At 29.9% G+C, this 121,896-nt stretch overlaps 1 protein-coding gene across 2 annotated transcripts; it reads left to right on the top strand.

Moving 5' to 3' along the window:
- The first annotated feature begins 601 nt into the window (after positions 1-601).
- LOC142326763 (noggin-like) lies at positions 602-114,889 on the top strand. 2 transcript variants are annotated; one of them, XM_075369455.1, is made up of 4 exons: positions 602-910; positions 93,970-94,260; positions 105,653-105,975; positions 114,363-114,889. In XM_075369455.1, exons 2-4 carry the CDS (start codon positions 93,970-93,972, stop codon positions 114,592-114,594), a joined length of 846 nt encoding a protein of 281 aa, XP_075225570.1. In that variant the 5' UTR covers positions 602-910; the 3' UTR covers positions 114,595-114,889. The 2 variants fall into 2 exon arrangements, with proteins under 2 accessions (XP_075225570.1, XP_075225569.1); XM_075369454.1 differs by having other exon boundaries at positions 105,650-105,975.
- Positions 114,890-121,896: the final 7,007 nt, after the last annotated feature.

Here is a 121,896-nt window from a genome sequence, read left to right as displayed (position 1 = left end):
ACCTATGGAGTTAGTTCTTCCACAGAATTATTTGTCATGTTTCCCCGAAGTATTGGAGCCATAAAAATATATGCGTTTAAGATTTTTAATTTTATTATACTTTTTTAATTATATTATTCTTTTTAATTTTGTACTTCTTATTTTGTAAAAAAAAAGAAGAAGAAAAAAGATTAGTGCATTGCATATTGTTAATGAATTCTACTCGTTAACGAACAATTTAGAAAGCTAAATAAATTTTTATTGATTAATAGGAGGTTTCATTTTAGTATAATTTATGCATGTTGGCACTTACTGAAAAGCTAACATGCATATCGATCGGGTTCGGTTGCAGTTTGCAACAAGAAGAGAGTAGTTTGTGTGTCGAGATGAGATAGGGCAGTGACCGAGAACGCGTTGGAGTGTTGGAGGTTAGGTTATACAGACTTAGTCGCGATGCTATGCCCGATGCCTACTACACGGGGCGGGGGCGGAGGTGGGCCGACGACGACGACGATGAGGGATGCTGTGGTGTGGGGTGTAGAGGGATGGAAGAAACGCGGGAGGGAGGGGGTATACAAGGAGTAACCTATGTCCCACCAGGGAGGGACAGTAGACTCAAGACTGGGCACTGCCACTCCAGTACGACGCCACGCCGTCTGGATCCACACCGACATTCACACCTTTCTATACCTTCCACTCTTGAACGTCGAATACCTGTGTATACAATATACATTTACAATATAATTTATCTATATGTAACCTGTAATCTGTGATCTGTTATGTGTTTTCGCTGTTGTTAAGAAGAAAATAATACTTTTGTTATGTGTATTAAGTGTTATAAACAGAAACCATTATTTTACACAAATCAGTTATTATTATATTTATTGAAATATCTACTGGAAAACTGTTGAAGAAATTATCAAGATAGAAGGTATGTACAGAACAAATGTTATTAATAAAATATTTTTACTCCTGTAGTATAAACATCTTATAACGTAAAGTTTTCTGATCTGTTTATTACCTAGATTACTTTGTTAAAAAATTGCAGTGCTCTAAAAAAAAATCTTTTGTGTAGTTTAAATGATTATATAAAATTATTTTTATTCGTACACTATTTCAAATTTTAATTATCCGTATCCATTATAATTGGAATTTGGATTAACCGATACAGAACAAATTAATTATACGATTATATATTTTTTTTAAATTCAATATTTACCGTTTATTTATTTATATATTTATTATTATGTTAAAAAAATAATAAACCTTTATTTTTTATTGACTTTTATAATTTTTTATCTAGATTGTTTTATTTTGCGGAATTTTTTAGGACTACATATCCTCCTTGACACAAACCTACAATAAAAAATGTAGCAAGGACATTTTTAGCAAGTGAAAACTAGCGTAGCCTAACCGGGATTCAAACCCGGAACCTTGTAGTTGAAAAACAGAATGATAATCACATTGTAGTATAATTGAATTAAAATTATTACATAAAACTGATAATTATTGAATTATTTTCTACTAGATATTTATTAAATAAAATATTTGTTTTCAAACTTTTACGTTTTGGGGTCCAACTAGTACATCTCCATGAAAGAGTGTTACATTAATTTTTTTGATAATGAGGTGGACATCTTAAAAAATATCATTACATTGGAAAAATCATTTTTTTCTGAGCTCTCTCCTTTTGTTAAATATTTTTCGGTAAACAATTTGAAAAATAATACATCACTTTACTATAAACACACACACATTTCTTTACACTTATTTTTTTATTTAATAAAACCATAATGATGTATATTTATATTAATGTATATCATTTAGTAATACAAGATACTTATAAACCAGTTAGTTTGTACATATATTAATCTAATGAGATTCTTTATAAATTTGAAAAAAATCCAAATAGATTCAATAATTATTGATGTTAATTTTTTTTATTTTACTGCACATTTGGTGTTTAAAAAAAAGTTTTTAATTATTTTTTGTAATTACAGCATGATGGGGAAATTAAAAAAAAAAATCAGAAATCTAATTCAGACTATGATTATAATACTAATATCCTATAATATAATATTACATCCTATATTGTACTGTTTAACAATTTTCAGTAGAGCATATATACCAGGTTTTACTACATATATACGTATTACGAAAGTAGAACATTACAACTTTCATAATATGTATATTTCCCTCGTATTAATATTTATAATGTATTTCCTTCGTTGATTTGCTCACGTTAGATGCACTGTGCAACTTTGTTGCAGTTGTTTTAACTTTGCAGAGTTGTTTTAACTTTATGTTGCTTTTGTAAAATCATTTTAAATGTAAATTCATTCAACGGTAAAGTAATTAATAATTAAATATGCGAGATTGTACAATACGTATATTTTTATTTTTATTTTTTTTAATCTTTATTTCCTACAGAAAAAAAAATTTATTAATAAATTATGTTTTTTATCAACAAAATTAAAAGGAATAAATAAATCAGAAAAAGAAACGTGTTTTGATTTAATTAACGTAAATTATAAAAAGTTTATTAATAAATTATCAAAACAAAAATTGTAGAAGGTTTAAAAATCTTGATTTACGTTAACAGAGATTTTCTAATAAAATAACAGATTTGATTTTATATTTATAAACGAATAATTGTTATTGCTAAAGAATAGTTAGACACACATGCACACGCACAAACACCCACACAAGAGAGAGAGACACCATTTACGAACATACAAATTTAGGAAGATTTTAATTTGTGTCCAAAGAAAATTACAAAGAGATTTAAAAATCACTTTACTATCGCAACAAATTTGATGGATCTTGTAATAAAGCAAATATTTCCGTTTATGAATTTTTTTATTAATTAAAACAGAATTTATTTTATATAATTATCCATCCAAAAGTTTATCCTTAGTAATGACACAATTACCGTCTCGCCTACATAAGATGTTTTAGAACAAAAATTTTCAGTTGAAAATTTCAAAAATAAATCAAAATTTTCATTTTTCAATTTATAATTCCAAAAAATTAATCCATTTGTCCAGTTAGAATTGTTTTTTAAGGATATACTAGTAAAAATGGAATAGATTAACAAAAAAATACAAATTCAACCAAAATGGAACGTGTTTCATTGACGTATGTTCGGAATATTGGTGAAACATACGTTCTATTTATTTATAATTTTATGTATAACCAGCGTTATTTAACTTTAATAACTTATTAGTTACGGCTTAGATCGTTGGAGTTGTTGTTGAAGGATAATACTGTATTTTAGACGTTTTGACGATGAGTAAATCAATTGGATTAAATTTAACGATTTATTATCCTTAAATACTCGCCGATCAGTACGTGGCTGTGGAATTCCATCCAGCCAATATATACACCCTAAGTATAAATGTTTATATCTGGTAATAATCTTTCAGGCTGTATGGATAAGAAAGATATAATCGATTTTAATAGAAGTTTAAAACGTCATTTAAAACTCGACGTGGAGAAGATATGTTTCCTCTTTTGGGTTATCTGAATGAAGGTTGAGTACTCTTCACTATGATATTCTAATCATTAATATTAATGCAGTAAGTGTGACTGTTTTAACTAAATAATATACATATTAAAAGTAATAAAAATATAAATAAGTATATAAAATATTTATAGCGGTTAAAAATTATGGTTCTTCTTTTCGAAGGCACACACATTGCTGGTCTTAACATTTCCTGAAAATGAAAATGTCCTAAATACAAAAATCACAAGAAGTGAGAGTGTAACTCCTGGAAAAACTCTGATATGGGCACCACATGACTTCCTTGTAAGCCTATTAAATTACATATACACATTTTTTTAAAATGAAAATACTTAAATTTTATTTCATTAATAACTTCTGATTTTTTTTTGTTATTATTGAATTATTATTCCAATATATTTAAATTAAAAAAAAAGTTAAAAAAAGAAAAAGGAGATGAAATCTGATTCGAACCGATGTGCCTTCCCCTTGTAACATCAAAATATTTCATTAATTAAAATTTTATTTGGCTATAACCCTAAAACCAATGAAAATAAGTACCACTTATGATATATCGTTGAAAAGTTCTCAATAAAGGTTTATTACTGCAGTTAAGAAAAAGTCAAAAATCCAGATTTTCTGGATTTTGTGCTTTTTTAGACACTTTTGGTCCAGTCGATTCTAATCAAAAGGCCAGGTGCACAACTAGTTATTACAAAAGTCCTAAATCCAAAATTTTAACATCCTACGGCTAATTGTTTTTGGGTTATGCGAGATATATACGTACATACAAACGTCACGCCGAAACTAGTCAAAATGGATTCAGTGGTGGTCAAAATGAATATTTTTAATGAAATCTGAAAACCGAAATTTTTCGCGATCACAATACTTCTTTTACTTCGAACAAGGAAGTAAAAAGGGTGATAACATTTATTAATTGAACAATTCAATTAAATATAAAATATTTATTGGTGTTTATTATAAAGGTTTATGATAAAATACGAGTACAAACGTTCAAATTAGTATATTTTTCATCTATATGTATAAAAATGAATGTTTGTCTGTCTGTATGTCTCTTATGCCTTCCTAAACCGTTCATCCGATAGCGATGAAACTTTGGGGAATGGTTAGACGCATGACAGGGAAGGTTTCTGAGTTAGTAAAATACGGGGTTTTCCGAAATTTTCCAAACTTTTTATTTTAGAATAAATTCTAAAATAAACTAAAAATGGTGTAAGTTAGGAGTATGGAGCCTTCATATCTCGGGGATCAATATGATATAGTAGTGCAATTTGGTGTATAGGTATCCCGTTAAAAATTAAGAAACACGTGTTTTGGGGTTTTCCGAAATTTCCCGAACTTTTCCAAATAACTCCTACAATTACTATGCTTAGATTATGATACAATGAGATATTTTTAAAAATAATATTGTACTTTAAAAAACTGGAGTTCATATATAGGTGCCAGACTTAGAATTGTATGATAAGGTGATTTGATATTTAAAAAAAAGTATTTTTGTCGTATATGTGTTCCTATATCATTCATCCGATTGCGATGAAACTTTGGTGAGTTGTGCGCACGCTTTTTGAATTAGTTTGGATCCGCTAGGTGGTGCTGGGATCGAGATATATCGAAAAATTGTATTTACGGTCCGATTGAGCTCATATTCAGAATATGTGTTACTTACATGGGAAAGAAGTACCTCTGCAAAAAATGGATCCGCTAAATGGCGCTGGGGTTGAAATATTTGGAAAAATTACATTTATGGTCCGATTTGGTTCATATTCAGAATATATATTAGTTACGTGAAAAGAAAGATTTTTTTAAATATTATACCCGCTAGATGGCGCCGGTGTCGAGATATTTACGAAAAAACAAACAAATATACAGGCTTTCTTCTTCTACATATATATATAAAAGGCAATGTTGGTATGTGTGTCCGCTATAGACTAAAAAAAAAAAATATTGCACCGATTTACGCGCGGGGAAAAGGGGAAATAGAGAAAAATTTTAAAAAGAAACGGGGAAAAGGGAAAGGGTTAAAGCGAAAGGGTAGATTTTGTGATGTTCCGTGACGTTCAGTTTTCAATCTTTTATCAAACTTTCAATTGTGTTCATTTAATCTATTTGTATACTCAAATCTAGCAATAGCGAAGCATTGCCGGGTTTGCTAGTGTAAAATAACTTAAACCTATCGTTAAATTTTGTTTTGTTGTTTTATAGTTTTTATTATTTGAAATCGCTTAAAAATTTATTAATTTTCCGTTTTGAATATTTCTAGAATTTTTTTTATTGCTTTTTTTTCACTTGTTTAACTTATCTTTTAATATGGTGCATAAAATTTTATTCTTTCGTTTGAACTTAACACGCGTGATTAAATGATTTAATTATAGTTGAGAACTTAATCTTTAATATGCCTAACTAATAAATTTCATTCAATAACCAATTACTGAATTCTCATTTGAATATACCGAGTTAATTTTAAAATTAAATCATCTGATTACATCGGTATTGTGTATATCTTTAACTTCGTGATTTCGTAAGTTGTACAAGTTATACTCAATATCTGAAATTTAAATTATTTCAAATCCTTATCAGTTAATTTTTTATGATAAAATACGATTTCTGTTATCTCTGAATCGATTGTTATTCCATCAGTCGATGATTCATATCGATAGATCAATATGAACAGAATCGTTCAATAATTTTTTTTGAATAGACGGGTTTATTGCCGAATGATTTTTATTCGATTAAAATCATTATTATTCTGTTATTATTAATAATTATTTTCTGTCGCACTAAATATACGTACTTCCAACAATTCGGACAGATTAAATGCTTTGAAAATAGGACAAAACGTTCGGAAAAGAGGAAAAAATGTTCTTATAGGTTTTTTATCTTTTTTTCAAAATACGAATAAAAAACATATGAATAGCAAGACAATTACTGTAATTTTTTTGTTAAAGAAATGATAACACATAATTTTTTGAAAAAAAAACAAACATTTTCCCAAGTGCTAAAATTAATTGATTCACACTAATAACAGTAATTATTAATAATCATAGTAATGAAATACGTAATAACTCCATACATTATAAATAATAGAGGCATATAATAGTCGAATTTAGCGTGTAAAATGTAGACCTATTTTTTTCTGTCAGAATCAAGTAAAGTGGTGCAGTAATAATTGAAGCGTAGTATAAAATACCGTAATAACTCGGCAGATTGTCAATTTCCTCATTAACATTCCAACTGTCTGACGACTGGTCGTGTCTGTCTGTAATATTCGTATGCTTACATGCAACTGTTTTATTTTTTATTATTATTCTTTAACATAAAATAAAGGACTGTAAAACAAAAGAGTTTATTATGTGGAAAAACTGTAATGTAATTGAAAGAATGACGAAATTAATTAATTTTTATAATTACGTTAGTGTAACAGTAATTTAATGATACAATTTATTTATCAATTAGTAAACATTACATTATTTTACTAATGTAATGTAATGTAATGTAAAATTCAGAAAATGTTTCTGAATTTTACAAAATTTTTGAAAAAGAAAATATTGATAAAAAAAATTGACATTTGTAATTATTGAGTCCTTTGTTTTGATGTCCCTTGTATCCTAAGTTTAAAAAAAGGAACTAAACATTGATTAAAAAGCGCTGCAATATATGTATTGGTATAAATATGTAGTGTGCTTGTCTACTTAAGTGTTATCCTTAGAAATTATTAACCAAAAATTATTATATTTGGTATAGCTTGTATATTAGAAGAGTTGATACAATCTGTTTTAACTATCACAAAAATCAGAAGAATATATATAACGGAATTTACATAAATGGAGGGGTTGAACTAATAACAATTTAGCTCTTTAGGATTTTTATCTGGTATATATAAATCACCACAGACACCACTAGTGTCTGTGAGTCTATTACTCTTTCACGAAAAAACTACTCAACCGACTGAGCACAAATTTAATATGAACATAGTCTTTATACCTGGAAAGAACGCAGGACTCTTTTCGTTACGAAATATTTCACCGTTTCAAGACGGTGGTCGTTTTAATGAGTTGAAGGTAACAACCGGATTCTGTTTCGTGCTGATATTCAACTAAACTACGGCCAAACCGTTGAACAGATCGAATTCAGAAACCAGTTGCAGTATCTTAAATTAAATTTTCCGTAAAAACGGTCTCTGTCTTTTTCAATACCTCTTTGAGTTATCAAAGAATAAAAGTAGCTTTGCTAAAAAATATTTTAAAAAAGAAAGAAACAATAAAAAATGATAAAAGTACGGTCATCTCCTCGTGTATTTGTCGGGTAATACTAAGAATCGTGCAAAATGCTCTTTTATCCGTACAAAGGACCGGTAACCAGCTATAACTAATATTTTTAAGATTGGTGGCCGACTATGCTGAATCCCGCGTATTCCAGATCACTCAAAAGTTTCGAGTCCTGTGCTATTACTCTGAAGAGATTAAAATACACTGATAGTTTTTATAAATTGAATAGGCTTTAATTGTTATTTACCAGTATTATTTTCACGAGTATGAGGATAATGAACACAGTTGGGGTTCTGGAAGCGTAGCCCCCTGCCTAGGCTGTAAGGCGAGTGAAGTGAGGGTTTTGATCTTATAAAATTAATGTGATAAATGGATCATTTTGAAATTTGAAAACTATTTTTTTTAAACATGATTCGAAATAAATATTTTATAATAATCATTCCAATACTATGTTATACATATCACGTAGTTTATAATAATCATTCCAATACTATGTTATACATATCACGTAGGAAATGGGTAGTATATACTACAGCAATAATACGAAAAGAACAGATCCACCATGTACTTGGATGAATCACAGGAAACCGTATAATCAAAGCAGCCTTACAAAATAACAAAATGAATTATTAATTGTAATAATAGATGCAATTAAATTCTTTATTAATTATTTTTTTAAATTATAAATTAAATATGGGAAGATACTAAATAAATAAATAAGGTAAGAACAAAGTAAGAATAAATGAAAATATTTTGAAGACGTAATATTTGTACAACCGGAAAAAACATCTTTCAATTTTATTTAAATTTTTAATAAACTGATGGGAATTTCTTTTAAATGGCTCGGTAATTTGCTAAAAACTCACAACGGAAGCATAATAAGATTCTCTTCTCATATGTTGAAGCATTATTATATTGAGATATGAAAACACTGCCTGGTTTTGTAAAATAGTACATTCGTAATTATAAAAGCGTAGATTAGTTAAAAAGTTCAACTTATAATTATGGTGGGAATTGTATTTAATCTCTACCATAGAGTATCTCTACTCTATCTCTAATGAGGTTATACACCGTTCAACAATTAAACGTATTAATAATAAATACAAACTTTTCTGCTTCGTCTTAAAATTATTCGATAAATGGTGAGAATTCTTTTATTTTTATTTTTTTTACCGGGGTAGTAGATATGGTTTTATATTTATCCATTCTTAAATACATTGAAATGGTAACAATTTTTTAAAAAATGATAAAAAACGCCACATAAAAAAGAAGAAAATTAAACATAACGTCGCTAGTTTGGAAAAAAGGTGAAAATTATTGCCTGTATTACTTTTGCATTATAAATAAATATATAATATTTACAATGTTAGTTACTTATTTTATTATTAAACTAAACTTTATTTTATTTTTAGTTATTTATTTTATATATATTTATAATTTTTTCTATTATTTGGAAAAGAGTTAAATTTTAAGCTTTACAGTAATATAGTAAAAGCTTAACAACATCCTTGTCAGCTTCTTTTGTGTTTTGTCATCCATAATTTGACTGGTTCAAGAAAAGTTTTCGTTCTTTTTTATTTGTGCTAATTTTCTTACCTTCGACGTACTTCCTATATTTTATATCCAGGTAATCTGGTTAATGTGTTTAATCTTTGAGTTTGTTTAAACTTTTACCATAAGAATCTTTATTTTATAATTAAATGAAGATACGGTCTAGCAAACTAACATATATATTTTTTATAAGATTCTGCAACGTATTCTCTTACTCAATTCATCTTAATTTTAAATTTTACTAAGACATATCAGTTTTTTTAATGAGTGAACACAATTGTTTTATTTTATCTTTTTTAGGAGGTGCATTTTTTTTTGTAGATATTTCAGGTGAGTCGGTATGCGAGATCCAGTTAGCGTGATTCGTTCATTGTACTGCTTCTTTCTCAGAGACGTTAGGCGTGATGGTTTTTCCGAGACACTTGAATTTGATGATTTTAGAAATTTGATCGTTGTTTCGAATACGTTTGACCTTTAATGTTTATAATGAACTGATTTATACATATATATATATATTTAATAATTTTCACGTATCTATTAATAATAATTAATAATTAAAAGACTTTTTTTAAAGGTTATTTGTTTATAAACGACGTTTGAATGTTTCCTACTTATGAATCTATGTCAATAACTGTTTCTTTAACTTAAAAAAACATTTTTTTTATCTTAAATAAAATTGGACATAATTAAAATTTTTAAATAAATCACTCGTTTCTTAATGATTGACCATAAAATTTTACTTCTAACCGTAAACATATGCGAAATCCAAAAGTAACTGCTCTTTATTTACATAAGTACAGTTTGCCGCACGCGATAAAATTATTTAATACCAGATGTCGTTTATTATTCTTTTACAGTATTTTTTAATTAGGATACTAGACATAGTTAAAAAAAAACACGTTAATGTGAACAATAGAAGAGGAAACAGTTTGTCGTTTAACGATGCTTTTTTTCACACATTTTAATGAGCTGGTTTCAACGCGTGGATATAATAATTTAAAGCTTAATTGATAAATGAAATAAATTTGAAAGATTAATCAGTTTGTGGTAACGGTGATAAATGTTGTGGTTTGTAAAAAAACACGTTTTTAGTTTCCTTACTTTTTTTAATTATATTTCATCCATTATGTAACCGCTAATTTAATCCGTAACAAGTTTATTATAGTTATTGGCTGAACTGTGATTAAGTATATATATATATATATAATGATGGGTTATTACTTTATTAAGTAATAACAGATACACATAACACATACACACACTCACACTCACAAACGATACGGTTGAATTCATAACACTTAATCAATCTTTTATGTACTCATGTTGTGAATAAACTAAGTGTACGAGTGCTGAAACAAGAAACTATCCTACACCGTCAAAGAGTATCTGCTCAAGTTCTGAATAGTGCTACAATCTTTAACTATTAAAAAAAGAGCACGTTCTGCTTGCGTTGAGCAGTAGTTCCATGTATTGTAAGTTAGTTCAGCAGCTTCCTTACACGTTTTAAGAGACTACTTCTCTTGGAAAAACATAATTTTTTTCCACTACTTATTTTTTTAACAATTCTGGATTTTTTTTTACATATTAATGTTTTCTTTATTCAAGTAACTTTAGCTGCTAAGGAAGCAGGGAAGATGGGTGCAGCTTACAGCTGCTGGCAAGCAACCAGAGCAACGTAGCTTTGTAGTGACGTCATATTTTTTTCATAATATATATATATAAACCGAAGTAAAGTCCCAGTTCTTTTGTTTGAATTAATTAACGTTTATACATATTTAACTTACAGTCATGCGTGAAGATGAATACGTGATAGGTTTAACAAAATAAAGATTCTGAATTAGTTGATTTTGAAAATCGTAATGGTGTAGAAGGTTAATTTTAATTTTTATGTCCCGGGTTCAAATCCCAGTCAGGCATGTCATTTTCACACACGCTACAAATCATTCATCTCATTCTCTGAAGCAATACCTAACGGAGGTCCCGGAGATTAAATGAAAAAAAAAAAAATTTATGTCTCGACAATCAATTATCAAATGGTTTTTAAAACTTCGATCTCAAAATAATGTAAATAAGGATTTAATTATTAATTCCTATTAATAAAACAAAAATATCACGGCAAACCAATATCCTGAACAGGAAGAAAGTAAAGAATACGCATTAATTTGGTTTTACCTATTGTGTAACTGGTACAATCTAGAATCATGCAAAATAGAGAGTTAACATATTTCCAATCTAAAAAATAATGCCTTTTTTCTTTTTCCTGTTTAGCCTCCGGGAATTACCGTTCAGGTATTACTTCAGAGGAAGAATGAGGGATGATATGTATATGATATGTAAATGAAGGTTAATCTTGTACAGTCTCAGTTCAACCATTCCTGAGATGTGTGGTTAATTGAATCCCAACCACCAAAGAACACCGGTATCCACGATCTAGTATTCAGATCCGTATAAAAATAACTGCCTTTATTAGGACATTAACGTTGGAACTTTCGACTTCCAAATCAACTAATTTGAGAAGACGCGTTCACCAATAGACCAATCCGGTGGGTTAAAAAATAATGCCTAAACGAATCAAACTAAACCTTTGGCGGGTTTTATGTTTTAAATAGTAAAACTTGAAAATATATATATATATATATATATATATAATATATATATATATATAATAATTTAAAACATTTTTTTTGTTTTTAATTTTTTTAGGTTATAATCTATTTTACGTTTTAATTAAACAAAAAAAAGATCGTTCGTTATAAACACAAATACAGGAAAACCTGTTATCATTAAAGTAAGTAAAGGAGTTTAAGGAAATAACGTTAAGTAACTACTATCGAGCATAAGCTAAGGCTGTCTGGAATATGAAAATATGTATTATTTTTTAACTATAGTCACTATTTTTTTTTTTTAATTTATAGATATTTGAAACTATATTTTAATCAGGCTATATATATATATATTATACCAATACAACATTAAGGAAAAATGAAAAGTATGTACGCAACGTAATTTTCTGTTTAAAAATTCCTCATCAAAATGAAACAGTAATCGAAATCGGTGTATTTTGTCAAGAGTTAAGTTTGAATAAACATAAAACAAAAAATCTGATGTGGACAACACATGACTTCCTTGTAAGCCTATTAAATTAAAAATATTTTTTATTAAATTTTTTTTCACATTTGTTTTTGAATTACTATTTTATTGTAAAATTGTTTTACAATCAAAAGTTAATAATAATTATTAATAAATCAATATATTTAAATTAAAAAAGAAAGTTAAAAAAAAAAAGGAAATGAAGTCGCATTCGAAACGATGTCACTTCCCCTTGTAAGATCCAAAACTTCATTAATTAAAATTTTATTTGGCTATAACCTTTTTATGGATACTTTTGGTCCGTCGATTGCAATCAAAAGGGAAGGTGTACAACTAGATGTTACAATAGTTCTAAATCCAAAATTTTAATATTCTACGGCTAATCGTTTTTGAGTTATGCGAGATACAGTGTTATGCGAGTTATGTACGTACAGACGTCTCGCCGAAACTAGTCAAAATGGATTCAGGGATGGTCAAAATGGATATTTCCTTTGAAATTTGAAAACCCAAATGTAATTATAACACAAGGATTCAATTGAGAACTTACTCTCAAAAAAAAAATTTGATAATGGTTAATTTCTACATAATTTGAAATTTTGGTCAGGAAGTTTATATATAATTTTAAATTATATCTTGACAAAACAATAACCTACTCATTGAGGTATTTCCCAAACTAATTATTCTACGAAAGTTAAATTTTGCTGTAGGTCCCACTTATTATCAAATGATGAATTCTTCTAATTATGTAGATCCTCCTGATGCTTAAAAATTCAATGTAATTTATATGCATATCTAAATGAAGGCAATCCTTAGCTGGATATTATTATTTTTTATCTGAAACAAATTTATTAATTTTACTTTAAAGGTGTATAGTGAATTGATAATTATATCAATTCAATACGTATTTATATAATATTCTGGTTTATCAGTAAGTATATAACTATCCTTATTCTACCTAGTTGATTGAATATGTAACAGGATAAAAGAAATATGTAAGAGGTTTTGTTATTTATGTTTTTATACTGGTTAATAGTCTAGACTTTCAACAGTTTTAAGGAGAAAGTACTATAAATATTATTTATTTTATTATTTCTACTCGTTGCATGGGATCATAATAACAGACGATGCATTACAGTATATACACGAACTATTGAAAGTATTAAAGCCGATATACACGGATAAAACTTCATTACTAATGAATTAAAACAAAAGAATATTTCATTGTATAATTAAATATAAATTTAAGAATATTAATTCTTTTAATATTTTCTATTTCTTTTGTTCCTAGCCCTCTGTCTTTACAAAAATAAAAAAAAAACTGACAACAAAGTTGTTACACTTTCTTGGCACTGCTTATTTATTCTAATAAAATGAAGAAATAATGAATTATATAATAAAAAACTTAAAAATTTTTTTAACTTTTATCTCCTCTTCACTCCCAAAATCATCTCTTAAGAAACCTTTTTGATTTGCTTACACGTTTACTATGTTAAATTGAAAAAAACTAAAAAAAAGAAAAAGAAATTGAAAAATGTAAATTCATAAAAAGTTACCTAAAATTTTTTTGCGGGTTTGGGGTAAATTATGATGAAATTTAATTGGAATAAAAGATAAAGTAAACTATAAAAACTTAAACAAACAAAAATTATTAAATCTTGACCGGCAGTTCCACCCACAATATTTCCCCTAAAGTTTTTTTTTTTAGCCACTACACTACTACTATGCTTAGAAAGACATAAAAAAAATATAAGACAAAAACTAAAAAGATAACTTCTATTAGAAGTTATCTTTAAAGATAAATCTATTTTTGGGGAAGGGGAAGAATTTGGGAGCAAAATTTATTTAAAAAATGGTAAGATAAGCATGTACGCATGTACTGAGCTTAATGTAAAGTGGGATTATGTTTCAAAACTTTGAGAAAATTGAATTCGAAGAAATTATCTACCCCATTCCCTGGAGATATTGACTCCCAAAATTTACCGACAAATTGTCTCATATATACAAATCTGTGTACCAAATTTCATAAAAATCGGTTTATCCGGTGAAAAATTATTGAAACAGGCGAGCATACGTACGAACGAATATTACCTACCCTTTTTTAGTTTTTTGGGGTCCTGAGTCATGATATGTCGAGAAATTAAAACAACCATATGCTACTTTTTTTTTACTGATTACAATACTTCTTGCAGTATAGTTCTAGAGCATTCCTTCTCAAAGTGGGTGATAGCGCCCCCTTGTGGGCGCTGGAGGCCTTCAGGGAGGGCGGTAGAAGGCCTACAGAAAATTGGGGGCGTTCTTTTAGGTTAGCAACGTTGCTATCCAAAAAAATGAATTGGCTATACGTTACCGAAAGCAGCGAATTACGGCTGTTTTTAAGTAAATTCGAGCATGATATTAACAAACTCGTTAAAGCACATCAGATTTATCCTTCACGTTAATGTAAGTGTAGTTTTTCAATTGAAAGCTTTGTTTTAATTATAGTATTTTATATTGAATGTGCTACCGCTATTGCTGTTCTACATACATACATACAATTGTAATTTTTTTGAAAACAATTTTAATAAAAATACTTCCAAATTTGATTAAATATGCGTTTTAATTGCTCTCATTTAAAATTTTTCAACTCAGAAATAGGATATGCCACGTTTAAAAACAATAATTACAATACTGTTTTTAAGAGCGCATCTTAAAAACAGCAGCTGCAATTATTATTTTTAACAGATGATAAGTTTAGAAATTTTGGTGGCGCTAGAAAATTTTTCATTCTCAATGTAGGTGGTGGGTGAAAAAGTTTGAGAATCAATGTTTAGAGCTATGATTTAAGTAAAAATATATTTCCCAATATCCTAGAAAGTTGAAAATTTTAGTTATCATCTATATATATATATATATATATATATATATATATATATATATATATATATATATATATATATATATATATATATATATATACAATGACGAAAAGAAAGGTTTTTTTGTTGCAAATGTCTCACATTTTTATTCCTCAATATACTTGGAATTTTACAATAAATGATTTAGTCCACAGACTCAAAAAAATAGCACTGAATTACTTGACATGCCGTCGTCTAACCCAAGCTTCTCATTCTTATTTATATATCAAATCTTCCTCAAAATTAAAAATAAAAACATAATTGAGAAAAAAGAATTATTCTGATCAAGCTAATAGTCGAGTTAAGCGAGCATCAAATATTTTAACAGACAGGTTTTATATGTATTATTACATTTAACACAATAATAATATCAGCCGTGATAAAAGATATTTTTTCTCATTAGCATTTAAAATACCACATGTATTAGTCAAGCAGAAATTTCAATAGTCGGGGTTATTGTAACAATATATCATCATTTTATTTTTTTGCCCTTTGCCTTGTTGGAATATATAAGAGTAACACCTGAAGATCAAGGTCGGGACGCACCTGTATTCAAGGTCTCTTCCAGTATTCAAGCTCTCTCGTTTGGTTTCGCATTTTTTAGCTCGTTTACAACACTTTAGACAACGACTGTGGCATACAACAGCTCCTCCTCAGGCGATCCACTTTGAATAAAGCATAATCGATTTCTTACAAGTTAAAGTATATAGATTAACTTCTACTGGTTGGTATACAAACACAGTGGCACACTGATGTATTCCCATTCTAGTTATGAAAACGGTACATAGATAATTAAATTGCGGTACATGTATCTGCCTACTCTTCATTATCTAATTTATAAATAAATTAATTTTATAAGATCTATAATATGAGTGAATGAAAACAAGAGAAAAAGAGAAAGATTGATTGCTTTAATTATTACAAAAAGTTACGACTCATAGGCCTTCAATTAAACTTAATTAGTGCAATACAATTAATTAAAATTAAAATCAAGAGACAATAATTTTACAATTTCATAACGTTACAATCTGACTTGACTAGTAACATTTTACTCGACTGTACTCGTTGACTTGCTCTGTCTGATCCAAATAGATTAAAAAAAAAAAAAAAAATACAATTTAAATTGCAATTTTTGGTTTTGTTTCGTTTTATATATACGAAGTAAAACACCATTATATATATAATTATTTATTTATTTATAATATATATATATATATATATATATATATATATATAAGTCAGGAAATTTTTTTTTGTGAACCGTCCTTTAATTTTGTTTACATCTACATACAAAAATGAAACTATTATAAAAATAATAAATAATTAAATAGAAAATTAAAATTTGTTTAAATTAAAAAAAAAAACATTTTTAGACCTAGTTTTCTTGATGGCTATTTACATTTTTAAACATTCATCATTAGTAGACATAAAAAATGGTATACATAAAAGAACAAATTATATTTTTTTTAGATGTAAAAAAAGTACATTTCTAATATTTTTTTGTTGTAATTAGAGTAAAATATACTAACAACTTGTTCACAGGTAAATCCAACCGAAAGTGTAAATTTAACTTAAAAGCATCAAAACCGCTGAAACATTTTTTTTCTATCTCCAGAAATTACCGTTCAGGTATTACCTCAGAGGATGAGTGAGGATGATATGTATGAGCGTAAATGAAGTGTAGTCTTGTACAGTCTCAGTTCGACCATTCCTGAGATGTGTGGTTAATTGAAACTCAACCACCAAAGAACACCGGTATCCACGATCTAGTATTCAAATAAAAGTATAAAAGTAACTGTTTTTAGCAGAAGTTGATCACTGGAATTCTCGACTTCCAAATCAGCTAATTAGGGAAGACGCTTTCACCACTAGATCAACCCGGTGGATTCGCAGAAACATTCTACTAGGATTATTCATCACGATCTAACATATGTCTCTTACGCAGATTGGAAAAGATAAAGATTTATCTTGGGAGTCAGGTTCTTTGATGAACCTTAAATCAGTTAAAGAAATTCCACGACAAAAATTTAAAGGAAAGAATAACAGTTTAAGTAATTATAAGTTAAACGTGTCACAGAAAGATTTCTAATAAGTTAACTTTTAAAAAGAATTAAATATTGGTTCATAATTTTTGTTATTCTATTATTAGATATTTGCATCATTATCGATAAGGTAATTTTTCTTCCGTATTCACACCATAACCTGCATTTAATAGCAATATTGCTATTATTTTAAGAACTTCAATCTATTATAAAAAAGTCTGAATTATCTATGGATACATAAAAAAAACATGTTCTGATTGGCTGATTCATGGACGTTTAGCAAAATCTAGTGAAATAAATTGATTAAAATTTGTATACATGTTTTTCTTACGGTGTAAGTACACACTAAGAAAGGATTTTTTTGAAATTCCGAGTTTAAAGGCTGAAAATAGAGTAATAATGAAATTTACCTTTTTTTTTTAATTTATCGGTAACAAATGAAGATATCAACATAATTTCTAGTCTGTGTAATTTTCATGTAAATATCTAAAAAATATTTTTATATTTTCGAAATTCGACCTTCGAGGGGAGAAGAAAGGTAAAAAAAATTTGAACAACGATTGGAAATTTTCCCCATTTCCGACTATACTAAATGAGACATTCACTAGTTTGGGGCTTGCAAATACAATTCAGATAAATATCTACAAACCATTTTCGGTTTTTTTTAAATTTCGATATTTAAGGATGTTACTGTGTACGGCAATTCGGCTCAACCAATTCAGTCACTGTTATTGTGTGTGCGATGCGACTGACTGCACCTGCCTCCAGTTATTTGACTAAAAATTATTTAATATTTAAAAAAATGATAAACGAATTACGGTCATCTCGTAGTAGTGTTTGTCGGGTAACGCTAAGAACCAGGCAAAATAAATTTTTAACCGTACGAAATACGGGTAACCAACTAACAACTAACTTTTTAAGATGGTGGCCGACTGCTTTGAAATCCACATTCTTAAATCATTCAAAGTTTCGGGTCCTGTACTGACCAAACTGTTGTTATGAAGAAATTACAATACACTGATAATATTTATAAATTGAACAAGCTTTAAATTCATTTTGCAGGAAATATTGGGCCATTGCTTATTTTTCTCGTCTTACGTATTTATAACGTAACAAATATTCTTTTATTCCAGTTTAATTTTTTTTATTCAGTTATCCCTAATCTACTCTAAATTTGCAATTATTCTTTTTACAAATAAATTTGTAAATAGCCCCTTTTTCAACTGGTTTAATTTTTTACATTACCATTTCCGAGGTCGGAGGCCAATTTTCTATCCGTAGCCATAGTAATGTTTAGTTTTGATTTTTTTAAATATTCTTTGTCAAGCTGCTGTACAAAGAATAATATGCAATTTTCATGAATATTCAATCCCAAATTTCTGTATTGTTCTGAGGTGAGATTTTTGTGCTGCATTGTCTATGCTATCAATGGTCTTTCAATAAAAAAAAACGATTGTACTTAGCTACATACTTAACAAAATTCATTTCTCTGCGAAAAGACGTTTAAAATAGAATATTAAACGTAAATATTTCATCCTATAAATAGGATAATGCTTACCGTAACTCTTTATTTGTTTAGTTTATTTGTTATATAAAATAAGAACATATTAAACAAAGAATTACACAAAATTTGAACCGATTCCAGTAAAACAAACTGTAACTTATAATTACTCATTTATTTTAAACATCTGCAGAGTTGTTTACTGTTTTGTACGCTGTTTCTCTTTCTACATACAATACCAACTACTATCATGAGAACTAAAATTCACCAATCACAGTCACCTCAAGTGAATGGAACACCATTATATTAATCCATCATAAGATGATGGTAATTTTCCAATCATAAGATGCAATCAATTATTAACTAAAGAACGGACTTAATCGGTTTTGATTATTGAACAACGGTTTAAAAAAAAATATTGTATACAGAAAATAAATAAATAAAAAATTAATCAAGTAAATTTGAAACAAAAAAACAATTACAAGAATTGTATAGATAAAAGTTTAATTTTAAACTATTTTATTAAAAAGTTGAATAAGAAAAATAATCCCATCATAATTACGTAGGACTACGATGTATGGAATTTCAATAGATTAAAATAAACCATCGTTAATCGATGGTTTTCGTGTTAAAAATATTTTTTTTTTTTTTAGTTGATGCTGCTAATATCTATCCATAGCCATGGGTGAGGGACGTCCAACACAGGGGATAGCTCTACTTCATGTTACACTCATACATATCATCCTCATTCATTCTCTGAAGTAATACTTGAACGGTAATTCCCGGAGACAGGAAAAAGGAAGAAAAGAGGATAACTCCAACCGTACCCCAACCACCCATACCGTTTCTATATCTAGCCTACTGCCATAACCGTAGTGACTTTCCTGTCAAAGATAAAACTAGGTCTATCTGAACCATTTGTACTTCGATAAACAAAACATCAGGACATGATTTTAATCTCTGACCCCCAAACTCAACCCATTTATCCCAGTAAGTACAACAAATAATCGCAAATAAGCATTACCTCTTCTATCGGAATATTAGCTAGAAGTTTTCTAAACTGGTCCTTTAAATTAATCTTGACAAATTATTAAAATAAAAGACTGTAATTATAACCAATCTGTTGATTACATTAAATCTGCAAAATAATATCCTTTATTAAGTAATTACTAAGTTTTCCATAATTGATAAATAACATCCCGAGTGGAAAAATCATATTCATGAAAATTTAAACAAATAGAAACATTTTTTTAAACATAAATCCCTTCTTAATGTCATCTATCAATCTTTTAAATTTAATTAACATAAATATCCTTTAATGAAATTATTTAAAAAATATTAACAGTTGAAAGTTTTTATAAATGCACGCATCATTTAAGCTGAAGAAAATATCCATCGTTAATAATAAAATTCCGTTGTTACTCACTTAATAATACGTAAGCTCTAACAAAAAAAAACCTAGATCAGTATTTTATAATAAAATAAAAATACCTGAGGAAATTTCTTACATGTAATATTACATTTTTGATAAATATGAAGTAAATCGAAAACCGATAACATCATTCATAACAACAATCTCTTATGCTTGGTAGATATCGATCTAAATAACCAAAATATCAATTGTAGTAATGCAAATAAAAAATTAATTGTGAAAATTCTTATTTAATTTTAGTATTTAATTATAGCTCAAAAAAAATCCTAAAATGTAGTTCAAATGCTAATAAATAAAAAAATAAAATTTTATGTTATTAATTTGTAAATAGATATCAACCTACCTATCCCGTAAAGTCGATTCACGAAATCATCTTACAGTTCTAAAAAAGAAAAAGGGACTAAAACATTTTCTATTATCTTTTTGTGCATTTGCTAATACTAACTGAAAAAGAATCATATCTATCTGAATAAGTAAAACATTTAACACTAAAAATTAGTATCGACCTACTTACCCCCTCCCGTATTCTCAACTTACAAAAGCATCTTAGAGTAAAAAAAAAAAAAATAAAAAAATAGTTATTCAGTGTTTAATTATATATATACATACACACACAAGTTTTTATACAAATAAAACACATCCAGTATTATGTATACATGATAGAATCCATTGCATATCAATATCACTTCATCGATATCCCAAGTACAAAAGGCATATTCATGCAGATCTAAACAGATAAAGAACACTTTTTTTAAACATAAATATCTTTCGAACGCCATCTATCAATCTTTTAATTTTAATCTATACTATTATACAAAGAGGAAGAGAGTTTTCGTTTGTTCGGGAAAAACGAAAAAACTACCCGATCTATAGCTACTAAATTTTTACCCATATTTCTTGGCGTAACTGAGAAGGTTTTTAGATATATTTCAACTCGAAAAATTATATATGAACTAGTAGAGGATTGCCGGTTGAAGCAAAAACTTTAATGAATTGAATTAATGAACTGTGAACAGGGTTTGAACTGAATAATTCGAAACAATCAAATGAATAATATTACAGAATAATAGAATTGAATTTACATTAAATAAAATAATCTATATCTATATTATTATATAAAGAGGGAGAGAGTTTTTTTTTTGTTAGGGATAAACAAAAAACTACCACCCGATCTTTTCAACTAAATTTTTACCAATGTTTCTTGGCATGATTAAGGATTATGTTTCTGGATATATTTTATCTCGAAAAATCTCTAATATATATATAATATAGTGGAGATCTGCCGGTTGAAATACGAACTTTTAATGAATTGAGAACTGTGAGTGTCACTGTATGAGCTGGGTTTGAAGTGATTGGTTATGAACATTTAAAAACCAATTTCTAAATTTTTTTATTTTTATTCCGAATTTCAAGGGTAAAAATTGATTTTTGATTTTTTTTTTGAAACCCTGCAATTTTTTTTTAATTTCTCGGCAAAAAATGAAGAAATCAACTTGATTATTGGTGAATGTGATCTTCATGTCAATAAATAAATTTATAGTTTTTTGAAATTCGACCTTGAAATGGGATGAAGAAAGGTAAAAAAACGTTTTGAACAATGATTTTAAATTTACCAATTCCGACTATAGTTAGTTTTTACTATAGTATAGTAACGTAATATTCAGTAGATTTTGGCTTGCAAATACTCTTCAAACCATTTTCGATTTTTTGTTTATAATTTCAATTTTTTAAGGGGTGCGAAGGTATATGGCGCTTTGGCTCAACCACTGCCACCGTTACTGTATGTGTGACTGACTGCACCTGCCTCCTGGTTACTTGACTAAAAATCATAAAATAAAAAATTGGGAAACGCAAGTAACCATATAGCTCGGGCGAAGCTAGTTAACAAAAACCTCCTTTAATGCCACTGTTTAAAAAAAAATAACAATTGAAAAAATTTATACACACGCCTCACTTAACCGAAGAATTTCCAAGATTTAATTTCAATTTAATTTGAATTCCCAAAATTATCTCAGAATCTGTATAAAAGAAAAATTAACTATAGAAAGATTATTTTTACTTACTTTTATTTATTTATTTATTTCCATAGGTGAAAAGATAAACGGGAACCAACAATCATCTATATACGTAAATAAAACGTTTTTCCAGTCGTGTAGAACACCTCGGTTTAAACAACAGCTTAATCTTAGTTCACAAATCAGTAATTTTTTTTAATAACAAAATAATGTAGATATTTTTTAATATTTTATCGTAAATTCACTAATATGACTAAAAAGTATAAAATGAAAGCTAAAAACAAAGTTTTACTATCAAACTAGTTTGAAATATTTTAAAATAACCGTGTTCATTTTTTATTAACTAAATATTCCATTTATTTATATACACACATGGATATTGAATGTTGTGTTAATTCTTCAACAGACTAAAAGAAATTAAAATTAAAGAAAATTGCAACTAATTATTAATGATTTAGACTGTTACTTTTCATTACAAGGTCATTGCAAAGATATTTTTTGAACTAAAGTTACACGCGATAAACATGACATTATAGTATATGATCAAATATCGCATAGAAAAAAATATTATATTAATCTAGATGGGTGTGGTTGTCGGTTGTTTGTACTTTTACAGTTAGAATTAGAGAAACTATAATTAATATTAATTATTACAGTTTATTTTTTTAATTTTGAGGACATTGAGAATTTATATTTTGAACTGAGGTCAAAAAGTAAGTAAATGTGTATCAAGTTGCAATCTATTATTTGGAATGATTTTTCTCTTTATTTGTACGGTAATAGGTGATAGTTTTCTATTTTTTTTTACTATCATTAGAATTAGTGAAAATAATAAGAATTTTTGCAGTTATCTTTCATTTTATGCCTTTTCATAAAAAAATAAATAATTTATTTATTCAGATTATTATTGATATACGCCGTTTTTTCCTTTCAGTTAGGATTAGGGATATTGTAATTAAATTATCAAAAATTTTTATTTATTATAAGTTTATTTTTCATTATTAAGGAAAATTTTCCAGATTTATTTTAAGCATTTAAATTATAAGAAATGTGTATTAACTTATAGCAATTTGGAAGTTTATTTTATTTACCCCGATTCATTTATACTGGTTATTTTTTCAATTAAAATTATAACAGTGTAGCTAATTATAAATACTTTTTCAATTTTGTTTTTTAAATTCCTATTTATGTAGCACTGCGTTATGATTTTCTGAAAAATGCGAGATTGATGTTGATGTTTATGTCTGATCTTGAACCTACGGAAAATTATTTTGTTGTTCCAGGCGGATTTGATTGTGTTTAGTTAGAATTTATTAAAGTAAAACAAGTATTTAGAATTCTTGTTTAATTTTACGATATGATTTTTAAGAATTGATGTTATGAGATAAATATCAACAATATTTTGGTCTATTTTAACATTTTTAAAAGTTGTTAACTCCTTCAATTGGTATATATTTATATACATCAATTTTGTGTGGTTATTTCGAATTACTCATCCCTAGTTAATTCCTCGTATGTGATATAAATATTTTTTTTTAATTTATGGTTAATATTTGGTGAGTAATGAATCGCTTAGAATAAATTTCAAATAATTTGAACTGCTAAACCTACTCCTTTTACTGAATCATAATTTCATAATAGGGAAATATTTGATGAGTTGGTAAACTAGTTAGGAAAGAATTATTGAAGTTAATCTTCGTATTGATTTAAACGTAACTTCTTTAAGGCCCTTTAAATGTTCTTGAGATATTCGTAACTGAAATATTATGGTTAAGATAAAATTATTATTGTCGATTTAAAAACGCCACAAAAAGTATAATCAAATGCACTTAAAACCAGAGATTGTACTGCCCGTAGAATATCTCCATGTCTTGAGATTAAATGATTCACAGATGTTATATTATGCAGCATTAGAGACAAGATCATAAATACTGAATACTAATATATACACAAGTGGATTGTACTTTTCTTAAAAGAATTTGAGAAACAGCAATTATGCTTCATTTTGGTCTTTTTTGTATCTATGAAATGAAGCTGCCATCAAAAAAGTTGATATCGATATTAAATTTGAATTTTTGGAAGGTTTTTTTATTAATCCAGATGAAATGTGAATGGTAACTGTTTTTATTTTCAATATCAGTTTGTGAATGCATTTCATTATTATCTTGAGGATTATGTGAAGTGATCTCGTGAAATAAAGTTATTTGATCGGTTAGATCATATAATAATATCTAAATCTAATCTAGTATTTTGGGAGATCGTTTTTTTTTTTTTTTAAGTTGGATATTTTGATTTTTAAGTTAGACTTAGAGAAATTTAAAATAATTATTATTTTTAATTTTTAGCAACAATTTTTCTTTTTAAGAGAATTAAAATTAATTTTTAAAACTAAGGTTATTAAACGGGTAAACTAAAATTCAGGTTCAATCTAACACTTCAAAAAATAATTTTATTTATTCACATAAAATAAGTTGGTTTTTCTATTAGTTTTAAAGAAAGTAAAACAAATTATTAATAATTCTCAGGTTTTTTTTTCATTTTGAGATTATTCTGTGAATTGACGGTACGAGTTTGATTTAGGACTTTCATTGAGCCTAAAATATATCTCCCTCATCAAAGTCCTTGCGTTTTAAAGGGTAGACATAAAACAGGCTTTTATAGCCGGCTCCGTTTCCTCTCTGATATAAATCCTTGAAATATCTTTGATATTTCGTAACAATCACTTTTTATAAAAGCACGATTATGCTCAGTTATAAGAATTTAAAGTGATTAGTGTATAGTATTGAGCTAACAAGCTCAGTTTCTAGATATAAATTAACATAATACACTGTAAATTCCATATTTTCTACGACAAAATTTATTTTTGAATAAAAATTTTTGAAAATATAATACAATCTCTGACATTAATTTTCTGAATTCGACGCAAACTTTTGAATGAATTTTACGAGATACAGATTACAAAATTCATTTGAATTAAGGTTTTAGACTAATTTTTACCCACGACAGAACGGAGGTTGTATATGTATGCGTTTAGGATAACAGGTTGTGTGTGTATGTCTGTTACCATTTTCCTCAAAACAAAAACTACTGGACCGATTTCGATGCGGTTTTTTGCATTATATATATCACCTCAGAGCAGGTTTTTAGACATGTTTTACGGTTATAAGCCAACAGGGGTCGCTCTAGTAGATATGTTTCTTCAAAACAGCTTCGTGGGGTTATTAAATTTTCAGTTTTATTACTTCTAAAATTTGACGCCGACTTAAAATAAAATCTGATGTGGACACCACATGACTTCCTGGTAAGCCTGTTAAATTACATATACATACTTTTTGCTGTACTTCATTTAAACTTATTTCATTTGAAAGTGTAATACGATCCTCCAATTCTTAATAAAGTGGACAGATACACAATTGCATTGTGGTGGACATCTCATTGCATCACATTATCAGCATTTTATATTAGCTTATATATTAATTCTGTCTCGCTTCGCTCAAGTAGATATGTGGTGTAAGTGAGAACTTGTCGGATCCGTAACCATGTACACATCGGTTCAAATCTGACTTCATACACAAATATTTTTTTTAAAGTTTTTTTTTTTTAATTTAAATATATTGATTTATTAATAATTATTTACCTCTGTAAAAATGTTTGAAATATAATGAAAATTACATAAAATCTTATTTCATTAATAACTTTTGAATTTTCTTTCATTTTTTTTTTCCATCGGAGGTTAAATATTGATTAAAAAATCAATATATTTAAATTAAAAAAAAAAGGAAATGAAGTCGGATTCGAACCGATGTGCCTTCCCCTTTTACGATCAAAATATTTCATTAATTAAAATTTTATTTGATATAACTCTGGAACCAACGAAAATAAGTACCACTTATGATGATACATTGTTGAAAGTTTTTCAACGAGGGCTTATTACTGCAGTTAAGAAAAAGTCCAAAATCCAATTTTTTTTAATTTCTTTTTTGGACCATTTTAGACACCTTTGGTCCAGTCGATTACAATCAAAAGGGGGATTCACCACTAGATGTTACAACAGTCCTAAATCCAACATTTCAACATTCTACGGCTAATCGTTTTTTAGTTATGCGAGATACATACGTACGTACAGACGTCACGCCAAACATTTTTTTTTTCAAAAGTTTTCTTTTATTTTTCGTTTTGAAACTTCTTCGAAACGGAGATGTGACCAGGGCTACAAAAGCCCTCGATTACTCGTAAGAGAAAATAGCCTTTTATTAAAACAGAACCGGCTCGTTCAAATCGACTTAAAGATGCGAGAGAAAAGGTGCGTAGGATTCGGACTCTGAAATCGTACATTAGCAGAGGCTTTCTAAAATGCTGAAATAAGAAATGAAGAAATAAAAAATCATTGTTCTACCTTAGTGGAATCAATGCCAAAGAGGATTAATGAGATAATAATAAAAAAAAAAGGAGAACACATAAACTATTAAATTTGAGTAAACTTGATTATTAAACATTTTTTCTTTTAAAATTAAAAATTTCTGTTAAAAATACTGTGTTCGGATTAATTTGTTCACCACTGACAGATACTATTATTATAATAGCGACACAATATTGACAAACATAAAGTTTTTATTGTTTTATGTGTATTAGTAAGGTATATCTGCATAATGAACTACCTTGTATTTTTTTTTTTTAATTTTAATTAGACTTGTACAAGGAATATAGCATAAACCGTGTATCCAGAGAGACATTTCGAGGAATGCTTGTTTCGAGGAACACATGATCAAATCAACACTGTTAGTTATTCAACCGATTTGTAATGTGTGTTTTGACGACGACCGAAAAAATTTCAAATAGTCTACTTGATCTGGTAAATTTTCTTTTAAAAAAATTTTTCACTGAAGTTATCTGAAATAAATTTACTAATGGCCCGAAAGAAAAACTTGCGTTACAAAATAATAAAAATCTGATATGGACACTACATGACTTCCTTCTACGCCTGTTAAATTACATATACACATTTTTTGCTGCACTTCATTTAAACTTATTTATTTTATTTGAAAACCAAACTTTTTCGCGATTACAATACTTCGTACACGGAAGTAAAAAATAATCATTGAAATCGGTTAATATTATAGCGAGTAAGGCATAATATAAATAAAAAAATGCGGCAATTCTTGCTACGCTAGAAATATAGAAGAAAATTAATAACATTTCATAAAGTTCAAAGTCAAACCAGTGTTTACGATCGTGGATTCCTTGCTACGACCACTATGACACCTATATGTTTTGTAAAAAACCTATATGTTTTGTCTATATGAAGAAAAGTCTATATGTTCTGGAAAAAGAAAGTTATCATGAATTAAATATACGAACGAGTGTGATTTTCACAGAATATTTATTTTTTATTTTCCTAATGTATACGTCGCAATCTGTTCAAGTACTGAATAAACAACCTCTCCACGGCTCAATGAGATGAGGTAATACGTGTGACGTAATTAAAGTGTATTCTTGTTCACATTCAGGCCGACCATTCCTAAGACATATGATTAATAGAACCACCAAAGTACACCGCCGATATCCAGTGCCTTCACTAAAAACTAATCTTTACTAGGATTCGAACTTCAGAAACATCGACTTCGAAAATCAGCTTCTTATGATTTGTGACGACGGGTTAACTACTTGACTAGCCCGGTGGACTTATAAAATATAAAACGATAAATGCTTTATGAATATCTAAAAAGCTCAAAAGTGTAAACTTCAGTAGCCGGAAAAAACAATAAATAAATGTACGAATATTTACAAAATATTATTAACCAAAAATGTGCACTTAGTCAGCCTCAGTTATTTATTCATCACCGGCCTCCGTGGCGAGTGGTAGAGTCTCGGACTTTCATCCGGAGATCGCGGGTTCGAATCCCGATCAGGCATGATATTTTCACACGCTACAAATCATTCATCCCATCCTCTGAAGCAATACCTAACGGTGGTCCCGGAGGATGAAAAAACGTTATTCATCGACATATTAAAAATAACATATATATAGTAATAAATTTTAATGTTATTTATTTAAACTTCTTTTTTTTATTAAATGTAATATTACTTGTTTGATTTTTAAACCTGTAATTTTAACATTCTTAAGATTGTTTAAAAATACAAAGGTACAACCGTAATTATAAAAAAACAAAGTTGTAATTTTCTAGGAAGGGGTGAAAAAGTTTTGACTAACTTTTTTTCAAGAAATACTAAACAGTAGGGATTATCAAAAAATTAAAATTTTTACATTTTAAATGCAATGGGTAACTTTTGAGATGGATTTAGATCTAAAACAAAATTTAAAAAATGTGTTTTATTAAAAAAGTATTTTTTGGTACACAGACTATTGAAGTAGGATGTGCAAAAACGTTTTGTAGTGGTTTGAAGGCCTATTTGTGTAGAAAATGTAGATTAAATGTCCATTAACTCCTTTTCTGTTGACTTCAGAAAATATAATCATGATTTTATATATATATATTAAAATATATATAATCTTTTTTTGGGTAGGGAGTGAGTATTACGTAAAAGGTTTTGTTAATTTTGATCCTGATGAAAAAAAGCTTCCACTTTTGTAAGAAACGTATGTTGCTAAAATGCTCCAAGTAAATATTCGAAATTTTATTTCGTCCAAAACAGCTTCACTCATTTTTTTGCAATGTTTGCAAAAATTTAGTACATTTTTCCACACAGTTAGTACCTATCCACCAAGTCTGAAGAAAATCGGTTGACGGGTTCCAGAGTTATAAGACCAACCCACCGGGTTGGTCTAGTGGTGAACGCGTCTTCCCAAATCAGCTGATTTGGAAGCCGAGAGTTCCAGCGTTCAAGTCCCAGTAAAGCCAGTTATTTTTACACGGATTTGAATATTAGATCGTGGTTACCGGTGTTCTTTGGTGGTTGGGTTTTAATTAACCACACATCTCAGGAACGGTCGAACTGAGAATGTACAAGACTACACTTCATTTACACTCATACATATCATCCTCATTCATCCTCTGAAGAATTATCTAAACGGTAGTTACCGGAGGCTAAACAGGAAAAAGAAAGAAAAAGAAAGAAAGAGTTATAAGACCAAATACAGGCCAACATAGTACATGCGCACAAACGTACGTCTGACAAAAATTGATTTTTTGGACTTAGGAGCATTACAATGAAATTTTTTGCAGATTTAGTATTATTTTTAATTATCTTTTTTGTTAATTTTTTTTTTAATGTCTCCTTTTCGAATTTATTTTCTGTCTAGCGCTATACCATACCTACAGCTTTAGAAGGGAAAGATTGTAATCGGTCCAATTTGGGCATATTTGGTTTTCAGCGGATCTTGACGTTTTGACAACTAAGGAACTCAAAAAACCCTAAAACCAGATGGAAATTTTCCGGATGTTTGTATGTGTGTATGTCCGGTAACACCCTCTAAATCACCTTATATCTTCAGAACTACTGGACCGATTTCTAAATCACCTTATATCTCCAAAACTGCTGGACAGATTTTGACCAAACTTGGTCAGATTACTTCTATATATGGGCTGCCATTAAACTTTCAACTTAAAATATCAAGAGGGTGAGGCTGTAGAGCAAGGTTACCATTAGTGTCTCGAAATTTTGCCTATTTAAGATCTTATTTTTCTTAGGTATATTTTTAATTAAAAAATAATATTAGCAAAAAAATTCCGCGAGACGAGAAAGTCCTAAAACTGTGTTGTCAACTTTTTCCGATCTACATAATTTCTGCTTATAGTTATAGTTGCAGTAACAGCGTATATCATTTATAAACTAGAATATAACATGTGGCTCGAATTGAGAATCTCCCTCTTCCTTTAATCGGTTAAAAATATATTCTGTTGAAGAAAAACAACGTAATAATTAGCTTTCTTCCTTACTCATTTTAACAGAATTTAAACAATTTTCTTTATAAAACGATTTTAAAAGAATTTAATTTATTTGTTAATTCGTTTAACTTCAATGACTAATGAATTTATTAGTCTGGTAGAAAAAGAAAACATCAAATGACCTTATTATATACAAATAGCTGTTTTTTCCTTGGAATTTGTTATAAATATATTCAGTCACTATCTGCTATTATATTAATGTTTTGGTTCTTTAATAAGATTTAAACCGACATAATAATTCCTTGCTAAGCAAGACTGAGAATGTCAAAACATCGGTGATGTATTTTCTGTTCTAATTTACTCTCAACAATTTTATTGATCTCTAGTATACTGTAACATGGCTTTCGAAAGGATGATTATAAATAAAGCTGATACGTTTTGGATTAAAAATTTCTGTATAAAAATAAAACAAGAAATGCTCTAACAACAGCAAAATTTTTTAGTAGGTTAGTTGTGAAATCTTTCGCAATAATGTATTATTTGTCGATTCATTAATGTAAATTATAATAATAAAGACAAATCAATGTATCTATACAAAATCGATATAATGTTAAAAAAATAATTAAAATTTTGATTTTTACTGTAAAAATAAATAAATAGTTACCGATATTTTGCGTGTAAAGTATACAAATAATTCAATACGTTTTAGATGTCAGTTTTATAAAACAAGGAAAACGACTGTAATTATGAAATATTAGAAGAGTATATTAATAACTAATAAAAGTAATACTGGGAAAAAGTATATCTGTCTTCGAAGTAAAAAATGTGAAGAAATTTTTTAATTATTATTAAACATGACAGCAAAAGAATCTTTTCTTGTTGCAATTATTTTATACCGATCTAACTAACCACGTTTTTTTTTTTTTAATTTTGTTAAGTTGAATTAAAATAAATGGATAAAATCGGTTATTTTTACTTATAACTTTTATAATCTATAGTTTTAAATAAATTTTAAACTAATAAGTAATTTTCGAAAATGTTTAAATTAAAATAAATATCTTCAAAATGTAACTCTGCGTCTTGAATAAAGAGCAACATTAGAGCGTGGATTTCTTTACAAACCTGGGCGATAAGGTAAACTCTAAACGGAAGATCAAAGATGGAAGCAGTGAGCCGCATCGACCAAACAAAGGCAGCATTCAATAAAAGTGCAAACTTTTCTTTGACTTTGACTTTTTAAGAATGTCTATATTTTTTCTTTTGTGTTCAGTCATCTGACTAATTTGATGCAGCTCTCCAAGATTCCCTATCTAGTGCTAGTCGTTTCATTTCGGTATACCCCCTACATCTTACATCCATAACAATTTGTTTTACATATTCCAAACGTTGCCTTCCTACACAATTTATTGCTTCTACCTCTCCCTCCAATATTAATGCGACTATTCCAGGATGCCTTAATATATGGCCTATAAGTCTGTCTCTTCTTTTAACTATATTTTTCCAAATGCTACTTTCTTCATCGATTTGCCGCAACACCTCTTCATTTGTCACTTTATCCACCCATCTGATTTTTAACATTCTCCTATATTTCAAAAGCTTCTAATCTTTTCTTCTCATGTACTCCGATCGTCCAAGTTTCACTTTCATATATAGCTACGCTCCAAACATATACTTTGAAAAATATTTTCCTGATGTTTAAATTAATTTTTGGTGTAAACAAATTATATTTTTGATTGAAGGCTCGTTTCGTCTGTCCTATTCGGCATTTCGTATCGCTCCTGCTTCGTCCATCTTTAGTAATTCTTCTTCACAAATAACAAAATTCTTCTATCTCCATAATCTTTTTCTCTTACTATTTTTACATTTAGTGGTCCATCTTCGTTATTTCTACTACACTTCATTACTTTCGTTTTGTTCTTGTTTGTTTTCATGCAGTAGTTCTTGCGTAGGACTTCATCCATACCGTTCATTGTTCCTTCTAAATCTTTTTTACTCTCAGCTAGAATTACTATATCACCAGCAAATCGTAGCATCTTTATCTTTTCACCCTGTATTATTACTCCGGTTGTAAATAAATGCCAATAAAACACTTAGAAAAAAGCTGGTAAAGACGTTTGCGTTGAGTGTGCTCTATGGTAGTGAAACTTAAACATTTGGGGAAGTAGAAAAAAAAGAAAGTGGAAGCCATTAATTACACTGCTACGGGAGTACGATAAAAATTAGTTAGATTGACGAGGCTACTGCTGTTCAAGTTATATCAGAAATGGGATTTACAAAAGCCATGCTGTTGGAGATGATTAGGAATAAAAGTGACGTATGGATTGGACTTATTTCAATAAACGATAGCTTACTTAAATCCATCCTCGCTACAGAAGGTAAGAAATTCTAGAGGTAGACCTAGGATGGAATATATTAATCAAATAAAAAATGACGTGGGCTGAGTGTTCGAATATCTAACAGCTTCGGTGTATTACCTCAGTTAGATGTAATTAATCTATATCTCGTATTAACTTTGCTGTTTCATATTTTGTAATAAACAAAAGACTGTCTAGTTGATGATTACATATTAATTTTAATAAGTTATAATGATCATTACTTGTTTAACGTTTTAGTTTAAGTTTTATTAAATGAAAATTAAATTGTTTATGAAAGTGTACATGACAGAATGAGATCTAAATTTAGACTGAACAATAGCTTATTAATAAGAAATTACATATAAAATATCAGCTGATAAAATAGGCAAGCTGAATAAATTTATTTACTTTAACAAAAGAGTAAGAAGAACGAGACAGTTTATGTATTTATAAATTAACAAGAAGAAAAGAGAATCAGTCTTAACACTGAGGTCAAGAGAATGGCTGACCAAAGAGATATATGGAGAATTCTACTTGTATCAACCAGTCTACCGATTAATAATTAAAAAGAACTCTTTTAATACCGTTTAAGAAATCTTTACTTTTTCTGAAATGCAATCTCCACGTTATCTTGAAGCTTTCATAAATACAGTATATGAAGATTAGTGAAACAGAAGAATAATAGAAATATTAGGAAAAAATCTTTACTGAAAGAATGAGCCAACTAAAATTATTAGTGTGAAAAAACATGATAATTTCTAGTAAATTATTTACGTAATTTTCACATTTACTCTGTTGTGATATTCACTTTAATTTAATGCAATCCAAAAGTTATTTATTTAATGTTAGACACGTGTAAAATAATTAACATATTTACATTTACACACTTAAATAAATAATGTATACTAATAATATTAGTTTATGTATTGGTAGCATATTTATTTATATTTCTTCTATTCTGGAAGAAATAATTTATGGGTTTACTTCTTTTTTTTTTAAAGATTCTGGAAGTTTTCATAATGTTTATCAATATACTGTAATTAAATATATCAGAAAGGTTTATGAAACGAAATATAAATTTTAAAATACAATTTTTTAAGTAAAAAATATTTAAAAATTAAATCCGTAAAACTATTGTATTTAACTAGGTTTTAAACTTAAATATATACTTTTAGCTTTTTTTTGGTTCTTTCAGTTTTCCAATACTTTTGTGTCATACTTTATAGCAATCATAAAATATAGTTTGTAATTAAAGTTAGATCAACTGATCTAATAATTAATTAAAATTGATCTAATAAAGACAGTCTTGTAAATAAATTATTATAATTAAATTTTATAACAATGGAATGTAACATGTTATTTTATTATTAACATTATAAATGTGTAATATTCTTGAATTTTATACTTTTTAATAAATACGATTTTATGAAACTAATATTTTATGATCATTGTATCCAATCCAATCGATTGTCCTTGGAGCAAGATGGTCGAAGATTGGTAGGTAGGTGGTAAATATATTTATAAGTTACATGTATTATGAAAATATATATATAAAACAGCTATATTTTAACTGGTCTGGTTAGTAAGACAGGATGCGACTCTTTCTTTCTTTTAACATCTCTCTCTATCAGAATGTGTATGTGTGTGTGTGTGTGTGTGTGTGTGTGTGTGTGTGTGTGTGTGTGTGTGTGTGTGTGTTCAAGACTTTGTCTAGAGTTTATTACGTAAACGATTTATCACTTCCTTTGCTTGGTTGGACCTAATAGTTAAGTGCTTTTTCTGTTACTAACTGCAAGCTGACCGTCGACGGCCAGCAAATAATCCTTCATAGGATTATTTGTTTCAGATTTGTATAAACGCAGAAATTTTACGAAAAAGTGAGTATTACATGGAACACACATAAAGAAGTTCGGTTTTATTGTATATATACTACTTAAGCTACTGAAATGAAGTTCTGATTTCCGTAAAATATAAAAATTGACTTAAAAGATTTTTAAAAAATTTTTTTACTTGATATTCCACTGTAATCTGTAATTAAATTCGATTTCCTGTTGACCGAAATAAAAGATAAAATCGCAAAATACTAACGTGTCTACGTATTAATTTCTCCATTCAGTTTCTAAAATTTGAATTCTATATAGAAATCTTTAGAAGAAGATTGTATTAATAATTCAGTTCTTGGTACGTCACGACGATTGTTTAAAGGTTATGCAACCTATTTTTATTAACCTGTTAGGTCCTTACTTTTCTTTCTCAATACCCTCATCATCTTTGTACATTGTAAAGCACTGCAAGCAGGAAGTGCATCCTGCTGCACCGATAACGAAACGATTATCGCCTACCAATGCGACTTGTCTCCTCCTACATACTATTCTACCATTTTCTACTTGGTCTCTTGTTATATCGTTAATAGTTAATCCGATCGATCGACAAACTGATAGATGGTGATATAAAAATAACTTTTACGTATACATGTAATTGAACTAAATTAGCATTTTTAGTAAAGTACACGTTTTTTGTAGTCAGCTATTTTATTAATTTTCTCTATTCCTTTCTGTTTTTACTGGTCACTCGGATAGCTGCTCTGTAATTGTGTATCATATTTTATTCGACAAATTTTTATTATTTATCTTGCGCAGCATTACACAGTTAGTTTATAGTAGTTCAAATAATAGGCATTTTTTTAATCGATGATGTGGCCAAAATTGAAAATCTTTAAACATTTTTAAACCAATAAAACGTTTATCCGATTTTTAATTTATTTTCTCTTCCCTACCGCTTTTGGATGGAATCATATACAATCCTTTCTACATATATCTTACCCCCTGTGTACATTGCAGCTTGTTAAACTAGTAAACAATAACCATTCCCCCCCCCCTTCGACCTATTTCTTGTACGAGGTCTGTTCAGAAAATAACCGAACATTTTTAATTACGCGCCAACGGAGATATTTGTTTTGTGGGATTGGCAGCATTGTGTTCCGCATAACCTCCTCTGTAACCAAATTTCTTTGATTGTTGATATCTCCTTTAGTTTTCATGTTATTGTTATTTCAGTGCAACGAGTTTAAGTATTAGTAGCGATTTTTGTAATGTGCGATTTTTTTGATGATTGAACTTTTGTCTCATGTCATAGGCGCAAACCCAGTTTTCGTCTCCCGTTATGTTTTTGCATGAATGTTTCATCGTCATCGGCTACTTTTGCCGACAAATTCGATGTTCTATCTGCTGTTCGGTCATCAAACGAGAAAAAATTTTTCTGTAACTCTATGCATGATCAATTTTTCAATCAAAATTCATGGCATGATCCAATCAAGATGGTAACCTCTTTTGCAAATTTTCTGACAGTCAATCGGCGATTTGCACGCACCAGATCGTTGATTTTCTGAACGCGGGTATAATCAGTTTAAGTCGAAGGCCTTCTTGGTCGAGGGTCATTTTCAATTGACTGACGACGACTTTTAAATCTTGAAAACCATTCGTAACATTGCGTTCAACCCAGAGCATCATCTCCGTTAGCTTCTTTCAAATGTTGAAATGTTTTTGTGAAAGTTATCCCCAGTTTCACGAAAAAATTTACGTTGTATCGTTGCTCCCGAAAATCGCACATCACAAAAATCGCTAATAACACTTAAACACGTTGCACTCAAATAACAATAAGACAAAAATTAAACGAGATATCAACATTCCAAGAGTATGTGGTTACAGAGGAGGTTTTGCGGATACAATGCTGTCAACCGCAAGTCATCAAATATCTTCATTGACGCGTAATTAATAATGTTCGGTTATTTTCTGAACAGAACTCGTATGCATATATATATATATAATATTATAATATATAATTATTATTATTATTCGAATATAATATAATATTATTATTAAATAGTAATATATTTAATTATTATTATTATTCGTATATTTATATATTTTTATTACCTATGTAATATAACATTTTAAAAGAGGTTTTTCGCGGTTTTTTATTGGTGAGCTTTCATTTACGATTCTAAATTAACTTTCTAGTTAGTACATTAATGGTATTAACGTATTTGCAATTTACAATTTACAATTGTATTTACAATTATCTTTTGTATTTTATACAAAAAGCTTACAAAGCAATTTTTTTTTTTTTTGAGGTTTTTATATATTTACATCGACTACTTTGGTCATTAGCCCCATCCCACTTCAAAAAAAATAAAAAAAAGGTTCTTTAATTCATATTTCCATGAAGAAAATAAGTGTTCAAAATTTCAATCTTCTAATTTAAAATCCAACAAATTACCGCCTAGGCTTTCCTTTCGGCCATCCTTTCTTACGTTTTTCCATTCTGCGAACGGCCTCAACTTCCGACGACAGAGTGTCTGAGGCTTCGGACATGGCATCGTCTTCTCTTTCTGACGCCAATGACGTTCGCCGGCTTACATCAGGTGATGAAAGCTTCAATGATGCTGTGAGCATCGTTGCAATTGAGTCTAAACTTGCAACCGATGCACTTTCGGCTGCTGATGAACTTGATTCAATGTCTAAGGCTGTGCTTGGGCCGGCTGATACAGATGCTCTCGCCACAGTTGTTCTCTGAGCTTTTGGGGCCTCTGTAGGTACAGTTTTAATATCGTCTGTGTCTGGTGCTTTTTCGATAGTTACTTGCACCTCCATTTTGGTTGACGCAGATTTTTCCTGTACTCTTGTCACAGTATCCTTAGCTATATGACTCGTTGTCGGGGTGATCTTTAGATCTTTGTCGGATAAAACAAGATTTTTCTTCATTACGTCTATTGCTGGAGTTATAATCGAAGATTTTGCCGGTTTTTTAAACTGCGCTGGTACGGGTCTTCTGTCGGCGACGTCAGTCCGGGAATGAGCCTTCTCATGTTTACTTTGTTGTATCTGATGAGTCGACTCGATCTTGGAATCAATGATTCTTTCTATCATTGTCGCGAGACTTGGTGCCATCGTATTAAGCAACTGCTCCACGTTGATTTTAGGTGTAGACCATCGACTACATACGCAGAAGCAGCTGCTTCTATGCTTCGTATGTAGCTGCTTCGTATGTAGTCGATGGTCTAGGTGTACGTAGGTTTACAATCTTCTTCGCTTCAGGGTAGCTGACTTTTTGAAGCGTTTTAACCTCCTGAGTGGCTGTTTCTGATTTGTATACTGGGCAGTTCCTGGATCGACAGTTATGGTGCCCTTTACAATTAATGCAGACTGGAGGGTCTTTACATGGATCACCCTCATGTATCTTCATTCCGCATATACAAATTTCCTGCGCTTCACATCTAGCTGCAGTGTGTCCGAAACGTTGACACCTAAAACATCTCATCGGCTGCGGAATAAATGCCCGTACATCAAGCCGATGGATGCCAGCTCGTATCTTTTCAGGAAGATTTGGCCTATTGAATGTCAAAACATGAGAGGCCGAAGGAAGAATCTCACCATTTCGTCTCATAGAAAGTCTGCGACAATGTGTCACTCCCTGACTAGACATTTCCTGCACTATTTCTTCTTCAGTACAGTTAAGAAGATCACGGCAAACAACAACTCCTCTAGATGAATTAAGTGTACTATGCGGTTGTACAGTAACCGCAAATTCACCGATCTTCTTCAACGCCTGGACTTTCTGGCTTTGCATGTCGTTTATAGTTTCGACATGTAATCCGTTAAACGTCTTACGGATTTCCTTGACAGGACCACCAGCACAATTTGTAATCTCTCTAGCAATTAAGAATGGACTTACCTTTTGGAAGTTACCATTCTCTTTTGTAATGACCAAAAATCTTGGTTTGGGAACATTATTTCCAAACAAAGCTTTTCTTAAATCTTTACTGATTTTATCAGCATCTTTTCTAATCTTATCACTCTCCTTACTTTTTTCCTCTTCGCTTGTGGCGAATCGGCGGTTTCTAAACGAGGGTGTTTACGTGCACCCTCTGCCACGTTAGTTTGTTCAGGAAAATTCATGAACATTGATCCCTTCTGTAGCAAGGCTAGCCGCCGGGGTACACCCCCACTCCAGGGCTACTAACCTTGGAGGTCCGATCCGGTACTCCGGTGGAACCGGCATATGTCCTGGCAGAGAGCGGATGCGCAGTCTCTGCACTGACTCCAAGCTCCTAGTCACCGAAGCTTTCAGAGCTCCCATGCACCGACATACATGGGCACCATTGCTACATGCTTGCCATCGCAGGGGGCATGTGGATAACGGAAGGGTCTCCGTTACACCTGCAATAACATTGACCCTGGCCGCCACATCGCCAGCTCTAAGAGTGGTATGAATCCATTTCCAAAATCGTTTGTTATTCCATTTCCTGCAGGTAGCCAAAAATCCAGTCCGTTTAGTGACCTGAAGTTGGAACCAGGTCAAACTTAACAAAGCATAACCGAGGAATTTACTCGGAATCCCGTTAGCCAGCTATATGTGATGTACAAAGGTACAGCTGTTGCCGCCCTGGACGTGGAACATAGATGTTGTGTTCCGGACGTGGGGATTATCTACCTCAGGGCAAAGCAATTTTATATTTTTTGGCAGGATTTAAGAACTCTGAGAAACTCCGTATATGCTAACTTAATTAACGATTTTCTCTGACATCTTGAATTACTGAACTATTATTACATTTTAATATAGTTTTCTTTTGGGTAGTTCTTTATAAATTTTCGTAGAAATTTTATTACTCGTGTTTTTTCAGGCAATAATAACCTTTCTGGTTATTCTCCTTTTAAAAAAACTAAAAACAAAAATAAACACATTTTACAATATAAACTACCTAGATTTTTACTTATTATTTTCTTTTATTAGGGGTTTTTCTATTTTAATACCTTTTATTTGTATAATAATCATGTACGGATGAGATATGGTCAATCGTAATAGGTTTCTATTTTATGAAATTCTGTTCCATAGTTCATATTAAATCTTCTTTCATTTAAAATTTTATCACTCTACGCATATGTAACAAATATTTATAGATTTCTCTTTTTAAATAGTTTTTCGTTATTACATGACTTCTTTCCACAGTTCTTTTCTCGTCCCTTAAATCCACGACTTGATTGGTATGTATTTTACGCATAGGCCTGGCTACATCTGAATAAACACCTCAGTCTCGGTTGAGAGTTTAATGCAGCCATTATCCTTTGCAGCCTTTATCCTAATGCAGCCTCCTTTATCTATCTTCAAGAAGATAGATAAAGGAATCACTAATAAACCACAAAAATCTCCTTGAATATTTTTATCTAGGAATAAATTTTAATTAATTTTATATCTCATCCTGTATGTTTAACTAAAATATTTTTTTCGTAAAATGATTTAATTAATGACAAATTAATGTTAAATCAAAAATATTTTTTTTAATGTATTCCGATTTACTGCACAATAAATTTATTATATAATAATTATTACTACCTATTTAAAAAATTTCCCGATCATTAAATTCAATTTAATTTTTCAATACGTTAAGTTTTTACCTCCTCAATCTTTTTATCGTGTTTATATCGAATATAATAAATTATATTTTCATACTTTGTCAACTGCAAGGTAGTATAAGTAACGATTACAAACTTATATTGTGTGTGTGCGTGCGCGCGCACGCACACACACATATGTGTCACTATTAAAAATCTTTTTAGGTGGGGGCGAATAACGAAAACCATCAATATTTCTTTGTTTCTTGGAATGTTATTTAATACTAACAGGGTTTTTAGACGTAGCGGTTACTCTATACAAACCAGGTAAGAAATAAATACATTTTATGTTTAATGACATATAAAAACACACACTGAGGAATATATATATATATATATATATATATATATATATATGTAGGTAAAATACAGAGATGAACGTACAACATACAAACGCACACAAATTGTCTGATTATAATTAAACAGAAGAATAGGTTATACGATATAAAGGAAATTCTCCTACAGAAGACATTATTTCTTTCTTTTTTTAATACTTTTGTCCTATTCTGAGAATGGGAATGCGAATGGTGGGCGAAAACTTCACTTTAAAGAACAATTGCCACGAATAACAGAATAAGAATGTCACCTGTTTCTTTATAATACAAAAATCTTACAAAGCAACTTTATATTTTTTGGCACGATTTAAGAACTCTGATAAACTCCGTATATGCTAACTTAATTAACGATTTTCTCTGACGTCTTGAATTATTGAACTCGTTTTTTTTTTTAGGGGGGAGTAGAATGGCAAATTTAAAAAAAAACAATTGATTTTAATTAATTTTGTTTACTTCAAGGTCTTTGCCTTTCTTTTACTTGTTACAATCTCGGAGTTCTGTTTACAAGTGTATTTTAACAAAGAAAATAAGATGAATGATTATATTATTCGATTAAATAATAATTGTATTCAAGTTTAAAGATAAATATTTAGCAAATCGGGATCGGATAATTATATAAAATTTTAATTTGTTCATTTTTATATTTTTTGATTGAATTTAGAAATTTACATGATAGGTCTGTATAAAAATATTTAAGAAATTTTTCTAAAGTAAATTTAAAAAAAAAATCTGTTTCTACTTCTTTGATCCAAAAAGTCTTGCCTTGATTATAACTGACGAAATCCATAAACAAATTATTTTAAATTTTATAAATTGTTTAAAATATTATTTATTGTAATATTCCAAATGGATCTGAACAGTAAAAAATAGTGATTTTATCGATAATCACTAATGATTTGGGATACAATCACTATTTTTTTACGGTTTTCCATTTTTTTATTCTTTTTATGAAGACTTTTTAACTCGCAACTATGACTAGTACAAATTTGGACTGCGCTGTGTTGGCTTTGTTATAAGTTTAGGATTGTAAATTAAATATTAAAGTTAAGATGAAAAGATGTTTATTATTATCCTATTATTATTTTGTTCTTAATGTGAAATAACCAATTTCTAGATTTTTGAAATTCGACCTTGAAAGAGGTGAAGAAAGATAAAAAAATTTTGGACAATGATTGTAAGCGACATATTCAATCAATTTGGGGTAACAAATATTCTTCAGATAAATATTTAAAAAAAAACTTTTTCGTGTTCTTTTTGAATTACAATTTTTTTATGGAGTGCGAGGGTATACGGCGAGGCGGCTCAACCATCACAGCCGCTGCCATCGTTACTGTATGTGCGACTGGCTGCTTGATTAAAAAACATAAAATTAAAAAAAAAACTCTCCGCGACGGGAAACGCAAGTAACCATATAGTGCGGGCGAAGCTGCAACGGGGAACTAGTCTTTTAAACAACTACGAATGATTTAGTTTAGTAATTTATTTTAATTTTCATTTTTTTTTTTTATGCAGTTTCGTTTATTAAATTCACTACAAAATTAGTGAGGACTACTCTTCACAGAACATCTAACTTTTTCTGTAAAAATTGATTTTGAATTAAATAACTGATTCAGTGGTAAAATTCTCAGCAGAATCCACGCGAAATTAGCACTGCGTTCATTCTATATGATGTAAAACAGATAAAACGCACATTTGTAAAGTTAATAAAGTAATTACATTTTCAACTTCCTAGGTAAGCTGAAGATTAATTGTGATTATGCATAAATAATAGCGTAAATTGGCTGCGGTATATTTGGTAATCTTTTTTTTGTTGGTGCCTGCATGCGTTTGCATGTGTGTGTGTGTGTGTGTGTGTGTGTGTGTGTGTGTGTGTGTGTGTGTGTGTGTGTGTGTGTGTGTGTGTGTGTGTGTGTGTGTGTGTGTGTGTGTGTGTGTGTGTGTGTGTGTGTGTGTGTGTGTGTGTGTGTGTGTGTGTGTGTGTGTGTTTGTGCACGCGCGCTTGTATGTTTTTTAATGGTCGACAAAATACAGATAATTTATTCTAAAACCTCTTTTAGGGAAGTGATCAAAGTTGTAATTAATACTAACTTAATTATTCAATCCGTAATGGATGTTCACTGTAGCCTACAGTTTTTTCTTATTTTTTTAGTTATTTATAGCAGACGTGTTACAGTATACGGCTAATAAATTCAGAGCGTTTTAATTTTTATTTATTGACTAAAGTAGTCATAACAAACATTTATCAAACTGAAATGAAATGAATGTTAGTTAATTTCAACCATGTAAATTTGAATTTCTTTCTCGGTTGCATTTCGTGTTGCAGTATATCATTTCCTCCAAAAAAAAGGGGGGGAAATTAATACGCTCATTATACATGGTTACTAGAACTATATTTAGGCTGATTATTTCTGTCGACAGTTATCAGCATCACAGAAACACATAAGTATACTGTGAAGGAGAGAGAAAGAAAATGTGGGAGAACAAATTAGAAAAGAGAAAGATCAGCTGCACAATTTCCGTCATCAGTTTATAAACTAAAAATCTTAACTGTGATTATTTAATGTAAGCTGATAGACTTAAATAATTTATTTTAACTCTATTAAAAAAAAATCCTGTATGTCTCTTCCTGTTCGGCTGTCGTTCCTTTATAATTTTGCCTGTTCTACTTTTCAAACAACGGTTAACGGTATGAGTTTTGTAATAAATTAATTGTATTTCTAACGTAATAAAAGTTTATTTATATTATGTTAAGCAAATTTATTTTTTATCTTTAAGTTCGACCACGTGGAATGTAATCACGTGATCACATAAATAATTCTCTTAAAAACTGTTTTTCTTTTAAAAAGATAATAATAACAATAATAATTGTTACGCGCAGTTTTGAACCTCATTCATGTACCAATTTTAATAAATTTTCTACACACGCGCACGCGCGCACAAACACACATACACACACACACACAAATATATATATATTATAGCTAATTACAAAATATAAACTTATTCAGCCACTCCACTAGCACAAAAATAAAGAACACTCTTACCTTATTTTTCTTTTTCCATCAAAGCGCTATCGGGTCTAAGCCCATCTTTAGTACTGTATTAACATTAGATAAAATATTAAGGAAATTTTAAGTATTAACGTTTTAAAATTTAAAAAAATTATTGATTGAACAAATATTTGTTTTAAAAATTTTAACTTACCAAAAATGTAAATGTGAAAAGAGAATAAACATTTTTTTTTTAAAAACAACTGAAGATGGGCTTAAGCCCGAAAGTGCTTCGATGGAAAGAGAAAAGTAAGGTAAGGAAATATGGACTACAAAAAATGTAATTTAAATAATATATATATATATATATATATATATATATATATAAATATTAGGGTAACCCTTAGCTACATATAATTTTCTAAGGATTTAAATTGCGCTTCTCCCACTCCTTAATCCTATTCCAATCAACAAAAAGCTGGGCTCTGCAAGACGTTAGCTGAACATTTATGCTTAATCATGATCAGATCTTTTTTTGGTATAGTATATTATGAACAAGTAAATGTCATAAGAACTAATTTTAATGCAGAGAAAAGAGATCCTCATGGTTAATATTTTTAGTTAAGATTTCATTCAATGCAAAGAATAATAAATCCGATAAACCTCTTTTAAGTTTCGTTAAAATCTATTTGGCTGTTAATGTATGATCACAAAAACGATATAATTTTACTTTTGATTCGATTTTATAAGAAATGCTGATAACAATGAAAAATGTATTCTTTAATATCTATGAACAAAACCAAATCGAAAAAGAATCATAAAGTAAAGCATTGTTGTAATTTCTATTTTTTTTTTTTTAAACTAGCTGGTCCAAGTTGTAATATCTGTCATGCTTGTCTGTTTACAAATACAGTAAACAGACATGCGTCAGTCGTGCTAACGTATAAATAATAGTAAGTACATAAAGAAATTTTACTCTTTAGAGGTCGTGTTACGATTTAGTAGAGATGTTTACGTAACAACTGGATGGCGTGATAATGACGCGTATCAAATAATGTGATGTGTGAAAAATGAATAATGATGGTTATACATATTACACGTTAGTGGACAAGTACGAGTAATTTTCTTCACTCTTTGTGTGTTTGTTGGTTGGTACACGTGATCTGTGGGAATAGTTTTGTTGCTCAATTTAATTTTCTAGTTCCGGGTACGCTATGATGTACTCGTCATTGTTAACATCATGCTGAAGACGTGGCCATTGTAACAGTAATCGATTAAACAAATTTTCCATCCCTTTTTATTGTAAGAGTGTTGATAGATAAAACATTTTGGATAAGCATTTACCTGCTTGTATATGAGCTAAGATACCTTATACTACTGTTGATATTTCTAGGCTATAGTGAAGCTACGCTAAGCGAGAGTGAAATCTGAAGGCGGTGAACTGTCGGCTTTAAGCAGCATGAAGAGATAAATCGAAGGAAAAACCAGCCATGTCCTCTCAAATCTTATCTGTCATTTACACCCAAATATAAGCATGCAACATATCAGCGGTAACGGTAGCGACCACTTATGTAAAATTAAATCATCATTCACGTATGCGTAGTCAAATTCTCATATTTATTTTCTCAATCATAATCTATAATGAGGTAAAGTATAGAATATTTTGTAAATACCATGAAACCAGTCAAAAAAACTTATGACAAACATACAAGGTCTGTAAATAAAGTAATGAGACTGGTTCAGGGAAACTTTTTATTTACAATCCAATTATGCATGGACTCTATCACCTTCGAAATAATTCCCTTGGGAAGCCACGCAAAGTTTCAAATGGTTTTCCCATTCTTCACAGCAGTGTTGGAACTCAGAAACCGGAATATCTTTCATTTGGTCGGTTATATGCTTTTTAATGTTTTTTACTGTTCCAAAATGGTGTCCTTTAATGTGGTTTTTAAAGTCGGGAACAGGAAAACGTCTCAGGTACTCAAGTCAGGTGAGCAAGGTGGTTGAAAAACTGCAGGAATGTTTTTCTTTGCCAAAAACTCATTAATTGAGAGTACAGTGTGACAAGGTGTATTGTCATGATGCAGCATCCAATTGTCTTTGATGGCTGGTCTCAGGCGGGCAACTCTTTTCCGTAGTCTTTCAAGAATTTCTCGGTAAACATATTGATTCACAGTTTGTCCTGTAGGCAAAAACTCCTTATGGACAGTTCCATTACTACCGAAGAAACAAAATAGCATAGTTTTAATTTGCTCATTTTTCCTTTTTTGGGACGTGGTGAGTTTTTGAAGTGTGCCACTTCTTGCTCTGGCGTATTGTTTTTGGGTCGTACTCAAATATCCAAGATTCATCACCAGTAATAACATTTTTTTAGAAAATCAGGATCAGTTTTAATTTACCCTAGATCACGGCACACTTCCACCCTGTTGTTTTTCTGTTCAATAGTTTTTGAACAGGTTTTTTGAGATCAAGTTTGCAGAAACGTTTTTCACGTCCAATTCGTTTGTCAAAATTTGATGGACTGTGATATGGTTCAAATTCAATTGTTCTGCAATCATTCTGACAGTTAGTCGCCGGTCGTACCGTATCAAGTCTCTGATTCTCTCAACGTTGTCGTCACTTTTTGACGTTAACGGTCTTCCAGAGCGTGAATCGTCCGCAACCGATTCCTGGCCATCTGAAAATCCTTTAAACCACCTAAACACTTGGGCTCGTGCAGAGCGTCATCTCCAGACGCCCTTTTCAATTTTGAAAAAGTTTCAGTAGCATTCTCATCGAGTTTAACACAAAAATTGATTGCACAACGTTGCTTATAATTTGTATCACTCATTTTTGTAACGCACAACAAAAACCCATTTCAAGAATTTTGTTTACATCTCACGTAGCAACAATAGATTAAAAATATTAATACCTAATATAAATCAGCTGTTCATGTAACCATACATTTACTAGTAACTTAATAGTGTTGCCACTTTGGCTACCAAAAAACTAGTTTCATTACTTTATTTGCAGACGTATATACATTCTACATAAGTATCTTTTAACTTATTGATTCACTTGCTGATTCTTCAATTAGCAATTCCCAAATGCAGTTAAAAAAAAAATATACACTTTGTTGAACAAATTAAAAGATCAATTAAATTTTCAACTTATTGTTTTAAGTAAATATCTATATATATATATATATATACAAATATAAAATACATTAAAAACAGTCCGCAGTAAAAGCCTAAATCTAGATCGAAGCCGTTGACTATTTTTTTGATTCTTGCGTAAAAGTTTTCTTGTAAGAATTTAATATATCCCAAGAGAAAATATGAAATGTTTTGTTCATATTATAGGGAGAGGAGCTGGAGGTTTCAACCTAAATTAGAGTTCAAAACATCCAGTCAGAATAAAGAAAAGGGTTCAAACTAAAGAAATGACGTTTTTTTAATTTTAAATTCATAAATTTTTTAAACATTCATCCAGAATTAGTTTTATTCATTTATTCTCAAAATACATTTACCGGATCCTACATTACAAAACCAATCGAAGAAAAGTTCTGATCAAGTCGATAAATTAAATAAGAATTAGTAAGATTTTAATAAATTACGATGAAACTTCCGAGAAACAGTTTAACGTCAAATCTAACGAATTATTAACAAGCTGTAGATCTGTATGGGAAATCTTTCTAGAATAACTGGAAAAAACGGACGACTGTTGTTTATCCTTGTTAATTAGAAATATTGTCAAAACGTACTGTCTGTGCCGACTGACATTTGGGCTTAAAGAGGTAGTAGAGGCATTTATCGCTCGGACCAGAAGAGAAAAGGTGGCTCTTTCAAACTCCGGCGAGCTGTCGTCTACCTGAATCACCTAGTGTTCCATTCTGATTTTGTGGATGATGACCTCTGCCTGCGTAGCATACGTTCCAAAGTTTGATGAAGTCTCCGCGATTTATATCTCAAAGGAAACAATTCTGTTTCACAGAATGAGTCGATGGGAGCCGGATAATAGTACCAAGTGAGGATTATCTGTGCATCTCCGACAAAATTTGTTGCTCTTAGCTGAACATCATTTGAAGCAGAGAAAGTTATGTCACGTGTTCTTCGGGTGAAGGATCGTAATATGAACTTTATATTTATAGTATGTTTATAATAGTCTATTATTTTGAGAAAATGTAATTTATTCCAAACGTACCACCAAAAAACAATTTTTATACGAGGTTGATTGCAGTAAATTTATTTGATATCATATTGACCTGTTCTTTAGTTCGTAAATTGTATCCACTACAAATAAATGGAATTTTAGCTGCTCAGAACTTAAGATATACCAGTCATTCATACCTAGTTCATTAGATTTTGTGAAAATTACACATTATATTGAAATTTCATGGAAATGTTCTCATTCAGACGCCTACAGGGGCTTTATCTATAGCTTGGTGTAGGTTGATCGTTCTTAAAATAAAATAAGAATTTTGTTTTATTTATTCAGAATGAAACAACAATCACTCATAATCATGTAAGTTTGGTTAGATTTCATGAAATTTAATTAATCATTAAGAAATCTAATACGAACCTTTTCATTTGAACGGTTACTGCAGTATTTTTTATTCTACGCCTACAATGTTAAGATTTATTGATCTTAGTCTTTATGAATGAATTCTGATTTGTAAAAGAACGTTACTAGCGATTAAGATAAATATGAATAAAAAAATAATAATATTAATTTTATTCTCTAAATTTATAAAATCGCTTTACAAATACTGCTCGTGTTATCTAATGTAGTAAGATTTCGTAAATACTTAACTAATTATAAAGAAATAACTTTACAATGTGGCCCAAGGCACTTATATCTAAACTGTGCCAGCCGAACAAGTGGTTCGAGGTAGGTTGGTCCTAATCTTAACAGGAAAGTTTTTTTTTTTTTGTAATTCGGAACGAAAACGACACCTCTCATGTAATTGTTATTTATCTTATCTGTAAAAATATGTTATAAAGAAATGCAAATTTTTTTTTGTTTGGTCAAATAAATTAGTTATACGTATGTAACCTACGCCAAATGAGTGGCATGAAGTTCATTGGACTCGATCTATAAGAGCTTATACAGTTTCATTATTTCAAAACTAATATATTCCAATCGAATGGACTTATTTAGTAGTTAGATTCCGTAAAAATCAAATCAGTTGTAATGAATATTTTGTAATTTGTATAAAATATTACATTTTATACATAAATTACCAAAAGGTTCTTAATTCTTACGAGCCTCACGGAATATATCAGGATTTGTAAAACATTTTTAAATGTTTTAAAAATCCCCTATAGGTATTAACGTAAAAAGAATTATATTATTATTATTCTTTTTTAAATACTTTTATTTACAGCCGCATCAACAATTAAAGTCATTCTTGAACACTCAAGCCGACCATTCCTTATACGTTTGGTTAATTGAAACTCAACCACGAAAGAACACCGGTATCACGATCTAGTATTCAAATCCGAAAAAAAACAACTACTTTTATTAAGATTTGAATTTTAGAACTCACGAATTCGAAATCAGCTGATTTACGACAAAGAGTTTTTCCACTAGATCAACCCGGAGGGTTATATTATTTTTAATTTCTCTTATTTTAAAATAAATAAATAAATCTTTATTCTGATTGGAACGTAAAAAAAAATACAATATATAGATCACGTCAATAAGTGACAAATTATTAATATAAATAAAATAATAAGAAAAAATTAGATAGATATGTGTAAAATCCATATTAATTATTATTAAATACAAACATAAGTTTTTATCTTAAAAATCTGACATTTTGAGGGAGTTCCAAGAGATGATATGATACTTTAGACGAAAATACAGGTGGTAGGCATGATAAATATTCAATAATGATGACAAGCTTAGTGTTTTATTAAGATAATTCAGAACAAAAGAATACGCCTTGATTATGTTACAATCGAAATCAATTTGTTCATCCCACAAGAACTTGTTATCGAAAAAAACGCCCAGAAATTTCGCTTTATAGGCAAGAAAAAAAAATACTATCATTTATAGGAATTTCATCTGCACGATCAGCAATGTTACGTCTACCAGAGAAGCACAACCGAACGGTTTCATCCATATTTAAGTTAAAGGTAGAAGGTTACAATCCATCCCAGGGGTAATCTTTTGAGAAGCTATTGTATAATTTTCATTTTCTTTTAAATAAATATTTTTACATATAAATATAGTGTATTGTTAGCGATAAAGGTTACAATGAGTGGCTCAAGATTTTGAGGGGATCACAATAAACAATAAAAAAAGCATGGGACTAAGAACATTACTCTGAGACACACCGTGTTCTACATCTTGAAATGAAGAAGTAAATTTTAAACTTCAGTTTGAAGTTGGATATTAGTAACCAAAAAAATGAAAATTGTCGAAAATTAATATTTTTATAGTTAAAGGTTGATACCTTTATCGAGTTAAACAATTTTCTAATTTTTCCTATACAATTGAAGCTATACATAGTGTACCACGAAGTTCTCCCGGAACTTTAATAACTTATTCTATTCGTAACAATAACGGAAAAAGTTCATATAAACATATGTCCTAAAATGCTTCGTTTGTGAGTTACGGTTATTGAAAGATTTCGCTCGGATTTCAGCTACCCCGGTGAAATGAGGTCGTACTGAAATTTTTATGGCGTTAATAAATGGGACAGAATTAGTGATTTCTTATGGTTTTTTAACTAAAATGTCGAATAGAATAGGTCTTAGAACCGTATCTGCAGTAGTTTATTAGATGTCTGGGGTGAAAACCAATAAATTGGATAAAAAAACCCTGTTTTATGTTTGACGAACAATAACACTTTGTTAAATGAGTAATAAACACTTAAAACTATTAAACAAATCTTTATATTTTATTTAGAAACAGTACAATATTACATCTGTCAGAAAAGTACTTATATAATGTAAACAAAAACAAAATTCTTTTTTGGTCATGTGAAAATTTGTAAAACGAAAATTTTACTGTTAAAAATTACTGTTTAAAAGTTTTAAATAACTGAAAATTACGCAATAGTAAGATAAAAATAAATAAATAAAAAATACTTAGGCAATAATTTTTTTTGGTTAATAACAGAAATACAATAGATTAATTATTTGAAAAATTATTATTTCAAAGTTGGCAATAAAATAACAACAGCTGATCAACAATACGCAATACTGTATTAGTGTTTAAATCATTCCGTAAGGTACAATAAGTATATCGGTTACTAGGGACTGTGCTGTCGTTAGCGACGGCTTTCTGTGAATTTTTGTTTGAACGTGATCGGTTTGCCATTGAAGTAATGTCGTATTAATTTCCAACAGAGGAATATGCTGATATGGTATTGGGGGTGTGTAATGCTAATGCTACACTGCTCAGTAGAATATGAAATACGTATTTCAAATCGCAGAATTACAGATCCCAAAACAATTAGGGCGACTTTTCACATTATTCAGGAAACAGGTACACTACCTGGTATTCGTACCAGCTACAAACGATCTGTCCAACACGACGCTGTTATTGATGAAATTATTATCGATGCATTTCAATGCAGTCCTGGCATCAGTACACGACGTCTTTCTAAGCGGATCGGAGTTTCGCATTCGATGGTTTGGAGGACACTTAAACAAAATAAGTTTTATCATCACCATAAATAATTAGTTCAACATCTACAATCAGAAGACGGTCCGCTTCGCTTGGATTTCTGTAACTGGTGGAATAAAAATCGGTAAATCTACTAATATGTTTTGTTTAACGACGAGGCAAATTTCACTCGAGATGGCATCAACAACTTAAGCAATGAGCGTACATGAGCAAAAGTAAATTCTCATGAAACGGTGGAAGACACTTTTCAACACCGATTTAGTGTCAATTTTATGGTGCAATGTTATGGTCAATGTTATCAGCTGTTTGGGCCGTTCATATTGCCTGGCCGCTAAAATTCTGAGGTTTACCAGCACTTTCTTAAAGAAAAATTACCGCAGCAGCTTGAAGATGCTGCTGTAGCAACGAGACGCAAAGTGTACTTCCAACACGATGATGCGCCTCCCACTTCTCTTGTGTCGTTTCCACTCAAATCAGTCATTTTTCTGAGAAATAGATCAGTCATGGAGGTCCACATTCCTGGTCATCAAGATCACCTGATTTAACACCTTTAGATCTTTGCGTCTGGGATGGTCGAAAAATATTGTATACAAAACAAAAATAAAAATACATTCTCTTGAGGAATTAATTGTCCGCATTATGGATACGGCTGAAGAACTTAAGGAAAGCCCTAAAGTACTAAAAAGAGTAACACAAGCAGTACAGAAGCGTGCCAAGAAGTGTGTTGTAAATGGCGTACTCATTTCTGAATGAATACTTTTTATAAACTGGTACGTATAATGCACTGTGATCTATCATACTGTTTCTAAATAGAATTAATAAAATTCGTATTTCTCTAACTTTTTATTTTTTTGTTTTATTCAATTTATCTTACACCATTTTATTCAGAAATAAATTCTCTATAAGTTTTGTTTAAAATTTCTGTCTGGTTATTACAAATTTAATAATAATTTTCTACGTCAAATATAAAAAACGGGATTTCTCCTACAATTTATTGATTTTCATCCAAGATTTCTCAAAAACTATTGCAGATAAGATTCTGGAACCTACTTTATTCGTTATTTCAGGTCAAAAATCATAATAAATCATTAATTCTGCCCCTTTATTAACATCCTAAACAATCCTTAACAATTTCAGAACGACCTCATTTCACCGGGATAGCCGAAATCTGAACGAAATCTTTCACTAGCCATAACTCGCAAACGAAGCATTCATATAAACATATGTCCTAAATTTGTTTATATGAACTTTTTCCATTATTTTTACGAGTAAAAAAGGTTGTGAAAGTTTCGGGAAAACTTCGAGATACACTCTATATAATGGAATACTTTACAACAGGAATACAATAATTTGCTACACTTAGCCTAGTACGTCTTATATGTGACGCGTGTTAAGCCTTTTAAAATTCAAAAGGTAATAGAATTTAGTTTTCCGAACATGGAAACGTTTGGTGTAATAACTATTATATATAATTTTAAAACAGCTTACCAAATTCCAAATTCATCAACAGTTAAAAGTTTTAAGTCTAAGTGACTACGTCCGTATTGTAATAGTTTCTCAATTGTTATCTAAGAAATTGAGTACGAATTGAGAAACTATTACAATACGGACGTCAGCACTTAGACTTAAAACATTAACTTTTGACGAATTTCAATAAAATGACGATCAATTATTTTATATATATATATATATATATATATATATATATATAATTTAATTATGTAAGAAGTCTTATATATGTTAGTCACAATTATACTCTTAAAGATGGCAGAATAGCCGAAATCGTTTCAGGAAATCAGATTGGAATTTGGTAAGCTGTTTTAAAATGATATATTATATATAAAGGTAAAAGAATTATTTTCTTTGAGAATAATGATTTTTATTATACAAAGACTCGCTATGAATAACAGTATGAGTGTTTCAAATGTGTGGCTAAATCGCCTTCATTTCAATATGGTGATATGAGTTCGGCAAATTTGACTGTCACTGAGTGTTCGGCTCAGCGAAAATAGCAATACCCTACTTATTTACTTTTCGTTATTTTAATAAACATGATGAAGGTGTTATACCATACTGATGTGCATAGTTATGAATTTAATGTACATAAATAAGAGTGTCTTGAAACTCGTAATATCAAATCGCCTACGACCGGTACGGTTTTGGCATTTAACAAACAGAAGTCATTAATTTTTTTATTAAAACGACATTCACGATAGAAAATGGCAAAAAACGCTTTTTTTCTAGATGGAGGTAGCGCCCCCAGCATATTTTTCAATTCTATATAAGCTAAGTTTGAATCAGGGCCAAGAACAAATCAATCGGCGAGTTTAATTAAAAACGTTTGAGTAGTTCATGTGATATCTAAACAGACAGAATGATTTTTATACGTAGATTTATGAAATAAATTCTACTCATTTAAATTTCCTGGTTAGAATTAATGCAAATAAAATAATTTGTAAGAAACTTCATGATTTTTTTTCCTCTCATCTAATCCAGTTTTATCTAAATCACGCCTACCGTAACCGATCAAGGTTCGCTAGTTTCAGCGCAAATGGAATGGATGTTTTTCAGTAATTCATATAGAAAAGAATAATATATTATTAACCTTTTTTATAAACATTTTTAGTAATGTTTCGCAACAATTTAATAAATATTAAAGAGATTTCATTGATATTTTTTTACATAGACACCTACGGCAATTTTATAAAATTTCTGCCTACCGAAGTAGATTACCATTTGTTTGTTTTCTCATAATATAAATGATTCTTGTTTTATTTATTAAAAAAAAAACGAAACACACATCAACTTCTTTAGTTAATTTAGTATCATTAAAATGAGAAAATTTAATAAAATATGCAAACTGGAATTACATGAACTTTTTTTTGTATTAACAACTTTAGGAAATTTATCTAAATTAAAATATCCTTCGGTGCAGATAAGCACCGAAGGAAGTTCTCTAATCCCACTCTATTAGGAACGAATACATCTTTAAGAAATCAAAATTATATAAATAACATTCATATTAACCTACTTAGAGATATAATAAAAAGAGATTACTAATAAAATTTATGATTATTGTCATATGACTCATCCGGAGTTTTAAAAATACACCTGTTACTTCATCTACACAGATGAAGTTCTGTCTGTTCATTGCAATAAATAATCTAATTTTTATTTATATTAAATTAAAACGTGATCAGTTAGGCGTAATAGAATCTAATTAAGATTCTTTTTTCTTTTAATTGATCGATTAAGATCCTAGAAGGCACCACAAGTATCAGTTTGAATTTTTGCGCGATTCTCGGTTAGGAACAGAATCCTTGGACAGTTCCATTGCTACCTCAGTAAACTCAAATAAAAAATCCACTGCCGGGTACCAGAAGATACCGGCACGGGAGTACAGATAGAACCAAGGCGTCTGACTCTGTCCTCATTTATCCGAGTAAGAAGGATAAAGGATAAGTAAAATGATGGGACAGAAAGTGGACGATCAAGTCACAAACGGAACTGGGGATAATCGAAATAGTTTATCGTTTTATCCAGAACCATGCCAATTAATTTGATCTCAAGGATAACGCCATGATATTGAGTATTTCAAAGTGACTTTTTACTGCTTTAATTGAGCTTCATCTACCCATGTCATAATCACATCGATATGAAGAAGGGTTGGCTTGATCTTCGTGTAATATGAGATAAATAAATTCCACTTTATTATTGCATTAAAGATATACGAGGTGTGATAGAAAAGTAATGAGACTTACTTTTTTACTTACCAAAGTTTTTTTTTTTCAAACAACAATATTATCCCTTTCAAAGTAGTTCCCTTGGGCAGCTATACACCGGCGGAGTCGTTGTTCCCACTCCTGGTAGCAGTGCATTCAATTTCGGGAAAAGGAAAAAGTCACAAAAATTCAAATCAGGTGAATAGTGGGGTTGAGGAACCGTAGGAATGCGTTTTGAGGTAACATTCCCTGCTGGAAATGGCCGTGTAACACGTGGCATTGTAGCATCCACTTGTCTGCAATGTCTGGCCTCACGCAAATCACTCTTTTCCTGAGCCTTTCAAGGACACCTTTGTAAAACATTTGGTTGACAGTTTGTCTTGGAGGAGCAAATTCTTTATGCACCATACCCCTACTGTCAAAAAAGCAAATCAGCATGGTTTTGATCTTTGATTTGCTCATCCGACATCGATCGGAGATGACGGAGTGTGCCACTCTTCGCTTTGCTGCTTTGATTCAAGATCTTACTTAAATATCCAGGATTCATCACCTGTGATCACACGATTGAAGAATTCTTGGTCATTGTTAATCCTCTCAAGAAGATCAACGCACACGTTTCTTCGATTGTCCTTCTGTTCCGTTGTGAGGTTTTGCGGCACCAATTTCGTACAAACCTTTCGCATGTCCAAATCGTCTGTCAAAATTTTATGTACGGTGAAAGCGTTTAAATTTAACTGTTCACTGATCATCCTTATTGTTAAACGACGGTCTGATGTCACAAGAACCCTCACACGCTCAACGATTTTGAAGTTGAAGGTCTCCCTGAGCGAGGTTGATCTTCAACGTGTTCTCGACCTTCCAAAAACGATTTGTGCCAGCGGAAAACTTGTGCTCTTGATAAGAAATGTTCCCCATAGGCCTGCTTCAACTTTTCAAAGGTCACACTCGCGGATTCCCGAAGTTTAACACAAAACTTGATTGCACAACGTTGCTCTAAATTCCAATGCTCCATTTTCGTAACACACAACAAAAACACAACTTCACTGATGGCGCTGTCAAAAATAATGTGTTGGCTGAACGGAGTTGAAATTCGTACTAAGCATGTGGAAGGGATGAACAAACCGGTCTAGCACAGATCGGTAGACAGCGTTGCCAGATCGCTCGCAGTGTTACCAATCTCATTACTTTTCTCACACACCTCGTATATAATATCGTAAACGCCATGTTAAGAAATTTTTCATATTAACCACTATTACTAAACTAAATTAACATCAGATTGTTTTTTTAAGTAAGATATTCTATTATTTAATAATGGCATTTCTTATACTTCGATTTTGGTAATATTAAATCGATTTTGATCTTTTTTTATTTTTTTTTATGTAGACTTTAAAAATTTTTTTGACTGATGTAGATCTCTTCTGAATTTTTCTACCTAAACCTACTCTGAACAATTCTAGTCCAGTTTTTTCCATAAGCGTTCGTCATATCATTTCTCTACCATCTTTTAGGTATTCATTTTCTTTTTTGTCTTGTCTAGTTCTTGTAGTATATGAATTCCAGGAGTATTAAATTGAATACGCTGTCTTATATCTTGCTTTCTCTTCGGATATTACTAATACAACATATTTTACTTTCCCAAATGACTACAACCCAACTTAATTAGCCTAAATTTTCAGTCTTTAGCAAAACGATTCAGTTGGTAACTTCTAAAAATTATAACCATAACGTTGCTCATCCCTAGAATCGTGTAATATGTAGAAGTAACCGGCTGAAACTTTCAACTAAAGACAGGAAATGTAAGCTAATTAAGTTGGGTTGTATTCATTTGGGAAAATAAAATGCATTGGATTAGTGTTATCCAAAGATAAACTGTGATAAACGCGTTTCAAAGATGATTAACAGCCCCGGAGAAAGTACAAATGAAAAATATGAAGTTAAAATAAATACAGGAAAAACTAAAGTAATGGAAGTATACAGCAAAGAGGATTTAGTGGTAAGAACAAGTGAATGAAGAACATAAAAAGTAAAAAATTGCAGATGTTTGAGTACTATAGTGACAAGAGGATTGGAAGCGCGCAATGGACATAAAAGGAAGGATAGCGATGGCAAAGGAAACATTCAATGTTTGGAGTGTCTTGTATGAAAGTGAAATACGAAGCATGGAGAACAAGAAAGGGAAAGGATTGTAGCTTTTAGATGGGACTATAGATAAGAATAGAAAAAGTAAGATTTACACATAAATGAGGAACGAGGAAACATAGAACAGGATTAAAGAATACACGCGGGAAGTACACAAAAGAAAAGAAAACTGGTTAGACGTATGGCAGAAGTGGAATCTTGATAATTGCATCGCAAGATTCAATAGAAGAGAAAAGAAGATTGTAAACCACAAGGCGACCAAGGAGAAAGCTTGGGACAGGGATGAAAGAATATAGTGGAGGCCTAAAGGACCAGCCGCTAGGCACAACATCAGATAATTAAGATAATATTACGGTTTGATGAAAGGCCTGAGAGTCCTGTAGATTCAATTCAACTAATATAATGTTTTGTAAATTAAATCGAAACAAATAATATATTGTAAATATAGGAAGTAAAAATTTTCCACCATTTCTTATGCGCTAACACAACAGACATTGAGAGGTGTGAATGTTACGTTATTTGTTGACCTTTCTCATTGAATCGGCCTCAAGCAATTAAATTTGTGACTATTCCCTAACAGAGATACTAATATACAAGTGCTTGAAGGGAAACGAATTCTAGAAAGGCAATGATTATATTAACAAAATATAATAAATTGGATTGGTTGCCGAAGAAAAGTGAAGCGGTATCTTTTGAAAAAATGAGCTATTAGTGGGAGTATAAAACAAGTTTTTTGTTTTGTTTTTTTTTCACCCTACCCCCAGGCAGGATCCGCACCAAAGCAAAGCGCAGCTCAGAGGTGTTGTCTACTCAAACGGGCCTCCCCGTCTGCCGGTAATAAGTCCAGTCCGACAGGTCAGCTCGCCGGTTAGATCTTTTCATTACCTGCCTCTAATCCCTAGGGCGGGTTATCAAAGCCCGACTATGTCTTTCCTGGACCCCGCCCCAGAAGTCGGGACTCGGCCTAAACGCCAATGCCTCTAGTGAGTGCACCCTGTGCAGGGCACTCACACCGGGTCTCGATCTTTTTCACGAAGGGATGAAAGAGTCCCAGTGCCTCATATCTAGCGACTCAAAACAAGTTACGCTGTTTCTACTGTACACTATACTGTCTTTTTTGTTCCTATTTAGTTATAGTTTAAATTGTTTAAATATTTATTAAAAGGTTTAATAAATGATCCTCAAGACATTTACAAGAAGGGAATATTACAACCTAAGCATTTGAATAATAGAGACTATATGCAGTCTGATACGGGTGGATCATCTATCCGCATTGATACAGTTAATGTATAGAAATTTTGGTGGATTTCATAAGAAATCTACTTATAGTAATGGGTACCATGATTGGACTTTCGAGTTATCTTCGCGTTTCACATCCCCCAGACCCCAAAACCAACGTCAGTTCAAAAGTATATATATATATATATATACATTCCACTTTCTTGTGTACACGATAACTTCGTAATTTTCCGCCAATCACTTTCAAATTAATACATAAAATATAACCCAAATTCTCGGTAGAGTTCGTTAATGGGCAAAATCAGACCATGGGGGAGCTTTATCGAAAAAAATACCGCTCTAACTTTCTTATTAAGTAAAATATCGAATCTGTTTAAAGCTCCTACTATTTTTTGGATAAGGGCCCAAAACTTATCTAAGTAGTTTTTTGATATCACCAACTATTAGCCCACAGGGTGGGAAAAATGGAGTATCAATTTTTGATACGACCAACCCTTACGGCAAGGGATGACCAAAATTTTGCTGGAATTGTAAAAAGATGGGGCTTGTATGCTAAGCATGTTAAATTAAACTTTTTTCACATGAACCATTGTTGTATTGAGTAAATTTGAATATTTTCTTAACTTTAAGGTGGAAATCTTTTTTATCTTCTACTTAGCACCGATGAAAGGGATCAGCCTTCCGGCGTGCCGAAAGGGATTTTTTTTTTTAGAAAATTAACTAAGAAACTTATTAATTAATAAAAATATTTAAATAAATGTTAAATTATGTTAGTTCATTTAATATTTTTTAGAAAATGTTAACGTGTAATAAAAAGAACGGTACAAATTTAAGTTAACGTTCAAGTATGTCATAGCGATTCGTAGAAATCCAGTACTACAAAATATTTTATAAATTTATCTTTCGAGATAATCAAGCGCTTTTTACGTATGTTAACTTATAATAAGAATTTGCTTAGCTTCTGTGCGACATCTATTTAATCTGGATAACTTCGAGTCTTATCCAGATTCCAGGTTAACTGTGAATCTTGATTACCAAATCTTACATATATATATATATATATATATATATATATATATATATATATATATAGAGAGAGAGATAATTGATGTTCTCTGTTAATTGCAGTGAACCAACCTACCTCTTATTCATGATATTTAAGATTTTTTTTTTAACTGACGTAAATTACCACATATTTCATCTTTATATTGGGTATATTTTTAAAAAAATAAAAAACCTTTATAAAAAAATAAACCTTTATAAAATAAAAAAATGATCAAATTTCCAATAAGTATTTAACTTTTTTTTTTCTTTTATTTAAATAGGTGAAGTTCCCAGTAACTATTTAAGTAATTTTTTTGAAAATTTAAATAGGTGATCCGAACCGTTGGTTTAAATATCATTTTAGTGATTTCCTCTCTTGATTTAGGTTTCTGTGTGTATATATGTATATATATATATATATATATATGTATACTAGCGGACCCAACAGACGTTGTCCTGACGCGGCATTATTCTGTAATAAATGCACACACATAAATATAAGTAACTTAATTAAGTTAAAATTAGCAGGAATGTGTTCTAAATTTCATTAAAATGACTATTAGTATGATATTATTAGTTTGTGACTGTTAATGGGTTTATTGATTAATTATGTGTAGTATGGTTAATATTTATTTTCACTAAATATTAAGATGTCCGATGAAAATTGAATTAAAAAATCGAAACGTCGTAAAATTAATAATTAGTGTAATTAATAAATTTTCATCCACATTACTGCTAATTTTCACTTAACATCATTCTAAAAAAGTACCTCCTACATATTTATTTTTTTTTTTTTATTTAATAATTTTGATGTTTCATAACCATATAACAGCTTAATTAATCAATTAATAAAAAAATTAAAGCACTGTAAAAAAGCAACTTAGTTAAAATGTTAGTAGAAATTTTTATCTTTTTTCTCATTCTTTGTTTTAACATCTATTTTACCAAATTTTAGATAATTGTAAATTAAAAATAATTTTAGAAAACTTTTTATAAAATTAATCAGCTAAAACATTATAAATTCAATTTTTTAAATATACTTTAAACTATATTATAAGTAACTTATATTTTAATTTTATAAATGTTATAATTTATTTTACAAACTTAAATTTTTATTTTCAAAGAGCCGTTCAATACTTCATAAGTTGCATAAAATCAAATGAGAACTGACAATTTAAATTTGTAGGTTAAGTTGATGTTATTGAATGCACGTATATACATCATTAAAATTCATGAAAAATCATGTAAAATACTCACTTCAATACTGCACCTTACAAATTTGCACAATGTACATTTTTTAATTAAACTTTAAAACTTTATTTCAATAAATAATAATATAATATAATATTCTCAATAAGCGCGCAATTCTACCAGACTCGGCAATGCTTCGCTATTGCTAGATCTGAGTATACATACAGATTAAATGACAACAATTGAAAGTTTCATAAAACCTTCAAAAACTGAACATTAGCAATTTAAAAAAATTTAACCTTTCACTTTATAAAAGTCAGAATTTAAAAAATCCAAATGGCGAAACAACAGCACTACCTATCGGATTTAATTCACACCACTCTCCAATCACAGTATTCGGTAGAAAATAATTTTTTTAACGAAAAGTGTTTTCTGGCTGCAAAATCATTACAATTAATAATGAACATTAAGAAACTTACAAAATATTACGGAACCTTATAAAGTTTCTCCTTTAACTTTATAAAATTCAGAATGTAAATAAATCCAATTGTCAGAACAGCACTACCTATCGGATTTAATTCAAACTATTCTCTAAACACAGTAGTTCGTTAAAAATACGAATTTTAATGTAAGAACAACACTAAGCTACGACGTAAGTAACTGATATGCGAAAAAGCAACAAAATAAAAAAATTCCTAGAATCCGATTGCAGCACCAACGACCGGGTTTGACTGATAAATCAAAAATTAAAAAAAAAACTTCTAAAACGCGATCGCAGCTTTGCCTACCGGACCCACACGCTGCCTACCGGTCCCAATTGTGAACCTTACCATCCCAAGATCAACAACACATAAATAAATTAAAAAAACATTTTCACTTCAATACTGTACCTTACAAATTTGCACAATATATATTTTTTAATTACACTTTAAAACGTTATTTCAATAAATAATAATATAATATTTATCAACACGCGCACAATTCTAAACGCGATCGCAGTGCTGCCTACTTGTTACTTAATCAGTTGTGATTTTGTTTACATTGGCAACGGCCATACGGGCTCTTTGTGATTGGTCGTTGTGTTTGACAGCGGCCATCTTGCATTGATCTGATTGGTTTTCCTTTGTTTACATTTCCATCTGATTTATTAGCCTCTTATTTATTAAAAAACTGTTTCCTCGCGATTTTTTGTAACACAATAATAACACAAAATTACGAAATATTTTTCTCAATTTGATCGCAGCACCAACTGTCGGGACAAACTAAAATTAAAATAGAATATTATTGAATATTCGATACTGCGATGGTAGTGCAGTCTGCCGGATCCAATGTAAAACATTCCAATATCAACAACTACTTATAAATAAAAAATTAATTAAAAAAACATTTTCCTGAACCAAATTGTGAATCTAAATCATTCTCGAATCCGCTTGAACACACACAAAAAATTTCATCAAAATCGGTTCAGCCGTTTAGGAGGAGTTCAGTGATATACACATGCACACAAGAAATATATATATAAAGATATTAAAAATATCTTTAATATATATATGAATATATATTAAAAACTATTACCTTAAGATACATTTAAGTAAACACTTTTAGCAGATAGAGAATAAAACAAATTATATTTAAAAACTTTTATAAATGTTTGTAGTATACGTTTTTCTGTGTTTTAGTAACTTATATTACTATGTCTATGAACATTAATAAAAAGAGATCTGAAACTAGTTCATATGAAAATTATTTTTAATTATTTTGAATAAAAGCTCAATTGCCTCAGTATGAAACAATTTTTTACTTTCCTAGCAACATAGTTCTAGAGCTATGTTCGGAAGAAACAAAACATGGTAATCGGTAAAAAAGTGGGGTATGGATACCTTTTTGTATTTCTCAATGTTACATGATCCAGGAAACCCAAAAAACAAAACAAAAGTAAAGAGTAATATTTCTACGTATTTGTGTACGCGTGTTGATGTGTTTAAACCTTAATAACATTTGACTGAATAGACCAATTTTGTTTAAATTTTTCACAAATACTCGTGTATATGAGACTCGTGTAAATTTTTTGGTAAAAGTATGGGACCAATATATCCTGGTGGTGGGGTGGTTAGTTACTCTGGGGTCAATTTTCTCAAAATTATGCAAACATAACCCCATTTTCTATTAAGCTTCTCCCCATCCTCAAAAGTCCAAAAAACGATATTTTTATTTATTGCATACTACCAGACCCAGCAATGCTTCGTTATTGCTAGATTTGAGTGTATATATAGATTAGATGAACACAATTGAAAGTTTCATAAAATATTAAAAACTGAACATTACAGGACTTCAAAAAATTTAATCTTTCACTTTTATTCTACTTCCATTTTCCCTCCCTTCTTTTTCCCGTTTTTCCCGCGTAAAAATCGGTCCAATAATTGTTTAGGGCATTTTTTATAGCCGACACACATACGAACGTTAACTTTTATACTTATAGAAGAAAACGTCTGTGACCCACCGGGTTGGTCTAGTGGTTAACGCGTCTTCCCAAATCAGCTGATTTGCAAGTCGAGAGTTACAGCGTTCAAGTGCTAGTAAAGCCAGTTATTTTTACATGGATTTGAATACTAGATCGTGGATACCGGTGTTTCTTTGGTGGTTGGGTTTCAATTAACCACACATCTCAGGAATGGTCGAACTGAGAATGTACAAGACTACACTTTATTTACACTCATTTATATCATCCTCATTCATCCTCTGAAGAATTATCTAAACGGTAGTTACCGGAGGCTAAACAGGAAAAAGAAAGAAAGAAGAAAAAGTCTGTTTATTTTTTTGTTTCGTAAATATCTCAACCCCAGCGCCACCTAGCGGGTTCATTTTTTACAAAAAATATTTCCTCAACACGTAACTAATATATATTCTGAATATGAGACAAATCGGGCCATAAATGCAATTTCTCCAATTATCTGAACCCCAGCGCCATCTAGCGGGTCTATTTTTTGCAGAGGTATTTCTTTTCATGTAACACATAATTTGAATATAAGTAAAATTGGACCATAATTACAATTTTTCGAAATATCTCGACCCCAGCATCACATAGCGGGTCTAAACTAATCGAGAAACCTTCGCGGGTGTACGAACAACAACTTACCAAAGTTTCATCGTAATCGGATGAATGATATAGGAACGCGTACGGGAGGAACAAACAAATATATATATATATATATATATATATATACTAGCTGACCCGGCAATGCTTCCCTATTGCTAAATTTGAGTAAATATATAGATTAAATTAAAACAATTCTAAGTTTGATTAAATATTAAAAAACTGGATATTACGGGACTTCACAAAATTTAACCTTTCACTTTTATCCTATTTCTCTTTTTCCCTATTTCTCATTTTCTTTCCCAATTTCCCCCTTTTCCCTTCCCCCACTCTCCCTCTCTCCTTTTCCCATTTTCCCGCGCGTAAATCGGTTCAGTGGTTTCTTTCATCTACAGTGAACTTACATACAAACATTTCCTTTTTTATATATAAAGAAGAAAGTCTGTATGTATATTTGTTTGTTTGTTTCGTAAATGTCTCGACAGAGGCGCCACCTAGCGGGTATAGTTTTTACAAAAATCTTTCTTTTCACGTAACTAATATATATTCTGAATATGAGCCAAATCGGACCGTAAATGCAATTTTTCCAAACATATCACCAATTCAGAAACCTTCGCGGGCGTGCCCACAACAACTCACCAAAATTTCATCTCAACGCATGCGGTACTAACAACTAACAAACAAACATTCTATCAAACATAATATTATATATATCTTATATATATATATATATATATATATATATATATATATATATATATATAAGATTTTTAACCTTAAATTTTGAATCTTTTAAATTTTTTTCGTGTATCTTTATTTTTCCGCTAAATAAGAATAAATAATCATTGCCAGGAAAGTATTTTAACTTCGTTGTAAGATTTTTTTTTAACCTATGATCGATCCATTTTTTAATAAGAGCATTCATTAAAAGGAAAAATTAATTAAAATTGGGAAAAACCTGTAAGGGATTATGTTTTTTAAATTTTGACAAGATTCCTTTTCTCTTGGTAATAGTTAAGTAGTGTTATCCGATGAAATGCGGAATAATTCAGCCTGTCAGTAGTAAGAATAATCAGATACAATTAAAATTATTTATTACTACTTAGATTATATGCTGGACCTAGGTCCAGCATATTATTACAGAATAACTAATGAATAGCGAATCTAAACGTTAACTTATAATTAAGCGAGCGAGTTCGTTTAATTTATAAGATATGCAATTATGTGAATTTATCTGTGTATACATATAGCTCATTTTATACAACTGATGAAAGACAATTATCAGTGTAACGTTCTACTGGTGTGTATAAAGTTACATCAAATTAAACCCGACAATAATGGTTTATAATAAATTTAGTTGAAGATATTAATAAAAAATAAACATTTTACAAATATATTTCTTACAATTTTATTATCTGCACTTTCTGTCAACATATCATAAACAAATGTATATAATACACTGATGAAAATTTGCATAATTATTCGAACAATTACAATTGATAGAATAATACATATATTTAAAAAAAATGTGATGAGAACACCAAATGACTACCTTGTACGCCTATTAAATTACATATACAAATTTAAAAAAAATGAAAAGTACTTAAAATTTTATTTTACTAATATATTTTTTTTAGTATAATTTTTTAAAATAAATATATATTTTTTATTGCTATAGTTTAATTATTATTTACTATAAAACTTTTTTATAGTCAGAGGTTAATAATTATTAATAAATAATATATTTAAATTAAAAAAAGGAGATGAAGTCGAATTCAAACCGATGTACCTTCCCCATGTAAAATCCAAATATTTCATTAATTAAAGTTTTATTTAGCTATAATTCTGGAACAAATGAAAATAAGTACTACTTATGATATATCGTTGAAGAGCTCTCAATGAGGGCTTATTACTGTAGTTAAGAAAAAGTTCAAAATCCTATTTCTTTAGATTTTGGGCTTTTTTGGACAACTTTGGTCCAGTCGATTGCATTCAAAAGGGGAGGCCCGCAACTAGATGTTACAACAGTCCTACATCCAAAACCAACATTCTATGGCTAATCGTTTTTCAGTTATGCAAGATATATATATATATATACGTACAGACGTCACGCTGAAACTAGTGAAAATGGATTCAGGGATGATCAAAATGGATAACTCCGTTATAATTTGAAAACCGAAATTTTTCGTGTTCACAACACTTCCTTTACTTCGTACAAGGAAGTAAAAAATATTAATTTTTTCGGGGGGGGGGGGGTTGACGATACTCATATATTAAATAAATTAAAACTAAAAAAGTATAAAGTAACATAAATTTAAAAAAAGTTAAAGTGACATAAGAAAAGATAATGAAATATAAAAGACGAAAACGTTCAATACATCTTTAAATTACGATTTTTTCGTTGAAATTCGCTCAGGTAGGCGTAGTCCTGGTTATACTTTAGAACACAAAAAAAAATTAACTTGTTGCAGTGATATTAATAAAGAGCCTGCAAACGTCAATCGGAAAAGATTTCGTTACGTTGGAAATACCTAAAAACGATTTAAGAAAAGATTCTACAGGAATTATTACCCACTAAGATTACTTCCCACACACTTTGTGAAGATGATTTTGACATAAGTGTGGAATTTTTATAAAAATTATCTGTTGTGAAGATTTCGATATATCTAGCTCAATGAAACGGCCTGATAAAGAACATTTTAAATCGAATGGCCTAATAAATATCCATAATTATGTTTATTAGTCTGCTGAAAATCCTCCCAAATTATACCTGGAGTTCACGGCCGGTGTGGAGGTAATAAAAAGAGGAATGTTTCAACCTTTCTTCTTCAACGAAAGAGTAACAGATGATTCATTTATACCTTTAAATATTGTAAGATATTTATTCTTCTGCTATTAAAACAACCCAGTTTTTGGCATCAGCCATCCCTTCGTTTTGCAACAAAAAGTTCGTCTTCTCATTACGCTTTTCATGTTTTGATCTATCAAACTTTTATTAAATTGATAAGATACCAAGGAAGGCTGAAGGCATTCCCAGTAATGCTAATTGTGAGTTGTTAATTCATGTAAATTAACAACTCACAATTATTTAATCTGGGAAATAATTAAAGACACTGTATTTTTGTAAAATCAAAACCGCCTCAAATTGTTGATGTTAAATCCAACTCTTCTTTTTATCTTCACGTATTTAGGTAATTACCCGTTACGTCATCCTATCTGAACTGATCCATCTATCTCCTTTTTGGCCTTCCTTCTCACCCATCACCTGTATTCATGTAATTTTCTGGGAATTCTAGACACGTTCATACACTAAACGTTGTCTTGATACTCATTAACCTTATTATTGAGATTATACACATCAAGTTCCTTACGTATCTCTGAATTTTGCTTACTGTCCATGCGAGTATAACCCACCACTGATCGCAGAAATTAACAAGATTTTTTTAATAACGCTAATATTCACCAAAATTAGTTTAACAAACGTTGAAATAGAAAAAAATTTAAAAAAATTTCCGAATATTTGAAAATTTGGGATCTTAATTATCATGGGGGTTTTTTTTTATTGGTTATGATATGATCACAAAGATAAAATTTAAGCATCAAAACTTTCAAATAAAAATAATTTTGATTTTAGGAGCTTTCTTACTACTCTTTGGGGAAAATTTGGGAAAAGTTTATTCATAAAGAAGTGATCCCTAACAAAAAAAAAATATAATTTAAAAGGTAACTTGTTTAAAAATGTAACATTTATGAAACTAAAAGATTGCTTTTGAGTCCAGAATTAAATATAGGTACCGAAACTATTTTAATTTTAATAGCCCTTAATGTCATGAAGAAAAATACAATTTTTTTTATTAATAAAAATTAAATAAAGGTAGAGCAAAATACAAAAAAAAAACAGACTATATGTTTTTTAGAGGTGAGGAATAAATTTAAGAATCATTTTTCTAAGAATATAAATATCTAGGTTAAGTAATTTTTTTCTAAATCTAACCCCCCTTCAGTATAGGCTAGATAAGAAAAATGTTTTCAAAAGGAATTTTCTGCATATTAGGCCCGGGATCTATAATTTAAAAAAAAGTTGTATGCATTTCTATATAATATGTGAAATATCAGCTTTTGAAAAATATTTAAATCGAAGGATGATAAGAATAATATAAAAATAAGGAAGACAAAAGAAAAAAACATATATTTCAATTTTAAGCGGTAGGGCTTGATTTTTTGAAATTTTTTTTGGATTATTTACAATTGTAGGTAACAAATTTGCTTTAATGAAGTTTTCTCTAAAATCCTCTGAAAAAAATTGAAATTATTTTTTAGACGATTTCCCCCTCCTCTTTAACGAATTCTGAAAAAAAAATTAATGTGATCCATGCCCCATATATGGAAATATTTGTGCCAAATTTGAAGAAAATTGGTTTGGTCAATCTTAAAATATAGTGCCAAAAGTAGTGCTACACACGGTACGCGCACACATACTTATATATTTTTTGGTCTAGATCAGTCATTTTCAACGTTTTAAGCTCCACAACTCCCAAAGAGTAAAATAATGTATAATAAATATTTTGGGACCCCCAACCCCAACCCAATCAAACGGTGTAACTGTTTCTCATTCAAAATGGATAAATTTGTGAAAGTGAGCCATCTACACCCAGTGAATCGATCGGTAAAAAGACATTATACAATGACAATTATTTAAATTATGGTTTTGCCTCATTGGATGGAAAGCCACAGTGCGTTGTTTTCTTTCAAGTCCTTTCCAAAGAAACGATGAAGCCATTAAACTTAATTCGACACATGGAGACTAAACATCCAGATCATAAAATAAAACCCTTGGAATTTTTCGAAAGAAAATTATATACTTTGAGAAATCAACAAGTTCTATTTTTAAATCAAGACGTACTAATAAAAATACATTATTTAGTAGCATTGCTAAAATGTCCAAACCCTATAAAATCTCAGAAAACCTCATATTGCCTGCTGCAACTGATATGGTTAGTGGTTTAATAGCTATGGAAGAAGCAAAAAAAATCCGCTTTCTAACTACACAGTATCAAGGCGAATCGATGACATAGCTGCCGATGTTTGCGATTAGATAATTCAAGTGAGTTCAAGTGAATTTTTTAATATTCAATTTGATGAATCAACAGTTGTGGCAAACATTTCTCAGATCTTATGATTTGTGAGAAATGAATGCAATAGGAACAGATCAGTTAAAGAAGATATATTATTTTGTAAATAAATACCTGGTCATCCAACAGGATAATTACTTTTTGATGTTTTTTATATCACTACTAAAATCTATAACATAGATTGGACAAAACGTATTGTAAGATGCAGTGATGTAATGGCAATAACAGGAAAGAACAGCGGATTCCTGAAAAAAATAAAAGATCGTCTTATACCAAGGGCGGAATGGACACTGCTTCCTTCACAGACATAAAATATATGCAGAAAAAATATATATGGTGGTTAATTTAATTAAAAAGTCGACCATTATAGAATAAACTGTTTGCTAAATTATGTGATGAAATGGACGAAAAGAAAAAAGTTTTTTTTTCTATACAGAAGAGTTAGATGGATATTGGGGGGGGGGGTGTTAACCCGGTTATTGGAATTGCAAGATGAATTAATAATATTTTTCCTTATAAACAGACACCATTCTTAATGCTTTTATAGAATAATGAGTATATGTTGACTTACTTAGCTTATGTATTTTTGCAATTAAACGACTTGATTGTGAATTTACAAGGACGTGATAAAAGCATTTTATTAATAGCAGACAAAGTTCATGCTTTCATTAAGACGATATCTGGATTATTCGCCTTCAAAGCAAAATTTTCGGTATCATACACTTCCGATTATATTGAGAAAAATAGGTTGAAAAACGCTGGTCTAGATGAATTAGTTGAATCCAAAAAAGTAAAGATTTGCAAAAAAACTCGTTACCCTTCTTTTGACATGATACTATACTTTTTATCTTTAATATAACTATTCTAATTATATTGCCGAGAAAGTAAATGACTTAGCCCCAAATCACTCCCCTTGAAAAAAAAATACAATTTTTTAAGGGGAATGTGTTTCCATCATTTTAAAATATTTTTTAATTCTATTCATATTTTCGTTAACTAAGATTGTTTTTTTAATATAATGAATTTCTAGCTATTTTATCCGAAGTACTATTAGCTATTTTTACAGTTAAACTGAAAAAAAAAATACAGATAATTTATTACTACTGATATTCTCTTTATTTTAATCGACGTGGAATTTTTTAATTTGATCTACCACGATTATAATGTAATGGATAATGCGTAAAATTATTAGGCTATTTGCCAACTGCATTAAATGCAAGATTGTGGCTTATTTTTTAAATTTATTACATTGAATTATTTTAGTTTCCATAATTTACTTATTTATAAGAAATTTATAAACAACACTCTAATAGAATTTACAATTTTACCTGATATACCAAACACATAATAATCAGTATTCACATAAATAATGTAAATAAACATGTATGGATAGATACGTACTGTAAAAAAACCCATGAATATTTTTTCATATTCTATTATTAAAATCTATATATATTTCAAGTTCACCAGCTAAACCAAGGTTTACATGTTGGAACCAGCCTGGTAAAATAAAACGTAAATAAAAAAAATTTGACAAAAAAATAAAATAATGTATTAAAAAACTAATAAAACCGGCTTCAGGAACGCAATAAAAAATAATACTATTCAACTACTTTTCTAATAATTTTCTTTTTATAATATTTTAGTTAAGCATAGCCCGTTGGTAAAAGTATGTAATTATAGTTAATATACAAAAAAAAACCCGCTTACAAACAACTGAATTCGGAATTAAATTCCAGTTTCAGGAATCCTCATATTCGTTCTCTTCATATATAACATTAGTTAAAACTTCGCACATAAATTGTAATAGAATCGTAATATACCGTGATATTTGCGTAAAAAAATAACAGTTGGTCGTCATATAATTTTAAAACATGTGACGACGAACTGTTATGTTTTAAGTAAATATCATGAGTTTTTATAATTATACACGGAAGTTTTAATTAGTATTATAAATAGGACGAATATGAGATTCCTGAAGATGAAATTTAGTTCCGAAAGTGCTTGAACGCTTCGAATTTAATTCTGAGTAAGGGGTTTTTATATATTAACTATAATTCTTTTTATAAGTCACAGCCAAAATAATAACTAACGATTACCACAAATAAATAAATAATTATTAATTGGACGCTGACTTCAAAAAGTCGAAATTAAAAAAAAAAAAAAACGGTTGTCTACGTTTTATTGCGTTTTTTAAATATGAATAAAGCTGAAATCTAAAAAGCAATTAACAATTTCTTATTTTTTTTCGAAAATAAATGGCCAAATATTTTATCATAAGATGAGGAATTTTACGTCTTGATAAAAATAGGAAAATAATGCGGAAAAATGAAGTTAGATATTACCAAGTGACAGCTTAGAAATTTATAAATACGGGAATATGGCGGCCTCCGTGGCGCGAGTTGTAGCGTCTTGGCCTTTCATCCGGAGGTCCCGGGTTCGAATCCTGGTCAGGCATGGCATTTTCACACACGCTACAAATCATTCATCTCATCCTGTAAAGCAATACCTAAACGGTGGACCCGGAAGTTAAAAAAAAAAAAAAATACGAGAATATGAATAATTTCTAATCTCAACTTTTCAAACTAATTTTTTTGAAATTCTTTCTAAAAATACTCTTGACATTTAAAGGTTTTTCATTTTTACATTAGAATTCATTAGATTATAACAATTCAATATTAAATGATGATAAGGACAAAAAAGTTAAAGATATCTACAAATCGTTAAAGTGACGATTAAAATAAGAAAAAAAGCTGGAAGTAAGACTTCCAGCTTGAAATTATCACCCAGCTTTTTTCTGATGCACGACTTACACACACACACACACATACATGCACAGCTTAATTTAAAATATTTATCATTTTATATAATATTTTTTGTTTATTTAATTCAATGATTCTAACTAAAGCGCGCGTGCATGCCGAATTTCATTCGCGCGGGGGAGGCACTACTAGCGGTCACTTTAAATACATTTTTACACTTTAAATATTATTCATTTATTTAATTCTACCGGTCATCTGTGACGTCACAACATAGCAGACGACTACAGCATGACGTACAGCTGTACGTCAGTGCTACACTAGCGCTCCTCGTGGTGAGAGGGGGTACTAATGACGCACTGTACCTACTTAGCCACCAGTTTATTTAGAGAATTTTTTGGGGTGGGGTGTGATTTTTAATTTTTAAAAAAAATATTATTACTATTATTTAATTGTTAACAAATGAGCCTAAAAAAACCTTAATTAGGGAAATCTGGAGATAATAAGAGTGACCTTGCTGTACAGCCTCACCCCCTTGACCTTTTAAGTTGAAAATTTAATGGCATCAATGTCCCATATATAGAAGTAGTCTGACCAAGTTTGGTCAAAATCGGTCCAGTAGTACATTCGAATATCCAGAAAATTTTCATCCGGTTTTTTTAGGTTCCTTAGGTATCAAAACGTCAAGATCCGGTGAAAACCTCATATGCCCAGATTGGAACGATTACAGTACTTTCCCTTCTAAAGCTATAGGGCTAGACGGGAAAGCAAAATCATTCACTAACGTTATCTGAAAAAAGAATATTACATAACTACCAGAGGAACTTCCTCCAAAAAAAAAAGATATAATCTAAATCGGCGCATTCGGTAAAAATTACGGATTGAAAATGCGTAGAAAAAATGTAGTATGGATAGATATGATACTTTTTTTAAGAGAGGTTGAAAATAGAAAGGAGTGCAGCACATTAACGTTTAGTGGAATATACTTTAATTGCCTAAATAAAAATATTCAAAAAAGTATGTGAAATGTTTATCAGAAAAAGGTTATTATTACATACGTAATGTTTTAACACACATACGTGTGTTTTTAATTCAGTCAAGAATGTTGTAATTAAAAAATAAGGTTGCAATCGGGCTTGTTTATATATATATATATACACACACACACACATACAAGGAGGAGGGGATTGAATTGAAAAACTCCTCTTTTTTTAAAACACTTGTCTTCGTTCATTTGTTTGATTAAAAATTATTTACATATATTTTCAAAAAAAGAATTTAATTTATTGGTTCTATGGTATAGGCCGGTATGTGCTTGTCTGTTTATTGAAGTCGCCATGTTCAATTCCCGACCAGGGTCTAGAAAACTTTAACGAGAACACCCCGAACAGTCTGTAAACTGACCTCCTCAATAGTAAAAAAATTTTTGTAAAGGTTTTCAAATTTAGCACAATTTAAAAACATGATTAAAGAAAGGTAGTCTAAGTCATTAATAACTTATTTTCGTTCATCTAGTAATTCAATCAAATATATTATTCTGAAGGAAACTTATTAATTTATGAAACGAACTGGTTATATGATGTCTACCAACAGCTAATGCTGGGAATTTTAAAATAATTTACTAAATTAGTACATTGTGATCCTATACTTCGGATATAAAGATTATATTTCTTTGTTTATAAATTTTTTTATAACAAATTGTGTTATAAAAAAAATTATAAGCAAAGAAATATGTGTGTGTGTGTGTGTGTGTGTGTGTGTGTGTGTGTGTGTGTGTGTGTGTGTGTGTGTGTGTGTGTGTGTAGATCTATTATTTGACTTAAAAAAAAATCAGATTTTTACTGGTTTTTAAAGCACATTTTTAAAAGCCGTAATGAGAAATTAATGTTTTACACCAAATTATTCGTGTATCATGGTATTTCGTTTATTTATCTTTAATTAATTTGTGTAACAAGAAAGATCGTTTACACTCTTTAAGAAAACTATCTTTAGACGGACGGTTTTTGGTGGTCCATATAAATCAATAGAACGTCAATAAATCAATTACAAAAAATATTTAATTATTTTAAAATACAGTCTTCAATCTCATTAAATTTCAAATCGTTTATACCATTATTTTAATACCTTCTGTACAGGATTCGATGACAGTATTTATAGTGAAAATTAGAAACAGATAAATTTGTTTAAAAAACATAATCTCAACTAAATATACACCTAAATGTAATAACTAACTCGCAAACATTAACAAATATAATCATTTTATGTTATTTAAATATTATTTTAAACAGATACATGTATTTTCCCCCACCCAAATTACAGTTACCATTAATGATGAGAGATCACTTTTTATAACTTAAAAATTCTAACCCTGACCGGAATTCGAACCCAGAATCTTCCGGATTAAAGACAATAGAGACACTACCAATTCGCTATGAAGGTTGGCATTATAGATATACGATTTGATGTTGAGAGTTTTTTATTTACCGCCTTATCGGCAGTTCGTTTGTGTATGTTGCGTACCTTTACCTAGATAATGCCTATTATTGTATATTTTTTTTATTTTGTATAAAAATTGGTCTTTGTAGTATGAAATAAATGTACACATTAAAATCTGGAAAACAAAAACACATTGTATTATAGATATAGTCGTTTCCCCAAAATTTAAAATATTAGATTCTACTTTATTTTATTTACATAAATCTTGTATTAAGAAATCAATTTTTCAAAATATTTACGTAATGTTTTATTAAAAAAAGAGCATGGAAAATAGGAAGACCAGAAAGGAAAAAGTCGAGATTTGAAAAATTATATTACAGTAAAATATTGAAAAATTGAATGGGTTGATGTAAATTTTTTTGTAAAAGAAAAAAACGGTAAACAATAAATTAAAAGATAATTAGACAATGAGGAAAGCAGAAAATTAAGGATTTATCGTGTAGCATAATTTCTGGTGTTAAATGGATTAGCGTAGAATTTTAAAGAACTGATAAGTGCATAAAATCAGTCAAATGACTAATTAGAAAAAAAGATGCATATAGAAAATGAAAAGTCACGGTTGCTGTTACTATGATCGGCTGTTAGAGCGAACAAATCGTCGTGAGGGGGAAAAGAGAGGGAAGAATAAAGAGTAAAATAAAAAGGAATAGACAGCGAGAGAGATGGAGTGAGCAAGAGGGTAAGGATAAGTCTTCAGCCACGGAGTCGATAGAAGTTAAGGAGATAGGCAGAGGTAGGTGTCGGGGTACACGGTGTGAGGTGTGAGGTGTGATTCTTGGCTCTTTTTTTTCTGGCACGTCCTCCCAGTTAGGTGAGGTGAAGACTGGTCTCTTCCCCTCTCTTGATCGTGCTTTCTCTCACTCTGAAGCTATCTATCTATACACCTATCTTATTATATTAAAAAAAAAAAACATGCAATTCGTTATAGGTACGTGATGCAGGCCTTCCGTCCTGTCTGTCCGGCTATACGTCCTTGGATTGGATATATATTCTGACCAGCCGCGGCCTCCCGACAAAAATAAGAACAGAATCGCTTGAATACAATTATATCCATAAGCATATGCACTCATCCTGTATCTCATTATTTACACAATACCTAGAAGACCGGCTAAATAAAAGCTGTTTTATAATTTTTTTTTGTCATTTAAGACTGGTGCAATTTTCCGTTGTATATCAATGCAATCTGAATCATTCATATCAATTTTAAGTTTCCTTCAATGTTTTTATCCTCTGCAAATTCTTCTGTTAAAAAACTAAACCCTGATTCCTTAAAATAAAGTTAAATTTTCGCTTTATCATAATAAAACATGAACAATAGGAAAGACAGAAAGAAAAAGAACATCCTTTAAATTTGAATTAATCAGTTACTTAAAAATTAGCTGAGTTAATAAAATTTGAAATGAAGAGGTCTTAAAACGAATAGCAGAGAAAAGAAATTTTTGACAGAATCTTGCAGGAAGATGAACTAGATGCTGGGTCATGTGTAACGGATATTCATGTTTAATCAATATTTGATAATAAAAATCTGATGAGAACACCACATGCCTTCCTTGCATGCCTATTAAATTACATATACACATTTTTTTTTAAAATGAAAAATATATAAAATTTGATTCCATTAATAACTTCTGATATTTTTTTATTTTTATTGTTATTGAATTATTATTTATTATAAAACATTTTTTACAATAAGAAGTTAATAAATCAATACATTTAAATTAAAAAAAAGGAAATGAAGTCTGATTCGAACTGTGCCTTTCCCTTGTAAGATCAAAATATCTCATTAATTAAAATTTTCTATGGTTATAACTCTGGAACGGATGAAAATAAGTACTACTTACGATAGATATATCGTTGAAAAGCATTCAATGAGAACTTAATACTGCAGTTAAGAAAATGCCCGAAATCAAGATTGTTTGAGATTTTGGGTTTTTTTTGGACACTTTTGGTCCAGTCGTTTGCAATCAAAAGGGGAGGTGCACAACTAGATGTTACAACAGATCTAAATCCAAAATTTCAACATCCTATGGCTAATCGTTTTTGAGTTATGCGAGATATATACGTACGTACAGACGTAACGCCGAAACTATTCAAAATGGATTCAGGGATGGTCAGAATAGATATTTCCGTTGAAATCTGAAACCGAATTTTTTTACGATCACAGTATTTCCTTTACTTCGTACCAGGAAATAAAAAAGGATGTGTAAACAATAAAAAAAAATTGTACTGAAGATAAAGATGGAATATATAAAACGGTTAACTGAGGATGAGAGTGTATATATAAAATTTAGGTTTTGAGTGAAAGATTAGCGCAGAACAGAAAGGAACGGAAAATAACATCAAACCAGTAAAATGATTGATGATAATAAATGTTCCAAACCTCACCACCAAAAGGAGTTACTACATAAATATTCAAATGTTTTTATAAATACGAGTATTTCTGAATCTGTTCAGTATTAGCATATTTTTTTTTTTTAGCAAAAGAGTACTATTTCGCACGTGGTAATATATGTTTTTTATCATTTCCGTATTTAATAATTTTGCGTCTAAAAATATTCAAAAAATTATGTATAATGCTTACAACCTAAAAAAGGAAATACATCTTCCTCTTTCTGCATTAAGTTTTCGGATTATAATATTTAATTATTTACATTATTTTATTTTTATTTTATTTAATTCCGTTTTATTTATTTCAGACTGAATCTTTCTTCTAAAAATAAATTTATGTAATTTTTACGAATAATTTTTTTTATTTCCGCTTATAAGTAATATCATTATAAATACTAATACTATTACTTTTCTTTCCTTGACAACCATTTATTTTTTCTGTAATTTTTTTCATTCGATTCCTCTTTTGTTTCTTGTAAATTAAAATTAAAAAAATAATTAAAAATAGATGCGCTGTATATCTTTATCTCACTCTTTGTTTCGTTATTTAACCTTTTTCGTCTTTTATTTATATCAATGCTACCACCAGACTAATATTTTAAAAATTAAAAGTAAATCTATTTCTACCGAGTATTTTCTACCGATTTCATTTAAACAATTTTCAAATGTTATTAAATTCTCCATTATCAAATCTATATATATAAAAATGTTAAGTTCGTTTGTGTACGGCTTCAAAAACTCAAAATGTTCAGTACCGATTGAGCTCAAATTTTAGCATGATATATAACCCTCATCAAAGATTGTTTTCATCTATTTTTAATAAATCTATCTATCTATTTTTAATTTTTACAGTTTTTTAATAAATAAGAGGCTAATAAATCAGATGGAAATGTAAACAAAGGAAAACCAATCAGATCAATGCTAGATGACCGCTGTCAAACACGACCAATCACAAAGAGCCCGTATGGCTGTTGCAAATGTAAACAAAATCACAACTGATAAAGTAACAAAGTTCTTTATGAATTATATTTAACAGCTAAATATGTATTTTATTAAAAAAAAAACAAAAAAAAAACACCAAAACAAAAAGAAAAGCCACCAAGAAGGATGACTTACAGTAAATAAATTAAAACACCCAACTTTCTTATAGCCCAGATAGACTTAAGACTATGCAAACAAAAAAAGTCGAAATAACCAAATACACAGAAAATAATATCCCTACATAATGACCAAAAAATCCTTTGTTAGGTTATATTTTTACATAAATATGACCAAACAATCGTTTTTTGGTCATTTATCGTTCTTTGCTATGTTAAATACTTTTATTTATATTGTCATAGGCAATATTTAAATTAATGAATAAATGATAATAAATAATAATGAATGAATAATAAACAACTAATATTTATTAATATTTAATACTCGTAAATAAATAATAAATTATATATGAAATAATAAATTATATATTTTTAGTGACACTAAAAATATTCTTTTGATTAAGTTTTGATATCCTAGCCGAGGAACATTAATACTTAAACAATAATAAAATATTATTTTTTTTGTGGATTTCCAAAGAATTTTTAGAAACCGCTACTGCGCCCGGTCAGACTTTGTAAGAAAGTGTCATGGGGAGAGGGCTAACTTTTCTTTACGTTTCCTGAGCACGATACTGCTATGTTTATGTACATATATATATGTATGTTTGTATAAAAGTATTTCGTTCGTTCTACCGGACGCAAATCTTAACCGATTTCGATAAAACTTGGTGAGGTGGTGTAAAACTATTGGGAATAGAGCCCTATTGATTTTCAAGAGAGTAGGTTTACAGGAACCGGAATTTGAGCTTAACGAGTTTTTGGGTACATTTTCAGTTTTTTTTTAATCTGCTGGGCTCAATTTTTTTTTTTAAATTTATGAAACTTAGTATGATGATGTAAACATAATATAAATAAAATTCTATTGATTTTCAGGCTAATAGGTTTGCAAGAACCGGAGTTAGAGGCAAAAAACTGGTTTTCTGGGTATGTTTTCAAGGTTAACTAAAACCAGAATCCGCCCTTCTGACGCATTTACTGCGACAGAAACCTTTTACCTTAATTTATTTGTAGAATTTAATTTTGTAGATTAATAAAGAATTACCTGGAGAATAAAATAAAAACTATTCATCCTTATGAAATGACCTGTTAAGCTTCAAAATCTCTCCTAAAGGGAAAACGCGATTAGGTTTTTTTTTTACATAGAAATCATTTACGTCCGTCTTTGAATACCAATGGCGATTCGTTTAATTTTATATCTACTCATTTAATAATACATTGTTTTGTAGTTTTGTACCCAGTGATGGTACCCAGTGGTGGTAGCTAAAATTAGTGGGGGTGCTGCTCCAGAAAATTTTTAACCTTTGTTTAAAAATTGAGTAAAAGGAAAGAACGCGTGTAAAAAAAAATTTATTCAGAAACTTGATAAAATCCAAAAATCAATCATTTATTACTAACGTTAACAAAATTGTTACAGTTCAAGCTTGATCTATTCATTTAAACATGAAATCCATTCTTCTTGTTTTGAAAAAAAAATAGAATACCTGAAAGCAGGATAATAATCTAATTCTACACTTTATCACATTCAAGTATATGGTACACGGTTTTTAAGCATAACACATGCGGAGTAAAAAAACTACCTTCCACCAGCACGTCAGGGTCGGCACTACGGGGGAGACAGTGCTCGCAGCCTCGCGTCTAGCTTCCTATTTGCGCATGCGCACAACAGCCAAACACCACGCCGCTGGAACTGTGAAGCGCACAGTTTCACCATACAAAGATTTTTGTATCTTTTTCATAAACTGGGTGATGGGTACTGACATTAAGCTTAAGGATTATATATTGTACAAGTATAAAGAAATAATTAAAGAAAAAAGGATTCATATTAAATGTTATCTTTAATATCAAGTGGAAATAGGGAGTGCTGCGGTTCCACAGTGCTTCTACACGAGCCGCCATTCTTTATACCTCATATTCTTAACTATTAATGTTGTAAACGTAAAAAAATACAATTCTTTATTTATAACAAAATGTTAAATCTTTATTAAAAAAAGACATAATTATATAATAAAGTAAATCATGTGATACTTAACGAATAACGGTCCTATGAAGTTAATTTAAACATTAAGAAACTATACAGTGAAATAAAATCATGAAAACTGACTGAATGTTTACATTATTTCACGTGGGATTATGTTATACGTCTATTCACATAGAAGAGGGCAAAAAATAAAGTATAGTGGACAAATGCAAGAAATTGTTTACTACAAACATTCTTTTTAATAACATATTTTTAGTAATACTTAAAGTAATTTTTAGTAATAACAGTTGTATAAAAAATAAACATTATCGTTGTTATTTTACGTTTATTTAAAAATTATAATAAAATGTCGATTGTAATGTAATTTATTTTTTAATAAAATTTTTAAAAAATAGAAAATTTAAATCCGTGTACAAGTCGATCTCTATTTTTCTCTTTAGTTAATTATAATTTTAGCTTTAAAATCTCCAATTATATACCGGGATTTTTTAAAAGTATTTGTGATGGGCTATTTTTTTTCGGTTTCATAAGCTATTCAAAAATAGTTTTAATTAATGATTACATGTTTTGATAAACAAAAACCTTAAAAATTTGTCTACTACGGAAAAAAATATTTTATGTTATTTCATAGTCTTCCTGGTACAAAAAAAGAGTAGTAGGATATTACATTAATCTATATATTTTTCCAAAAATATAACGCAATTCATATATGTTATTTCTTAAGACCGACAGTGAGTTATGATACACGAAAATTCTGAAATAGATACAATAAGGGTATTGATTATCTAAAACATGTATGTTAGGTTTCGTTTACATCCGTTTATACAATAGCTTTTAACACTAAATATTTATTCGTCAAGCCTGAAATGTTGCTGAATGTTGTCTGTACAAGTGTAACATTATACATTACGTAAAGGCAAAGCGCGCATTGCATGTGTCTAGCTCAGTATTTCTAATAAATCATCTGAAAGAGAGAGAGAAAAAAAGCAATGAGAAGGAGAGAATGGAGAAGTAGTGGCGAAACGTGGATCGCGCCACAAACACGTTTGTTAGATGTTAATATTATTTTATTAGCAATGCAAATAAATAACCCCATGCAACCAACATCGTTATAGTTAGAGCATTCTATATATTTATCTTATACGGTCTATATGTTTCATTGCTTCAAAGAGAAACACGAAAAATGATTTCTTAAAATAAAATAATTAATTCATTCCTTTTTTTATTTTACAGACTATAATACATAATTTAGAAACTGGAATTCGTAAATATTTACTACTAACATTTTTAATCTTTTGTAATCGATTCAAATAGTTGTTTTTGGAATTTAGGACTAAATATCTAGTACAATGTTATCTTTAAGAACGTTTAGTTAAAATCTTTCTTGATTTTGTTTTAAAATTTTATTTATTTATTTAATTCGTTTCTCGAAATAGGAAAAAAATATTAATATAAAAATAATGAAGAATAAGTATAATTAATAATTACATTAATAACCTTTATTAATAAATAAAGCTTTGAAATGTAATCGCGTATCCTTGGTAGATAATTTCTCCGTGCTAGCAAAAGCTAAAAAGAAACCAAACTGTAAATACGGGAATTGCAATCTCAAGCGGGCAAGATCAAATTGACGATTTTCTCTGAAAAACCAAAATAATGAGCGATATAAAAGTTGCATCAAAGTATCTTGAAAAAGACAACCACAAGATTGAAAAAAGTAAACCACTTCAAGTATCTAGAAGAATGGATTTGACGAAAAGTAATCGATGGAAAAAAACGCGTGCTGGACTAGTATTCCAGCTGACCAAAAAAACAACAAAAAGTCACTTTCCTGGAACTCCCAAAGTAAGACAGAACAGAATAGTAATAAAACCAGAAGCTCTATACAAAACAGAAACGCTAACACTAAACATCAAAAGACATACTGAAAAATTGGAAAATAGAAAAAATTTTATTTTCCCTAGAAAAATCCTCAGACAAAACAAATATGATACCAAATAAAGAATTTAACATGGAAAAACTTTCCGATGATGAGGAAAAGAAAGATTAGCTTCTACTGCCAAATCATAAGGATAAAACAAAACAGATTTTCCACTTCTTCATGAACAGAAGAAAACCAAGAAATACTGGTACAAATACACTCAAAAATACAAGAAAGAACTAAAGATCCACAAAAAAACATCACCGAAAGACAAAAGAACGACACTGAAAAACGAACATCTAAGAAAAAATCGCAGCCAAAAGGGCATCCATGGTATCGGAAGAAAGAAGGAAAGCCACATCAGAAAGAATATTGAAAGAAGAGAAAAAATGAGACACATGGAAATAACTTAGATGGAAGAATTCGAAACAAGAAAGAATAAATCTTAAAATAAAATTCATGCAAATACATTACAGTAAATTACGCATAAAGAAGAATATTGGGTACAGAGGAAGTAAAATTCGTACCCAGAAGAAAAAAAAAACAATCCTTAAGATTTACATCTTTCTCAGTGTTTCAAGAAAATGTTATTTACTGAGGGTATGATTTTCCTATGAAAAAAGATTCTATATTGGCTTCAAGTGAAAAAGATTTTAAAGTAGCTAAGGAAGCTATGTAATTTTTCCTTTAAAAAATTTACTATTTAAAAACATGTTATAAAATAAAATAGAATAATCGAAATTGGGATTTATAAGATTGGGATTTATTTATAATATTAAAACTTGAACATACAAAAGTCATTTATAATCAACACCCAGGAAAAACTGCTAAAGATAAATTGATAAAAATTAATATACATTATCTTCTTATGGTACACGCTAAGCAATGATTTTTCTAAAATTCCGAGTTTAAAATGTTAAAATGGATTTTAGAATTTTTTTTGAAACCGGACGGTATTTTGAGTTTTTCTTACGAATGAAGATATTAACTTAATTTTTGATGTCTGTAATTTTCATTTGAATATCTAAAAACTAACTTTCTAGATTTTCTGAAATTTGACCTTGAAAGGGCTGAAGAAAGGTAAAAATATTTTCAACAATGATTGCAAATTTTCCCCATTTCCGACTATTTATTAAACGAGATATTCAGTATGTTTGGCCTAGCAAAAAGAGTTCTTCAGATGTATTTAAAAATCATTTTCGGGTTTTTTTAAGGAATGTGACGGTATACGGCAAGGCGGCTCAACCAACACCGCCACTGTTACTGTATGTGCGTCACAAATGTCTGCAACTGCCTCCGGTTACTTGAATAAAAAAAAATTGACCGCGTGAAAAGCAAGTAACTATTTAGGGCGAGCGACCGCGATGAGGATGCTAGTATATATATTATATGCTGGCCTCCGTGGTGCGAGTGGTAGCGTCTCGGCCTTTCATCCGAAGGTTCCGGGTTCAAATCCCGGTCAGGCATTTTCACACACGCTACAAATCATTTATCTCATCCTCTGAAGTAATACCTAACGGTGGCCCCGGAGGTTAAAGAACAAACTATATATATTACATGTATATAAATTATAATATATACATATTAATTTATATTTAATAGATCAACCCTAAATACAGAACACTTGAGATAGATTGACTTACCTTATTTCTTTACACAAACAGAAGTGCTTTCGCGAACTTGATTCGCATCATCAGCTGCATACATTCATATATATATATATATATATATATATATATATATATATATTTATCACAAAAAAACATCACAAACTCGCAATCCATGATAACCTACTACTTATTCACTTATAATTTTATGTTAAAAATATTTTAAAACAAATTTTATTAAAATCTTTAAATTAAAGTAAACTTATTACACTTTAAAATCTTATACAAAAATTTTTAAAACTTTGATTTAGATTAATTTTTTTTTTTTAATTCTTAAAAATTATAATCAAAAACAACAGATAAAAATAATAAAATATAAAAAAATTTGTTTAAAATATAAAGATTAATCAATTAAAATCATCTGATTAATCTTTATAATTTTTAACAATTTTTATATGTTTTATGATTTTTATCTCTTGTTTTGATAAAAATTTTAAAACATGTTTAATGTAAATAAAAGTTTTAACAATTTTTGTATAAGATTTTAAAGTGTGATAAATTAAATTTAATTGTTTTTAAGATATTTTTAACATACAACTATAAGTGAATAACTATAACTATGTTATCATGGATTGCAAGTTTTTGATGTTTTTTGTGATATATGTATATGAATGTATCTAGCTGATGATGCGGTTCGCGAAAGCGCTTCTGTTTGTGTAATGAAATAAGGTAAGTCATACTATTTCAATTGTTCTGTACTTAGGGTTGTTGCATTTAAAAAATTAATATATATATTAATTTATATATATTAATATATACACACACACACACACACACACACACACACACACACACACACACACACACACACACACACACACACACACACATACATACATACATAAGCTGAAATGAGACCTCCTCATTATTTTAAATGAAAAAGAATCTATTTTAATCCCGTCTTAATATTAAAATACATCAATGTAAAAAGAAAATCCCTTAACAGAGATCAGAGTAATTGCTCTGCTTTCAAAATTTTAGGAGAATTTTTTTTTCTCATTAACTCAGAGGAAGAAACGCCTCCAAGGGACAGTATTTGTCATACCTAACTGATTCTACCGATCTAGCTGGAATAAAACCAGAAACCCAAATGAAAATCATCTTCATTATTTATTTATTCTCAAAATAACAAAAAAATTACTCCCAATAACAGTTAATTTATGATAGATGAATTTTCTGGAGTATGAAAGATTCAAAGTCTAATCGAGATTCGAACCCACAATCTTCTGGATGAAAGACAGCAACTCTGTCACTCCACCACACAGGTTGGTAAGAATAACAAGACTGAATCTAATAGGGAGCTTTAATTAGCAAGACTTATCTTTAATGTGAAATAAATCAGATAATAAATTTTAATTTTGAATATTTTTATTTACAATAATGTTTACTGAAACTTAACACCTATGACAAAAAATGCATTTAAACTTGAGACACTTATCTTGAATTTAAGGCAAAATAAGTAGTGGATTGACGGATATATATGCATTTTTTGGCATAATATTTTAATGTGTGGATAGAAGGAAAAAAGTATGGCAGTAATAGGTAATATCACAATTTCCCAGGATAGATTATGAAATCTATGCTACATTATCCAAATATATAAAAATGAATGTTTGTTCCGTATGCGTTCCTAAACCATTCATCCATTGTGAGAAAATTTTGATGAGTTGTTGTGCACGCCTACAAAGGTTACTGAATTAGTTTGGACCCGCTAGGTGGCGTTGGGTGTCGAAATATTTAGAAAAATTCTATTTATGGACTTACTTCGCTCATATTCAGAATATATATTAGTTACGTGAAAAGAAACATTTTTGCAATAACTATACTCGCTAGGTGGCGCCGGTGTCGAGATATTTACGAAACAAAAAAAATTTACAGACTTTTTCTTCTATATAAATAAAAGGTAATGTTTGTATGTGTGTTCACCTGCACCCTTAATTTACCCCCGTACGAGGGGATGTTTACAAAAATAATAGTTGAATATTGTATTGTCACATGACCTTAGTAACTGTAAAAAATTTATCAATAGGCAATGTCAGGAAGTATGTTAAATTAGGGTGCAAGATTTGAGGACAAACATAAAAGAAAGATTACTGAAAGAACTGAAAAAAAAGAAAAACAAGAAAAAAACATTGCGAGTTAAAAATCAAGCAAGTAAAAAAACTGATATAAAAAAATTTCAGGCTCCGATAGCTCCAACCAAAATGTCGGTCATTTAAATTTTTTTACAAATAATTTAAAAAATCGCCAAAAGTGGTACAGTATGCCTTAAACAACGAAAAATTAAACAACAATGAAAAATTAAAAAAACAAAATTTAGCAAATTTTCCTTACTCAAAGAGATTATTTTTCGTTATGAAACGCTACGTGGAATGTACCAAACTTGGGATTTAAACTAATTTTGAAATCTAGCTGAAAAATCAAAATGATGTTTTGAATACATCAAAGTGTTTATTTTTTAATTTCATTTAAAAGGATATGTCACAACCCTACCCTTTCCAATTAAATTTTTTTAATTACCCCCCCATAGGGCTTAATACAAGAAAACAGATGGTTTCGATATAGAATATTTGTTAAATTTACTTTTTTAACTATTGAAATTTTTTTTTATTTCTATACACTTTACAATATATTCATTTAGATTTTTATTGTAAACGATTATATTTAAGAGGTTCTTAGTAAATCCGCAATTCAATCTGTTTACCTCATACCTCCTAGATTATTTGGGAATTTTGTATTCTTGTATAGAATAAAGACATATAACTGACTTGTCAAAGTTAAATTATATGAAGAATAATTAATTGTTCCCATTTTGGGGTGGGGCAGGTCAGTAAACTACCCGGATCGGAGGTGGTGATCGATCAGGCTATAGATGAACTCTTTCCTTAACTCTTACCTTTCCTTAAACTGTTTTTTTTTTCTTTGGATGATGAAATGGAAATTTATAAATTGATATAATTCTTTCGATCTTAATTGTGTACACGATCTTAATCTCTAGTTATCTTGATCTTAATTCTCTAGTTTTCAAATTTTCTCTCTTTATATTTTTCATCCTCTCTTAATCTTTTTAATCTTTCCTTGGTCTTCTCTCGTCGAGTAAAGTTCTATTGCAGTACATCGTTCTATTTAATTCATTCTTAACATATACGCAATAAGATGTTAAAAGTTAATTATTTACAGTTAATGAATACCAATTGCGATAACGTTAATTGTATAAATAAAGTTCACGTTTGATTTATTAATAGTTATTTACCTCTGATTATAAAAAATCTTTACGATAAATGAGAATTCAATAAGTTGTTAATGAAATAAAATTTTATCTACTTTTCATTTTTTTTAAATGTGTATATGTAATTTATTAGTCGTACAAGGAAGTCATGCGGTGCCTACATCAGATTTTTTTAAATTTAATGATTATTGAAATCTGAACTGTACTGTCAAAAAGTAGAGTATTCAAGCTTTATTTTTTGTATTGTCTATTTAAGCCTCTTGGTTGCAAAGTTAAAGTAGTTTGAATATAGAACATTTTTTATCAAAAAATATAGGTGTCCCTTAATTTTTTTTTACTAGTGTAGTAGGTATTTAATTTTAGTTTGAAATGTCAGGAAAACATAATTTTTGCTTTTTTTTAATCAGCCATCGCCTTCCTAGACCGCCAGAACACTCCCAATTTTCTATGGGCCTTCTATCGCCCCTGCCCCCTTAAGGCTTCCAGCCCTCACAAGGGATCGTTATCGCCCATTTTGAGAACGAACGGGTTAAAGTGAGTTTCGTGCATATTTTAAACTCTAAACTCTTTTGCTTTAGCTTGAGTATAATAACAATTTTCCTTTTTAATAATATATCATTTAAAATACATTATATTTTGTTTCAAACCACGAAAATGTTAGTGACCGATAAAATGGTTTTTTTCATCATATATTGTAGAGGTGACAGTTGAAAATTCTTAAATGTTTTATTTTATTAATCAATAAGTTCATTAAAAAAATATTTAATCCCAAATCAACTCTATAAACTATTTGAATTGAAAGTATACAACACTCCATAATTTTATATAGCTATCAGCTGATTGCATCTCATCCACTTAAAGCGTATACTTCTTTATAGTATAGACTACAAAATCAGTTTTATAATACTAAATACATCTATCGCATAAGATGACATTAACCACATGGCTCTTATTTATTATGTCTGTGCTTTATATCACTGCAAAGCTAAACAGGATTAAATTGCACGAGTGCGGTGTTTTCTTTCATAAATAAACTAAAAACATTTTTATATTATCAATAATAATTATTAAATATAAAATTCTTTTGTATAATAATTTTAAAAAAATCTGATGTGGACACCACATGACTCCCTTGTACGCCTATTAAATTACATATATACATTTTTTTTTAAAATAATAAGTATATAAAATGTTATTTCATTAATAACTTCTGATATTTTTTTTTTATTGTTTTTATTCAATTATTATTTATCGTAATTTTTTTTTACAATCAAAGGTTAATAGTTAATAGGCAAATGTATTAATTAATCAATATATTTAAATTAAAAAAAGGAGATGAAGACTGATTCGAATCGATGTGCCTTCCCATTGTAAGATCAAATATTTCATTAAAATTTTATTTGGCTATAACTCTGGAACCAATGAAAACAAGTACCACTTATGACACATCGTTGAAAAGCTCTCAGTGAGGGCTTATTATTGCAGTTAAGAAAAAGTAAAAAATCCAAATGTTTTTGAAATTTGGGCTTTATCGGACACTTTTGATTCGTTTATTTATATAATAGTTTTCACTTACCAACAATCTTTAATAGTACGTTCGAGCGCTTTCGGATTAGTAATCCATCCTCAGGAACATTGATGTGTTTTAATTATTTACTTCACATATGCATGTGAAGTAAATAAAAAAATAAAAAGTAAATAAATTCTAAACTTCGATTTTAAAAACAAAAATTATAAACATAACACTTGATCGTCAAAAGGTAAAATAATGTAAACGTTATTCGTCATGTCAGTATGAAGGTTGCAATTGTTATCTAACTTAGATAACGTTTACATTATTTTACCTTTTGATGATTATTTGTTATATTTATAATTCAAGTTAGTATAATTAATGATATGTGAAGTAAATAATTATAATTATAAACATAGATGTTCCTGAGGATGGATTGGTAATCCGAAAGCGCTCGAACATACTATTAAGAAATGTCGGTAAGTGGAAACTATTATATAAATAAATTATATATTAATACCAACGGGCCATGATTTATAAAATTAACTTTTGGTTCAGTCAACTGCAATCAAAAGGAGAGTTGCATAACTAGATGTATAACAATACTAAATTCAAAATTTCAACATCCTACGGCTAATAATTTTTTACTTATGCGAGATACATACGTATGTAGAAAGTCATGCCGACTAGTCAAAATGGATATTTCCATTATATCTGAAAACCGATTTTTTGCGATCACAATACTTCCTTTACACCGTACAAGAAAGTAAAAAATTGTTTGGAATTTGAAAGGGCCGTACACGACTTTAATGTTGTAAATGTACCATAGAAATGAACTGTATCAAATTTTTAAAAATATAAAAGTCGATGACTGAATCGGAAAGGCTATCGTTTAGCTTGAAATTGTACGTTTTTAAAAATATTAGTGATAAAAAGAGAAGTTTGCAAAAATATAAAATTTGTTAAAAATTAGATTCAATTTGTTTAGTTGATAGTGATTAAAAAAAATGCTCATATGGATATAATTTTACTAAAATTCTTCAAATAAGATGCTTGTGTAAACACAAGCATCAATTTAAAACGAAAGTACGTAGTGCGTTGTTTCTGTAAATCAATGTGTTTCTAACTGCGAATTAGTTACAACGTCGGAAACGAAATGTCTGTCTCCTTGAACAGAACTGTGCAAGAGTTTTTTTATATTATGAGGTTTTTTAATAGTTTCCACATTTGTACTGCATTTTCCAATTTCTACTTATATTCCAATTCTGCAAACATAAGAACTACTCATATCCCTTTTTTAAATTCGTTCAGGAAAATTTTTAAAAAAATCTTGTTAAAAAAACTAAAAAACAATCTATTTGTGGTTACAAAAATATTACTACAATATTATAAGATTATTTTACGGTATTGGTAAAATCAGATGTTTTAGTTAGAATAATATTGTGAGTAAATAAATTGTGTTCTTTTTATATGCATGCAGAAGCCAAGTTCCTTTCATGTACACTGTGATAGGTATGATGTAATTTAGCTTGTTCTGCTATCACTTGGCAAAGTAAATCGTTTAACTAGATGAAAAACCAGCACTGATTACGTTAACTTATATTGCAGAGAATTAAAGCTTACAAAGAGTGGTGCAGTATTCTATTATTTTCTATATATATAAAAATGAATGTTTGTTTGTCCCGTATGCGTTCCTATTCATCTGATTGCAATGAAACTTCGGTGAGTTGTTGTGCGTACGCCCGTACGCCCGCAAAAGTTTCTGAATTAGGACCCGATAGGTGACGCTGGGAATCGAGATATTTAGAAAAATTGTATTTATGGATCGATTTTACTCATATTCAAAATATATATTAGTTAAGCGAAAAGAAGAAATTTTGCAAAACCTATACCCGCTAGGTGGCACCGGTGTAGAGATATTTATGAAACAAATATACAGACTTTTTTCTTCTATATATATATATATATATATATATATATATATATATATACAAAAGGCAATGTTCATATGTGTGTTCGCTAGAGACTAAAAAACTACTGGACAGATTTACGCGCGGGTTTTTGCAAAATTGTCCGCGTTGTCCGGAGAAGATTTAAAGCTACTGAAATCCTTGATCTGACCAGTAGAAAGAAAATCAGGGGTATTTTGAACCGACTGTTGTGTTTAGAGAGTAATTTGAATTAAATCCGATAGGTAGTGCTGTTTTAAGAATTGGATTTATTTACATTCTGACTTTTATAAAGTGAAAAGTTTAATTTTGTGAAGTTCCGTAATTTTTTTTTTTTTTGAAGGGCAAAAAACGACCACGCGTTATCATCGCCCGGAATCTTTATAAAAAAAATAAAGGAAACTAAGACTATTCTAAAAAATAAATAAAACTTACAACTAATATCACAGCTAAAATCTAAAATAAAACTAAAGTAAATAGAATTTAACAAAGTCCGAGATGGGTGTAAAAGGCCCATTCTTGGATAACAGAATCTAAAGCTAACACAGGACCACAAAGATTAAAGCAAAAACAAACTCATTAAAAACTCTTCCATTACCAAACTACACGCAAAACTATCAAATTTTTTGCATAAAATCAGCACTACGCAAAAATATAAACATCCGGTCTAAAACTACAATATCATTGACCAAGACTCCACGGATGTTTCTGGGCAGTTTAAATTTACGTAAGTTTAAGCAGTAAAATTACGAAGTTCCGTAATGTTCAGTTTTTAATGTTTTATAAAACTTTCAATTGTGTTCATTTAATCTACATCTATACTCAAATCTAGTAATAGCGAAGCATTGCCGAATCTGATAGTAAATGTGTATGAAAAATTGGTATGTCGCACTCTATACTATCAAGATTATTGCAATAACAAAAATTTTAATTTGTCAAGTAAAATACATTTATACGCCATTCTGATGTTATTTCTTTAATTAATCGAGCTAATGATTAATAAATTTAACTTAGATCAAAACAATAAACATTTAAAATACAAAAGAATAATAATAAACAGTAGTAAAATTAATACTACGTATTGTAAAACAAATACGGGAATAGTTTCTAAATTTTGAAATAGGATAAGTCAAATTATACGTAGCATAATTATTATGAAGTGTTTCCGAAAATATTATTACTAAAAAAAGATAGATAATTAGGAATGGAAATTATTTAAAAAAATATCTTCTACAAAAAAATCAATTTATATATCACAAAAAGATTTTTGTATTGGTAACATCATAATTGAAGCAAATTCAATTCTTTGAATAGCCTATTCGAGGTTTTATCAAATACTACGTATGTAATAATTTTATTTTCGGAAAAAGTGAAATTGTTTACAATCATAACACGAGAAAACAGATCAAATTTTACGCCAAACAATAAAATCTAAATTCATTTAAACACAGGCCATCGTATGCGAGCTGTTGCTGTTTTGAAGTCATAAAAAATTTCTAAAGTAAATAAAAATCTGTCTAAAAGATCATTAAAGAAATTTCAATTTGATATTAGCCAGAGTAATACTAGTAAATTCGTAAAATAATTTTATTTTAGTGGACATTAGTCTAAAATTTTAATGAACAATATTTTTCATCATAACTTGATTATCTTTTTCTCATAAAATTAAATTTCTAATCATTGTATAAATATAATGAGGTAAGTTTTATGAATATTTTTGTTTTGATATAGCAACGTATACGTAGTATATAGAACAATAATATGATAACCGAAATAAAAAACTGATTTCAATTATTGAACCTGGTGCTGCCTCCTAAATGTGATGTCATAAAAGGATGTTTATATATATTTAATATTTAAAGATAGTTATGATTTATTTACTGATGGAACACAAACTGTTGGCAATATTCCCATTTTTTATAGTAGTTCATAGTAAAAATTAACATCAAAACACATGCCCATTATTCGAATACCAGTGACCAAAATTCAACGGATAAATTAAAATTAACGGAATGCTAGCGTCTCAACCTTTCACCCAGAAGATCTCGAGTTCGAATCGTGGTGAAGCTGGTAAAAATTCTCATTCTACACTTCCAGATATAAGTTTAAAGCTTACGTGGTAATAACCACAAAAAAAGTTAAGGTCTCCCGTTGAATTTCCAATTACTTCTATGGTAACAGCTTAAGTTAAAGGATAAAATTTATTGCAATCAAAATATAAAGCAATAAAAAAAGCTGCGTAGTAAACTTTAAATGTAACAAATAAAATTATAAATGTAAACAGTAATTATTCATTAGTGAATACAAATAGAAAATAAGTCTGTGCAACTACAGGCCTAAACATCTAATTAGCATAATGACTAAGTTAGCGAATCTTCGTAACACTTGTATGGCCTTGAAAAAAAGGAAATGTGAATAACTTGCAGAGATGGATATTATTTTTATAAAATCGTATTCAAAAATTTTAAATGGATTTTTGAATGAGAAATATTTTTTAAACATTTTACGTGTATAATTTAGTAATATAGAACGGCAAAAAGTCTGATGTTATCTTAAGACAGACAGTTCATAATTTGTAGAATCGATTTTTATTCTTTTTCCACAAGTTGACGGTCTAATTTCTCTAGATAATACCAATTTTCACTTTTAATAGGTCACTTTTAATTTCACCAATACATTTTATTGTGCCTATATTTGCTGTGGTTCTGTTTCATAGAAATCTACTATTTGTATTGTGAGTGTTTGGGTTCATTCTTTTGATGCCCGTAAATTTTAATCTGGGTTTTCTAATGTCCATGTGATTTTTTCTGAACCGTTTGATTTTCTGATTGCTTCTGAGTTCACCAAATATGTTTTGGTCCTAGCATCTTTCTCATTATTTTCAATTCCTTTCCCTCAGTGTTTTTCTATGTCAACTTTTCTGTTTAAAATAGGTGTTTCTGATCCATTGAGACATTCCGGTCTAATGACTGTGTTGTAATGTCGTAAGTTTACGTGTGTACGAGTAGAAAAGCATTGTTATTATAGATGTTACGGGTGAGACGATATGCTGATACAAATTTTTTGCATCTAATTTCATTATCTGTTCTTTCCGATTCCGTTTTCTTGAATTTTTTCACCAAGATTTTTAAATTGTGCAACTAGTTCGGTTTTACGATATTTGGTTTTCATGTATTTTGATGCTTGTTTTTTTACAGGTTATGCAATCCGTTTCGTCGAATGAAATCTGAAGGTCAACTTTTTTTGCGATTTTTTTAACAGTTCGAACTGTTTTTGTGCGGTTGAAATGTCACTAGTTAAGATTGCTCAATGATCCGCAAATTCTTGGCAGTCTATCTTTATAGTAGGTAGTCTAGTAGAATTAATAAATATGGATTTTCTTTTTCATATTCAAAGTAATAATGGAGCTTCTTATCCAATATATTAATATACATTGCACTGTAAGAGGTTTTTGCAGCCGTAAAATATAGTAAAAAATTGAATTATATCTTTTATAAAACAAGAGAGGTTATATACGTCGTTACACTAAAAAATTCATACCAATTGAATTAGGCAATTCAGAGTGACACTTCTTTCATCACACACTACATTGAATTTTCCTGTAGCGGAAAATTTTATCATGTTAAATAATACATCCGATGTAGTGTGAAGCAAATTGCTAGTATGGGCGCGTCGCTCTACGTTGATTATCTCAAATGATACTATTCTCAATGTCATCATCGTTTTTAACCTCACTATTTTTCAAACAAAATAAATTCAAGTTTATCTATATTTCATCCACGCATATGTGTGGAAATTATTTACAGCCGAAAAATTCATTTCATAGTTTTACTATCATTTGCTTTTCATAATATAGAAAATGATAAATGTGTTCACAAACACTTTAAACGTTATTAAAGACAGCTTTGCTTAAGAGGGAGACTGTTTTTTGATCACTCGAATCTTAATTAACCGTTAGATTTACATCAGAGGAAAGTTTATATGGTTTATAAATAATAACGTAATTAGATATTTTCACGAAATCTTGACATTTTAATAGATTCTCTTAGAAAAGAAAAAACTATAATTTGCGATTAAAGAAAGGGTTACATTAATGTTTTGCTTTAATCTACATCTTTCTTCATAGCCTTTCTTATGAAAAAGGTCTTATAAAATTTTATCCTTGAGATAATGATGTTCATCAAACAAGCAACCTATATGGGGAAAAAGTGAAAATATAACTTATATGGCTGAATCTTTGTTACATTTGGGTCTGGTAAACTGATATGAAACAATAAATTCGGCTAAGTGAACAAGAAAGCAGAAAACCAGTTTATTTCTCCTTAGTAAGCCAACATGAGATGATTGCTATTCTTTGGAATTCCTATAATACTTTTGAAAGAGACTTTGTTTTATATAAGGTTATAACATCTTACATATAAGCATTTTGTGATATATCTGAATTTAATTTTACGACCTTAAAAAAAATGATAATAATCAATTATTAATTACAAAGAAATTCTTATTAATAATTATTGATTTGTTTTAGATGGAGGTTAGACTGGCAGTAATAAGTCTGGCTGCAGTGGTATCATCATTACCGGTAGTATCATCAGATACAAAGGACAGTACAGGACTTGTCGGTACATCACCGGCGTTGTTATTAGGTAGTACACAGCTTCCTCTTCAATTTTGGGCAAATCCAAGAAAATCAGCGTTAAAACCAAGAAAAAGAGATTTACATGAGCCGACACTAATGGCTTTACTCGGTCCGGATTTTGACAGTCGATGGATGAAAAAATCTAGGCCACAATCTCCAACAAATAGTGATATTGATAATGTAAGTGAAAATATAAGAATTAAAACTAATAGCTAAATTTTAAAAAAATAATGTAAATTTATTTAATTAAATTATCTAGTAATATTGAGAAAGTAATAATATAACTGTATAAGAGAAAAACAGCTGTTACAGTGTGAACACCTTCGTATAGATCCAAGGTTAGACTACTGCTTAAGGTTTTTTCTTCAATTTCAAACAGACGACAACAAAGAGGAAAACCAAAAGTGTTGTAAGTAAAGAGGGTTAGTTAAGATAATGATGAGTGAAAAAACTTATAAAGAGTTATAATATTTTTAACCGGAGAGGTTATAAATGGGTTTTTAATAAGTTAACTGTACTGATTTATCTACAGTGAAAACTAGGCTGAACTACTGAGTACGAACAATTTGCAATAGCAATATCTGTTTTTTCTTTTTTTTTAACGTCCGGGACCACCGTTAAGTATTGCTTCAGAGGATGGGATGAATGATTTGTAGCGTGTGTGAAAATGCCATGCCTAACCAGGATTCGAACCCAGGACTTCCGGATGAAAGGCCGAAACACTACCACTCGCGCCACGGAGGCTGACAAATGGTATTACTATATCTAATTTAACTTGATTATCATTCCTAGTAAACATAAAAATGAAAACTTATAAACGTAATATTTAAGTGTAAACAAAACTCATAATTATTAGAGTATTTCAAATTTCTATTAATACTTCTAAATCTAATAACCTAACCCGATATACTTCATAATGAAACAAATTTTAAGTGCATAGAAATGGTTCTGTGATACAAATTAAAACATGAAAAAATTTATAGACAAGCACTAAACTAGAAGTAACCTACATACATTACTAAAACTAACATTTAAGAATTGAAAACCCCGATGAACAATCCGGAGGAGTTTACTGCCCCTACACTTACAGTATGCGTGTTCGGTAGTCAGTACACGCCACTACTTTAAGGCATTCTAAGCACATTATATCGAAAACAGTAGCGTTTTTCTATTGTTAAAGTTTAAAGTTTAAATTTAACACCTGTTCCCGATAATAATAATAAATTTATTATTTCTCATAAAAAATGATAGTGAATAGATTTGTTTGTTCGTCATATGGGCTCACAGTTTTATTTTAGTTGCTACTGGGGCAGAATGGACCAATGGTGGTGAGCCAGGCGGCTGCGCATGGAAACTCTCTCTCAGCCGACTTTCTCCCGCTAGAAATAGTCCGTTGTCAATTAATTTACAGTTTATTTTATTTCATTTCTAAGCGTAGATTATTTTTATATATACTTTATATTTGTATTTTTATTAATTTTATTTATTTAATTTTATGAATAAAAGCAAAAAGATTATTAGTTATTATTTAGCAGTAAAAAAAAAGGCTCCTTTATTTAGCGGAAGAGAGTAGTTTGCGCGCATCCGGCCGACGCATCACGTGTCCGCTCTGCGCCAATAGCAGCAGCTGGATTGGCAACTAACACAATCTCACACGAACACACATAAGAAGAAGACGGCGTCCCCAAGCCAAGTTATATGACTAGCGTTAAATATTATTATATTAAAAACTATTAAATTCTATATCTACTTATTCTTTAACCCTATTTTAAATATAAAAACACCAAAATGTTCAGAAAAATATTCTTTTCTTTTTTTCTTAAAACTTTCTGTAAAATTCTTAATATTCTCAAAAAAATAATGATACGAACGCGTCGAGGGTCCAGGGAGCTTTGCTCCCTGGACCCTCGACTTGGGCCTAGTTTGCTTGGTCCCTAGTTTGCTTGGGCCTAGCTTGGTCCCTCGACTTGGACCCTAGCTTTGGGTCGAGGTTCCAGGGAGCAAAGCTCCCTGGAACCCAAGCTAGACGATCGGGCGTGCGAAGCCCGCCCTGACCGGCTAGTAATATATAAAAGTAAATTATTAACACTTTACTGATTAAATAAAAAAGTAGTTTTTCGTAATACCTTTGCATTCCACAAAAAATTATAGAAAATTAGTCTGCTTGGGTCAGAATACTAGAATAATTTGATCGGTATTGTGTGGTCACCGTAAAAAAATTTAACTAGACTATTTATATGTGACCTGCCATCTCACAAAAAATAATACATTTTTATTGTGTAGTCTTCAATAAAAACTTTTTTTTAACCTCCGGGACTACCGTTAGGTAGTTAAGGATCAGATGAATATTAATTTTTTAGCGTGTGAAAATGCCATGCCTGACCGGGATTCGAATCCGAAACCTCTGGATGAAAGACCGAGACACTACCACTAAGAACTTAAAATAATGAACGCTCAAAAAGAACCTAAATAAAATACAGTAATAAGACAAAAAGTATAAAACAAGAAATGTTTACAACTTGTAGAAAAGATATGTTGCAATTTTCATGACCTATTCCACCTTTTTTCCAAAGTAAATGTATTTTTTAATAATTTATTTGATAGAAATAAAGTAAATATTACAAATTGAAGTAATATATATTTACTTACGTTTTTCCGAACAGCCTGTAGAGAACTACAAAAATATCATTTCAATTGCTTCTGTTCTGATTTTCCCTCTTTCTCCTTTAGAATTCATTATTTTCTCTATGCTATATTTTTAGTTCTATCCAGAACATGCGCTTCCTTTTCTTTTTTGCATTTTCAAAAACTTCGATTCTGCGGATTTTTTTCTCTAAGTTTTTCTATCTTACAATTTTTTATATTTGCTTTATTTACTTCTTCCGTTACTTGTTTTACGTAGAAGGATGGAGTTTTATATTTCCAAAATTTATCACAAAGTTTTTGTTCAACTTATCTGAATCCATTCGAATCAAATGTCTCACAAAATTTAGTTTTGTTTTTCTAATTGTGATTTCTAAATCATCGAAAGTTTTATCTCGAAAATTATGTAATGATTATTTTTTTTTATTATGATTCACACGTTGGAATACAATTTAGCAATATTTTTTTCTAAGGAAAAATTAAATAGAATTTAAAACACTTTCTAAAGAATTATTTTTTCTTCATTTATAATAAAAATTTAAGAATTTTAATTTTTAAATTAAAATTTGAGGGGTTGGAACCAGTTTTTAAAAAAAGTCTTAATTAAGTATGGATTTTAAAGGAAAATTTAATGTAACGAAATTTAAAGAATTTTCGAAGAAAATTTTTTGAAATTTCAAAATGGTCCCTTTTCTTATGGCAGAGACAGTTTTCAGTAATTTAATTACGAGGATATATTTTTAAAAAAATGATTTCAGTGAAATAAAAATAAATAAATATTATACAACGTTTAGGCGTGATTTTATAGATCGAGTATTAAGAGGCGAGCGTTATCTGTAGGCATACAGTTAATTAATTCTCACTGCAGAATTCTTCCGATGTATGGTTAGGAAGAGTATCTAATTACAAAAAGCTCAGAACGTAATAATTATAACTGTTGGGAAACAATGGATTTATTGTTTTGTTTCTATTGTTACAGATATCGTTTGGAACTCCCGTTGACGCCCTTACTGGATCCATTCCTGTTGTTTCTGCCATGTGGCAATGAATTTCAGTTGTGTATCTGTTGTTATGGGCTGAGGGATCTATCTATAAACAAGCTACCTGGGTTTACATTACAATTTTTCCAAGGAAAAAAGATGATTGGCCATTAAGCTAGATAAGGTACGGGTGGTTGGGGTACGGCTGAAACTATTCCTACGATGGATATCTCTTACTCGAGGTTATAGATAGAAACAAATTTACTTTTATATTTCAAAATTTTGAGCGAACTTTCCGAGTAAGAAATAAGAAAGCCGTATGATAAGGAATGCAGAGAATCGTGTTTGCAATTAATTAAAGATCATCTAATTTTGCATATAAGCCTGGCTATTTCTTCCCAAAATTGTAATAATGAATTAAACTTTTAAAAAAAATAATGAAGATTTCAATGTTAAATTTTCTGTTAAAAAAATTGTATAAATATTTTTATATGCCTGGCAACATATCTCTAGAGCTATGCTGCAAGAAGGAGTGTATGGTAATTGCCAAAAAATAGGGAGGGTATGGGTTTTTGCATTTCTCGATGTTTCATGACCCAAAAACAGAAAACGTGGGTGATAATATTCCTATGTACGTGTGTTGGCGTATTTGAAGTTTAATAACATTTGACTGGATAAACCGATTTTTAGAAAGTTTTTTTACAGAGACTCGTGTATATAGGGCAATATTTTGTTAAAATGTTGGAGTCAATATCTCTAGTGATCGGTTGTGAGGGGGGGGGGGTTTGTTAGTAAATTTTCTCAGAGTTTTGTAAACATTACTTTATAATAAGCTCAGTAAATGAGTGCCTGCTTATCTTAACACTTAAAAAAAGAATTTGCCCCAAAATTCCCCCTTCCAAAATAAAAAGCTATCTTTTTATTTATTGTATATTTTTTAACCTATTTCTTTTCTTTCTTTCTAGGCATAGTAGTAGCAGTAGTAAAAAAAAAAAAAATACTCTGGGGGCAATAATGTGGTGATTCAGCCGACCGAAGTTCAAAAATATTGCTTTTGAAATTTTTAAAAACTTTCTTTGGTTTATTTAAACTCATTAAAAGTTAAAATAAACTTTTAATAATAATATTACAATAAATTTTCATTATAATTCATCTTTCCCACCCAGAAAAAGAAATCTTAGGCAACGTTTTATTGCTTATACATTTTTCAGTTGAATTTTTTTTGGTTTCTTTCATTTATTAACAGTAGGTAGAAAAATAATAAAAGTGCATGTAAAATATTTTTTTCCTAAGCAAAAGGGGGTAATTAATTTTGGTTTCTTTACATTACCTATTTCATTCATGTTTTTGTTATAGCTATGACTCGTGTGTAAATCATCAAAAGTACAATAATCGGTCAGTTTTTGATAGATTTCATAAGAAAGCTACTTATTTTCTTATATAAGCCCGTTATATGATCTTGTTATTCTTGACCAAGACAAGATATTTATTAATTTTTAGTGTTATTAATTTTTAAGAATGACTCGTTTGTTGAATCGGTTTGTCTATAACAATTTGATTGTGGCATTTAACAGACGAACCATATCATAAGGTATGGTTAAATTAAAAGAAAGTGTAGAAAGGAAAAAAACTGTAACAGAAGACGAAGATTAAAATGAAATATATGACTATTGGATAGAAAAAAATCATCGATTTCATTTTATCAATAAGCAAGCTCATATGTATGAAGAAAGAAAATTCAACTGTTTAGTGTTATGTTTTTTAATGACATCGTTTAAGAAACGCGACTAAAAGGGAATGAATTTAGTGACGCATAATGTTGCCAACTACTTTTTCTCTTCTTTGATAGGGTAATCAAGCCACGTGCAATGAATAATTGAGAAAAAGGATGATGTTTATTCGTATAGAATACAAATGTGATTGTTTAGTTCTTATTGGTCACTACAGATAGAATAAATGACGTTTCGTTATGAATTACACTGATTCATATTATTAATACACACGTTACAGACTGGTAGGCTGGAGATGTGTTACATAACTAATAAATAGATTTTAAAACGTAAAAATATCTTTAGTCTTAATTATAAAAAAAGAAATTAGAACAATACAAATTATCGTTTAAAAAAAATTATTTGAGAAATAAATAAATGCAATAACAATGATACATTTTTTTCTCGATAAACTTCATGATATACATTTTTGATCGTACCAACTAACATATAAATTTTATTATCAAAACCTTCGGATCGTATGGTCATTTTTTTGTGGTAATATAACGCATATTACTTTTATTAAAAACCAGCTATCAATGAAAGTCTAGTAAACTTTCCGACTAAATATACTTAATTATTATCACCGTTCTCTCAATATTTAATTCATTTCTAACAAAGTTATTATCTCTAACTTCTACTTACGCTAAGTTAATACAATTAATTTATTTCATGGTTAGGCGTTTTGTGGCATATTTTTTTTTCAATTTGTAGAAATTTAGTTTTTCCGCCATTTTTGCATCTTCCATTTGATTTACAAAACTGATATTTATATGTTTTATGTATTTTAGTAAACCTTACTTCACATTAGTGCGTTTGAACCAACTTGATAGCTAACACCGGTATTGCGTAATGAATTATACAAAATTTTAATTTTGGCGGCTCAACCCGACGGCCGATCGCGGCTATTAGAGTATTTTTTAATCCTCTCAAACGATGTTCAATCCGAATCCAAAATCGAAATCCGAGATAAAAGTGTTCACACACATACATTGAATTCAATAAGGAACTACTCGTTCGTTGAAAAAAAATTGGTAACGTTATCGCTGAATATTCCCGCTATTAATTCAGAAATTGCAGTCTAACTCTTCCTTCAATAATGAAAATTGGATTTATATTGCCATACCAGATGGTAGGAAGTAAAAACGAGTTACAAGAAATATTGAATGGCATGGTTTTACTACAAGGTAAGAGAAATTCAATGTGAAATTAAATAAAATTAATAATAAATTGTGACAGAAAGAAGGTTAACGAAGAATTTAATATTAACGAAAGGTAAATCAATATACCAAAAGTTTGAGAATTTTCTTGTTTAGTAAGTAAAATTACACAAGTAAGATGAAGTAATGATAATAAAAAAACAGATTGGCGCAAGCAACCCACTGGGTTGGTCTAGTGGTGAACGCGTCTTCCGAAATCAGCTGATTTGGAAGTCGAGAGTTCCAGCGTTCAAATCCTAGTAAATTCAGTTATTTTTACACAGATTTGAATACCAGATCGTGGATACCGCTGTTCTTTGGTGGTTCGGTTTCAACTAACCACACATCTCAGGAATGGTCGAACTGAGAATGTACAAGACTACACTTCATTTACACTCATAGATATCATCCTCAGAAGAATTATATGAACGGTAGTTACCGGAGGCTAAACAGGAAAAAAGAAAGAAAGGCGATTTTCTTGAACCTACGTATTGATCTAGTGGTGAACGCGTCTTAGTAAATCAGCTGATTTAAAAGTCGAGAGTTTCAGCGTTGAAGTACTAGTGAAGAAATTATTTTTACACGGATTTGAATGTTAGATCGTGGATACCGGTGTTCTTTGATGGTTTTCTTTTCTTTTCTTTTTCCTCATTAGCCTTCGAGAATTACCGTTCAGGTATTACTTCAGAAGATGAGTGAGGATGATATGTATGAGTGTAAATGAAGTGTAGTCTTGTAAATTCGACCATTCTTGTACATTCTCAGTTCGGCCATTCCTGAGATGTGTGGTTAATTGAAACCCAACCACCAAAGAATACTGGTATCCACGAACCAGTATTCAAATCGGTATAAAAGTAATTCCCTTTACTAAGGCTTGAACGCTGTAACTCTCGACTTCCAAATCAGCTGATTTGGGAAGACGCGTTTCCTACTAGATCAACCCGGTGGGTTAGTTCTTTGGTGGTTGGGTTTCAATTAACCATACATCTCAGAAATGGTCGACCTGATACTGTACAAGACTACACTTCACTTACACTCATACATATCCTCATTCATCCTCTGAAGTAATGGTAATTTCCGGAGACTAAACAGGAAAAAAGAAGGCAATTTTCTCTTAAACTACGCACAATACAAACAAATCACATAAACAAAGGTTACTTGGACTGAAGGGGGAACTCCCCATTTTGACCTTGGATTTGATCTTAACCTTGACCGTTATTTCAAAGTTAACAGGATTTCTTTTCAAATGGAATGACCTATTTTTGACCCCGCCAATGAAAAGAGCGGAAAATTTTACATTGAAGTATGTGGTCATACAAATGACCTTGGAACTTTTATGAACGTCATACGGCTAACCATCTGAGATAGTGTTATACGGGTGATAGTATTGTAAGGAGATAGTGTTATACGTGTTGTACACCCTTTTTAAATATCATACAATGCAATATTCAACTCGCTAACTGTGGGAAAGAGCATAAAAATGATTATACAGAAGTTATGTGAATAGGAAGAGGACATCCGGCTATAATCTTGACCGTGACCTTAAGGACCCTTTGGAGGTCGTTCCAAGGTCATCGAGGTTTTTCAAATGGATTACCTTTATCCCATTGTGCCAATGGAAAGAGCAAAAAATATCACGTCGGCATACTTGAATTTAGCGCGACGTTTTATGATATGTTTTATTTTTTCCAGCTTCTTGAAGTTCATAGTTAAGGAGTTAATCACATACGGTATCCGATTAACACAATTTGCTGAATTTCGAAGAAAGTAACAGATATAAATCCTCTTCTCACAACTTAGAAACCAGCGATTGTAAATATCTGCGAAAAGAATCCAGTACCCGTATAACACTATCTCTGATGGTTAGCGTATGATCTTCAAAAAAAATTCAAAGGTCATTTGTATGACCACATATTTCAAGGTAAAATTTTCCTCTCTTTTCATTTATGGGATCAAAAATAAGTCATTCCATTTGAAAAAATAGTTTTAACCTTGAAATAACGGTCAAGGTCAAATTCAAGGTAACCATCAGTGTCCCCTTCCATTAAGAGTGTTTGTCATTCTTTTTTTTTTATAGTGCGTAGTTTACGAGAAAACCGCCTAAGGGGATTAAAATGATACTCTCAATGTAAGGAAACTCGATTTTAAATAAACTTCTCATACCTCAAAACGTAAAGAAAATATATTTTCACACTCAACTATTCAACCATAAGTAATACCGTACTATTCTTCAAAAAGTCGGTAAAAGTTATAAAAATGTATAAATTCAAATTTCTTGTATGCTATATTAACTTTTTTTTTTCACAAATGAATCTCTGGTAGTATAATTTTGATAAACAAAAAACAAGCACGAATAGAATTTTTGAAAAATCTTACTTTATTTTGAATGTACAGTATCTCCTCCTCAATATCGCCACCTCTTATCAAAAATTTTGAAATGTGAAATTAATACATATTAACACAAATTAATACATAAATATAAATTAGACTGTTCCTGAAATATAAAAATCAAATACCTACCAATATACTTAAATATCCACATGTAACCGTATGTGGAAAATTATCTATTATAATTTTAGTTACATATTTAAACGTATAAATTCGATTTTTAACATTTTTGTAATCAGATGACCTCCAGGGAGGAAAAAAATATTCCAGGGTATTGGAAAACTATATAAAATTGAAAAATGTTAATTTTATATCGATCCCCACCACTGTTACCTTGAACATGGTCCCGCCATGCTTTTATCTGAAACGCAACTGCTTTTCTATTAATGAAAAGATAGAATAATTTTCTATTATTTTATTTGTTATTTTTTTATGAAAGGGATGCAATTGAGATAAATTAAACGTAGATATGTGTGTTAACCGATTTTCTACTTTTATTTTTGTAATTTTTAGCTTTACAATTTGAATATATTTCGAGTAAAACTAATTTTCATTATTACTAAATAGAAAAAGTATTCTAAACAAAAACTTATATTGTAACAACACCAGTACAACGGACCTGAGTAACGGATTCCTGCCAATTAAAAAGTAGTAGAATATATAATAATGAGAGGAATCCAGAAAGGGACTAAAAGAAACCCTTTTAGTAAAGGTAACAGGTCCGTTTAAAAATTGTCCTTTGTAATACTGCTCACTGACACACCTAAACAGATGTTGTTCCGTGAGAAGACTTACCGGACCCAGGTTTGGAATCTCATGGGAAAATGTGAGGGTGGATGATCCTCACGCTTCGAGTTGGATCCTGTCCTGCAGGTAAAGAGGATAGGAGTATAAATACTCCTGGGAAGACCAGTTGACGGTCAGTCTGCAAGAGAGTTCTAAGCGAGGAGTTATTATGCGAATTTGAAGTGACAGCATTCTGTGAGGAGGTCAGTAAAGGAGCGAATTTCTAGTACATACAAGTTCGAAGCGATTAAGGTGACGTCAAGAGTAATTCCAGTACATGAAAACAAGAAGTTTTGGTGAGTTACTGTTAGACTGTAACTGAAAGAGATAATATAGTAAATTTCATTCATAAATTGTTAGGGTAGTTGTATTTGTGAAAAGGAAAGTTATTTGCAATAAAAGAACTTTATACTTGTTGTTAATACATGACTAGTGAAACGTGTTAAGACTAGCAGTCATGTTAATGTCTTTTGTCAATCGGATTGAATTCTGGTTTTCAGTATTTAACTATCTATAAATAAATCCTGAGGTTTATTTTAAATTCTGTTTTGTATGTAATCACATATTATTATTATTATTAATTATAATTATTGGCATTTATTATTATTGTTATTGTGTTGTTGTGATTAATATGATTATTATTGTGTTTAGTATTATTATTACTGTTTGCTGTTGTCATTATCATTATTATTTTTATTATTATTGTGAGTTGTTTATCATTGTCATTGTTATTATTACTAATTTGTCTTATTTTATTTATGTTCTTAAACTAATAAATTGTAATTATATAACCATTTTAAACGGTCAATCTCTCAATATCCTGATCGAGCCGCGAACACGTGACAACATACTAAAATCGTTTCAGTATTATTAGCCTAGTCAATGGGGGAAAAAAAAATCGATTTTTGAAGAAAGTTAGTAGAGTTTACCGACGTACATGGGGTTGTAGATTAGCGTAAGTACAACGTGTTTATATGCGACTGAACAAAACTTTCGTTAACTGGACAAAATGGCGGACATTCAAAGGTGATGAAAATCAGTTTTTCAATTTTGGAGTCCAAGATTAACTTCCTAGGTAAACAATTTCTGGATAAAAGTTGTGGGCATTTCCAGTACCTATAATTTAAGCCAAATATTGGCTTTGCAAAAAAACGGCAATTTTTAACGGCTTTTTTGTAACTAATTAACGTAATTTAACGTTTAAGGATTTAAATTATAGGTACTGCGTATGCCTACAACTTTTATTCAGAACGTTTTCGCCTAGGAAGTTTATCTTCGCCTACAAAATTGAAAAACCGATTTACACCACCTTTGAAAGGCCACCAGTTTGTCCAGTTAGCGAAATTTTTGTCCAGTCTCATACAAATAATTTGTAATCTAATCTCTAATCTATGACATTTACTTCCCTAAACTCTACTAATTTTTTTTTTAGAAAGAAAATCCCTATTGACTAGACTATATAAATTTGCTATTTTTAAATCTATTCCAATTCCATCAAGATATTAGTAGATACTAAAAAACACGTTTTCAGATCTACAGCAATACTCTTCTGGCTATTAAATATAATAACCAATGTAAACCTTTCTGCAAAAAACTAAACATAAAGAATATTTCGCATTTGAAATAGAGACAAATTTATTTATTAGAAAAATGAATATTAATTTACCAATTGACTTATGGCAGGCAGAATCCTCTGTTGCGCTATTTATAATATTTATTTTCTGTAACGTAATATTATAAAATTATTATTAATTATAAATAATTCAATATTACATTTACTGATGCAATGTTGTTTTTTTCTAAGGAGGTCGAAGATGACGATGACAGAAAAGCGGTACATACATTGAGAGGATATTTAAACAGCAGTGGCAGCGGGCCTAACATAGAACCGCTTCAATTGCCTTCTGAGTTACCATCTGAATACAGAGAATTAGTTAAGACTTGGCTGATACGAAGAGCTACTTGCCCTATAAGATTTGTATGGGATAATTTGGGGCCTTATTTTTGGCCGAAATGGATAAGACGAGGGGAATGTATACGCGGCAATTCCTCTTCGTGTTCCTGGCCTCCTGGTATGACATGCGTCCCGGGTGGTGCTAGAAATCTTCATGTTCTTCGTTGGCATTGCAGGTCAGTCAATATATAATGTATACCGGTTATGAATTTAGAATAAGTATTTTGTGGTAAAACAATAAAAAATCTATTTTATATTATAAGGTCTCATAACGGGTTACTTGTCCAAGTATAGATTAATAAATTATTATTAAACTATAATGAATGATTCTAAGAATGATTCTATTAAGAATCATTCTTATGTTGTCATTCTTCAGACAGTTTAATTAATTGAACCCCACATACAAAATTTCAGTAGGAAGATTGAGAGTTAAATCCAGTTCTTAACGGTTCGTACAACCAATAAATATATCCTTGTATTTATAATTATAAAAATTCTATTTCAGATATTTCAAAGGAAATAGTTATTAATAGTTAAATAGTTAATACTTTAATAGTTATTTCAAAGGAAATAGAACTGTTGTCTTTTTGGATCAATCCAAAAAGACACCAGTTCATAATCTGTACTTCAGAAAAGTGAGGAGTTTTACATTATGATTTGCAATCTACGACGAATCCACTTTCAATAAATATTTGCTTAAGGAGAAGTATACGTAAAATATACTGAAAAAAATGTTTCATCAAACAAATTTTTTGCGGTACTTTTTTCTGAAATTTCCTGAAAATACTGAAATATTTATTTTCTTTTAAGTTATCTCTAAGTAAATGGAACATTTTAAAATTGCATTGCATATCATTGTGAAAATTTTCTCCGTTTTTATAAAAAAAACACGTTTACAAGTGTCAATAACGTTTGTTACAAACAAATTAGAGGTAAATTTTTTTTTGTTTGCTTATGTATTTTTCTTTGCGCGGTAGCACGGTTAGCCGTGTGCGCTAATAGCTGTTAGCTTCTGGCTAATACTCTTTAAAAAAAGTGTAACCGACTAATTGATGTACGATTAAAAGTACACCAACTTTATAATGTACCAACTTTAAATTGTTTATGTGTTGGTATAAACCTACACAACATAAATCGGAGAGGAATCTTGGTTCTTTATAACAGAGGGCAAGCACATGGTAAAACAACTGGGAAACAATGATAATATGAAAACACCGATCAGTTTGTTTATTTTGCGGCACATCACCCCTACATATGAAAGACTAACTGACAGCCGACTGCTTTCAAGATGCACTAGAGGGCTAACCCAAAACGCTAATGAAAGTTTGAATAATTGCATGTGGCGAAGATGTAACAAAAACGGGAGTGTTTTTCAAAAAATCGTTGAGACGGCTGTACAAGAAAGTATTGGTGAGTACAGTTTTGAATATATATCACTCTTATCAACGATAGAAAGAGATAAGATTTCGCCAGGATATTCTCATCCAGTATTCTTGATGAAAAATGAACAGGAAAATTAATGGGAGAATCACTAAAATATAATCAAACACAATAAGAAAGAAAGAGAAAGTTACGGTTAAAGAATTTAAAAAATAAAGAAAAACAAGTGCAGGAAGAAGGTGTAACTTAGGAAGTAGGGCAATTCTAATTCAGAGTGAGTTTTTGTATTTAATTACTGTTTATTTAATTAATTTTATTTTGTTGTTTTCCGTAAAATTATTTTTCCATGTTTTCATTTGGTAAATCAATGATATCTTTGATTCTACACTAGGTAGAAACATAATTTTTTTCCAAGTGTTTAGAATTCCTTGATCTATGTTCTGATAGAACCATATGTAGTGTTTTTGATATAAGGTATTTAAAAAAAAAAATAGTTACAACAATGAACTTGACTTTTCATCAAAAACAAACAAAAAAATTAAATAGATATTTAGAAACAGTATATTTTTAATCTGTTCTTAGAGTTCATAAAACCAAGTTAGACCTTTTTTAAATGACAGTAGTTTTGTTGTTATAGATTGAGTACTAATGAAATTATGATTTCTCTAGCAAATCACTGTTTTTACCACTTCAACCCCTACGTCAGGGGTTGTAAGTAACTATTGGGGTTGAAAATTATGCTGCACATTATTCATAACTGTTGTAAACTTATGCTAAAAATTTGTAACCGTAAGTTTTACATTTAAAAAAATAGCTTTTAATGTATACTCCCCCCTTAAATTGTTGACCAGTTCTTAATCCTGATTTAAAGTAAACTACGTAAGATTCAAAAAATATTCGAGAAGGTGCATACTTTCAGAAGTAATTTTTTCCACTTTCTTGTTAGAGTGTCACTGTATAACTATAATAAAAAAATAATATTTTTTTTCGTTAGGTCTCGATAACCGTAACGGCTACAGAGAAGTAACATTAGACATCTTACGTCTGAAAATAGTTTAATTCCTCACAAAAATAAAGATTGTTCTATATCAGAATTACTAAGGAAAGTAAAGAATGATTTGGTTTCGTATCGCCTTCTTCATTGTGACAAATTAATATTGGCCATCAGTAAGCTGAGCCTACCAAAATTCGACTGATATTAAACCGTCCGACTATCTTTCAAATTATCATTAATTAATGAAATATTTTTCCAATTAGAAAATGAAATATTACAATGAAACATTTCTGTAAAAAAAACATTTAATTATTTTAATAGTTTCGAAGAAAAACTGTTATTCACTCCCCTGTATTTAATTACTGTTCTGGTACGTATGATTTCTTAATGAATATTCGAACTCCATTCAACAAAATTATTCTACAAACTTTTATCTCCCATCCCCTTCCCGGACACTCGTGCGTCTGAATGATTTCAAAATGAGGATCTTTTTCACAAAAATAATCTTCGCTTGGCCGGCGTACTTCAATTAATGACAAGGTGATGGCCGCTCCCAACTCGCGAACGCGAGATTCACATAACATTATAAGTTCCACACTTCCTTTTTCACCTCATCAAGATGAAGAATGATGAACGAAGGAGAAGCCCAGCCGATAGAAAGAAGAAGCCTGCACTTTTCCTCGTGATGCCCTTTTCAGGGCCACGGGACAATATGAGATTTACGGTCTGTAATCTGATTACAGTAGGTTTACAGAAAGGCAGGACAAAGAAGAAAGAAGACCAAAGAAGAAAGAAAAATCAAAAGCGACTCGCCACCACGGGTTAGAGTCCGGCCGATCGAGCCCAGCCGAGATACAACACGAATGTCAGTCAGAGTGAAGAATTCCCTAACTTCACCTTACCATCTATCCGACTTCCTTTCCAAACTTACAATTTTACTTCAGTCAGCACTTGTGACTCTCTTCAGAGAAGGGAACGTATTGCTTCCTTCAAACACTAGGGTCCCGGAAGGCGTATTCCTGTTAGGCCGAAAGGCGCTAGCACCGAAAGGACTTCAGTGTACGGACTGAAGGGAAATTACGCCGGGAGTACGAAGCTCGTAAGCGCCTAGTCTCCTACGCTCAACTTCGGTCGATTAATTCGGATTGGTCTAAAGAACCGGAACGCATGAACCAACTCCGTCCATAAATTAAACATAAAAATTTATAACCGCCACTAAATAAATAATGACTCGATTGATAAAAGAAAGACACAGCAGCAAGGGACATTTGTCCCGGCTCTGCGATTATTAGTAGGGAGATAATAAACTCCCGCCTTGCGTTCTGTTCCAAAACGTTTACTTAAAGTTATAAACGTTTACCGATTAGCACTATACTTATTACACCTCGATCAGACAGTCTTCTAAGTCCGATAAATAACTTCTCGTGAAATATTTAAACAACCGAGTAATTGAATTGAAATGGATTTTTTAATAAATTTATTTTACTTATTAAACTACAAACAAATATTAAATCTATTTATCTATAAAGTGAAGAGCAAATTGCGATAAAGATTTCTAAAATATGTTACATATATAAATCTTATTATAAGTTGTATTTTACCCTTCAATTAAGAGCTTCGAATAATAAAGTTTATTTTTTTAAATTTATCTTAACCTATTCAATTTCTAAATTCAAAACAGTGTTTTAGATATATGCAGACAATTACATGCATACGCAAAATCGTATTATTAGCTATTGAAATTAATTTCACACAAGCGATTGGTTTTTATTGTTGATTTTTTTATTTTAAGAAACGAATTATAAAATGATGAAGTACGCAAAATACTTAAAACTAACCAGAGAGTACGGTATGAAATAATAAATTAATAAACAAAATTAAAAGGAAAAGAAGAAAAATATGTAAACATAAAAAGATAATTTATTGTTTAGTATTTTTGGGTTTCTCTAACCTCGTTTTTTCTGATTCCCGTAAATTTTGTATTATATATAGATCCTTTCTTGATATAAAAATGTATAAATTCATAAGATGAATTTAAATCTTCTGGGATAAAAATAAAGAATTTGGAAAAAAATAAGGTCTCCCCTAAAACATTTCATTGTATTTTATTATTTTGACACCGATTTGGACTAACAATAATACGTCTATCATTCTTCGAGTCTCTCATATTTCTAAAATTGGGGTTTTTATTTCAAAATCCCAAAGAGATGAAATTAGATAAATATTAAAACGTTGGCTGCCGTGAGGAACACTGGTGTTCCTCAGAAAATTTTTCTGGGAGCCGCGAGGATTCACGGTGGTTCCTCAGTTCACATAATTTTAGAATGAGTTATAGAAATGCACGCCTTGTTTGAAACGCTTTGAATCTGTCTTGTGGTCCCTCATAATGCTAATAATAGCATATACATGCCTCTGCCATGTAATGAGTGTTCTTGAAACTACTTCGTGCACGTTTTATACTCTGTTCATATGATTGTTGTGTTGGTCATTTCTAATAAAGTATTTGCGTAGTCTTTAATATTATTGGTCTTATTTGAGAATTTCTGGGTTTTAATTCGTAATAACATAGGTTCATAATAATATTTTATTCTTATGTATTGCGGCAGCCAACGGGTTAAATAAGAGAACACGATTATTACATATTGATTTCATTATTAGATAATGATTTCAACAACTTATATTCTTCTTCGTTGAAATGCTTATAATTTTTTTGTAAACATCTGCAAATTACACAACGAGAATACGCAAACAAAATACTATACGACATCGCTATGATGATGACATCATATTCCTATACAAAGGAAATACAAGACATGTCATACATTCCTTCCATCTAAACGACAATCGATTCCTATTACCTGTTCAGTTAATTGTTGATTACATTTTAATATTATTATTTTATCTATTTCAATACTATACATTTATTGCAAAATATGAATACAATAAATTTCTTGACTTTCTTGATCTCAATTTTCGAAAATATCACTTTTATAATTAAAAATATCATTAAATAACCTACTAAACTTAAAATAACTATCCGGAACACATCTGACCGTCTCAAAAAGCACAAAAGAAGCTTTTTTATATATGTTAATAGCCTAATAGACGAAGAAACTTTGTTATTTGATAATAACACAAACCACATAAACTATTTTTTAAAAATCAAAAAACACAAAACAATAAAAAATGCAAAACTGCAAACATTTTCAAGAAACAAAATACGCAACAATAAAAAAAATAAAATTAATAAACTAATAAAACACATGCTGAGAAATACATCTTCCTATATATTTGTATGCTCAGGAGTATTCAAATTAAACTTAGTGTAGTAACTACACAAATTGGCCTCCATCTTAAGAAACCTCTGATGTGGACACCATATGACTTCCTTGTACGCCTATTAGATTACATACACACATTTTTTGCTGTACTTCGTTTAAAATTATTTCATGTGAAAGTGAGGTACGATCCTCAAATTATTTAATGAAGTGGGCAGTTACACAATTGCATTGTGGTGGACACCACATTGCATAACATTTTTTTTTGTGGGGTCCGTATCAACGTTTTATATTAGTTTATATGTTAATTTAGTCTCATCGCGCAAGTAGTTATGTGGTGTAACTTAGAACGTATCGGATCTGTAATCATGAACACATCGGACTTCATAAACATATTTTTTTTTAATTTGAATATTAATTTATTAATAATTATTAAACTCTGCAAACTTTTTTGAATTAAAATGAAAAGTACATAAATTTATTTCACTAATATCTTCTGATTTTTAAATAATATATTTTGTTTTTATTGTTATTGAATTATTATTTATTGTAAAAGTTTGTTACTATCAGAAGTTAATAATTATTAATAAACCAATATATATAAATTAAAAAAAAGTTAAAAAAAAAATATATGAAATCGGATTCGAACTGATGTGCCTTCCCCTTGTAAGATTCAAATATTTCATTTGGCTATAACTCTGGAACCAATAAAATTAAGTACCACTTATAATATATCGTTGAATAGCTCTCAATGAGGGCTTATTACTTCAGTTAATAAAAAGTCCGAAAACCAATCTTTTTGGATTTTGGGATTTGAATGAAAATGAGAAAAACGAATTACGGTCACCTCCTAGAGGTGTTTGTCGGGTAACACTAAGAACAGGTAAAAATACATTTTTACCTGTCCTTCGTACGGTGATCAGCTATTACTACTATTACTTCCAATGTACGAAGTAAAGGAAGTATTGTGATCGCGAAAAATTTCGGTTTTCAGATTTCAACGGAAATATCCATTTTGACCATCATTGAATCCATTTTTACAAATTTCGGCGTGACATCTGTACGTACTTACGTATTTATCTCTCATAACTCTAAAACGATTAGCTTAGGATGTTGAAATTTTGGATTTAGGACTGTTGTAACATCTAGTTGTTCACCTCCCCTTTTGATTGCAATCGACTGGACCAGAAGTGGCCAAAAAAGCCCAAAATAAAAAAAAAACTTTGGATTTTGGACTTTTTCTTAATTGCAGTAATAAAACCTCATTGAAACCTGTTCAACGGTATGTCGTAAGTGTTACTTATTTTCACTGGTTCCAGAATTATAGCCAAATGGAATTTTAATTAATGAAATATTTGGATCTTACAAGGGGAAAAACTCATCGGTTCGGATCAGACTCATTTCCTTTATTTTAACATTTTTTTTTTTTTTTTTTTTAATTTACACATTAATTTATTAATAATTATTAATCTCGGATTGTAAAAAAAAAATTACAATAAATAATAGTTCAATAATAACAATTAAAAAAAAATGTGATAAAATATCAGATGTTATTAATGAAATAAAATTTTATGTACTTTTAAAAATGTGAATATGTAATTTAATAGACGTACAAAGAAGTTTCGTGGTGTCCACATCAGAGTTTTAAGTTTGAAGTTAAATGACTTCGTTAAATTAATAGAATTTAACTGAGAAAATTTATGTAACAAAGTCTATGAAAAAAAATCCACTTTCATTATTAAAAACAAAACAATTGAAAAATGTTATGAATTCGTAAAAATTAAGAAACCAGAATGTTTTCCCTTTCATCACCATGGACCGGCCGGTTGACATTTAGATGAATCATGAACGCTGGGAAGTGTACCTTTCTCATGAATTTTATTAAAAATTCTACAAAAATCATTAGGTTTTGGAACTATAGCTGTATTCTTTCATCGCAGCTGGAGCACTTCCATTACAAAAAGGTGTACACAAAAACGATATCAGAGAACATCTCTACAACATTTTTCAAAAGTAAGAATTTAAAACGGAATTTCACTTTCCTATGTCAAATTCAATTGGAAAATTGGAGATAACATTTAGAATACAACACAAATATGCTATAAATTGATTCTTAAAAACAATTAAACGCATTCAAAATTATGTGGAAAACAACTAAACCGTCAAACGTTTATTATTTACACGTAACACAATTTTCTTTAAAAATGAGTAAAATTAAAATTATTTTCGAAGCATACAGTTAGTGTACCAAATTTTCAAAGATATAAATTTATTGTACAATAAACAGCTGTTTTAATTTTTACAAATTCATACCATTCTTCTGTTAAATTGTGTTTGATTTGTTTTTAATGACAAAAGATGATATCTTGCTTTTTTTTACATAAATTTTCTCAAAATTAAATTCTCTACAAGTTTTGGTAATAAACTTTACGTATTCATTTGTCATTTAACAAGGTTATTGTAACTGAAACCAAAAAAAAAACATACTTTTATGTTTTTCTGTTTTACGAATTTTTCTGTTTTACGTTGGATATCATGAAAACTAAGGGAGATACGGTTCTGAGACCTGTTTATTCGATTTTTAACAAAATAAAAAACCATCAATTTTATTCCTTAAATAAAGCCTTAAAAATTTCAGTAAACTTCATTTCACAGGGGGGAAAATGAAATCCGGGTGAAATTTTTTACTAGCCGTAATTCGATAACAAAGCGTTTTCAAACATATTTTTGTACGAACATTTTTCCTTATTTTAAGCTCTAGAACCAGTTTCCAAATTATTTCCCTTTCCTCCTGAATCATTCTGTATAATTGCATCATTGAAATCAGATTTTTCTGATAATAGATTAAATAAAATTTTAATTTCATAAATTAGTTTAATACTATTTTATTGTTTGTTTTTCTTTTATGTAGACTGAGAAAGCATCAAGGTAAAGGAAGAAAGAAAAGTGAAAACCAGGTATGGAGTAACGGAGAAGTCTCTACCACAACGGACGGTGTAAATAGTAAAGGTAGACGAAAGAAAAGAAGGAAATACAGATGCTTTTGGATAAAAGTACCGTATCCAGTACCAGAAGACTGTGTATGTGCGTGTGCAGAAAAAGATATAGACTCAGAAGAGCCAGAACCGACAGAAGACCGGTGATATTTGAATTTAAAAAATAATTTCCACACTGTAATCACACCAGTTTAATAACCATTATTTATGAGTATGTGTGTTGGTTGGTGAAATTTTTTTAATCATACTATATTGCAGCAATTACGTGTCAATCGATCGGAGGCAGTTTGTATGAAGAAGTAATAAAGGGGTTCCGCAAGGATATGTTTATTGGCCGCGTTAATTATGTGTCTTTCAAATAGGAATCGATCTTCATTGTAGTCATGATACAATTGCGGTCAGGATGATATTTGAAGTAAAATTTGAATTTTTCAAGATAGAATGTGTTCTTTTTGAAGAACTAAATGGACCAAGTAACTGTTTATAAAATGTGTTTAAACTCCTGAATTTTTTTTCGTTTTATTGATTAGTGACTAACTTCAGTGTTGTTCGGATTTTTAAACATCCATCTGATATTATCACCATTGTAATATATAAAATAAAGCACTAATAAAAATAGGTATTTCCTGGGTGAAAAGTAAAACCGTAAAACAAGCCTGTAATATACGTTTCATAATTTAGTATTTCAAAATAGTTTTCAATTGTTTTTCAACATCTTGCTTAGATGTCCTGATTTTCAGAAAATAATATTGTTTAATTCTCCTTAAATTATTATTTTACAAAACGCCTTCGTCATTTATAATCAGGAGATTATTATAATAATTTAAACAGGTATATCTGTCCATGTTTAAAAAAGGACCTTCTCTGGAACCGATTCAACAGAAAATTTATAAATTCTAAGAATATTTGATTTTTGCTTATTTAAAAGCAACCAATTCCTTATGATAATCATGATTAATTTTCTAGTTATAAAGATGATTTTTCAATATACCTTTAATATTTGGAATAAACTTGTACATTATTAGTACTCCACTTTTTAAGTTCCTCGTAAATTGTAAGATTTAATTAGAACTAAAAAATATTTGTTTTTTCTAAGTTTTTCATTTGTTAAAATAAAATTGTTCCTTCTTCATTAATAATTATTACTTAAATAATTAATTAGTAATTATAATAGAGAAAAAAAATTTACATATAAAAACACAGAAAAAAAGTAACATTTCATTGGTCGTATGTCAAAAAATAAATGACTTCCAAAAAATAATTTTGCAAAAAAATATATTAGTTTTATTACAGTTCACTACAGAAAAAAATAAACATCTTGTCCAAAAGAAATGGTTGGGTGAACAATTTTAATAAAAACTTATTATTACTTTTCCACTTAAGTTATATACACGTTAAAAAAAACCTAAATTAAAAGTGAAAAGTTTTTTGGTTTTTTTTTTTGGTTTAACCTCCGAGTCCACAGTTAAGCATTACTTCAGAGGATGAGATGAATGATTGATTGTAGCTTGTGTGAAAAATGCCATGCATGACCGGGATTCGAACCCGGAACCTCTGGGTGAAAGGCCGAGACGCTACCACTCGCGCCACGGAGGCCGACAAGGGTAGATTCACCTAAATTAAAAAAAGCCTCTGTCGCAGTAATTGTGTCAAAAGGCCGGATTTCCGGTTTTAGTTAAGACAGAAAAGATGTTGCACTGGTATAATAATTTTTCAAAATAATATAGCTTTCGGTGTTTTTTTTTTGTATTTCATGGATGTTATAATCATGTATTCTTTTATAATACTGTGAGATACTGTGTATTACCTAGATTGTGACTTGGTAATGCCGCGCAGACTCCATGATTGGACCAGGTGGGAATGCGGGGTTTGTCTCCGCCTCCTGCGCGGACCGGAATGAGGTTACGTTCTCCTTACTAGTTGACCTAATTTAGTCAACTTATTGGGTATAGGCCTGAATTTCTATGTTGCGTAAAATATAATTTTGATTGGTGTGAATTTAGCACTGATTTGACATAAAACTCATTCGTTTTCTGAGGCATTCGCAGTCACGAACGGTGTTGTCAAATCTGTACTAGGCGCGGGGTTCGCGCTACCGCAGTTTCGGTTAGTTAGTTTGTGGGAATCATGTTAGGTTGGATGTGAAGATGTCCATTTGAGGCCTACATAAAGGCAAAATTTGATTTGTATTTTACTGATGCAAATGTCTTCCGAAGCATTTACATCGGTGGCATCCCGACTGAGGCCTGTCTGATGACTGTGAGATGTAATCAGTTAGAGATCTAAAGACGACCTCCGCTAAAGTCCCGGTAAGGGCTCAGTACGGAGGGGGTGGTGTGGCAACCGGTAACGTCACAAGGTGGGTGTTTTTTCCTATGGGGTTGGGATATGTATTACACCAATAAATACATCTTTTACCTCCCGTAAACAATTTTAAAACTAAATTTTTTAACTCCGGTTGTCGTCAACCGATTCGCTTAAAAATCAATAATTCACTACTCCCAGTACGTTTACACCACCCTATCAAGTTTTGTCAAAATTGTTTTAGATTTGCATCCGGTACAGCAGACGAAAAACTCTTATACATACATACAAATATACTAGGTCTGTTAAAAAAATAACCGAACTTTTTTAATTACGCGCCAACCGAGATATTTAGTGACGTGCGGTTGGCAGTATTGTGTTCAATTTCCTCTGTAACCACATCTTCTTGAATTGTTAATATCTCGTTTAGTTTTTGTGTTATTGTTGTTTGAGTACAACATGTTTAAATGTTAGTAGCGACTTTTGTATTGTGCGATATTTTGATGATTGAACTTTTGTCTTAATGTCGTAGCCGTAAACCCAGTTTCGTCTCCTGTTACGATCCTTTTCATGAATGTTTCATCGTCATCGGCTTGTTCAAGGAGTTGCCGGCAATTGTCCACTTGATATTCTTTCTGCTGTTCGGCCATCAAACCAGGAACAAACTTTGCTGCAAGTCGATGGATGATCAATTTTTCAGTCAAAATGTCGTGGTATAATCCAATCGAGATGCTAACCCTTTCTACAATTTCTCTGACAGTCGGCGATTTTCACGCACCAGATCGTTGATTTTCTGAACGTGTATGTCATCAGTTGAAGTCGAAGGCCTTCTTGGTCGAAAGTCATCTTCAGTTGACTGACGACAACTTATAAATTGTGAAAACCGTTCGTGACAACCCAGAGTATCATCTCCGTACGCTTGTTTCAAAAGTTGATCTGTGAAGGTTTTCCCCAGTTTCACGCCAAATTTTAGATTTTATTGTTGTTCCCGAAAAACGCACATTACAAAAATCACTACAAACATTTAAACACGTTACACTCAAATAACAATAACACGAAAACTAATCGAGATATCAACAATCCAAGAACATGTGGTATACAGAGGAGATTGTGCGGAACACAATGCTGTCAAACGCGTCTCTAAATATCTCCGTTTGCGCGTAATTAAAAGTGTTCGGTTATTTTTTGAGCAGACCTCGTTTATAAACAGTGCAGAATCATGTTCAGGAGACACCAAAACGTAAAGAAACGTTGGTACCACCCCCCACCGCCGATAACCCGTTAGAGAATCTGACGAGTGCAGTAGCGATTTCTACAAATTGTTTGCTAAAAATTACAAAGATCACAATCGATCGTTAAAATCGAATTTGAACAGTAAGTTAACTCGCATCATTTAAATATAAACTTTATGTACTTTATGTTCTGATAAAAGAGGGAAAATGTTTTGATAAAAGCGGAATACATTTTAATGAAATGTTTAAGAAAATGAAACGAATTCATTTACCAAAAAACAGTAACAGAATTTTTCAAAATTAATAATTTTACATTTATTAAAAAAAAAATCAATATTTAATTTTAATAATTTTTTTATAGCAGTGTGAATGGCTTAAATGATTAGCGCTAACCATGTCGTGACACAGGTTACTAAGTTTGAGGCCCAATCGAAACAATTATATTTTAACGGTAACGGCTGCACGATACTGTTCTTGGTGTTCATTATGTTGTATTCTAATTAACAATACATCCTGACCTGGCGATCTACGCATGTAACAAACTATAGATACACTCATTACACGAACAGCGGTTTTTAGTACCTACGGGCCCCGAATCATGTACAAAAAAACTGTATTAGTTATCTGGGTTTCAAAAATATAAAAATCGAAAAGCGTTGATAATTGGTTATTATTATTAAGATAATTCTAAAAAAGTATATGTGAGATCTGATATGGGGTTTGAATCTCAATTTTATGCAATCACAATGGCGAATTCTGTTATATTTTTAATATTTTATATTCATAACACTACAGTACGTAACTGATTAAAAATTGCGGATAAAAATAAAATATAAATAAAATTAATTTAATTAGAATAAGTAATTTCTTTTTAAATTTTCTTAATATAAAGCAATTTTATACTTAATTCTCACATCTCTGTGTTAAAGATTCCGGTTTAGAATTACTATTAGGTAAAAATTATTTGTAAAAGTACCCAATTTTTAGTTTCCATTAAATATCTAAGATTTATTGAATTGTTTCTTATAGGTTATAAGTAAAAGAAAAAGATGCTTTTATTTTCGCCAAAAGTGGTAGTTTTTCTACTTTACAATAATCTCCATTCATATTACAGTTTTAGACTACTGTATATATATATATATATATATATATATATATATACATATATGCATACATTGTTTTCTGTTGAATGATATCGCCACATAAGCTTGAAGCTTGTGCCTGGGATATGGAAATGAAATTTTGTAGAGTATGTGAAATATGCGATGCCTGACCGGGATTCGAACCCGGGACTTCCAGATGAAAGGCCTAGACGCTATCACTCCGCCTCAAAGATCGGCATTTACACCACGGTTGTGAATAATTGAAATTCCTTGCAATTAAATAATAATAATAATTTAACAGATGTTGGGACTACAATTTGCTGAATTTATCTTTACCGATGAGTTTGAATTTTAATAACTTGCTTTATAATAATTGCTGTCTAACTTTATTTCCTAATAATTTTTCTGTTAATCGATGTAATTTCATTCATTACTATTATATTTTGTTATAAAAAAGATTAAAGAAATGTTTAATAAAATAATTCTTTATTTGATAACCCTTTAATCTAGTGTTTTACATGTAAAACACGTCTAATTTCAGCGTTTTTCAACCCAGCTTTTCAAGTAATAACTATTTCATTTCATAGTAAGTTCTTTTGAAGACTGAATAAGAAATTTTGTACAGACAGGATGTACCAGGGCCGGACTGGCATTCCGGTACTGCTTTTTGGAAGAAATAAAAAATTGTTTTTCTACATAAAATTTGTTTTTAACTTAGAATCTGGCTTACGTTTTATTTTAATATTAAATATTAATTGATATTATATTTCTTAATGAAAGATATTATCATTTCCTTAAATTGTGTGTGACGAAGGACACAACTGGAAATTATAAAAATCAGACTGCACGAAAATGGTTCTTCCGTTTGGATATTAATTAAGAAACGGCGATAAAAGAAGTCGTTAAAAAACTAATCACGAAAAAAGGTTAAATATTTGGCAGGAAAAAAATAAGTTTTACATGTTATCAATCTAAACATCGAATGAATGTGTTTTCATGACATTTTCTTGTAGCCAGCCGTCTATGACTACGGAAAAAATATTCTTGTGGTCTGATATGACACAAAATCAAACGTTCCGGTGCTAGAAAATTTACGAGTACATCACTTTGTATAGAAATTAAAACTAAACCATTATTATAATAGGGAGAAAGTGTTACTTGAAAAAATAATTGTTTTAAAATAACTCTTTTTATTGATATCAACAAAATGAAGAAAAATGACTAAAAATAATAAATAAAACCTAAGTAGATTTTTTTATACATCGTTGCTCAAAGAAAATGCCCCGGCTGATTATTTTCTTGAAAATGTTATCGTATACTGCCTCCGTTGGCGAAAAATATTTAATAAAATTTTAATATCAAATTTCAATTAATCCATATCAAGTAATCGTTATTTTTTATTAATATTTCTTTGTTCACATTTTCTTATTTGGTTTTTCAATCCCAACAACCAATAGTTTGTTTGTTATTTTTAAATCACTATTACGCACTAAAATAACTTCAAACTAATAGGCCAAAAAGTAGAAAAATAGTGGTCCAACAATGACGAAATTAAATAAATAAAATAAGAAAAAATGGTGATAAATTGGAAATATTTTAATAATTTTTTTGTGCTTTTTAACAAGATCAGTCAAATTAAGTTAAAATTTTTCATAATATTTTCCAATTAAAAAAAAATATTGAAATGAAATTACATAGGTTAATAAAAGATCTGATTAGGAATTAATATAAGATCATCCTCGTTTTTTTTTTTTTACTCGTATTATGAAGGAGATCGATCGAAAAACAATTCGGTAAAAATATAATGACGTCTAATTTTTATTTTCAGTCTGACCGCAATTGTGACTGACCACAATAATTGCTGCATAAGAAGAATTAATCATTAGTAAGAGTAAATGGTATTAATAACTTTATTTATTATTATTATTATTAATTTATTGTTGTTGTTATAATTATTATTTTAAAATATTATACTCAGTATTAACTACTACGCTTTATGTAATGAACTTACCTAGTGCTGAGTTTATACCAATAAAATATATAACATCAAATTTAATATGAATCTATCATCGACTAATAAGGTTTGAGTGTACTGATGTAAGGTAATAATAATATATATTTTTTACATTTTAAATATAATATAAACAAATAATTTTAGTCAATAACTATAAGATGAAATATTATCGTATTGTATCGAATAGAGGTACTATTTTTTTTCTTTATGAATTATTTTTAACTCCGATTCTTTTATTGGATTTATCTTTTACCTAGTATCTATAATATCGTATTTTATTATTAAAAAGTGAGCGAAAATGAAGTAGAAAAATATAATCTAATCAATTCAAGTTCTTATGGGAACATTATTCATCTCTTCCTTTGTTTCAGCGTAAAAATGAGTGAATCATATATATATTAATCGTGAATAAATATTTTCTCTATGTTAATATATATCAATTTTGTTATGAGAATATTTCCTTAATTTCTTTCTTTCTTTTTGTTATCAGCCATCTGACCGTTATGATTCATTTCATCATTTTTATCTAATTTAAATATATTTGTAGCACTCAAGTAATTTTTTTTTTTTTTTATAAATTTTTCCCTTGGTATTATTTATTATTCTTTTGCTCCTTTATTGTTTTTATATAGTATATAAATATTCAGGGTTAAATTAACTAACTCTGCGTGTCTAAAGATAAATCCCATAAAATCAGTTAATTCTTTTTTTATGCTGTAAATATTCATCGTCTCTAATTCGTTGATGAATTCATTTTTTTTAATTATTTTTTTATCAATCCTTCTTTAATAACAGT

Source organism: Lycorma delicatula, chromosome 6 (genome assembly GCF_047948215.1).
Source record: "Lycorma delicatula isolate Av1 chromosome 6, ASM4794821v1, whole genome shotgun sequence".
Lineage (NCBI taxonomy): Eukaryota > Metazoa > Arthropoda > Insecta > Hemiptera > Fulgoridae > Lycorma > Lycorma delicatula.
This window is presented reverse-complemented; position numbering and strand designations above follow the sequence as displayed.

Bases quoted from the DNA above. Each gene is read 5' to 3' on its own strand.
- LOC142326763 (XM_075369454.1), top strand. From the start codon at position 93,970: ATGGAGGTTAGACTGGCAGTAATAAGTCTGGCTGCAGTGGTATCATCA. The intron at 94,261-105,649 runs GTAAGTGAAAAT...TTTTTTTCTAAG, and splicing joins CAAATAGTGATATTGATAAT to GAGGTCGAAGATGACGATGA. The intron at 105,976-114,362 runs GTCAGTCAATAT...TCTTTTATGTAG, and splicing joins GTTCTTCGTTGGCATTGCAG to ACTGAGAAAGCATCAAGGTA.